We start from the raw sequence: 144179 nt of genomic DNA, 5'->3' as shown, positions 1-144179 counted from the left end.
TCAAGGCTTTGGAAGGTGCTCTCCAAGGAGCTTCGGTGAGTGGTTCCTACTGCTGGCACTGAGATCAGAGTGAACGATGGAAGTGATGGATTGGCTACCAGTTCCAAGGGCTGCTTTCTCCCAGGCTGCATCAAACATCTTGAGTATTGTTGAGGATGCACCCAACCAGAGAATGGCGATGGAGTTGCATTGCGTTAATGTGCTTTACAAATTAAGTTTTGCATTCCTGTTTCTGTTGGTGTGGGTAAGCTGGGAAGCACTTGAGGAAAAGCAACCAAAGCACACAGGGGAGAAAGGATCCGTACATCACAACGATAGAACTAAAGGGTCAGGAGTTTCATGTTCTGCAGAAACGCCAACATGAAGCAGATTGGTCAAATGGCCTATTACATTCCAAGGAATACTGAGTGCCATAAGGAATTTCAGTGCAGCAGCTGAAAGATTACAACAGTTCCATTACAATAAATCACTGGCCCGCCTTTAGTTCTACATCACCATTTATACAGCCTTGAAATCTCAGGCTTTAGGTGAGAGAAACCAAAGTTTGAAAGTAAGAAAAAGGATTCCTTGGAATTCAAGGGTAGTCACTGTCTGACACGTGCGGCTTTTTTTGGAAGTATTTGCAGAGTCCTTGTTTTCACTCACAGCCTCAGATAAAATTGCGTGTTGGTTTTGGCTGGGAGTTTGGGAGTTGACTGCTCCTGCTTCCCATTGCAGCTTCTGCCTCCCTCCCACAAAATCAAAACAACTGGCTTCCAATCTCAGAGTGGGCGAAAACTCTCCAACACAAATCATGACTTAGAAAAAGACAGAAAACAATAAAAAAAAGGCACAAGTTGATTGAGTTCACCGTCTGCAGAAAGTTTTTCTAATACACGCAAGGGGCTGTGGGGTTAATAACACTGACTTTCACAGAAGCAGGGCACTGAGGACCCATGTGGGGTCTGAAACACGGGTTCATAGCTAAACTGATTCCTATTAACAAAGAAAAACAACCATCTGCCTTTATGTAATCCACTGAGGAAGTTTGGTACTGTGAGGAAATCCCAAAATACAGCTTAAAACATGCTTGGAATTGTTAATTAGCATGCCGGCAGTGCCGAGAGAATGCTATATGCTCATCACCCGGCCAGGCTTCCCCTTCCACATTATCTCTTATCTACAGGAAACTGGCTCCAAAGCTGCAGCCCTATTTGTTCGCTGTCAAAAATGCGTTGTGACTCATCATCAGGCTCCAAACTCAGGAGGTCCCTGTAACATGGCCTTTCATTATTTTTTGAAACTGTTTTTAGCTAAAAAAAGAGGCAGTGAACAAATATTTGGGGGGAGTGGGTGCTAACCAGGACCCAAGGGCGTGTTCAAGAACAAATAATCTTCAGTCCCAGAGATGAAAGCTGAGATCATGAATAAAGAAAAATACAATCCTCTACCCTCCCTAAATTCTTGAGTTAGGGTGGAATCTGTAACAAAGGAGTTTAATCACAGGAATTTAAACTTGGCAACATCCCTGCAATTTTCTAGCCTTCAAAAGCCTCTGTCAAGTGCAAGGGGAGATTGTGTATGTCCACTTCAGTTTGTATATCACAGCCCTGTCAATATTCATGGTCACCTGATGTGGGGGTTACTGCGATGGACTTTGTTTTACAGCCCTGTTTCTTGAGCCCAGCAATCCTTTAACCTTTAGCTTGTGCAAGGCTGCATGATCACAGATGGTGACACCATGTTTCCTGTTTTCAACACTGCAGTGTCGAGCAAAGGACTGGTTCAGCATTTTCATTAACTGCAGGATATTTATAACAGGCAGAGGAAGAGTCTCATTGGGACAAAAGGGAAGGGATGAATCAATGTTGGTATCTCAGATAATGGGGGTGGGGGTAATGTTTACAAGATAAGGTGGTCCCTCGCCAGCAAAGGATTCCATTCTCCTTACAGATAATGAATAGCCCATTGAAAGCACAACTGGGAGCCTCCATTGTTCCAACAAACAAGAATTTACAGTCAAATTCCTTCAGCTATTTTGTTTTACTTGTTCACAGGGTGAAAGCATCGCTGGCTAAGCCAGCATTTATTGCCTGTCCCTAATTGCCCTGAAGGTGATTAAGAGTCAACCTTATTGCTGTGGGTTTGGCCAGACCAGGCAATTTCTTTCCCTAAAAGGGCATTAGTGAACCAGATGGGTTTTTCCAACAATCAATTCATGATCATCATTAGACCCTTAATTCCAGATTTTTATTGAATTCAAATTACAGCATCTGCCATGATGAGATTCAAACCCAAATCACAAGAGCATTAGCCAAGTCTTTCGAATAACAGTCTAGCAATTATACCTCTAGGGTATTGCCTTCCAAGTCATGGTGAGGAGGATGCCAGTGTTGGACTGGGGTGGACAAGTTCAGAAGTCACATGACAATATGTTATAATCCAACAGGTTTATTGCAATCACAAGCGTTGCTCTGAAACCTATTGGGCTATAACCTGGTGTTGTGTGACTTATTTCTAAATCAACCTCTTCAGCAATGTTATTACACTTGAACCTGAGCTTCCTGGCTCAGGGAGAAGGACACTCCCACTGTGTCACAGAAGTCTCAAACTACTTTGGCTAAATGCATTCCTATCACTTACCTAACACAATCATAAATTGAATTTGCACTGGAGCAGTTTATCTGACTGGAAGTTTCTTTTTCACTCAACAATTGGCTAAAAAAAATTATAAAGTGTTCTGAAGAAGTCATATCAGTTTAAAAAATGCAGATGCTGGGAGTCTGAGACAAAATTGTAGGAGACACAGGCAGCATTTGTCCGGATGAAGAGTCGCTGGGCTTGAAACATTAACTCAACTCGCATTCTTCCCGCAGAAGCGGCCATACCTGTTGAGTTTTTCCAGCATGTACAGTTTTTAATGCCTTGTGTGTGTTTTTGACAAATACCACAAATTGTTTACGTGACCTTCTTCAGTTTCAGCCAGTGAGGTTCCACCGCGAATGAACAGTTATGTTCAAAGAAAGGGGGATTGAGGGGGTGGATGTTATTTGTAGCAGTGATAGTTCAAGTTTCAGACCATTTTTCTTTCAAAATCAAGACAGCTCAAAATGCAAGGCAATCAGCAGGACAAACTCTTTCTTCATTCAGAGTTCCTCAGAGATGAAGAAGATGAAATGGCCAGGATACCCTGAAAACAAAGTTCTTTCAGAACCCAGAGGGCTCTGAGTCACAGGAAAGTGCAATTAATTTGTCAAGGAACTGCAAACAGATGACTTCAATCAACAAGGAAATGACTTCATCGGGAGCAGAAGACTGAATCTGGCTGAGTTCAGGCAGCGGATCTCAAACATGAAACTTCATTCAGTAACGAATTCGTGGTGGATTTTTCTCTCTTTCCCAATTCCTAACTACTTTACAAAATGTTCATCTCTCTCTCTCTCTCTCTCTCTCTCTCTATTGTCCGGCAAATTAAGGCAATAACTATGACTCACAGGTTTTCTTAGTTCAGCCAGAAGGCTGCTTTGTAAGTGATAAAGTTACACAATGAGTTCCGCCTCTTTCAGTCAACACTGCCTTTGCTGTTTTTCATGAATGGTCAGCCTTTCCCTCTACTGATTGGTCGCCTCTCAGAGGTCCTTAACCAATCAGAGACCCTGGCAACACCCCCACACACAAAAAAACCGAGAACTTCCAGAGCCATCAATGAGCTGGGTTTTTTTTCTCTCTGACATGTTTGTAGCATAGGAAATGATGTGTTTTTTTTGCTTTATTAAGAAAACCGTGTGAGAAGCTGCTATCGAGCAGTCAATGCGTTTGTAGAGGCTGCGGTTTGATGATGCAGCTGCAGTCTTCCCTTTCTCCTGTTTTGAGCTGACTGTCAGGGTCTTGTGACAGGAAAAGGTTGAATAACTAAATTCCTTTCTTTGCATGCGCCCCAGTCTTCAGTTTCATTCATTAAAACACTTAAGCTCTCAAGTATTGTGGAAGGAATAGGTCACACTGCTGGGTAGCTATAAAGCTGCCTCTGCTGTAGATCCACATGAAAAGCGAGCCTCACTAACTAAAGTGGTTCGAATTTCCACCTCAACAACTAAATAAAATGCAGTCAGATGATGAACATATCTTAACAATTCTTATTAAAATCTAAAGACGAGCTAAGGTAGAAGAGAACACATACATTGTTCAAAGCCCAATGGTTTACCAAATGATTACTTTCTCAAGGCATTAGTGCTAATTATGATTCAGCATTGAAAAATCTTTTGCATTTCCATATTTGACTCATTATCCAATTTTTCCATCCATTTTCGCCAGGGAACAGACACCGCAATGTTTTTTTCCCTTTGCATTTCTCTCTTTGAGCGTAAGGATTCTTTGTCACAATTAAAGACAGGATTGTTCATGTGGAGAGTTCTGCCCAATATTGTTGCCTGCTGTTTGTTTGTGTGGCTTTTGTCTGTCATTAAGCCCCAGCACTGCAGCCATCCACTAATCTTTCATTACATTCCAAGGAAGAAAAAGAAACAAATCTGTAGGGGACAAGATCGGGTTTTAAGTGTGCAATCTCCATTGGACTGTTTGATGCTTGCCAGAGAATAAAATCAGGAAGTGCTTAATGAAACTGAAAAGAGAAAATACGGCAATTGCATTTTCAATCAAGGGTCATTAACCTAAAGTAACAATATTATCTCTCTCTTTGCAGATGCTGCTGAATATTTGCAGCATTTTCCATTCGTATTTCAGATTTCCAGCTACCGCAGTATTATTGTGCTTTTGCACTTACAAATGACACACAGTCCCATTGAAAATCCAGGTTGTGCTTTCCTTCCCCACACGGTCTCTTCAGCCCTTTCTGCTCTGGGTCAACACGGAATGGCAGAGGCCAAAGCCTGTCAGAATTTGGCTAAGCATCATTTTTTTGCAAGGTTCATGAAGGGTGTCCATCCACCAACCCTCATCTAATTGTCCCAAAACCATCTCATTAACTAAGCACCACTCCGCCTCAAACTAATGTAAAGTTGCCACAGCCTTATCAGACCAGAGGCTACCCTCTCATTATCGAGGGACGGATGATTGGTGGTGGTTTAACCTGAGGGTCGCCTTGCCTCAGGGAAGGGTTGAGAAAGTGTCCTTCACAGTAATCACAGCCAAATGCAGGAATTGAACCTAGGCTGTTGTCATCACTCTGTATCACAAACCCACTGTCCAAGGTAATCAATCCCCTACAACCCCTTGCTTGTCATATTCTCCCACTCGTCACAAATGTAATTAGAGGTGCCTGCCTGAACCGCGGAATTCCTGATACTGGCATCATCTGGGGAGGCAACAGTCTGGTGGTATTATTGTTGGACTCTTAATCCAACTATGTGGGGACCCAGATTTGCATCCCAGTATGGCAGAGTGTAGGGTTTGATTTTTTTTTACTCTGTAATTAAGAATCTAACGATGACCATGAATCTATTGTTGACTATTGGAAAAACCCACCTGGTTCACTAATGTCCTTTAGGGAATGAAACTGCCATCCTTAACCTGGTCTGGCCGACATGTGACTCCATGTCCTTAACAATATGGTTGACTCTTAACTATCCTAGGGGCAATTAGGGACAGGTGGTAAACGCTGGCCCAGTCAGTGAAGTTCTCATCCCATTAATGAAGAAAAAAATCTTTAATGTTCCCAGTCAAATGCTGGCTATTTAGAGGAACACTCTTTATAGGTTCACCCTGTTTGCCCCAGGTAGGTCAAACAGAGGGTAATCGGCATAAACACGGAGAGACCTGAAGAAATTCAACAAGTTTGGCAACATTTGTGAAGAGAGAGACTGAGTTAACATTTCAAGTCCAGTATCAATCTCTCTCTGATCGGCACGCAGCAGTACCAACCGTAGCTGAAGGTCTTGCTGGACTGAATGGTTATGTACAGTCACTGCCCACACAGCCCTGAGATGATAGCGACTGGTGGAGGTCTACAGAAGCAAGTAACGAGCTGGAATCCCCAGCTTACAGCTCTGAGATTCCTGCCGGGAAATGTCACCATTCAGTTTCTGTCTGGCAGATGGGAGGTTGGGAAACTGTACATCGGTGAGGTGGCATGGTGGCTCAGTGGTTAGCACTGCTGCCTCACAGCACCAGGGACCTGGGTACGATTCCCACCTCAGGCGACTGAGTGGAGTTTGCACATTCTCCCTGTGTCTGTGTAGGTTTCCTCCGGGTGTTCCAGTTTTCTCCCACAGTCCAAAGGTGTGCAGGTTAAGTGGATAAGTGATGTTAAATTGCCCATAGTGTTCAGGGATGCATAGGTTAGGTGCATTAGTCAGAGGTAAATGTAGGCTAATGGGTCTGAGTGGGATACTCTTCAGAGGTTTGGTGTGGACCTGTTTAGCCAACTGGCCCGTTTCCACACTGTAGGGAATTCTATTCTGTGAAAATGAGGCAAGTTGATGAAAATTGCCATTCTCTAATGAGAATCTTATCTCACATTCAACACAACTTGAGAGCTAGCTGATTTCAAGGCAAGACTATTACGAATTGAGTCCATCTATGGGTCAATATTTGTGTATTGGCCAAACATAGGGAACATAAAGACAAAGAGCTAGAAGCAAGATTAGGCAAATCAGCTCTTTGAGCTTGCTCCATTTAGTATAGTCACTGGGGCCTCAATTCCACTTTCCTCACCACTCTCCATAACCCTTCAGGTATCTTCTCCTCCACCTTGTTTAAATCTGCTACCTCTCACCCTAAACTGATGAACTCTCATTCTAGATTGTCTAACAAGAGGAAATACCCTTTCAACATCAACTTTGCCAGTCCCCTTTAGCATCTTACAGACCTCAATTAGTTCTCCTCTCATTCTTCTAAACTTCAGACAATATCGGCCTAACCTTCTCAATCTCTCTTCACAACACAAAAACCTCATCTCTGGAATCGAACTCGTGAAAAACCTCTGAACTGCCTCCAGAGCAACTACATCCCTCTTCAAGTACGGGGACCAGAATTGTATGCAATCACCCAGACAGCAGAAAGGGACAGATCCTGTAGTGTCTCAAAATATTGATACATATTCACCGTACCAGACTTCAAGAAGGCCTTTGACAAGGTGCCGCACAGGAGGCTACTGAATAAGATGAGGACCCCATGGTGTTAGAACTAAGATGCTAGCATGGATAGAAGCATGGCTGTCTGGCAGAAAGCAGGGAGTGGAGGTAAAAGGTTCCTTCTGAGGATGGCACTCAGTGACAAGTGGTGTTCTACAAGGCTCAGAGTTGGGACCACAACCTTTCACTTTATACATTAACGCTCTAGATGGGGGAATTGAGGGAGTCTGATTAAGTTTGCAGATGAAACAAAGATCGGTAGAAAGACAGATAGCATTGAGGAGGCGGGGAGGCTGCAGAAAGATTTGGACAGGTTAGGGGAGTGGACAAAGAAATGGCAGATGGAGTATAATGTGGGAAAGTGTGAGGTCATCACTTTGGTAGGAAGAATACAGGCATGGACTAACTTCTAGATGGGGAGAAAATTAAGAAATATGAAGTGCAAATAGACTCGGCAGTTCTAGTCCAGGCTTCTCTCAAGATTAAATTGAAGGTTGACTCAGTAGGAAGGCAAATGCAAGGATAGCATTTATTTTGAGAAAATTTGAATATATTAGCATGGATGTACTTCTGAGGCTCTATAAGGCTCTGGTCAGACCACATTTGGAGGATTGTGAGTAGTTTTGGGCCCCATATCTCAGGAAGAATGAGAGGAGGTTCACAGGAATTGCCCCAGGAATGAAAAGCTTAACATATAAGGATTGTTTGAGGACTCTGGGTCAATACTCAATGGTGTTTAAAAGGATGAGGGAGGAATCTAACTCCTCATACAGTATACTGAATGGCCTGGATAGCGTGGATGTTGAGAAGATGTTTTCATTAGTTGGAGAGACTAGGACCCAAGGGCATAGCCTTGGAGTAAAGGGAAGACCTTTTAGAACAGAGGTAAGGAGAAACCTCTTCAGCCAGAGAGTGGTGATGTGTGTAGAATTCATTGCCATGGAAGGCTGTGGAAGCCAAGTCATTGAGTATATTTAAGACTGAGATAGATATGCTCTTTAGTATCAAGGGGATCAAGGGTTATGGGGAGAAAGCAGATAAACAGGGTTGAGAAACTTATCAGCCATGGTTGAATGGTGGAGCAGACTAGATGGGCTGAATGGCCTAATTTCTGCTCCTATATCTTATGGTCTTATGGTCTTATTAACAATCAGAGCTACATGTAGAGATCAATAGGATACAATGTTCCGGATAATGTAAAAACATGTCTTCAAATAAGGACTTTGAACAATGGAAGACTGGAGACAGGGGTAAGCTTTCCTTGGAAGGTTAACAATTGTTGGTGGAATCTTCTACTTGAAGTTTAATAAATTTGATGAAATAGTTTCTTTGAGGAGAAATGTTACTGCTACAGGATTCATCAAAATCAAAATGTTCTATTTAATACTTTAAAATTAATACCTCTTTTCAAATTACTTTATGTAAAATAGAAAATAGCCAGCCTCGGACCAGATCAGGAATAATGACATTTAGATAGGAATTGAAACTTGAGTCATTTCTGTCTCTATTCAATAAGGGTGTGTAGAACCTCACAAATTCAGAATATTGCAAATAATTACTCTCTATATTCAGACTATTACACGAGCAAATTAACAAGAAAGTGATTTGCATTTATTTAGTGCCTCAGGATGTCATAAAATATTTCACAACTGTTCAATTTCTTTTGTGCCAGTTGTGTAAGCATATAGGAAAGTGGCAGAAACTGTGTTTGGTTTTTGTGGTGTTGGTTAAGGGGTCAATATTAGCAAGGTAACAGAACCACTCTGCATTTCTTCAAAATGTGTGATGGGACTTTTGACATCTATCCGACCCAGACAAGTCTCACCTCAGCTTAGTGCCTGTCCAAAAGATTGTTGATCCGACAGTGTAGAGTTCCCAAAATGTTGTTTTGATACGTGGGTGAGAGATGTGAGAATGTCTGTCCAAATCTCTGAAGGAAGTCTTGAATTCACAATGTTCTGACACACAGCTAGCACTAAACCAGTACTTAAACTGTATCATCACCTTATCCACTTTACTTTCTTCAATGCACTTAACCACTTCCTCAGCAACCTCTTTGAAGATTCCCAGTAGTTTTGTAAGGTTTGGACGATTCTGAGATAAAATAGTTTTGTACGATGCAGTTGAGGTCTGAATGGTTAGCTGTTGATAGTGTGTCACTGTGTGTTTCAAAAATGTATAAAATGATTTTTCAGTTAGGGATTGTAAATACACCTGGACTTGTACAACACCTTTCACAACCACAGGATGTCCCACAGCACTTTATACCCAATGAAGTCCAATTGAAATGCACTCATTGTTGATACGTAACTAAGTCTTGTCGCCAGTTTGCCCACAGCAAGATTTTAAAGACCTTTGTGTGTTATTGTTTGAGACTGTAAAACCCATCTGCCCTTCCTCAGATTGTGCTTCCCTTTGCGGGAGTAAGAAATATCGAAAGGAGCTGTTCAACCAATCACAGGCTGCTTCTCCATGGCGTTTGCTGTTGATTGGTTTATTAGTGAGGCAATCTGCGGCAAGTATGGGAGAGGGTGTGGTGAAGGTGAGTGGAGGTAGTGAACAAGGCAAGTCAAGGGGTGACAATAGTCTACTGAGTGAGGAGGGAGGGGTTGGGGGCACTGCCTGCCTGCCTGTCTGTCAGGTAAGGTATGAAACAACTCGCTATGGAGGAGAGAGGGAGGGAAGATGCTAGATAAACAAAGCTTCCAGTTGCCTGGCACTTTAACACCCCAATCTGTTCCCTGGCTAGCACCTCTGTCACAGGCTTGCTGCAGTGCTCCAATGAAACTCACGCAAGCTGGAATAACACCACCTCATTTTCCGCTTGAGAACCCTGCAGGAGTCAATATTGAGTTTAATAATTTCATGGCTACACACTTCCTTCCATGTCCTTTATCCACCCCCAACACCTCACTCTGTCATGATATGGGCTGCTTTGAGTACAGCCAATCCACTTTCACCCACTAACAGCCTCCATTACCACCAAATTATCACCAATTCCTTTGTCTGCCTAACCTCTTCCCTCTTTCGTTCTCTGGGCTCTGTCCTTCCCCACTCCACCCTCCGTCCGTCATCAAATGAATGCCACCTTTACCAAGCAGATCCTGGTTCTGAAAAAGGGTCACGAGACTCAAAATGTTAACTCTGTCTCACTCCCTACAGATGCTGCCAGACCTGCTGAGTTTCTCCAGCACTGTCTGCTTTTATTTCAGAACTTCAGTTTTATTTGAATAAAACCAGGAAATCTTGAAGTCACCAAGGTGATGAATTTCTTGCAAATGTAATATGTTTTTGGAGAGTGTCCACTAGTTAGATTTGAAGAAAAAATGCTTGTTGTCAAATTGAAACAGTGTGATGTCTCAGAAACTTGTGCTGTCTTTGAGCATTGTGGGGGTGGGCGGAGTGGTTAGCTCAATTGGCTGGCCAGCGGGTGTGTGAGGCAGAGTTACACCAACCGTGAGGGTTTCATTCCCACTGCCTTGAAGGATTTTCCATTTCAATCTCTCCCCTCCCCTAACCCTCAGGTTAAACCCCCCCACCAGTTATCTCTCCCTCTAATGGGAGAGTGGAACCATGGTCTGCTAAGACGATAGAAACTTTACTTCATTGCTAACAGAGGGCTAACAATTATTGACGGTGTTGATGAATTCCTTGACTGTGAGAGTCTAAATACCAACACTTTCTTTCTGAAAGTGTTGACATCATTGGTAAGACCAGCATTTGATAGCCATTCCTAAATGCCCTTGAACTGGCCTTACTCGGGACCATTTCAGAGGACAGTTAAGAGTCAATCACATTGTGCTGGGTCTGGAGTTACATGTAGACTAGGTATGGCCAGAACAGGTATTCTTTCCCGAAAGGATATCAGTGACCAGATACATCTCTCCAAATATCTATGAAAGCTGTATAGCCATCGTCACTGATATGAGCTTTCTGTTCCAGATTTATAAACTGAAATGGAGCATGAAACTTGAAAGGGTTCAGAAAAGATTTGAAAAGATGTTGCCAGGGTTGGAGGGTTTGAGCTATAGGGAGAGGCTGAATAGGCTGGGGCTGTTTTCCCTGGAGCATCAGAGGCTGAGGGGTGACCTTATAGAGGTTTATAAAATCATGAGGGGCATGGATAGGATAAATAGACAAAGTCTTTTCCCTGGGGTCAGGGAGTCCAGAACTAGAGGGCATAGGTTTAGGGTGAGAGGGGAAAGATATAAAAGGGGTCTAAGGGGCAACATTTTCACACAGAGGGTGGTACGTGTATGGAATGAGCTGCCAGAGGAAGTGGTGGAGGCTGGTACAATTGCAACATTTAAAAAGCATCTGGATGGGTATATGAATAGGAAAGATTTCGAGGGATATGGGCCAAGTGCTGGCAAATGGGACAAGATTAGGTTAGGATATCTGTTCGGCATGGACGAGTTGGACCGAAGGGTCTGTGTCTGTGCTGTCCAGCTCTATGATGGATCTGCAGAATATTAGCCTGGAGACTACTTTTCCATGGAGAAGGGAATGTGTCTCAGCTCATGGCACAGTGAGCCAACAGGAAAAAGGAGCTCCTGAAAATGTTAAAGTTGCCCTCGAGAATTCTCAAGAAGAGACTTCAGAAAGAAAGAAAATATTTTGCCGGCTGGTGTGGTTTGATGTCTCAGCTGGAATAGCCCCACACATGTCGCTCTCCTTCAATACTGCACTGACCGTTCAGTCTACATTCTGTCCTCCAATCTCTCAAGTGGGGTTTAAACTCCAGTTTCTGACACATAGACAAGAGTGCTATCAGTAAGGAGAAACCTCAACATAACTGTGTCACACTAAAGCCACCTTCTTTACAAAAATCACTCTCTTTACAGGAGAGACGAGGCGATTAAAATGGACCACCTTTAGAAAGATAATACTTCCTTTGCCTGCAATTTCTCACACTGAATTGGCCACAATTATAGTCAAGCACATGATAAGCATGTTGTTTCTTATTTATAACTGCCTGATTGTATAATGTGATGGAATTCACCACCAGCTATAAATGTAGATTCCGACAGAAGCCGCCAGTGCCACCTACTTTTTTGATTTGGGCTCAAATAGTTTACAAAAATTTTCATACCAGAAATTTATATGGGCCACTCTACCACACAACGTTTACAGCTCTCTCCTCAAACAGATAAACCATTCAAACACCCCCTCTCTATAAACACTTTGCTCGCTGAAGCTTCCAAATCAAATGGCTCTCGAAGAGAAGGTTATGCTGAGGGCTTACGGCAACAGAATATAAATAAAATTAGTGGCCCCTGGTGTATCCAAATCGCTAGCATACTTATCACACCTTTGAAGTTTTGTATTTAGTAAACTGAGGGCGCATTGGAAATGAAACACCAGTTAAATCTGTCAATAGCAAAATAATAATGAGACATAATTAAAGTGTGTACGTCTCTTTATTTTGTTTAAAAGTCATATGTTTTACAGATGAAAATTTGCACAACAAATGCACCCTTTGATTATAAAGTGTACTGTGTTTATAGGGAGCATGTGAGAGCTTTGCTAATCAGGTGTGGGATTGATTTTAAAAAGGGGCTTGTATATGTGGTGAAACTGTTAATTAAGATGCTGTAAACAAGGAATATTATTGAAGAGCTCATGGTATTTCAGTGGGTGTTTGAGGTATTAGCTGTGTGCTGCTTGAGACTGCTATTAAAGACTTCCTGTTGGCTTTGACTGCATGTCAAATCTGTGATCTCTGCAATTAAACCCATGCTTCTGAGTTGTTCCAGCTATCATGATAGTTTGCAAATAAAAATTACAGTTGTTGAAAATATGTATGTAAAACTTGGATGGAAGAATTTACTGTGACATAAAAGGAATTGGAGTTGGAATTCTAAAGTTCTCCTGTTTTCAATTTATCTTTCCAGTGGAAATTTAACCACAACATACAGACTCATTCATCTTCTGGATCAGTGGTGTTGGAAGAGCACAGCAGTTCAGGCTGCATCCAAGGTGCAGCGAAATCGGCATTTCGGGCAAAAGCCCTTCATCAGGAATAAAGGCAGAGAGCCTGAAGCATGCAGAGATAAGATAGAGGACGGTGGGGGTGGGGAGAAAGTAGCATAGAGTACAATGGGTGAGTGGGGGAGGGGATGAAGGTGATAGTTCAGGGAGGAGGGTGGAGTGGATAGGTGGAAAAGGAGATAGGCAGGTAGGACAAGTCGGGACAAGTCATGGGGAGAGTGCTGAGCTGGAAGTTTGGAACTAGGGTGAGGTGGGGGAAGGGGAAATGAGGAAACACATTGATGCCCTGGGGTTGAAGTGTTCCGAGGTGGAAGATGAGACATTCTTCCTCCAGGCGTTTGGTGGTGAGGGAGCGGCGGTGAAGGAGGCCCAGGAACTTCCATGTCCTCGGCAGAGTGGGAGGGGGAGTTGAAATATTGGGCCACAGGGCGGTGTAGTTGATTGGTGCGGGTGTCTCGGAGATGTTCCCTAAAGCGCTCTGCTAGGAGGTGCCCAGTCTCCCCAATGTAGAGGAGACTGCATCGGGAGCATTGGATATAATAAATTATATTAGTGGATGTGCAGGTAAAACTTTGATGGATGTGGAAGGCTCCTTTAGGGCCTTGGATGGAGGTGAGGGAGGAGGTGTGGGCGCAGATTTTACAGTTCCTGCGGTGGCTGGGGAAAGTGTCAAGATGGGAGGGTGGTTGTAGGGGTGCATGGACCTGACCAGGTAGTCACTGAGGGAACGGTCTTTGCGGAAGGTGGAAAAGGGTGGGGAGGGAAATATATCCCTGGTGGTGGGATCTTTTTGGAGGTGGCGGAAATGTCGGCGGATGATTTGGTTTATGCGAAGGTTGGTAGGGTGGAAGGTGAGCACCAGGGGCGTTCTGTCCTTGTTACGGTTGGAGGGGTGGGGTCTGAAGGCAGAGGTGAGGGATGTGGACAAGATGCGTTGGAGGGCATCTTTAACCACGTGGGAAGGGAAATTGCGGTCTCTAAAGAAGGAGACCATCTGGTGTATTCTGTGGTGGAACTGGTCCTCCTGGGAGTAGATACGGTGGAGGCAGAGGAATTGGGAATACGGGATGGCATTTTTGCAAGAGATAGGGTGGGAAGAGGTGTAATCCAGGTAGCTGTGGGAGTCGGTGGGTTTGTAAAAAATGTCAGTGTCAAGTCGGTCATCATTAATGGAGATGGAGAGGTCCAGGAAGAGGAGGGTGGTGTCAGAGATGGTCCAGGTAAATTTAAGGTCAGGGTGGAATGTGTTGGTGAGGTTGATGAATTGCTCAACCTCCTCGCGGGAGCACGAGGTGGCATCAATGCAGTCATCAATGTAGTGGAGGAAGAGGTGGGGGTGGTGCCGGTGTAATTACAGAAGATCAACTGTTCTACGTAGCCAATAAAGAGACAGGCATAGCTGGGCCCATATATGTGCACATCATCAATCAGCGTGGGGGTGGCAGCTGCATCAGCCGCATGGCTAATGGCGTCTAAGTAGTTTCCGAGGCCAGGGGAATCTTCTGGAATGTTTGAGGAGCGCTGGTTATGGAGGTGGGTAGGTAAAAGTTTGTTGTACTTACAGTTTTTGATGTTTGAGATGGAGTTGAAATACTGTTTGTTGAGAGTAAGAATTCTCCTGAGGATGTAGTACAGACTGGGTCCTTTGCAATTCTGAGAGAGTGTAGCCCTCAGCTGAGGCAGGGCTGACTGTAGAGAGGTTAAGTGCCGGCGCATTGCTGTGAGCGTGGAGCGGAGGATCTTGAAGGAGAACCATTGCCGGTGTTTTTGAATGTGTTCATCTTATTTAGTGCCGCTGATGATGTGATGATAATCAGCTATGGTTCAGTGGGTAGCTCACCTATCTGTGAGTTGGAAGGTGTCTCACTTTCCAGACTGTTGTGAGTTTGACTCCAGAGTTTTTTATTAGACTGATGAGGCAACGTCTATGGTATCCATCATAACATAACAGACTGGTTTTGGATATTGTGGCATTGAAGAATGCAGCAGAGGTTTATTTGAGCTGGTCGTGAGTTACAAACATTTCATTCACAGGCCTTTAAGAGTCTAGGCTAGCATTCAGCTATTAATTACAATGGAACAGCAAGCTTCCAATGGAATGCTATGCTTCAAGTGACCCGAGAAAGGTTGGAGTATGAGATCTTTATATTCTCAGGTCACATGTTATTTGTCACATTGCATTTGCTTCTTTTGCAAAACATTATAAATCTTTTTCCTCTGGTTCTTGATCTGCTTACAAGTGAGAATAATTTTGTCTTGGATTTTGTAAACTTCTTTAAATTCCCTCTTGGTCTTCTCGCCGAGGAAAACAGTTCCAATTTCTCAACTCTTTCTGATAAATTAATTTCTCATTGTTGGAATCATTCTCATAAACCTCCTCTGTACTCTCCCCAAAGCACTCATGTCCTCCTAAATGTGCCACCCCAAAACTGTGCACAGTTCTCCAGCCAAGATCGAACCATAACCTCCCGGCTCTTGCACTCTACACGTCTGCACATGAAACCTTGATTACTGTATACATTATTAACTGCTCTCTCCAAATGTCTTGCCACCTTTAATGACTGGTACACTCATACATCTAGGTCTCTCTGCTCCTGCACACCGTTTAGAAGATTACTTAATGTAATTACTTAACACCATAATGCTCACAGTTTACTATGCTCCCAAATTTTGTATCATCTACAACCTTTGATTCCTCCTGCAGCCTGAAGATGTGCAGGTTAGGGTGAATTGGCCATGCTGAATTGCCCATAGTGTTCAGGGATGTGTAGGCCAGGTGCATTAGTCAGGGGAAACGTTGAGTAATGGGGTAGGAGAATGGGTCTGGGTGAGTCTCTCTTCGGAGGGTCGGTGTAGAATTATTGGGCTGAGTTTTCACACTGCAGGGATTCTGTGAAATAGATCAAGATCAAGGTACATATCAGAAAAAGCAAGTGCCCCAGATCTGACCCCTGGGGAACTCAACTACATACCCACCTATAGCTTGAACAGTATCCACGGTGGCTCAGTGGTTAGCACTGCTACTTCACAGCACCAGGGGCCCAGGCTCAATTCCAACCTCGGGCAACTGTCTGTGTGGAATTTGCACATTCTCCCCGTGTCTGTGTGGGTTTCCTCCCACAGCCCAAAGATGTGCAGACTGGATGGACTTGCCTTGGAAAATGTAGATCTGGGTAGGCTGCTCTTTGAAGGTTTGGGGTGGACATGATGGGACAAATGGCCTGCTTCCACACTATAGGGATTTTATGAACCATTACTCTCTGGTTTCTACCTCCTGGTCAGTTGTGTATCTGCCTTGCTACTGTCCTTTTTATTTCATAAGCCACAACTTTTCTCACAAGTCTATTGTGAGGCACGAGATCGAATGCCTTTTATTAGAATCATAGAATTCCTGCAGCATGGAAACAGACCCTTCAGCCCAACAAGTCCACACTGGCCTTCCGAAAGTAATCCACCCAGACCCATTTCCTTCCACCATTTACCCCTGACTAATGCACCTAACCTACACATCCCTGAACACTATGGACAATTTAGCATGGCCAATTCACCTAAATCTTTGGATTGTAGGAGGAAACCAGAACACCTGGAGAAACCCACACAGACACAGGGAGAATGTGCAAATTCCACACAGATAGTAATCCATGTACCCCATTAACAGCATTGTCTTCCATCAACCCTTCCTGTTATCTAGATTAGATTAGATTAGATTAGATTCCCTACTGTCTGAAAACAGGCCCTTTGGCCCAACCAGTCCACACCAACCCTCTGAAGAGTAACCCACCCAGACCCATTTCCCTCTGACTAATGCACCTAACACTACGGGTAGTTTAGCATGGCCAATTCACCTAATCTGCACACTTTTGGACTGTGGGAAGAAACCGGAGCACCCGGAGGAAACCCACGCAGACACAGGGACAATGGGCAAACTCCACACAGACAGTTGCCCGAGGTGGGAATTGAACCTGGGTCCCTGGCGCATTCTGGATTAGTGGTGCTGGAAGAGCACAGCAGTTCAGGCAGCATCCAAGGAGCAGTCAAATCAACATTTCGGGCAAAAGTCCTTCATCAGGAATAAAGGCAGAGAGCCTGAGGCGTGGAGAGATAAGCTAGAGGTGGGTGGGGGTGGGGAGAAAGTAGCATAGAGTACAATGGGTGAGTGGGGGTGGGGATGAAGGTGATAGGTCAGGGGTGGGGGAGGGTGGAGTGAATTGGTGGAAAAGAAGATAGGCAGGTAGGACAAGTCATGGGGACAGTGCTGAGCTGGAAGTTTGGAACTAGAGTGAGGTGGGGAAGGGGAAATGAGGAAACTGTTGAAGTCCACATTGATGCCCTGGGGTTGAAGTGTTCCGAGGTGGAAGTTGAGGCATTCTTCCTCCAGGCATCTGGTGGTGAGGGAGCGGCGGTGAAGGAGGCCCAGGACCTCCATGTCCTCGGCAGAGTGGGAGGGGGAGTTGAAATGTTGGGCCACGGGGCGGTGTGGTTGATTGGTGCGGGTGTCGCGGAGATGTTCCCTAAAGCGCTCTGCTAGGAAGCATCCAGTCTCTCCAATGTAGAGGAGACCGCATCGGGAGCAACGGATACAATAAATGATATTAGTGGATGTGCAGGTAAAACTTTGATGGATGTGGAAGGCTCCTTTAGGGCCTTGGATAGAGGTGAGGGAGGAGGTGTGGGCACAGGTTTTACAGTTCCTGCGGTGGCAGGGGAAAGTGCCAGGATGGGAGGGTGGGTTGTAGGGGGGGCGTGGACCTGACCAGGTAGTCACGAAGGGAACGGTCTTTGCGGAAGGCGGAAAGGGATGAGGAGGGAAATATATCCCTGGTGGTGGGGTCTTTTTGGAGATGGCGGAAATGTCGGCGGATGATTTGGTTTATGCGAAGGTTGGTAGGGTGGAAGGTGAGCACCAGGGGCGTTCTGTCCTTGTTACGGTTGAAGAGTTGAGGTCTGAGGGCGGAGGTGCGGGATGTGGACGAGATGCGTTGGAGGGCATCTTTAACCATGTGGGAAGGGAAATTGCGGTTTCTAAAGAAGGAGGCCATCTGGTGTGTTCTGTGGTGGAACTGGTCCTCCTGGGAGCAGATACGGCGGAGGCAGAGGAATTGGGAATATGGGATGGCATTTTTGCAAGAGGTAGGGTGGGAAGAGGTGTAATCCAGGTAGCTGTGGGAATCGGTGGGTTTGTAAAAACTGTCAGTGTCAAGTCGGTCATCATTAATGGAGATGGAGAGGTCCAGGAAGGGGAGGGAGGTGTCAGAGATGGTCCAGGTAAATTTAAGGTCAGGGTGGAATGTACACTCCACCCTCCCCCCGACCCCGATGTATCACCTTCATTCCCTCCCCCGCTCACCTATTGTACTCTATGCTACTTTCTCCCACCCCCACCCTCCTCTAGTTTATCTCTCCACACTTCAGGCTCTCTGCCTTTATTCCCGATGAAGGGCTTTTGTCCGAAACGTCGATTTTACTGCTCCTCGGACGCTGCCTGAACTGCTGTGCTCTTCCAGCACCACTGATCCAGAATCTGGTTTCCAGCATCTGCAGTCACTGTTTTTACCCCTGTGAGGCAGCAGTGCTAACCACTGAGCCACCGTGCATTAATCCGCTTCCTCGCTCTCATTTTAGAGTGTTTGAACTCCACCCAAACTGCGGTACGTTTACTCAGTGATGTGCAGCTCTGAGACATCATTGCAAGGTTACTCCAGGATCCAGGACTCCTTACACAACAATAAGTTGCAAGAAACATCTCAAAGAAGAGAGCAGGGAGAAATGTGAAGGAGCTGAGGGCCAATATACCTGAAGGCACAAGCACTCATCTGGGATGGAGGGAGTGAAGGATTTGCAAGAGGTCAGAATCTAAGGAATGCTGAGATCTGAGAGATCTCAAAATGTTGTAGCATTAGAGGAAGGCCATCTGCAAAAGAAGCAAAGGTGTAGTATTGTAAAACATTTTCACTTCATGAGCAGTTAGGGTTTGGAAGCCATAGTCTGAAAATGTGATGGTGGTCAGGATCAACAGAGGAATTCAGGAGGGCGTTGGGTGGTTATTTGTTTAAAAATAATCTGCATGGATATGGGAAGAAGCACTGGGTAATGATGCTCACTCAATGGGTTGATGTCAGCACGGTGGGCTAAATGGCCTCCCTCTGTGCTGTAACGATTCTGTGACTTTGTGAACATGAGTAAAGAAGTTGGGAAGTTCTGTTGTTGTTGTATCGAACATTGGTGAGGCAGCATGTGGAGTATAGTGTTCAGTTTTGGTCACCATGCTACAGGAAGGATGTTATTAAATTGGAAAGAGTGCAGAAAAAACTTACAAGGATGTTGCCTGGACTCAATGGCCTGAGCTATAGGGAGAGGCTGGACAAGCTAGGACGTTTTTCTTTAGAGCATAGGAGACTGAGGGGGGGATCTTACAGAAGTGTATAAGATCATGAGAGACATGAATAAGGTGAATGCACTCAGTCTTTTTCCTAGAGTTGGGGAATCAAGGACTAGAGGGCATCAATTTAAGGTCAGAGGGGAAAAAATAAAAAGGAACTTGAGGGGCAACTTTTGAACACAGTCAGTGGTATGGACATGGAATGAGCTGCCAGTGGAAGTGGTTGAGGTGGGTATATTAACAACATTTAAAAGGCTTTTGGACAAATACATATATAGGAAAGGATTGTAAGGATATGGATCAAGTGCAGGCAAATGGGGTTAGCGTGGATGGATATTTTAGTTAGCATGGACCAGTTTGACTGTATGACTCTATGGCATAAAGATTCTAAAACCAAGGCACTGTTAGCCTGGGAGTCAATGCTGGTTCACAATGGCAGGGATGATGGATGAATGAGACTTAGAACATTAGCTCAGATACACATACTGAATGACCTGTGACTTACAAGGAAAGAATGAGAGAAAAAAAATGAGCTTTCTTAAGAACCCTCTGAATTCAGTAAATTATTTATGGATGCACCAAATTCCAAAATTCTGATTGACAGGAGAGAAGCAAACTGTAGCTGGGAAAGAATATGTGTGCATTTTATAAAGCTGCTGACAACATCTTATTTAGATGTTGACATTTTCTGAGAGCAGAGTTACTGCCAGCAGCTTCCAGTTATGGTGAAGACAAAGGTTTCTTGTTTTTCCAGTTATTTCTCTATCTCACTCTCTCCTACCTGCTAAGGTAAAGCTCGCAATAAAAAGAACAGGTGGGTATTGAATTGAAGTGGGGAAGGGTGTGAGAAAGCTGCCCATTTAGTATACATTTCCATGCACCAATCCACTTAGGAACAGGTGAAGACTATTCTCGTCTATACTATACCATCATTTAGTTAGGTTAATCTGTATCTTAGCTCCATATCCCATCCCCATTTCTGTAATCTTCAATGTCCTTGTCTAACAAAGGCTGATCAATCTTAGTTTTTTTCATTTTTGATTGACCTATCATCAAAAGAATTTTAGAAGTAAAAGTTCTGGATTTCTGGTACCTCTTCTGTGAAGAAATGCTTCCAAATATCATCCCCTAATGATCTAGCTGCTGTCCTATCAGTCCACTCCCAATCGGCAGCACAGTTGTGGAAGCTGTTGTTGATGGCACTGGGAAGGTATACTGACTCACTGAACCATCTGGAGTTCCAACAAGTCTACTTGGCTCTTGATCTGTTACAGTCTTGGCCCAAAGATAGCCCTAGGAACTGAGTACCAGAGATTAAAGTAACTGTTCTTGATATTTGACCATCTGCAGCATCAGAGAGATTGTGTAAAATTGAAATTGACTGCAAACAAATGGAAACCTTTACCCTGATTGGAGACGGGTCTAGTACAAAGCAAAGATGGTCTTTGTTACTGTGGACCAATCAACTCCGCTGCAGGGTGCTTTTGGGAATTCCTCAGGTTGGTTTCCTCGACCCATCATTCTCAGATGTTTCATGGATGAAGGTAACTCCAACAAACTCAAAATACTTGACCTCATCCAGGACAGTGTAGAATGTCTGCTAGCTGTACTCCACCTACTCAACAGCACCTACCGAACCCACGGCCACTTCCATCTAGAAGAACAAGGCAGCAGATCGATAGGAACGCCACCTCTTGCAAGTCCCCCTTCAAGTCACACACATTCTGACTTGGAAATATATCGCTGTTCGTTCAGTGTCACTGGGTCGAAACCCTGAATCAGTCTCTCTAATAACATTGTGGGCACCCACAGGGATTTTAAGGAAGTGATTCACCTTCTCCAGGACAATTAAAGATGAACAATATTTAAGTGCTCGTCTTGTCAGTACTGTCCACACTTTGTGAAAGAGCAAATGAAAATTAGGAAGAATTGAAAGAATTTTGGAACATTCTGCATTGGTGGAAGGCGTTATATAACTGCAAGTCTTTCTTTGTGTCCCCTCTGAGTGATTCCTGGGTGTCTCCTGATATTCCTGGTCGGTGGGTTAATCTGACAGCCAGCCTGTTTTCCATTGTCTGACTGTAATTGACAGTGAAGATGGTATCAGCTAGCTCAATTTTGATCACCAAGTGTTCTGTTTATGTTTCTAGGGCTCTCACATCACGCACAGCTGGATTGCTGGCCCCTGTAGGACAGGACTCCAGATGTGCAGCTGATACAGTCAAAAATAAAGCCAATAAAGGACTGCAGACAGTTCTCACTCGAATATAGATTCCAGAAACTGGTGAATGGGCAGCCGAGACAGACACTGTACCTCAATTGACCTGGGCCACAACAAGCATTGTTTATTTCTTTTGTGAGCTGTCACAGCTTCTGTTGCAAATCCTTTGACATCTCCCACAAGGCACACAGGGGGAGAAGTCCACCACCAGGGACTGATGGACTGGTAGGTTTGTGTAAAGAGATGTAGAAATGGAAGAACAATCACATCCTACCCACTCTGTGGCTCTCGGGAGGCAATGGCCTTGTGGTATTATCGCTAGACTGCTCATCTACAGAGAATGTTCTGGAGACCTGGATTCAAATCCCGCCATGGCAGACAGTGGAATTTGAATTCAATAAAAAAGAACCTGGAGAAAGAGTCTAATGATGACCCTGACTCCATTGCCAAGTAGGAGAAAGTTCAGGGAGAAGGAGGGCTCATGCCTGAAATGTCGATTCTCCTGCTCCTTGGATGCTGCCTGACCGGTTGCGCTTTTCCAGCAACACATTTTCAGCTCCATTGCCAAGTGTCAGGAAAAACCCATCTGGGCTATTGGCTTTCATGAGCGGGGGGGTTGAGTTTAAGAGACGCCAGGTTATGATGCAGCTCGATTAAAGCCCTGGTTAAACCACACTTGGAATATTGTGTTCAGTTCTGGTCGCCTCATAATAGGAAAAATGTGGAAGCTTTAGAGAGGGTGTAGAGGAGATTTACCAGGATGCTGCCTGGACTGGAGGGCATGTCTTATGAAGAAAGGTTGATGGAGCTCAGGCTTTTCTCACTGGAGTGAAGAAGGATGAGAAGTGCCTTGGTAGTGGTGCACAAGATATTGAGAGGTATAGGTAGAGTGGATAGCCAGAGACTGTTTCCCAGGTGGAAATGGCTATAACAAAGGGGAATAATTTTAAGGTGACTGCAGGAAGGTTTAGAGAGATGTCAGAGGAAAAAGTGAGGACTGCAGATGCTGGAGATCAGAGTCAAGAGAGTGGGGCTGGAAGAGCACAGCAGGTCAGGCAGCATCTGAGGAGAAGGAGAGTCAGTGTTGTGGGCATAAGCCCTTCGTCAGGAATGAGGCTTGTGGGTCGGGTGGCTAAGAGATAAGCTGGAGGGGGGTTGGGCGTGGGGGGGGAAAGGGAGCTGGGAATGTGATAGGTGGATGAAGGTGAGAGTGAAAGTGAAGGTGAGAGTGGAGAGATTCTTTACGCAGCGAGTGGTGGGAGTCAGATACTTTTAGGGACATTTAAGCAACTCTTGGATAGGTCCATGAATTTTAGTACAATGAAGGGTATGTAGGTTAGTCCGATCTTAGAATAGGATAAAGGTTGGCACAACATCAAAGGCCAAAGGGCCTGTTCTGTGTTGTACTGTTCTATGTTCTATGTAATGTCTTCCAGGGAAGGAAACTGCCGTCCTTATCTGGTTTGGCCTACACATGACTCCAGACCCACAGCAATGTGGTTGACTGTTAACTGCCCTCTGGGTAATTAGGGATGGGCAATAAATGCTGGCCTGCCCAGTGACACCCTCATCCCGTGAATGAATTTTAAAAAACTCTCGAGCTCAACAGCAACATGACTTGGCTGTACATGGTCTAACTGCCGAAGGACACCAAGATTGTCAATCAGCCGTTGACACAGCTTTTAGCACCTAACAGAGAGTCCGTGCAGTACTGATAATGTCACTACAGAGAATTCACCAATACTTTCTGGGTAAATGCCACCCACAACAGCTGGCTTGATTTATAAAGCTGAACTCAGTAATCATTTTGAAATTGTCACATTTTATGCAGCTTAATAAAATAGGGAACGTAAAAACATCGGATTGTGACAAGTGCTCATCTGCGTACTGTTGCTGAACAATCAGGATATTATTTTCAAATCCTATTGACTGGACGTCTAAGAGAGAGGGAAAGGGTCACTGTAGGGGTGCCACTGAGTAGCAATGGCGGCACCAACACTGCTCCAACTGCCCTCTGAGTCAGGGGGCTGAGTCAGCCAACCACAATGAGGTCACATGTTTGGGGGTGGCGCTATAATTGGTAAGAAATGGGTGCCCTCTGAGGAGAGTGCCCACATCCATGCCCACTTTTACCTACCTCCATCTCCAACAGACCAAAGCTCAATCACATTGACCATCTGTTGTATAGAAACTTGGAGGCGACTGTAGGGAGTAATGATGATCTAGAGGTCACACCATTGGACTGGTCATCCCAAGATTCTGACTAATGTTTCGGAGGTCACAGGCAGTATTTAAATTCAATTAATGCAATAAAATCTCTACTTAAGAGTTGTTCTCAGTCATTGTGACCGTGGGCTGCATCTACCCACACTTTGGACAGGAGTCATCTTTGCCAAGTTTCATGGAAGGTATCTGTCTGTGGGACCCAATAGGTTTTCTCACCTGATCTTCCATGGCCATCCCTCCCCACATCTCATTAACCAGCTCCTATGGTCCCTATGGCACCCCTTCACCTGATCTGAGTGTGGCTCTCTCACACACTGCAGCCGCAAGTACTCACCACTTCTGGGTGGTCGGTATTTTTGGTACCGAACCCATCTTGGAATCCAAGCCATGCACCCAGTCAGGTTTGGGTGGTCTACAGTGGCCAGTCACAGCCAAGAGACACAGAATCCACAAACCAGCACCTCCCATGACACAGCAGAGCCATGTCAATGCATTTATAAATGCACACTCCCACACCTGTTGATGTTTAAACACTCAGCCACACAGCTCCTTAGTCACATTCCTCCTTACATCCATCTCCACATCACTGCTACTCATTCCCAGTATCTAATCATTTTTCAGTGTGGGACCATCACACACAGAGAAACCTTCAAACAATTCAAAATATTCTCTTTTATTCATCAGCACCAAAAGTGAACAGAAATCAAACAAATTGAAGCTACAATAAGACAAAGATCTAGAGATTATTTAAGAACAATTATTTAAGAAAGGTGGTAAGGACAAGCCAGAGAACTATAGACCAGAGAGCCTAACATCGGTGATTGGCAAGTTGTCCTGAGGGACAGAATTTACACGTATTTGAAAAGGCAAGGATTGATGAGGGATTGTCAACGTGGCTTTGTGCATGGGAAATCATGTCTCACAAACTTGATTGAAATTTTTGTAAAAGTTACAAAGAGGATTGATGAGGGCAGAGAGGTGGACATGATCTATGAGGACCTCAGGAAGGTGTTCGATAAGTTCCCCATTGCAGGTAGTACTAAGAAAGTGGGGAGGCTACAGAAGAATCTAGACAGTTTGGGAGAGTGGTCCAGGAAATGGCTGATGGAATTCAACGTGAGCAAATGCAAGGTCTTGCACTTTGGAAAAAAGAATAAAAGCATAGACTACTTTCTAAATGGTGAGAAATTTCGTAAAGCCAAAGTACAAAGGGATCTGGGAGTGCTAGTCGAGGATTCTCTAAAGGTAAACATGCAGGTTGAGTCTGTGATTAAGAAAGCAAATGCAATGTTGTCATTTATCTCAAGAGGGTTGGAATATAAAAGCAGCGATGTGCTACTGAGACTTTGTAAAGCTCTGGTTAGGCCCCATTTGGAGTACTGTGTCCAGTTTTGGTCCCCACACCTCAGGAAGGACATACTGGCACTGGAACGTGTCCAGCGGAGATTCACACAGATGATCACTGGAATGGTAGGTCTAACATATGAGGAACGGTTGAGGATCCTGGGATTGTATTCATTGGAGTTTAGAAGATTAAGGGGAGACTTAATAGAGAGATACAAGATAATACATGGTTTGGAAAGGGTGGACGCTAGGAAATTGTTTCCGTTAGGCGAGGAGACTAGGACCCATGGACACAGCCTTAGAATTAGAGGGGGTCAATTCAGAACAGAAATGCGGAGACATTTCTTCAGCCAGAGAGTGGTGGGCCTGTGGAATTCATTGCCACAGGGTGCAGTGGAGGCCGGGACGCTAAATGTCTTCAAGGCTGAGATTGATAGATTCTTGTTGTCTCGAGGAATTAAGGGCTACGGGGAGAACGCTGGTAAGTGGAGTTGAAATGCCCATCAGCCATGATTGAATGGCGGAGTGGACTCGATGAGCCGAATGGCCTTACTTCCACTCCTATGTCTTATGGTAAGACTGATAAGCAAGGTTGGTTAACATGGAATACAGGGAGAACTAGCCATTTGGATACAGAACTGGCTCAAAGGTAGACCATAGAGGATGGTGGTGGAGGGTTGTTTTTCAGACTGGAGGACGGTCATCAGTGGAGTGCGTGGGAAATCATGTCTCACAAACTTGATTGAGTTTTTTGAAGAAGTAACAAAGAAGATTGATGAAGAAGATTGGCAGAGCAGTAGATGTGATCTATGTGGACTTCAGTAAAGCATTCGACAAGGTTCCCCATGGGAGATTGGTTAGCAAGGTTAGATCTCGTGGAATACAGGGAGAACTAGCCATTTGGTTACAGAGTTGGCTCAAAGGTAGAAGACAGAGGGTGGTAGTGGAGGGTTGTTTTTCAGACTGGAGGCCTGTGAACAGTGGAGTGCCACAAGGATCGATGCTGGGTCCTCTACTTTTTGTCATTTACATAAATGATTTGGATGTGAGCATAAGAGGTACAGTTAGTAAGTTTGCAGATGACACCAAAATTGGAGGTGTAGTGAACAGCGAAGAGGGTTACCTCAGATTACAACAGGATCTGGACCAGATGGGCCAATGGGCTGAGAAGTGGCAGATGCAGTTTAATTCAGATAAATGTGAGGTGCTGCATTTATTTTTACAATTAGATTAGATTAGATTACTTACAGTGTGGAAACAGGCCCTTCGGCCCAACAAGTCCACACCGACCCGCCGAAGCGCAACCCACCCATACCCCTACATATACCCCTTACCTAACACTACGGGCAATTTAGCATGGCCAATTCACCTAACCTGCACATCTGTGGACTGTGGGAGGAAACCGGAGCTCCCGGAGGAAACCCACGCAGACACGGGGAGAACGTGCAAACTCCACACAGTCAGTCGCCTGAGGTGGGAATTGAACCCAGGTCCCTGGCGCTGTGAGGCAGCAGTGCTAACCACTGTGCCACCGTGCCGCCCCAATTTTGGGAAAGCAAACCTTAGCAGGACTTATACACTTAATGGTAAGGTCCTAGTGAGTGTTGCTGAACAAAAAGACCTCGGAGTGCAGGTTGATAGCTCCTTGAAAGTAGAGTCGCAGGTAGATAGGATAGTGAAGAAGGCGTTTGGTATGCTTTCCTTTATTGGTCAGAGTATTGAGTACAGGAGTTGGGAGGTCATGTTGCAGCTGTACAGGACATTGGTTAGGCCACTGTTGGAAAATTGTGTGTAGTTCTGGTTTCCTTCCTATCGGAAAGATGTTGTGAAACTTGAAAGGGTTCAGAAAAGATTTACAAGGATGTTGCCAGGGTCGGAGAATTTGAGCTAAAGGGAGAGGCTGAAAAGGCTGGGGCTGTTTTCTCTGGAGCGTCAGAGGCTGAGGGGTGACCTTATGGAGGTTTACAAAATTATGAGGGACATGGACAGGGTAAATAGGCAAAGTCTTTTCCCTGGGGTCGGGGAGTCCAGAACTAGAGGGCATAGGTTTAGGGTGAGAGAGGAAAGATATAAAAGAGACCTATGAGACAATTAGTTCATGCAGAAGGTAGTTCATGTATGGAATGAGCTGCCAGAGGAAGTGGTGGAGGCTGGGACAATTACAATGTTTAAAAGGCATTTGGATGGGTATATGAATAGGAAGGGTTTGGAGGGATATGTGCCAAGTGCTGGCAATTGGGACTAGTTGAGGTTTGGATACCTGGTCAGCATGGACGAGGTGTACCAAAGGGTCTGTTTCCATGCTGTACACCTCTCTGACTCTCTGGCTGGAAAAATTCAGCATGTCAAGCAGCATCTGTGGAGAGAGAAAGCAGAATTAATGATCGAACCCAATGACCCCTCTTCAGAACTGGGTAGTAGCTAGCAAGAGATGGGATCTATGCTGCTGACAGAGGGTCATGGGGAAGGTATAGGAATGAGCACATAAGAGGAGATAGAATCCAAGAGACAGAGAACGACGGTTAGACAGATGGAGAGATAGATGATGGTGTGTCAGGGAGAAAGAAAAGCTGATATTGGGAACAATGAATGGGTGAAGACAGTTTAGCTGTGTGGAAAACAGCCCATTTCATGACAGGTCTGTGGTGTGGGATGGGGAAAGGGCATGGAAGAAGGTGTTCACGTTCTACATTATTGAACTCGATATTGAAGGCTGCAGGGTCCCCAAGAGGAAAGTGCGATGCCAGCCATAGCTCTCAGAACAGGATTGAGCTCCCTGCCTGTGAAGCATCAACGATTGTTCAATCGATGAGTGATCACTGCCCCCTGCCTCCATGTTCTGAAGCCAGGTACCAGGTACGTTCTGTCTGGCTTCTCGAGCTTTATAGAACCTGGTCTGAATTCCATGTAACTCCAGACCTACAGTAATATGGTTGGCTACTAGCTGCCCTCTAGGGTAATTAGGGATGGACTATAAATGTTGACCCAAGCAGCAACGCTCACATCCTGTGTTTACATTAACATAATCAATGAAGACAACATGAAAAAACCGATACTCACTGAATATACTGAAGGATTGATTTCCCCTGGTCATCCTCCCCTGCCTCAAACCAGGACTGTTGAACTGGCTAGGGTTATCAGTTGTGTTTCGTCGGCACTGTCCCCAGCTCCCTATAGATCCCTGCCACTGCGAATCCACTCTACAGACTCAAACCCACAATCTCATTCACTCTCGGGGAAGCACTCTCATGCACTTCCAGTTTCAGAATGAGACATAGAGCTGATGAACCCCCCTACCTTTTTGAGTGGTTGTGGGGGGAAGGGGGTACGGAGGTGGGGGTGTATGGTTTGAAGTGTAGGGAACAGATGACAGTGAATGACTGCTAAGTATGGACAAAGCATCCCAATACATTCACTTCTCTGGCAAACAGTTCTGTTTGTGAACAGCACCTTGGAGATTCATGGGCATCATTCCCCCGGGGGGTTATAAATGTGATCAGTTTGCGTAGTGTTTGTGAGATTTGGATAAGTAAGGATATACTGGAAAAGCACAGAGGGTCAAGGAGCATCCGAGGAGCAGGAGAATCGACGTTTCAGGCACAAGCCTTTCAGAAGTCCTCACTTTCTCCTCATTAAGGATATGTCTGCCTTGACTTATATTAACAAGGATATGAGGAAATAGAAACAGTAGGCCATGGGAGATTGTGATCTCTCACAGATTCCTGGCTGTGGTCAATTGGTGGGCGGCTGGCGCTTTCGGAATTTCAACTTCCCAGCACAAACATCGTGAAAAAGAATTAGTGAGGAGTGAACACGGCCAATTCCACCAGCTGTGTCCAAGGCTATTCAGGAGCATGTTCCTTATGTCAGAGCTCCGTTAGAGAGGGAAGCTTTTACCCAGATCTAGCTTCATGGATGAGAGGATTTTAAAGTCCAGCTCCAGCAGCCAGCGAAGTGAATTCTCGGCAGGTTTTTGCTGGTTGTCATTGATCCCAGCGAACACTCACCCACGTATACTCATGGTCTCCTTCACTCTTGTCTCTGAGCGCCCAGAGGTTTGACAGTCTGATTGTACACACACAGCTATGTGAAGACATAAAACTCACCGCTGTCTCAAACATGACCCCAAATGTTTCACTGATGTGTCAAAATGTCATCTTTCAAAACTCCTTTCTCATTGTTGCCTGTAAAGCTCTTCTCCAGGGCAAAGGAAGCCAGCTAAAACAGGACCTTGGGATCTGAATTCCAAAACCACCTTAGCAGCAGGATAGGAACTCATCAGCAAGGGCTGCTCTGTAAATGCTGCTTTGTTTTGCCACAAACTCAATGGCAAACAGCAGTGCAAACAATTAGTGCTCTATGGCATCGTTTATGTGGGAAATGATTCACAGAGCAGGAATCCTCCAGTCCTCAGATCATCTTCCAATGTCATTTGGACAAGATGACAAATTACCACCTATCCCACAGATCATCACTGGTTCAGTAATAACACTCTCGTTACTCAGTGAGCCAGTTCTGGGGTATGAACCCCATTCAAAATCTCAAGTACATAATCCCGGCTCAAGCAAGGAGGATGCATTGTGCAATTGATCAGCTTTCAGATGAGACATGTCTATTGATATCTTGACTATCCCCCATCAAGCATGGGTCAACCATGGCATGGCACAGTGGCTCAGTGGTTAGCACTGCTGCCTCATAGTGCCAGGGACCTGGGTTTGATGGGCTGTCTGTGTGGAGTTTGCACATTCTCCCCATTTTTGTGTGTGTTTACTCTAGGTGCCCCAGTTTCCTTCTGCAGTTCAACAATGTGCAGGTTAGGTGGATTGGCCATGAAATAGTGTCCAAGGATGTGCAGGTTAGGTGGATTGATTGTGCTATAGTGTCCACGGATGTGCAGGTTAGGTGGATTGATTGTGCTATAGTGTCCACGGATGTGCAGGTTAGGTGGAATTTTTTGGAGGGTTGTAGAGGACAAATGGCCATGGGCAAAACTTCCCAAATCATTCATTCCTCAGGGAAGCAGTCCCTGTCTGGGAATGGTGCCTTCATGAGCATCAGGCCTTCCAAGAGTTGGGATTATAAATGTGATCAACTTGTGTGGTGTATGTTAGATTTGGATAAGTAAGGATATGTCTCTCAGAGCCAGAGAAGATGCAGGGTTACAGGAAAGGATCTGGGAGGTAAGGTCTTCAGAAGGACAGTGTGGACTAGATGGGTCAAATGGCCTGCTTCCACATGTCCTGGATTTTGTCACTACATCGTTGGTGCTGTGCATTCAGCTGCCTCCTCCCTAAACTGTGAGTTTCCTCACCTAGCCTCTCTAACTCTCTCACCTTTAAGATGCTTCTTAAAATCAAATCTTTCACCAAGCGTTTACCCCAATACCTTGTCGTGTAGCTCAAAGGCAAATTAATACCAGAAGGTGGAGGATCACAAGTTGGCCATTCAGTCCATCAAGGCTGCTCTGCCTTTCAATTAGATCATGACTGATCCTATAATCCTTAACTCCACATGGACACCAGGAGCAGGAGAAGGCCATTCAGCCCCCTGAGCCTGCTTTGTCATTTAATATGATCATGGATTCCCAATATTCTTTGGTCCCTTTAGCGCTGAGAATGAAGAGCTTTTCTCCAGAGCCCTCCATGCCCTTCACTGATTAGAGATCTCTCTGTCTCAGCCTTGAACATGCTGAATGACCCAGCCTTGATAGCCCTCTGCAGTTAAGAATTCCAGATTCACCCCCCTAAGAGAGAAGAAATTCCTCTTCATTTCTGTCTTAAATTTTGTTTGATTTCATGCAAAGCACCTAAAGTAGAAGGTGCCGTGTAAATGCAAAGCATACCATGTTTTTTTAAATTCACTCACAGTATGTGGACATTTCTAGCTGGGGCCTAGCATTTATTGCCTGTCTCTAGTTGCCTCATGAGAAGGTGGTGCTGAGCTACCTTCCTGAACCGCTGCAGTCCATGTTCTGTAGATTTACCCACGATGCCCTTAAGAAGAGCATTTTAAGATTTGGACCCAGTGACAATGAAAGAATGGTGATATATTTCCAAGTCAGGGTGGTGAGTGGATTGGAGGGGCACTTGCCGGTGGTGTGGTGTTCGCTACCATTTCACTTGTGTCATCAAGTCACAATCCCATTGGAAAGCCACCGGTAGATATTTACATTCACCTGATGTTGTGGTTCTGCTCGCCGAGCTGGAAGTTTTTGCTGCAAACGTTTCGTTCCCTGGCTAGGGAACATCATCAGTGCTGTTGGAGCCTCGTGTGAAGCGCTGCTTTGATGTTTCTTCCGGTATTTATATTGGTTTTCAATCAGATTTTAAACATTCACCTGACATTCCTCAACTTGTTGCTCTACACAGGGTGAAACTGATCATTTGAGTACACAATTAGTTCCAGAAGGGTGAAGGAACATCAGGCAAACCGTGTGCCTGCCTGATGAAGTCAGGTCATGTGTTCTTTTATCATCCTGAAAGAGGTAATGTCCCATCCAAACATTGACACCACCAACAGTGTCGCACTCCCTCAGTTCTCTCTGCCTTGATTCTGTCCTCAGTTTCCAGGACTGGGACTTCAACTTCCAATTTTCTGATTGAGAGTGCTACAAACTGAGCCAAAGTAAACCTTCTCCTTCCATTGATACTTCCTCTGGTTAAACCTCACCACAATTGTGAGCTTTCTCAGGTACACTATAGGGTTGAAATTCTTAAAGAATGCATGAAAGAACAGAAGGGCTGCTGTATTTCCCTTCACAATCAAGACTGAGACAGTTTCATGACATACCTTCATTAGGTCAAAGGTCCACTCATGGAAAAACAATGCAGGCTTTAACTTTCTGCTTCTTCACTCACCTAATGACCACATGATACCTTTGAAGAAGTAAATGGAGGACATTCTTGAGGTTACTGTCAGTAAGGATAATGCAGATGTTAGTTCCAATTGACAGTCAATTCAGATTGCTAATTCTGAAGCAAATATTAAAATTATAAACGGTTGAATCTTTTCCCATGGATATTTTTCTTCAAGAAAATCAAGATTTGGTGTTTTCCTAACGTTTCAGCTTCCTGTGTTCTTAAGGGATAGCATTACTGCTGTACTTAGGGAGGATATTCCTGGGAATATATCCAGGGAAGTTATTTTATGGAACTGAGAAATAAGAAAGGGATGATCACCTTATTAGGATTGTATTAAAGACCCCCAGTAGTCTGTGGGGGATTGAGAAAGAAATTTGTAAGGAGGTTTCAGTTATCTGTAAGAATAATAGGGTGGTAATGGCTGGGATTTTAACTTTCCAAACATCGACTGCGACTGCTATAGTGCTAAGAGTTTAGATGGAAAGGAATTTGTCAAGTGTGTACAAGAATTTTTCTGATTCAGTATGTGGATGTACCTATAGAGAAGGTGCAAAACTTGACCTACTCTTGGGAAATAAGGCACGGCAGGTGACTGAGGTATAAGTGGGGGAGCACTTTGGGGCCAGTGACTATAATTCTATTATTTATAAAATAGTGATGGTAAAGGATAGACAGTATCTAAAGGTTGAAGTTCTAAATTAGAGGAAGACTACTTTTGACAGTATTAGGCAAAAACTTTCAAAAGCTTATTAGAGTCATAGAGACAGAGAGATGTACAGCATGGAAACAGACCCTTCTGTCCATCCTGTCCATGCTGACCAGATATCCCAACCCAATCTAGTCCTGCCTGCCAGCACCCAGCCCATATCCCTCCAAACCCTTCCTATTCATATACCCACCCAAATGCTTCTTAAATGTTGCAATTGTACCAGCCTCCACCACTTCCTCTGGCAGCTCATTCCATACCCGTACCAGCCTCTGTGTGAAAAAGTTGCTCCTTAGGTCTCTTTTATATCTTTCCACTCTCACCCTAAACCTATGCCCTCTAGTTCTAGATTCCCCGACCCCAGGGAAAAGACTTTGCCTATTTACCCACTCCATGCCCCTCTAATTCTGTAAACCTCCAATGCTCCAAGGAAAACAGCCCCAGCCTGTTCAGCCTCTCCTTGTAGCTCAAATCCTCCAACCCTGGCAACATCCTTGTAAATCTTTTCTGAACCTTTTCAAGTTTCACAACATCTTTCCGATAGGAAGGAGACCAGAACTGCATGTAATATTTCAATAGTGGCCGAACCAATGTCCTGTACAGCCACAACATGACCTCCCAACTCCTGTACTCAATACTCTGACCAAATGCCTTCTTCACTATCCTTTCTACCTGCGACTCTACTTTCAAGGAACTATGAACCTGCACTCCAAGGTCTCTTTATTCAGCAACGCTCCCTAGGACCTTACCATTAAGTGTATAAGTCCTGCTCAGATTTGCTTTCCCAAAATGCAGCACCTCGCATTTATCTGAATTAAACTCCATCTGCCACTTCTCAGTCCATTGACCCATCTGGTCCACATCCTGTTGTAATCTGAGGGAACCCATTTCGCTGTCCACTACATCTCCAATTTTGATGTCATCTGCAAACTTTTTAACTGTACCTCTTATGCTCGCATCCAAATCATTTATGTAAATGACAAAAAGTAGACGACCCAGCACCGATCCTTGTGGCACTCCACTGGTCACAGGCCTCCAGTCTGAAAAACAACCCTCCACCATCACCCTCTGTCTTCTACCTTTGATCCAGTTCTGTATCCAAATGGCTCATTCTCCCTGATTCCATGAGATCTAACCTTGTTAATCAGTCTCCCATGGGGGACATTGTCGAACGCCTTACTGAAGTCCATATAGATCACATCTATTGCTCTGCCAATCTTCTTCATCAATCTTCTTTGTTACTTCTTCAAAAAACTCAATCAAGTTTGTGAGACATGATTTCCCACGCACAAACCCATGTTGACTATCCCTAATCGGTCCTTGCCTTTCTAAGTATATGTACATCCTGTCCCTCAGAATTCCCTCCAACAACTTGCCCACCACCGACATCAGGCTCACTGGTCTATAGTTCCCTGGCTTGTCCTTACCGCCTTTCTTAAACAGTGGGACCATGTTAGCCAACCTCTAGTCTTCCGGCACCTCACCTGTGACTATCGATGATACAACTATCTCAGCAAAGATTCTGGATCAGTGGTGCTGGAAGAGCACAGCAGTTCAGGCAGCATCCAAACTGCAGCGAAATTGACGTTTCGGGCAAAAGCCCTTCATCAAGATGAGGGGCTTTTGCCCGAAACGTCGATTTCGCTGCATTTTGGATGCTGCCTGAACTGCTGTGCTCTTCCAGCACCACTGATCCAGAATCTGGTTTCCAGCATCTGCAGTCATTGTTTTTATCTCAGCAAAGAGCCCAGCAATCACTTCCCTAGCTTCCCACAGACGTCTAGGGTACACCTGATCAGGTCCAGGGGATTTATCAACTTTTATCCAGTTCAAGACATCCAGCACTTCCTCCTCTATAATATGGACATTTTACAAGATGTCACCATCTATTTCCCTACAGTCTATATTTTCCATATCCTTTTCCACAGTAAATACTGATGCAAAATATTCATTTAGTATCTCCCCCATTTTCTGTGGCTCCACACAAAGGCCACCTTGCTGATCTTTGAGGGGCCCTATCCCTAGTTATCCTTTTGTCCTTAATGTATTTGTAAAAACTCTTTGGATTCTCCTTCATTCTATTTGCCAAAACTATCTCATGTCCCCTTTTTGCCCTCCTGATCTCCCTCTTAAGTATATTCCTACTTCCTTTATACTCCTCTAAGGATTCACTCGATCTATCCTGTCTATACCTTACAGGTGCTTCCTTCTTTTTCTTAACCAAACCCTCAATTTCTTTAGTCATCCAGCATTCCCTATAACTACCAACCTTTCCTTTCACCCTAACAGGAATATACTTTCTCTGGATTCTCGTTATCTCATTTCTAAAGGCTTCTCATTTTCCAGCCCACCTAATACCTGCAACATCTGCCCCCAATCAGCTTTCGAAAGTTCTTGCCTAATACCGTCAAAATTGGCCTTTCTCCAATTTAGAACTTCAACTTTTAGATCCACTAGAGGAAGTGATGGAGTTTAGATCAGAGTGGTGCAGGTCAGGCAGCATCCAAAGAGCGGGAAAATCGATGTTTCAGGCAAAAGCCTTTCATCAGGAAAGGCTCACTTTTGCCTAGAGGAAGTGGTGGGGGCTAGTCCAATTGCAGCATTTAAAAGGCATATGAATGGGTTTTTTGAATAGGAAGGAATTAGAGAGATTTGGGCCAAGAGCTTGCAAATGGGACTAGATTTATTTCGGATATCTGGTCGGAATGGACGAGTTGGAACGAAGGGCCTGTTTCTGTGCTATACATCTCTACGATTCTATGACTCTTAAGTTGTTTGTGATTTGCAGGTTAGTCATTGGGCTACACCTCAAGATTTTTTTGCTCATCTTTAAGATGAAGGCTAAAGCATAAATAATAGAAAATTATTTTGTAAACAGGAGGCTGATGGATTTATTCAGGATGCTGTGAAGTTGAAGAACACGGTATTGGAAACGTTGCACCAATAGCCTCCATTTTTCTCGATTTTGTAAATCTTTGAAAGTTTAATAAATAAAGGCCAATTTTCAATTCATATGACTGTCATTGTTAGTAATCTTTTCATCATTTACTTCTTTTCATTAAAGGCTTCTTCTGGTCCTTATTCTTATTTTCATTTAACAACACCTCAATTCTAAACTATGCATCCTTGTTTTCAAACTTTTCCACATCATTCCCAACTTTTTAATCTCCTCCAGCCATGCAGCCTTACGATTATTTTAATTCACTGGTGGGACGTGGGCATCACTAACTTTTAGGGAGAGTGTCCCAGTGACAGTGCAGGATTGCTCATTTTTCCAAGTCAGGATAGTGAGCGGCATGAAGGGGAACTTGCAGGGGGTGATGTTCCCATGTATCTGGTGCCCTTGTCCTTCTAGATCCAAGTGGTCACATGTTTGGAAAGTGCTGTCTAAAGATCTTCGTGAATTTCTGCAATGCATATTGTCGATAGTACGCACGCACTGTTGCTACCGAGCGTGGGTACTGGAGAGAGTGGATGCTTGTGGAAGTGATGCCAATTCAGCGGGCTTCTGAACTTCTCAAATTCTGTTCCCTTGAGAATCCCTGATTTTAATCACTGCCACATGTTACAGTCATACCCACATCTGTCAATTGCCTCCAGCTCTTAAATTCTCTACTTGAGCCTCTCTTTCTATCTTGCTTTTTTCTTTTAAGATATTCCTTAAAATCATCCCTTTGACCAAACTATCTCTTAATGTAGCTCAGTGTTATATTGTGTTTTTACAACACTCCTGTGAAGGACCTTAGGAACGTTTTAGTAATGTTAAAGATTTAACAATATTGTGGTAATTGTTCACTCATATACCAATGCAATCTCATCCCTCTCTGAGTGTGTCCCGTTGAAATATTCACTCCCTTTACCGGGGCTTGTCGAGTTCCTCTTCCTAAACACAAAGTAAGATGCAACTATGATCATTAAAGAATGTCAGGATCACATTTCATTACAATCTGTTTTCTCAATGAGACCTCAGCCTCAGACCCTTTCTTCCCTCTCAGGTGGACATGAAAAAAATCCCATATTGCTGTTTTCAAAGAAACACACAGGTCTTTTCCCAGACAATATTTAGGAGAAAGTGAGGTCTGCAGATGCTGGAGGTCAGAGCTGAAAATGTGTTGCTGGAAAAGTGCAGCAGGTCAGGCAGCATCCAAGGAGCAGGAGAATCGACGTTTCGGGCATGAGCCATTTCCTGAAGAAGGGCTCATGCCCGAAACGTCGATTCTCCTTCTCCTTGGATGCTGCCTGACCTGCTGCACTTTTCCAGCAACACATTTTCAGCCCAGACAATATTTACTCTTCCACCAATGTCTGTAAAACAGATAATCTGGTCATGATCAAATGGATGCTCTTGGGGGCTTGCTATGCACAAATGTTTGTTAAATTTCCTTATGTTGTGACAGTGCTACACTTCAGATGTATTTCATTCATTATAAGACCATAAGACTATATGAAATAGGAGGAAAATTAGGCCACTCGGCCCATTGTGTCTGTTCTGCCGATCATGGCTAATCTCTTTCTCAACCCCATTCTACTGCCTTTTCTCCATAACCCTCGGTCCCCTTAATAATCAAGAGACTATCTATCTCTGTCTTAAGGACACTCGATGACTTGGCCTCCACTGCCCTCTGCGGCAAAGCTTTGCACAGATTCACCATCCTCTGGGTGAAGAAATTCTTCCTCATCTCAGTTCTGAAGTTCCAAGAAGTGTTTTTAGATATCCTGAGGTTGTGAAAGATGCAAGCCTTTCATTTCACTTTTACAATTCCATCCGCTCCTTGATGCAGTGATGTCGACAAGCGAATTGCTGATGTTTCGAGATGACTAAAGACTTCAACACAACCAGACCCCGCTCACAGCCCTTTGTCTGTTATAAAGTGAAGAGACAGTCACACATGGGCCACACTGAAGTCATCTGTAGTTCAGAGAAGACTTTACATAAGATAGGAAGAAGGGTTTGGCACCTCTGACCTTCTGGTTTGATTTGGCGATTTACAATCAGGGGAATGGCCAGATATGGGATTAAACTGGATCTCCATACAGTTTCCATCATGTGCAAATGACTGAAATAGCCTCAACAAACAGGGACAAACTGTCTTTAACTAATCATCTGGAGGTCTGGCTTGTGACTTCCTGACATTCTGGCTGTGCAAGATATCGTTTTGAAATGTAGCCCATATTAATACCTCCTGGAGGGTCTTTAGGTCATAATTAGTAATGTTGAAGGACACAACAGCATGAACAACCTCGAGTTATATAGAACCTTCCAGGGAGGAAATGTCCCAACAACTTCACATGATTAGAAAAATAAAATTATTATAAAACAAAACATACCAAGCAACAGGCAATATTAGGTCAGATGGCCTAAAGCATCATAATCTTCTATGTTCTATGCCTGCAGCAGTAATAGACTTACCAATGTTAAGGGCATTTAAATGGTAATTGGATAAACATATGGAGGAAAATGGAATAATGTAAGACAGATGGGCTTCTGATTGGTTCCAGAGATCGGTGCAACATCGAGGGCTGAAGGGCCTGTACTGCGCTGTAATGCTCTATGTTCATACAAGAGCTGGACTTAGAAGGTGTCTTAAAGGAGGAAAGAGAGGTAGGGAGGTGGAGAGATGTAGGGAGGTGGAGAGATGTAGGGAGGTGGAGAGATGTGGGGAGGTGGAGAGGTATAGGGAGGTGAGAGATGTGGGGAGGTGGAGAGATGTGGGGAGGTAGAGAGATGTAGGGAGGTGGAGAGATGTGGGGAGGTGGAGAGACGTGGGGAGGTGGAGAGATATAGGGAGGTGGAGAGATATAGGGAGGTGGAGAGATGTAGGGAGGTGGAGAGACGTGGGGAGGTGGAGAGATGTAGGGAGGTGGAGAGATGTGGGGAGGTGGAGAGATGTAGGGAGGTGGAGAGATGTAGGGAGGTGGAGAGACGTGGGGAGGTGGAGAGATGTAGGGAGGTGGAGAGATGTGGGGAGGTGGAGAGACGTGGGGAGGTGGAGAGATATAGGGAGGTGGAGAGATGTGGGGAGGTAGAGAGATGTGGGGAGGTGGAGAGATGTGGGGAGGTGGAGAGATGTGGGGAGGTGGAGAGATGTGGGGAGGTGGAGAGATGTGGGGAGGTGGAGAGATGTGGGGAGGTAGAGAGATGTGGGGAGGTGGAGAGATGTGGGGAGGTAGAGAGATGTGGGGAGGTGGAGAGATGTGGGGAGATGGAGAGATGTGGGGAGGTGGAGAGATGTGGGGAGGTGGAGAGATGTGGGGAGGTGGAGAGATGTGGGGAGGTGGAGAGATGTGGGGAGGTGGAGAGATGTAGGGAGGTGGAGAGATGTAGGGAGGTGGAGAGATGTGGGGAGGTGGAGAGATGTGGGGAGGTGGAGAGATGTAGGGAGGTGGAGAGATGTGGGGAGGTGGAGAGATGTGGGGAGGTGGAGAGATGTATGGAGGTGGAGAGATGTGGGGAGGTGGAGAGATGTAGGGAGGTGGAGAGATGTGGGGAGGTGGAGAGATGTGGGGAGGTGGAGAGATGTAGGGAGGTGGAGAGATGTAGGGAGGTGGCGAGATGTGGGGAGGTGGAGAGATGTAGGGAGGACATCCCAGAGCTTGGAGCCCAAGCAGCTGAAGTTACAGAGACCAATGTTGTGTTAGTTACAGCTGGAAGGACAATAAATGCTAGCCTGGCCTGGCATCTCATCAATGCATTAAAACAGACCCAAGATGTCACACTCCGGGGAATGCAGGTTATTTAAGGAGTTTAAGATTAGGCGAAGTGACGGAGATAGGAGAGTGACAGGACTATGGAGGGATTTGAAAATTAAGATGAGACTTTTGCCATCATGACCTTAGGTTGACTGGGAACTGAGAGGCCAGTGAGTGCAGGAGTGAGGGTCAAATTGGACACACAGTGTGTTAAGACACAGGCAACAGAGTTCTGAATGACTACAGACTTGCAGCATGTTTGTAAGTGTTTCTCCATCAGTTCTGCACAATATTTGTTTCATATGACACTTTAGGTTCTCATCAGCATTTGAGCCAATTTTCTTTTGCCTTCAGCAACCATTCCAATCATTTAAATGTCAGCTATTTCTCAATATTGATGGAAGCAGACGTTCAACACCTATGCAACCAGTACAACAGGCTTTATGACAGCCCTTTGTTCCAGTGTAGACACTACGGAATGGCTATTATAATTGGCAGCCTGGGAAAATTGACAAATAAATCATCCCAAAACTTTGAACAAGGATTGCCATGTGGTACAGATGGAAAGGAAAGGAAACCTGACAATTATGTGCAATCTTTCTTCACAACTCCCACTGTGAACAATAACAACATGCAGGAGGTCCAATGAATCACTGTTCACCCAAGTTCTAACAGTCATAGCAAAGGCCTTCATTTCCAGGTTTTCAACAACAAATATCCACGTGGCATCTCTTCAGGAGAAAGAAATCATAAACTAAAATGTAATTGTATTTGGATAAATATACAGCTTACTGCCACCACAGACAAATGTTCCCACTTCTCCAAAGCAAGAAAATAGCAGAAAATGGAAAGCATCCAGTCTGTATAATCTGTTATTGTCCAGTCATATACACAGCCCTCTGGTTCACCATGGATACATGCACTCAAACCCCATCCAGTGTCGAGCCAATCCCTCAGAAGTTAACCTTATTCAGACATCAACATTCACAGCTTCTAAACTGTAAGCCCTTCTCAGATCTGAGTCACTTTAAACTATTTAATCAGGATATTCCAGATGTTGGAACAAATTACTGCAGATGCTGGAATCAGTACTGAAAATAACGAATGCTGGAGATCACAGTGGGTGATCGACACAGAGAGCAGTCTAGATGTTTTGAGTCTAGATGACTCTTCACTAGAGCCCCAGTGACTAGGGGGAGGTGATGGCCAAGTGATATTATCACTGCACTGTCAATCCAGACCCAGATAATGTTCCAGAGACCTGGGTTTGAATCCCACCATGGCAGACGGTGGAATTTGAATTCAATAAAAAAAGAATCTGGAATTAAGAATTAACAATGACCAGTTGTTGGAAAATTCCATCTGGTTTAGTAATGCCCTTTAGGGAAAGGAAACTGTCATCCTTATCTGGTCTGGCCTACATGTGACTCCAGACGTACAGCAATGTAGTTGACTCTTAACTGCCCTCTGGGTAATTAGGGATGGGTAATAAATACTGGCCTAATCAGTGACACCTATTTGCCATGAATGAATAAAAAAAAGTTATCTTGCACCTTTGATGTAATGCAACCTCCATCACAACTTCACCATAAAATTAAATCACTTAGCCACATCAGTAGAAGACAGATGCACAAAATCCCATGAAGAGGTAGGTTTTAAGGACTGTCTTAAAGAACAAAAGCAAGGCATGGAGACTGTAAGGTTTACGGAGGGTATCCCAGGCCCTAGTCAAATAGAGGTGTGGTTACAAGTGTCAGAATTCTCTAAAGCAGGAATGCTCAATTGGCTAAAATTCAAGGAGTACAGATCCATCAGAGGGTTGTGAGGCTGGAGTAGATTACAGAGATAGGGAGGGGGCAAGGCTGTGTGAAAATTTGAAAACAAGAATAAAAATTTTCAAATGCAGAGATTGGCTCCAGGTGTGACAAATGTCAGATAGTGAGCATTGGGATGATGTGTGAACAGGTCTTGGAGTAAGGTAGGGGCAGGGGTTTGGAATGCCCTCAAATTACATTAATGTGGCAGCAAGGATAGCATTGGAATAATCACGTTAGAGACAATGAAGACAGGAAAGCAGTGGATGAACTGAAATGGGGCTGAAGTTGGGAAATGTCCCAAAGGGGAAAATAGCTGGTGTCAATGAATCAAGGCGAGATCAAATTTTCAAACAGACTGGCTTAACCCCAAAACTGTCACCAAGATGAGCAATAAAATGGTAGCTAGAAAATGGCACTTGGAGCCGGGACACAGGAACAGGAGGAGGCTGTTCAGCCCCTCAAGCCTGTTCCATCCATCAGTAAAATCACAGCTGACCTATCTCCATCTACCTGTCTTTACCCATGTACCTTTGCTAGATAAAAATTCATCCTTCTCAGATTTAAAGTTAACAACTGATCCAACATCCACTGCCATTTGTAGGAGAGAGTTCCAAACCTCTCCCACCCTTTGTGTGTAGGAGTGCGTCCTAACCTCTGTCTGAAATGCTTTGGCCCTAATTCTCACACTATATCCCTAACTCTCGAAGCTCCAACCAGTGGAAATAGTTTATCTTTATCGACTCTGTTGTTTTCTATTAATATCTTGAAGACTTTTATCCGATAACCCCTTAACCTTTTAAAAGCAGGAGAAAACATGTCCAATTTGTATAATCTTTCCTCATAACTCAACCCCTTGAACTCCAGGTCTCATTGTTGTAAACCTATATCGAACTCCCTCCAAGGCCAACATAGCCTTCCTAAAGTGTGGTGCCTAGATCTGCTCCCTGTGCTCTAAGTGAGGTTTAACCAGGATTCTCTACAACTGCAGCGTAACCTCTGCACCCATAACCAAGAGTTTAATTCTTCTCAATGATTAATCAGAGGAAATTTCTGCGCAGTGGTCTTATATTGAAAGCAGTCTGATAACGCAGCAGTGGAAGAGAAGTGCAGAGAGGTGGTGGTGGTGGTGATGTGGAGCTGGAAGGATGTTGACTATGTCTTATGGTCTTATCATTGAGTATATTTAAGACTGAGATATAGGATCTTGAGTATCAAGGGGATCAAGGGTTACAGGGAAAAAGCTAGAGAATGGGGTTGAGAAGCTTATCAGTCATGATTGAGGACTTGATGGGCTCAATGGCCTAATTTCTGCTCCTATGTCTTATGGCCTTACTTAACAGTTCAGTGTTATTAATGCTACCTGAGACCTGGTGAGGACAGGTAGGTGCATAATTGGAATGTGCGTTTCAGAATTGGTCAGAGGTTACAGTAAGAGATTCACCAACCTTTCTTCTGTTCGTGCACCGACCATCTCAAGATGGTCAGAGTAAGTCACTGATTACTGGCAGTGAGTTCACTTCCAATAAGCAGACCTGGGTCTTCAACAGGAGACAAACTATCGAGCATTCTGTGCTGAGCGTTTCCGTTTAAGGTACAAGCTGCAATCTGGCATTGACTGCCTTGGTAAAAACTGCCTTTGTATTCAGAGGACTTTTTATTTGGCTGAAACCTTGTCTTGAAATCATTTGCATATCACAGATAAAATCTTCCATGAACCAACACAGACATATGAACATATGAATCTGGATCAGTGGTGCTGGAAGAGCACAGCAGTTCAGGCAGCATCCAACGAGCAGCGAAATCGACGTTTCGGGCAAAAGCCCTTCATCAGGAATAAAGGCTTTTGCCTGAAACGCCGATTTCGCTGCTCGTTGGATGCTGCCTGAACTGCTGTGCTCTTCCAGCACCACTGATCCAGAATCTGGTTTCCAGCATTTGCAGTCACTGGTTTTACCCATATGAACATATGAAGTCAGGGCAGGAGTAGACCACTCAGTCTATTGAGACTTTGTCACTATATGAGCTCATGGCTGATTTAATTATGGCCTCATCTCCACACGTGCACTTAGCACCAATACCTTTTATACACACTTCTCAGGCAAGGTTCTAATGGCCTCTCCCTTAAAAATATTCAGCAGCTGCTCCCTGCTGGAAACCCGAAGACTGTGCTCTCTGTGGGGACAATCCTCTTGTTCATCTCCACCTTAAAACCCCTTTGTTTTAAACTTATGTCCTTTAGTTCTAACCTCTCCCACAAAGGGAAACATCCCTTCAGCATCCACCCATCAAATCCCCTTCAGGACTCAGTCTGTCTCAGTAAGAGCGCTTTTCATTCTTCTTGTATTTTACAAGTAATTTTTTTTCAAAATTGCGTTAAAAAGTCCTTTGGTTTTGAAAGTGGTTACTTGATGGAACTTTATGGTCACAGCTCAAAAAGGGAAATGAAATTTAATTCAAGACTCTCTCCATGACGCATGACTGACTCAGGGTGGGGGACTCCAATTAGTGTAGAAACTAATTGAAGAGCGGAATATTTTTGGGTCTTGTGCAAGTTCTTACCCAAGGCAGCTCTGTATCATACCCATGTACCGAGAAGTGGGAGCGTCAAGTGTAGGTCAGCTCGATTGCAGGAGGTAGCTACTGACAAGGATACCCCAGAATATGGACACCCTTAGATGATGGCTGAACACATTTAACAAAGAGGATTGAGATGCTAAGGCTATCAGTGTCAAAGGGGAAACAGAAAACACTGAAAATAAATAACTTTACAATGTTTTAAGCACTAATATTGTCAGCAGATTGAAGTTTAAAGGAAGCAATAATTATTTGTTAACTTTGCAATATGGCTACTAGTGCCAATGCTTTGAGGGTAAACTGAAATACCCCTTGGTGTTCCAGAACCCCTGTTTCCACCAATAAGGAAACACTAGCAGGACAGACCTAGAGTCATAAAGTCATACAGCACAGAAACAGATCCTTTGGTCTAACTCGTCCATGCTGACCCCACATCCCAATCTGGCTGGGTCCCATTTGCCAGCATTTGGCCTGTATCTCTCTAAGCCCTTGCTGTTCACCCAGACGCCTTTCAAATATTGCAGTTGTACCAGCTTCCATCACCTCCTTTTCCCTTGCAACATGTTACCAAGTTATTTGATGTTCAGAACAAGGAAATGTGACAATGTCATGAGGAAATGAATTTTCAGAAAGACTTTCAGCCAACTTACTGTAAATCTAATTGGATGGGAGATTGGGCTCAGTCAGAACAATTGATTCCCTCCCAGCCTGTACAGCTGGTCAGTTCCACTCACACTGGGTCTTATTGGGATTGTCATGAATAAAATTGAGAACCGAGGTCAGAGTAAGTGGGCTCAATGGGCAAACAGCACAGCAGGTAGCAAGCTGGACAGAGGACAGAAACCCGAGCAGGGTTACAGCTAAGCTTTCCTGTGGAATTTTGTTCCAGAAAGGTGCATGTTCAGAGAGGGATTATTTTTAAATACAAAATATAAAACTGTACAGTAATGTTGTTGGTACAAATGAACTGATCCTTTGTACACCAAGTGTGGGATCGGATGTTATTATTTGCATAATGGAAGTTTTGACTTTACTATGCAAATGTTTGTAAATATGGAAGATTTCTCAGAATGACTTCACCATGAGCATTCCACATTTGCTATTATTGGAAACTCTGTTTAGTTTTTATTTCATTGGCCAGATTGTCAGCTAGAAGTCTTCGAGGAGAAAGTGAGGTCTGCAGATGCTGGAGATCAGAGCTGAAAATGTGTTGCTGGAAAAGTGCAGCAGGTCAGGCAACATCCAAGGAACAGAAAATTTGACGTTTCGGGCATAAGCCCTTCCTGAAGAAGGGCTTATGCCCAAAACGTCGAATTTCCTGTTCCTTGGATGCTGCCTGACCTGCTGCGCTTTTCCAGCAACACATTTTCAGCTGTCAGCTATAAGTCACTGGGTGATGCACTTGCTTTTGACTTTCAGAGTTCCAGGTTTAAATCCCACTCCAGGATTTGAGGACAGAAATCTGATATCCACATTCTGCACTGAGGGGGTGCTGGCTGTCAGAGCTGCTGTCCTTTGGTGGAGGTGTTAAACTGAAGCCCATCTGCCAACACAAGGGAATGGAGCAAATTCCCTGGCACCATGTGGAAGAAAAGCAACTGATTTTTTTTTCCCTGTTGTCCTGGTCAATACTTATTGTTCATTCATCACTAAAACAGATTACCTATCCACTATCGCATTGCTGTCTGTGGGAGCCTGCTGTACATACATTGACTACATACAACAGTGATTACATTTTAAAAGTTTGTTGGTTGCAGTCATTTTAGTGAAGGTTACAGGAATGTTACTGTTTTACTCTGAGCATGGTTAAACTTTGGGCTGCGCGGTGGCACAGTGGTTAGCACTGCTACCTCACAACACCAGAGACCCGGGTTCAATTCCTGCCTCAGGCAACTGACTGTGTGGAGTTTGCATGTTCTCCCTGTGTCTGCGTGGGTTTCCTCCGGGTGCTCCGGTTTCCTTCCACAGTCCAAAGATGTGTGGGTCAGGTGAACTGGCTATGCTAAATTGCCTATAGTGTTAGTTAAGGGGTAAATGTAGGGGTATGGATGGGTTGTGGGTTGGTGTGGACTTGTTGGGCCGAAGGGCCTGTTTCCACACTGTAAGTGATCTAAACGTAAAAGTAAGACATTGTGGTTCAGTTCCACAGGGTATCAGTGAATCCACCTTGTGAATACTTTGTGCAGTTTTGGGGTCTCCTTATTTAGGGATGGATGTAAATGTGTTGGAAGCAGTTTTCAGGATGTTTACTAGATTGGCACTTGGAGTGAATGATCTGTCTGATGAAGAGAAGCCAGGCAGACTGAGAGTTTTTTTCACTGCTATTTCAAAGAATGAGAGTTGACTTGATTTATAAGATCGAAAGTGATCTGGACAAGCTAGATTTGGAAGGGATGAGGAGAGTTCAGAAATAGGGGGCACTGTCTTAAAATTAGGGGCGACCCTTTCAGAACACAGGTATGGAGAATTCTTTTTCTCACAATGGTTTGTGGTTGGTTCTTCAGAAACCTCTGCCACAGAAGGCAGTGGAGATGAGGTCAATGAATATTTATAAAGTGAAGGTAGGCAGATACTTGTTAACAAGAGAATCAAGGGTTATCGGAGATAGATAGGAATGGGGATATAGAAACACAAACAAATCACCTCTGATCTTATTGAATGGAGCAGGTTCGAGAGGCAAATAGGCTATTTCTATATTTGGGAGAAATCTGGTGGTCATGAAAATTGAGACATAAGTGCATTTTCATTTCTTTTCTCTGTTACCCAATGCTGGGAAATTTTGACTCCCATTTTGTGAAGGTGTTAGGCGCGATGGTAGGAAGCTGAAAAATGTTGGTCAGCAGGTGTAAGGACACCTCTACAAGCACACATGTAAGGATTTAGAAATAGAGTTTGTAAGCTTGCCACTGACATATACACATTTATTCTGGAAAGTGAGCCGAACGTTTCAGAGACATTAGAGGATGTGCCTGAAGAGAGACACCTGAAGTCCCCTCATATCACCTGAATGAAAATACACACCATCCATTTGTACAGCTGCTGTATACCACTGGGCAATTGGAAGTGAGAGCTCATGGATTTACACCATAGAGTCAAAGAGTCACTCTTCAGCCCAACTCGTCCATGCTGACCAGATGTCCCAACTTAATCTAGTCCCATTTGCCAGCATTTGGCCCATATCCCTCCAAACCCTTCCTATTCATGCACCCATCCAGATGCCTTTTAAATTATGTCATTGTACCAGCCTTCACCACTTCCTCTGGCAGCTCATTCCATACACACACTTCCCTCTGTGTGAAAAGATTGCCTCTTTGGTCTCTTTTGTATCTTTCCCCTCTTACCCTAAACCTATGCCCTCTGGTTCTGGACTCACCCACCCTGGGAAAAGACTTTGTCTATTTATCCTATCCATGCCCCTCATGATTTTATAAACCTCTATAAGTTCACCCTTCAGCCTCCAACACTCTAGGGAAAACAGCCCCAGCCTGTTCAGCCTCTCCCTACAGTGCAAATCCTCCAACACTGGCAACATCCTTTTAAATCTTTTCTGAACCCTTTCAAGTTTCACAACATCTTTCCGATAGGAAGGAGACCAGAACTACACACAATTTTCCAACAGTGGCCTAACCAATGTCCTGTACAGCTGCAACATGACCTCCCAACTCCTGTACTCAATACTCTGACTAATAAAGGAAAGCATACCAACGCCTTCTTCACTATCCTATCTACCTGCGACTCCACTTTCAAGGAGGTATGAACCTGCACTCCAAGGTCTCTTTGTTCAGCAACACTCCCCAGGACCTTACCATTAAGTGTATAAGTCCTGCTAAGATTTGCTTTCCCAAAATGCAGCACCTCGCACTTATCTGAATTAAATTCTATCTGCCACTTCTCAGCCCATTGGCCCATCTGGTCAAGATCCTGTTGTAATCTGAGGTAACCTTCTTCGCTGTCCACTACACCTCCAATTTTGGTGTAATCTGCAAACTTACTAACTGTACCTCTGGTAATGAATTCCACAGTTTCCTCACTCTCTGGGTGATGTCTCCTCATCTCATCCTAAATGGTCCATCCTGAATCCTAAGACTGTGACCCCTGGTTCTGGACACACCCATTATCGGGAACATCCTCCCTGCATCTACCCTGTCTAGTCCTGTTAGAATTTTAAAGTCTCCATGAGATCCTCCAACATTCATCTGAACGCCAATGAAAACACTCCTAACCTAGACAATCTCTCCTCATACGTCATTCTTCAGCAGGATTGACATCGTTCAACAACAACTTTGATTTATATTGCACCTTTTATTTGTAATACCTCCCAAGGTGCCTTGTAGATGTGCTGTCAGACAGAGATTGATGCTGAGGAGACATCAGGAGACACTAGTACAGGGGATTAAAAAAGCATCAAAGAAGAGAGTTTAAAGGGCCATCTTAAAAAAGATGAGGAAGCAAACCAGAGAGGGTTTGAGGGACAGCGGAATTCCAGAGCTTAGGGCCAGGAGGTTCAGAGAGTCATAGAGCCATAGAGATGTACAGCACGGAAACAGACTCATTGGTCTAACTCGTCCATGCTGATGTCCTAAATAAATTTAGTCCCATTTGCCAGCACTTGGCCCATATTGCTCTAAACCCTTCCTATTCATATACCCATCCAGATGCCTATTAAATGTTATCATAATTTGACAGGCTTGATGAACAGTAAGAGTCTGAAAGGGTTGTTAGAGCCACGAGGTCACGGAGATAAAGATGGGTGAGACCACAGAAGGATTTGAAAGCAAGGTTAATATTTTCCTTCTGACAGATTGCTGGGTCAGGAGCCAAGATAGCTCAGACAGTCCAGGGCTGATGTGTAACAAAATCATCGCAAGGGAGTGTAATCAGGCACAGTTTGAGCTACATTATGAGATAATGCAAAAGATTTGAAAAGTACTAGTTTTAATCAGAGTCTTATGCGTGGAGAGAGGGTTAGGGACACAGAGAGGTTAATAATAAGATGCACCAGGAAGAGAGATTTTTCCCCTCCCTCATGAAAGGGTTGTTGATTGTGACATTACTTTTGTTGATTTACATTAGATTCCCTACAGTGTGGAAACAGGCCCTTCAGCCCAACCAGTCCACAAAGACCCTCCGAAGAGCAACCCACCCAGACCCATTTCCCTCTGACTAATGCTCTTAACACTATGGGTAATTTAACATGACCCATTCACCTGACCTACACATCTTTGGACTATGGGTGAAAACCAGAACAAACCCACGCAGACACAGGGAGAATGTGTAAACTCCACACAGACAGTTGCCTGAGGCTGGAATCAAACCTGGGACCCTGGTGCTGTGAGGCAGCAGTGCTAACTACTGAGCCACTCATTCTTTCAGCTAAGGTCCATAAACACAGCAGCTGGGATCTTCCAGATCTCCATTGACTCCACTCCCACTGGACTATCAACACAGCTGCTAGTGATGAACTAGGCCACTCCTGTCTGAGGCAGCCTTGCCTGTGAATCAGAAAGTTCAGCATTCAGTTCCTACTCCAGTTTCTGCTGACACTCCAGATACAAAGTGACATCTTTCAGATGAGACCGTAGGCTCTTGACTGTTTTTGCAAGTAAGTGTAAAAGATCACAGCATTTGAGAAGAGGAGAAGAATTACCCAGGGGCCAAAATTTCAATCAAGATTATGAGAATGGGACTAAAGTCAACAAATGCTGGCAATCACAGTCAGGCAGACAGCACCCATGGACAGAGAGCAAGCTAACATTTCCAGTCCAAGACTCAAAACATTAGCTTTCTCCCCCTCCATGGATGCTGCCTGACCCACTGTGATCTGGAGCATTTCTTGTTTTCAGTACAGCTTCCAGAATCTGCAGTAATTTGTTCCTACATTATGAGGCTGGGAGATCTGCTCATTTCCACTGACAATGTTTGAAGAGTTGCTGTGTGCAAATTCACAGCTTAACGTTCTACATTACAACAGCAACTGTACTTAAATGAAAGTAATTCATTGACTATGCTGAGCTTTTGAGTGACCTGAGGTCATGAAAGGTAGCAATAGAAATGCAAGACTTTTTCCATTGCTTTGTCACATTTATACATCACTGCATTCAGATTAAAGTAATTTGCAGTCATAGCTTCAAGTTATGACAATTCAATGGCTTTTTTTGTCCCATATCCTGTCCGGTGTTTATAATTTGGCAGTTTATTATACCCTATGAAAACATTAAGTACAAATGGTGAGAGCTCGTAAATAGAGGAAAGTGAATAAATTAAAACATTGTGATACAAATATGGTGAAGTCTCATTTAAATATCAAATAACAGCACATCCCTTATAATTACAGTGCAGAGCAACAAACGATTTCCTATTCTCGGTAATTAAAAACATCCTGTTTCATTGTTGGAAAAATGTTTCATTATATACACGTGCTGGAGGGGAAAAAAATCCCTAAACAGGGAATTGCTTTAAACAATGTAGTTAACTGAATGTAGTATTTACTAACAGTTGGTACTGACTAATGTACAGCACTTACCCTCACGTGTGTAAGGAGTACATAAGGAAAACAATGCAAAACATAGCCAAGAGAAAGAAAGAGGCATTGTTGAAATGTAGGTAAGGAACAAACAATGGAATACTGTCCTTTCATTTATTGAATATGTAACAGAGGCAACGTGAGCTTGAGATGACCAAATCTTCAAGGTGCCCATACAGCATCTACAAATGAAAGCAAATCTAAAGCTTCCAGAGAGCCCCTGAGGGTAGATTTGGGGGAGTGGGACTGAATGAGCAAGACCAAGATGTCCAGCAGTAAAAAATGAGGTCTGCAGATGCTGGAGATCACAGCTGCAAATGTGTTGCTGGTCAAAGCACAGCAGGCCAGGCAGCATCTCAGGAATAGAGAATTCGACGTTTCGAGCATAAGCCCTTCATCAGGAATAAGAGAGAGAGAGAGCCAAGCAGGCTAAGATAAAGGGTAGTGAAGAGGGACTAGGGGGAGGGGCGATGGAGGTGGGATAGGTGGAAGGAGGTCAAGGTGAGGGTGATAGGCCGGAGTGGGGTGGGGGCGGAGAGGTCAGGAAGAGGATTGCAGGTTAGGAGGGCGGTGCTGAGTTGAGGGAATCGACTGAGACAAGGTGGGGGGAGGGGAAATGAGGAAACTGGAGAAATCTGAATTCATACCTTGTGGTTGGAGGGTTCCCAGGCGGAAGATGAGGCACTCCTCCTCCAACCGTCGTGTTGTTGTGTTCTGGCGATGGAGGAGTCCAAGGACCTGCATGTCCTCGGTGGAGTGGGAGGGAGAGTTAAAGTGTTGAGCCACGGGGTGATTGGGTTGGTTGGTTCGGGCGGCCCGGAGGTGTTCTCTGAAGCGTTCCGCAAGTAAGCGGCCTGTTTCACCAATATAGAGGAGGCCACATCGGGTGCAGCGGATGCAATAGATGATGTGTGTGGAGGTACAGGTGAACTTGTGGCGGATATGGAAGGATCCCTTGGGGCCTTGGAGGGAAGTGAGTGTGGAGGTGTGGGCGCAAGTTTTACATTTCCTGCGGTTGCAGGGGAAGGTGCCGGGGGTGGAGGTTGGGTTGGTGGGGGGTGTGGATCTGACGAGGGAGTCACGAAGGGAGTGGTCCTTGCGGAACGCTGATAGGGGAGGGGAGGGAAATATATCCTTGGTGGTGGGGTCCGTTTGGAGGTCCGTTTGTTGATCTTGAATCAACAAGTGCTGAAGCTGAACAATGTGAGCTCATTGAGAAAACATTCAGTTGCAAAAATATACAAATAATACTGTGAACCTGAGAAATTGTCACAGCCAAGGCAGGCTGAGCTTAAAGGGGCCAGTGACAAAAACCCAGCCCCTTCCTCAATTTGCTTCAGAAACCCAAATGGTAATAACAGTATTATCACTGCAGCAGCACAGACATGAATATTTCATCACCAGTCTCCAATTTAACATTCCTGAACTGCCTCTCTCAAATTAAGCTGTAAATGAACAATTTTCAGCTGTTAATTCACTCATTAAACTTAAGAAAAACGAGTGTAGAAAATATCTTTAATTAATATTTTGATGTGCCACTTTAAAAAGTATATTTCAGAGGTTTTGTCAATTCCTCCATTTCACTCCTGGGCAAAATGCTGCCACCCATTAAGGCAGTAACCACAAGTTGTGCTTTGGCTGAAGCCTGAGATTCCACCAGTTCAGGTGAGGGAGCAAATGTGTCAGTTTTCCTTGTATTCAACCCATCGATTTTCATTTCTTTGCAAGCAGCAATGTGAAAAGCCAATGTTTAATGTTAGGAGGAGGGATCCAGCGTGAAAAAACGTGGCGCTGGAAAAGCACAACCAGTCAGGCAGCATCTGAGAAGCAGGAGAGTCGATGCTTCGAGCATAAGCTCTTCACCTCCAGTTAGGAATGTGATGGGTTGGTCCTCTTATCACAAGGTTTATTTAGCTTATCTTTTAATATAGGGCAAAATATTCATAAACCAGCAGGTAAAATGTAACTTTGATTAAAAAAGACTTATTTCTTACCGCTGATGTCTTTTCTGATATTCTGTTTTCTCAGGATTCCTTTGAACACACATACGCATATTCACACACACACAGACACACACACACACACAGACACAAACAGAGACGCAAACAGAGACACACACACACACACACATATATACACAGATAATACACAGATACACACAGTCACACATACACAGATACAAACAGACATACACACACAGACACACATCACAGACATATAGACACACACACAGACACACATACACAGATACACAGAGACACACACACAGACACACATACACAGATACACACAGACACGTGCATCAAATTCTTTAACTTCAATAACAATGAAAGAAAAACAGACTTTTCTCCAACGTGAACGAAAGTATTAAATGTGCGACTGATCAGAGTGTGGGTTTGTTGTCTTGCCCAAGAAGTAGCAGCTAATCATCACCTTTTGATGTGGCTCAGAAAGCTAACAAGTGTTAGCAAGTGACTAGTGTGAATGCCAAAAGGTTCAATAATCCAGCTGTGGATGGCAAAACTCCTGCAGAACATGTCCAATTTGCCAAGCATAAAGCTGGTAAATTAGCAACGGGGCCCCATGAGGGATGACAAACCCCCAGGTCCTGGAATTAGCTGTATCTTTGCACCCAGGGTACAGGCAATAAGGCTACAGAACAGCTCTCCAGCCCGGAAGATCAGACCACTTTGAAATTGGGATTTGCCAATTATTAAATTTTCTCGACCTTTTCTGATTGAGAACCAGCCCCTTTCTGCTGAACTCCCCTGGTCCCAACCCCAGGTCACAAAACCTTGTATTAAAAAAGTTTACTGTGTTTGCACATGCTCAGAGACTCGTCTCAAATTATGACCAGATTTTCAGGCTCAGCCGGAAACAGCCTCATTTTTCTGGTGCTTTATTGCAATTTGTCAAGCATTTTTCTAAACAGATTTATCTTCACCGAGATCTGCTTGGTACGTTTTGTTTCTCTGAGCTGATTTTTGCAGCAGTGGATGTAAGTCCCATCGCACTCATTGCCTTAAAGTCATTGCTTCTCAGAGGCCAGAGATGGTCAGAATGAGTTGAATCTTTATTTTTCATGCAGGAAGGAAAAATAGACATTGTAGATTCCACACATTTCTGGGCCTTTGTTTGGCCCATCCAAGCTGTCCTGGAGAAGGTGGGGTGAGCTGCCTTCTTGACCAGCTGCAAGAGAGTTCCAGGGTTTTCACCCAGTGACAGTCAGGGGAACCTGCAGGTGGTGGTGTTCCCAAGAATCTGCTGCCCTTGTTTATGTAGCATGGCAGGTTTAGACAGCATTGGCAGTTTTAACAATACAGCCTCCTCTCTTCTGGAGAGATTTTAAACAGGGACCGCCTGTCTACTTTGCACAGCACGACTCTCAATCCACAAGCATGACATTGAGCTGACCTGTAAGTTTAATTTACCTCCTTACTTTCAAACAGACATCTCTGTCCTCAGCCTGCACAGTGTTCCTATAAGGTTCGCAGCATCTTTGGGGAGCATCTTTCATTTTAAAAGGTTTGTAGGCTTTGGGCTGAAATAATTGAAATGAATGATTTCAGTCTGCAATCTCAGTTCAGCTTGCACCTGGATTGCTTCCTCTTCCTTCTCTGAACAATATTGGTTTTAGTCTTGTTTTCCTCACTTTTGCTTTCAAAGAGTTGCTATGTATTATTCTGCTATTAACATCTCTGCTGGAGTCACTGTTTCTCTCTCTCTCTGTTTCCTTACTCATCCCATTGTCATTCAGCTTCACCATCCACCATTACTTCAGCTGTTTATTATTTTTTGTTTTCTATCTCATTACAGACCTTGCTTTTTTTTCTTTTAACAAAAGTCAGTTCTGAGGAGAGGTCATGAACTGAAGTCGCAACTCTGTTTTCTCTCTCCACGGGCGCTGTCAGACCTGCTGAGTTTCTCCAGCACTTTCTGTTTGGAGATCAGGTTTCCAGCGTCCACAATATTTTCCTTTTGGTTTGATGCCATTCCCTCAATGTTGAGTCTGGGCTGTGGCAATGGAGCTGAACTTTCCGATGCACTCACAAGCATTTTCCAGCGGGAATGTCTGGCTGCCAGGAAGCTAGCTTTGGCTCAGCAGCTAATCCTCTCACCTCTGAATCAAAACGATGTGGGTTCAAATCCCATTCCAGCATCCTGTTGAGGGGCTGCTGATTTATGGTGAGCTGTTAAACTGTGGGCTCTCTAAGACAGATAGAACTGGTCTCTAATTTTAAGAAGCAAGTCATCTCCAGTATCCTAGCCAATATTTATCCCTCAATTGGCATGACTTAACCAGATTAACTGGTTATGGTCACATTGCTGTTTGTAGGCACTTGCCTTACAACTGAAAATGTGTTGCTGGAAAAACGCAGCAGGTCAGGCAGCATCCAAGGAGCAGGAGAATCGACATTTCAGGCATAAGCCCTTTGAAGACCATAGCAACACGACGGCTGGAGGAAGAGCGCCTCATCTTCCACCTAGGAACCCTCCAACCACAAGGGATGAACTCAGATTTCTCCAGTTTCCTCATTTCCCCTCCCCCACCTTGTCTCAGTCCCAACTCTCGAACTCAGCACCGCCTTCCTAACCTGCAATCTCCTTCCTGACCTCTCCGCGCCCACCCCCACTCCGGCCTATCACCCTCACCTTAACCTCCTTCTATCTATTGCATTTCCAACGCCCCTCCCCCAAGTCCCTCCTCCCTACCTTTTATCTTCGCCTGTTTGGCACACTTTCCGCATTTCTGAGGAAAGGATCATCCCCGAAACGTCGATTCTCCTGCTCCTTGGATGCTGCCTGACCTGCTGCGCTTTTCCAGCAACACACTTTCAGCTCTGATCTCCAGCATCTGCAGTCCTCACTTTCTCCTACTTGCCTTACAACAACAAATACACTTAAAAAATGATTTAAACAGAAAGTGCTGGAGAAACTCAGCAGGCCTAGCAACCTCTTTGGAGAGAGAAAGCAGAGTTAACACTTTGAATCCAGTGACTCAGTTCTGATTAGAGTCACTGGACCCAAAACATTAAATCTGTTTTCTCTTTCCTCTGATGCTGCCAGATCTGTTGAGTTTTGCCAGCAATCTGTTTATTTATGATCTGAATTCAAAACTGAATATATTTGCAGACTGATTTTGCTGCTTCCTTAAACTTGAGATGCTAAGGATGTTTAGAGAGACTGTCCCAGCTGCAGTAAGGTGACTTGGACTCAGACTGGGGACTGAATCTGGAACCTATGTGCTTTGGGACATTACCGCACTGGCAACACACTGAACTATGGGTCCATTCAGAGGGCTTACTGCCTGAATACCTTGAGATATAAAGGGTTATGCAAAGTTTGTTCTTAAACATCCATTTGGCCGGGAACTATTTGCAGCTTCACTATCTTCCAAAGTCAAAACAAAGCTTTAATCTTTTCAGACTTCCAAAATGCAAAGCCTGTCGAATAATTTCAGTGCGACCAAGGAAAAGACAGCCATATCTTCTCAAACGAGCTGTCTGTGGCCCTTCAGCAGCAGTTCATTAACATTGTGCTTGTCTTTTGAGAATATAGATGAAAGGGGAAGAACTTTGAAGAGAGACACAAGGAGACTGGAGCAGAGTGGGTGGTTTATCAAATTCCACGGATACCAACATCAGGAGAACCCGTTTTTTCAGGAAAAGAATTCTTATTTGTTTACATGCTGTTTGTCTGTTTGTTGTTACAAGCAGGAGGAGGACAAGTAGGTTTCTACGTGTCAGCTGCAATCTGCTCCAAAGTGTGAATGGAAAGTCATTCAGCAGGTTAAATAATAACTTCAAATTATTAGCAAATTTGTAGGAAATGTTTACCTTTCTTTCAGCCTTGTTCTACTGAGTAAATGAAATAACACTGAGCATTGGATAATGAAGCAACTAATTACTGACAATTACAGCATTCTAAATAAAATGGAGACAATTAACTTCAAGGGACACTGATGGGGGCAGGTAAAGGGCAACTCATTGACTTTGATGTGAAAATTAAATTCCTTCTGTCGTTCAGCTGCTCGGAACCAGTTGTTTTTTAAAGAAAGATTTAGTTTGTTGCATATCCTTAAGAAATAGTCGCTGGTTTCTCCATGTACTTAATCACACAGAATGATGCAGATTTATGTAAAATAGATAGGAACAAAACACATTCACGGCAGAAAAGGAGGTCATTCGGCCCATTATGTTCCTGCCAACCAATAAAGAGCAAGCGAACCTAATCCTACTTTCCGATTCTTGGTTCTCATGGGTTCAAATATATTTCCCAATTTTTATATAAATGTGATGATGGACTCTGCCTCTACCACACATCCAAACAACATGTTCCAGGCCCCTACCATCCCCGGGCAAAATCATTTCTCCTCAAACTCCTTCTAATCCTGCTATCAATCTTTCTAAATCTAATCTAAATGATTATTGACTTGTTTTAAGTCATAGAGCCATTTAGCAAAAAAAAAGACCCTTCAGTCCACTCATCCACACCAACCAGACATCCCAATCTAACCTGGTGCCTATTTGGAGATGCCTATTGGTGTTGGACTGGGGTGTACAAAGTTAAACATCATACAACACCAGGTTATAGTCCAACAGGTTTATCTAGTTTTCAGAGTGCTGCTCCTTCACCAGGTGTTGTCATTGTCCCATGTACCAACACTTAGCCCATATCCCTCTAAGCCCTTCCTATTCATATACCCATCCAGATGCCTTTAAATGTAAGTTTGCTCACTGAGCTGGAAGGTTCGTCTTCAGACGTTTCTTCACCCACTTCACCTTTAATGACAAGACCTATAGACAAATTAACGGAACACCCATGGGATACCAATGTTAGACTTCTTAGCAGAAGCAGTACAGCCCTCCCCACGATCCAACCCAAACTTTGGGTCCACAACACCTTTGTCATCTCAAAATGGAACAAATTAGAGGAAACTACAACATCATCAACAATATCTGCACTGGCATAAAATTCACAAAAGAGGAGCTGAAACTCATAGTATAAATAAGAGAGTGGTCCTAAGAGAAGAGTACTACACTGGGCCAAAGCCAATTATATCAAAATTAGGCAGGAGCTGGGAAGTGTGGATTGGACACAGCTATTTGAAGGGAAGTCCACATTTGAGATGTGGGAGGCTTTCAAAGATAGGTTAACAGCAGTGCAGGATAGGCATGTCCTATTGAAGGCAAAGACTAGAAAAGGCGAGATTCGTAAACTGTGGATGACAGGAGAAATGATACAACTAGCCAAGAGGAAAAGGGAAGCATATATAAGGACTAGGCAGCTAAGAACAGAACAGGCCTTGGAGGAATATTGGAAGACTAGGTCAAGTCTCAAACAAGGAATCAAGCGGGCTAGAGGGGGTCATGAAATAGCTTTAATGAGCAGAATTAAGGAAAATCCCAAAACATTTTATTCTTATATAAGAAGCAAGCGGGTAACTAGAGAAAGGATTGATCCACAAAAGGATAATATCAGAAGGCTGTGTGTCGAACCTGAGAGAATGGGTGAGATTCTGAATGAGTACTTTGCATCAGTGATCATGGAGGAGAGGAGCATGATGAATGTTGACATTAGAAATAGAAGTTTGATTCGTCTGGATCACATTGAAATAAGTAGGGAAGATGTGGTGAGTAGGCTAGAGGATATTTAGGTGGACAAACCCCCAGGACTGGATGGGATCAATACCAGGTTGCTGAGGGAGGGGAGAGAGGAAATAGCTGGGGCACTGACAGATAGCCACTCTCCCCTACATCAAAGCCATCTCTGAAATGACTACCAGACTACTCCTGCTTGGCATCATGGTAGCCCACAAACCCACCATCACACTTAACCAGTGGCTAATGAACCTAAAGGATCCTGTTCAGACAACAAGCAAAACAAATGTCATTTACAAAATACCTTGCAAGGACTGTAACAAACACTACATTGGACTGACAGGCAGAAAACTAGCCACCAGGATACATGAACATCAACTAGCCACAAAAAGACATGACCCTCTCTCACTAGTATCCTGACATACAGACGAAGAAGGACATCACTTTGACAGGGACAACACATCCATCCTAGGACAGGCTAAACAGGGACAGGCACGAGAATTCCTAGAAGCATGGCATTCTAGCCAGAATTCCATCAAGAAACACATTCATTTGGACCACATCTACCATTCTCTGAGAAAAAGAACCAGAAAAGGTATCACCAACCCAAGGAATCCAAGACACCTGGCACATAAAACCAGCTCTTCACCCATGTTCACTGATGATGTGACCTAGTATGGTGACAAAACGTCTGAGCAAACCTATTTCCAGAACCTCAAACTGAGCTAGAAATATTTTCAAAAATCACTACGATGCCTTTTAAATGTTGTAATTGCACCAACCTCCACCACTTCTTCTGGCAGCTCACTACCCTCTCCATGAAAAAGTTACCCTCAGGACCTTTGCAAATCTTTCTCCTCTCACCCCAAACTGATGCTCCCACCCCAGGGAAAAATACTTTGTCTATTTCCCCTATCCATGACCCTCATGATTTTATAAACCGCTCTAAGTTCTCCTCCAACAGGCCCCTCCTATCATATCTCCTCCTCTGGACTCCTAGAATGTCACATATCTCAATTAAATTTTCCCACAACCCCCTCTGTTCCAAAGAAAGGATGCAGCTTTGGGTGGCAGTTTAAGACTGAGATGAGGAGGAATTTCTTCTCTTGGAGGGTTAAGAGTCTTTGGAACTCCTTGTCACAGTGAGCTGTGGGGACAGAGTCCTTGTGTACATAAGGTATATAAGGTCAGAAGTCAGGTGACACCATGTGACATCTGACCTTGTCCACCCCAGTCCACCACTGACACCTCCACATCTTGCATATTTAAGGCTAAGATAGATAGATAGATTCTTGATCAGTTGGGGAAGCAAGGGTTACAGGGAAAGGACAGGCAAGTGGATGTGACGGATGTCAGATTATTTGTGATCCTATAGAATTAGATTCGAGGGGTCAAATGGCCTGCTCCTGTTCCCCTTTCTTATTTTCTTTTGCTCCTAACATGCTCTGATATAAATGTGATCCCTTTTTAGTTCCATCTGCATTGAAAACATATGAGCATCTTAATGCCTGTCATGAATAAAAACTTTTGGTGAGTTGGAAAACTTTTGCAAGTATCTTCTAAATTGATTTTCTTTTCACTTGGATTAGCATCAGTCAGTCATATCCCAACATCCATCCCGTTACAACTATTAGGGACGATCGGCCATTGCAGGGATTTCTTCCCCAGTAATGGAAAGGTTTGAGGAATGCCTGATCTATGCCTTTAAAGTTGTCGAGTTTTGATGGGATAGAATGAGAGAAGCTGTTTCCACTTGGGGATTTAAATATAAGAGAATCACTAATGAATCCAATAAGGCATTCAGGAGAAAGCTGTCTGCCCAGTGAGTAGTGACAATGTGGAACTTATTACAAAGCTGAGGAATTGTATTTCTTAAAAGTTCATTCATGAATACAAGCATAGTCTGCAACAGTCGCTTCCCAGGAATGAATAAAAATATACAGACGTGGGATATGGAGACGAGTGGTTTGGCAAGGTGAGGCAGGTAGGGGCTCGGGGGGGACATGAAGGGATAGGGGAAGAGGGAATATATCAGGGGCAATCCAGTGATCACTTACAGATGATAGTGAATTTTTTTTAAACCATTCACTGGATGTAGGCCTCACTGGCTTGGCAGTTCAGAATCAGTAACATTGCTGTGGGTCTGGAGTCACATGTAGGCCAGACCAAAATAAGGATGTACAAAAAAGAATTTAGTGAGTCAAATGGGTTTTTCCAACATTCAACAATGGTTTTGTGATCATCACCAGTCTCTTCATTCCAGACTTTTGTTGAATTCAAATTCTGTTATTTTTTAAAAGAAGGACTTAGTTTGTTGCATATCCTTTGAAAATAGTCCTTGGTCTCTCCAAGTATACTTTGTGATACTTAATGCACTGCTGCAGATTTAGAAAATAGGTAGAAACACGAACATTTATGGCTGAAAATGGTTGTTCAGTCCATTATATTCATATCAACCAGTAAAGACCGATAGAGCTCAGACCAAATTTATGATTCTTGGTTTTTGGAGGTTGTAGCAATTCAAATATATTTCCAGTTTTTATTTAAATCTGAGGAGGGTCTCATCAATAGTCTATTAATTCCTGACTTTTATTGAATTCAGATTCCACCATCTGCCGTCCGCCAAGGTGAGAGGGGAAAGATTTGAAAAGGTCCTGAAGGATAATGTTTTCATGCAGAGGGTGGTGCGAGTGTGGAATGAGCTGTCAGAGGAAGTGATGGAGGCTGGTACAGTCACAACATTTAAGAGGCATTTGGGTGGGTATATGAATAAGAGGGGTTTAGAGGGATATGGACCGGGTGCTGGCAAATGGGACTAAATTAGTTAAGGATATCTGGTCGGTATGGACAAGTTGGACCGAAGGTTCTGTTTCTATGCCGTACATCACTGTGACTCTATGATTCTATATCGAATGTATTTATACAGTTGCTCACGTCAGCCCCCAGAGGTGTTTGCTCGATGTCACGCAGCCTACGCTACATTGAGGCTCAGTCTTTACATGTGTGCATGATTATAGCAAGGTAAATTTAGGCTCTGAACCCAGTTGGAATCGTCCAACTTTAATTTTGGAACCTGGCAGCTTTTTGAGTAAGGCATGGATTTCACAAACAATGTGTGGAGCACAGGTAAGCAAATCTGCATGTGGGGAGTGACTTTTTTTTTGTCAGGGATCAGTTTTCACAAAGTCCTGGTTTTATTATGTTTAAAGCGATTAAAATAATGTTGCAATTTGATGTCAATAAAGGCAGACCATCTGAATTTGTATTGCTTACTTACAGATAAGAACAGGCCATCATTCTGAAAAATGAACAGAAAAGATTTCACTTTCAAAAGCCTGGCATTGTGTTAAGTGCCAAACGATAAATACATCACAGTCATCTCAATACAGATTTGTATACCTGATCCAAGTAGAAAATTCTTACACAAAACCACTTCCCATTCTCTCCCATTGAATAGGATTCCTGTTCCAAACATAATACTACAGTACCAAATTCAGATCCAAATATAACATGTTGCCCAAATTATCCACTTTTGAATGCTGTGCATATTTCTACTCACATTTGTATTAGCAATGTTGAAGGGCCAGCGCTGTTGTGAAATGAGCTGTTGTACAACGCTCAGTAAAACTGTTTAATAGCTGCAACACCAACTTCTGTTTATATTGCCTTGATCAGTATGAAACCATCTCAATGCACCTCACAGTAAGAAATGAAAAAAAGATTTTACATCATAAAAGACCAAGTAAGACTATAGTAACGCAGGCAACTTGGAGGTTGAACCATATCAGTTTTGAGCAAAATATTAAGCAGTTGAGGACCCTGGGCCTGTGCTCAATGGAGATGGAAAGGATGACATGGTGGGGGAGGACAGATTGAAACTTACACGATACTGAGAGGCCTGGATCGAGTGGATGTACAGAAGATGTTTTTGCCAGGTGGAGAGACTAGAACACGAGGACAGAGCCTCAGAGTGAAGGGAAGATGCTTTCGAACTGAGATGAGGATGAATTTCTTCAGCCAGAGCGTGGTGACTCTCTGGAACTCATTGCTACAGAGGACTGTGAAGGCGAAGTCACTGCGCATATGTAAGACAGAGATAGATAGGCTCCTGATTAGGAAGGAGATTAAAGGTTACCGGGAGAAGGCAGGAGACTGGGGTTGAGAAACAGATCAGCCATGATCAAATGGAAGACCAGTCTCGATGGGCTGAATGGCCTACTTCTGCTCCTATTTCTGATGGAATTCCAGAGCTCGGGCCTAGGCAATATGAAAGCACGGTGACCAATGTTGGAGCAACAAAAATTTGGGAGTGCACAAGAGATGAGGAGTGGATGTGCCGGTATTTGAGAGGCTTGTAGGCTCTGGAAACAAGAGAGTTGGGAAGGGTGGGTCATGGAGTGACAGCAGATCTGTGTGAGCGTGCTTAAAGAATTAGTGCACAGTGTAACTCACTGATTTTTGATAATTGGAAGCAAAGCTCAGTGCGTTTGCTCAGGTTTCTGAACGAACCTTGCTCTGGCCTGCCCTTTTTTGAGGCGGGCAGGAGGAAACACTTAAGATTCCTCCAACTGTGTGGTTTCCAGAGACAGAAATAAGCTCCATCTGTGGTACTGTCTGACTCAGTGAGAGACAGGCAGTATGCCCTGAATAGTTCTGTCATGCTTGTTAAGGCTAAAGTGCTGATTGAATGATTAAAAAAGGCTTTTAAGCACAGAATTGAGATAGTGTTTTTTATTACCAACAGTTTACAGAACTTGAGACCGGTTAACACAAAGTCATAGTTTCTTGGGAAATGAATTATGTATTTTTGCTTCATTCTGGGTGCTTGTACGATTTGGAAACCTTATAGGTTGAGGATTCAGTGACCCGATTTTCAGAAATGAGGACGGCTTTTCTCTGGTGCTAGAATTTCGCTGAGACTGGCTACAAGGAGGATGCCTTTAAGGCAAGGGTGAAATTTCAAACAAGTGATCCTTCAAGGCCGTATGTTCACTGACCCTCACGGCCTAGTCAAAGCACAGGAAAGCACGGGTGGAAAAACATGTCCCAGATTGTGTGCCTCAAGGTTCTGCTGTTTTTCACTTAATTTGAGGAATGAGATTCACGTGTAGGGAAGCAATGTTGTTGTACAGTCTCTATTCATACCTGTGTGGTCGATACTGTGAGTCTGTCAGAATTCATTGTACCAGAGAAAACTGCTCAGCAACACCAGATCGTTTAAACTGCACCTTGTCAAACACCTCCTGAGGTCTGACACCTGGGCATTTTCAACTAAATCTGGCTCCAAGCCTCACAAATTGAAAGGAGATCTAACTGAGATTTTCCAGATCATGAGGTTGAGGGCTGGACTGAGTTGGACTGTTCCTGCTTGTAAAGGAGACAAGAATGAGTGGGGTGTGGGTTTAAAGATCAAAGGTGACATGAGAAAAGTCCTTTTCGCTCAGCGAGTCAATGAAGTCTGAAATGCGCTGCCTGGAAAAGGGGTGATGTGGAGATACCAGACTGGGGTGGACATGGTCAAAAATCAGATAACACCAGGTTATAGTCCAGCAGAGATGGGGTCAAAAATCAGACAACACCAGGTTATAGTCCAGCAGACATGGCACCACACCCAAGGAAGGAGCAGAGCTCCGAAAGCTTGCAATTGTTAGACTCTAACCTGGTGTCGTTTGATTTTTGACCTAGAAATATGGTAGAGACAGGTTCAATTGAAGGATTGAAGAGAGGCATTGGAGGATTATTTGGATAGTGATGGGGTGCAGCAATATGGGGAAAAGGCAGGAGATTGACACTGGGTAATAGAGACAGTACAGGCACAGTGGGCTGAAATGATTTAAGGGCCTATGCACGAAATGCCACTTCTCCTGTTCCTCCTGTTCCTGACCGGCTATGCATTACCAATGCCACACTTTTCAACTCTGATCTCCAGCATCTGCAGTCCTCACTTTCTCCCAATGGGCTGAACTGCCTCCTTCACCACTATAACAGTTCTGTGATTCTGAGATATTAGGGCAGATGGCCAGAGCTGAAAATGTGTTGCTGGAAAAGCGCAGCAGGTCAGGCAGCATCCAAGGAACAGGAAATTCAACGTTTCAGGCATAAGCCCTTCATCAGATGACCAGAGGCTTGGTTGAAGAGGCCTTAATAAAGAAAGGGAATGAAAAGAGAAGGTTAGGAAGGGAACTCCAGCAGGGAAGGGGTTAATTGTTGGAAGGCATTGTCACAGAGGTTGGAGCAATGAAATTCAGTGATTACACAGAACTGGGTCCGAAGTTAGTCGGGTCCTCACTGAAGGTAAATGTTACTCTTTCTCTGAAGTGACAATTTGCAGCTGAGCTGGTTAATAATGTGTGTGCCTCAAAGTACTCCAACATCAAACAAGGCTACTTCCACCAGGACTTAAAGTCAATGTGATGTGACACCAAATATGCACGAGGTAGTAGGTGTTATATGTAAGTAACTATCACTGGAAATTGGAGGATCTATTTTATAACTGAGTCCTTTGGTCTGGTAAAGTTTTGGATTTTTTTGTAAATTCAAAGTTGATGTAAATTTGTTGAATTTCGATAATGAATCATCGAATTGTTGCAATGCATACAGAGACCGTTCAGCCTCTTCAAACAAGCGCCATTATCGAGTGACAATCTCCAGCTTTATCCCCATTCCCTTCCACATTATTTCTATTCCTATCCCATACTAACCACTCACTGTATGGAAATGTTTTTTCTCACATCACTTTACATCTATGCCCCTCTCGGATTTGTTCATTTTACAAGTTTCCTCTATCCTGTCCACACATTAATTTGAAAACCTCCATCGAATCTCCTCACAGCCTTCTTCCCTCCACGGAGAACAGTTCCCCCTTCTTCGATCTATCCTCATCACTGAAGTTTCCCATCCCTGGAAACATTCTTGTAAATCACTTCTGCAATCTCTCCAATGTGTTCCCCATCTCCCCTGTAATGCAGTGTCCTTATCTCTACCCAACAGAATCCCTACAGTGTGGAAGGAGGCCATTTAGCCCACACCAATCATCCAAAGAGCCTGCCACCCAGAACCACCTGCATCCCTGCATTTTCTATGGCTCATCCACCTAGCCAGCACATCCTTAGACACCATGGACAATCTCCCACGGCCAAGCAATCTAACCAGCAGATCTTTGGACTGTGGGGGAAAACCAGAGCACCCACAGGGGGCCCACACAGGCACGGGGAGAATGTGCTAACTCCAGACAGACAGTCTCCTGGGGGTGTAATTGAACCCAAGTCCCTGATGCTATGAAGCAGCAGTGCTAACCACTGAGCCACCAAATAGTACAGCCGAGGTCTCGCCAGTGTCTTGTGCATTGCTCATTGTTTGAGGTAACAGAATGAATCAAAATAAATTGTCAAAACTGAATTGAGCAGGATTGATTTTTGTAACTGCAATTATTCAGAGCCTTATGCTGTTATGAAGGTGTTCCCATTATTGATAAAGAATACTGTGGAAACATGGCTCAAGTTCTCGATATCTCAATTCAATCAGTTCGGAGATGTGGTAACCCACTGCTGGAGGAGGTGGGGCTTGAACCCAGGCCTCCTGGGTCAGAGGTAGGGACAATACCACTGCATTACAAGTGCACTTATATATTTCGAGTTCATCTCCTTAGCTACTCAGCTACAATGAAAGGCCCTCAAGCCTGTTATGTTGTTAAATTATGCGTAAGAGGCTGAGGGAGAGGGGATGTGAGGGGAGGGGGGGTTGCGGTATTTGTTGGCTCAGTTCACATGACAACAAGGAGGCCCTGTCTCCTATACAGTGCTTCCCTCTGACCTACCCATAACCACCACATTTGATGAAGCTCCAGCTAAAAGTGTGAATATTTTGAACTTATGAGAAGCAGAAAGACATAACAAGCCCTATTTGTGAAGCTGTCTCTTCAATATGTTTTTTATTTCAAAGTCTCTTATCTTTGCAGAGTCTCTGAGAGAAATTCCAGGATTCGTGATGACATTGAGTCACCTGGTGAAACTGAGGCTGGTTATGTTCATTTCTCTGTGGTTTCTGAATTATCTGGGAGCTGTAATACTGGAACTGGGAGACCTGGAGATCAGAAGAAGGCACTTTGCCCACTTGGTGGCATTTATCCTGATGGTGGACACATCGTTCGTCATCACTGGCTGTACGCGGTGAAAACTTTTCTATGGAAGGACAGAAGACCACTCTATACACACGGCCCCATACATAAAGACTTCATGGGTGCTGCGTATTATCATATCCTGTGAATGGTCATCATTCAAACATGAGCTGAAAATGTGTTGCTGGTTAAAGCACAGCAGGTTAGGCAGCATCCAAGGAACAGGAAATTCGATGTTTCGGGCCAGAGCCCTTCATCAGCTTCCAATGATGCAGGAAGAGCTGCAGACTCATTCAATGGTTTCCAAAACACTTTTCAGCCAATGGAGACCTTTGAAGAGAAATCTCTCTTGTTATATGGAAAATATAGCAACAATTTGCAGGCAGCCAGCTCCTGTGCACGTTGATGTGAAGGGGACCAGACGATTTGATTTGTAGTGTTGATTGAAGGATAAATGTTAGCCAGCACACCACAACACTATCTGTCCCTCAACTCCTGCCTCTGGCAGGCTATTACACACTACTGACTGCTGTGGGTTCCACACTTGCTCAGAGTTGAGTGCTCTCCATGGAGTTCAACTATTACCAGTGATACTTCTTCAAGCTGCATAAGAGCCAACTTGCAATAAACACTGAAGGATTGTGAGTCTCTTGCTGGGATGAATAGAAAAGTCACCACAGTCCCAGAGGACTGCTCAGTAGAGTTAAAAATCACACATCACCGGCTTATAGTCCAACACTAACTTTCAGAGCACTGCTCCTTTATTAGGCAGCTAGTGGGACAACTACCTGGTCTGGCCTACACATAACTCCAAACACACGATCCTGCCCCATTAGCTACCTGATGAAGGAGCAGCCCTCCAAATGTTAGTACTTCCAAATAACTCTGTTGGACTATAACCTGGTGTTGTGTGATTTTTAACTCTGTCCACCCCAGTCCAACACCGGCACCTCTGCAAATTGATAGAGAGAGAGAGAGATGACTGGCATTGGTTTACCCTGAGGGTCACTGTGCCTCAGCTGAGGGGAGAGGTTGAGACCTTCATGGTAACCTCAGCCAGTGCAGGAACTGAACCCGTGCTTTTGGCATAACTCTGCGTCACAAACCAGCCATCCAACCAACTGAACTGGCCACATTGGCTAGTGAGAAATGGCAGGTTATGGACAGGGGGTTCAAGAGATTTACTCACCTGGGACCAGGGATGAAAGTTTTCAATTACATGTGGGAGACTGGAGAGAAATAGATCATTTTACAGCAGGGAACATTATGTGAGGAGACTTGATAAAGGTGTTAGAGATCCTGGAGGGACAAAGCATTTCCAGGAGTAGAAAGCATGGTAAACAGAGGACACAGATTGTCAAGAGAACCAAAAACACAAAAAGGAATTAGAGTCAGAGGAATCAGGTGGTTCGTATTGACGGTGAGATTCTTGATTGGAGTTTTTAATCTGTGCCAATCAGGGAGTCCTGGCTGATAGATATAAAGAGGGGATTCACAATCTTCTCAGTTCAGGGACTGACTGTGCTGGCTGGTCAGTAAACTGTGCAGATGTAAATAAAAGGTGATTTGGTAAAGGGGATATCAGCTCTGTGCGGTTATTTCAGGGATAAACTTACAATATGACCTTTATTGTTATGGCCTGCCGACATATTTTTGCACTTCTAGAAAGGGAAGATAAAGTAGATCAATGATCGTGGGGCAATTCGATAAATACTTGAAGAGGAAACATTTGCAGAGCTACGGGTAACAGCAGGTGTTTGGGGACGAGAATGCGATGTAGTGATATTGACACTAATAATGTGAACAGCCAGGGTAATGCTGTGGAAACATTGGGTCAAATCTCATCACAACTATTGGCAGCAGTTGAATTCAATTTGTAAATTTGGAATGAAAATCTATTCAAGGGCTCTTGTAGTGCTGTGGTAATGTCCCTATCCCTGGGCCAGAAGGCCTGGATTCAAGTTCCATCTGCTCTAGAGCTTGGTAAGAATATGCTTCAGTGGGTAGGTTAGAAAATATCAAAATCTCATCTAATGATGCCCCATGAAATCACTGTCACTTCTTGTTAAAAACCCATCTAATTCCCTCATACTCTTTAGGGAAGGAAATCTGTCATCCTTACCTGGTCTAGCCTACACATGCATCCAGACCCACAGCAATGCGGTTAACTCCGACCTGCTGTGTGAAATGGCCCAGCAAGCTCAAGGGCTATTCATCACGGGGAACAAATGCTAGCCTTGCCAGTGATGCCCAAACCCCAACAAAGGCTAAGGGATAAAAAGAAGCGGGCCGAATTTCCAGGGGCCATCAGAGACACCGTTGCCTGACTGGCGTCACTCTGTGCAGTGTCAGTCTGTGATCTTTCCTAAGATTTTGGTGCCACACTTTGACGTGAATGCAAGAAGAGAAAAGAGTCCAAGTGTAAATGAGAGGAGGGCAGGGTGTCTGTGGGTGGGATGGAAAGATGGCCAGGGGTCTTTTCCCACACTGCTCAAGTGTGTATCTGGGTAAATCAACCATGCAGCAGTATTTCGAACATCCTGCAGGATCTGTGTGGGCAGGACTGCCCCACCCTGCTAATCAGCAATGATACCGTGGACAAACAAGATTATGTTTGAGGTAGAAAATTATAGGACAAAATGGGAGACAAAATATAACTAATTAAACATTTTACCCATGTGCCTAAAGGTCTGGGAACAATTTTTGCTTTGAACTCTCTGTCTGAATAAATGAGTAGTGCAAAGCAGCTTATACAATGAAACCATTTTACACCTGTCACAAGCCACATTAGTCCTCCTTTCTGATTGTGATGAGAATCGAGAGTGCTTTAAACCCTGGAGAAATAATGCGCCACAGACATCAAACTGAGGATTAATTTGCAGTCAAACTAACCTCTGCAGAATACACTTGAGGCTGAGTCTGGGATACAGATAAACACACAAGAAAAGGGAGAGTCTCCATATTACCTGAGCACAGGTATTACAGAGACATCAGTGAGCATTCACCTGTCATGATCTACTGCAGTTGCAATGGCATAATGTCCAGACCACAACAGAAAAGGGAGAACAAACACTTTCTTCCCAGTGGGGCCGACAATCTAAAAGTTACAGGCTTATTCCTGATGAAGGGCTTATGCTCGAAACGTCGAATTCTCTATTCCTGAGATGCTGCCTAACCTGCTGTGCTTTGACCAGCAACACATTTGCAGCTGTGATCTCCAGCATCTGCAGACCTCATTTTTTACTAAAAGTTACAGGCCACCAAGTCGCTGTCTGTCTTGTGTGAACATTGCCTGTGGACCCTGATACCATGGCCTCAGCTCATCTTCTTGTGCACACAGCACAGAGATAACAGCAACACATCCATCTCAAATTGTCAGGCCACCACAAACCCTGTTAGCACCAAGATTCCTCCTTTCGAGATTACCTATCTCCCAATTAAACAGCACATGGCTGCCATGGCTCCTTTGTTTGTCAGGTTCAGTCAAGATGATGTGAAAGGAGTAATTTGTTACCTAACAGTGCTGTAGTGGTATGCAGTGGGATAGAGGAGACTTTGGGACAGTACATTTGCTGTATTTTCAGCTTTTAACCAGTGTGGACCAATGATCACCTGCTCTGAGTCAATCTGGATTTCACTTTAACATATGGGAACAGAGTTTGTGTGTATGTGAGACAGACAGGGATATCTGACAGGCTGAGGCTATGCTCTCAAAAGCACCTCATGACCCAGATTCTCCCAAGAGTAGACGTTTTATAACGTTTATGTATGAATGGAAGCAGTTCTCTTTCGTAGGGATTGCACGATTCTTTTCAATATTTTTCAAACATGGATTGAGAACTGATACAGCTCAGTCCATCCACCATCAGTGATGCCTCCTGTTCTTTGTGCCAGTTTCCTGACTTTCAGTCTGTTTTTAATACAGAGGAAAACAATCTGAGCAAAGGAATCCATCTGAAATATAATCTTTTCACAGATAAAGTACTTCTGTTCATCTTTATATGGACAAAAAATACAGAGATAGATATTGCAGGGACAAAATAGTCTTTAATGATAGCATAAAACTCAGAACACAGAAACAAAATATTTAAGGATTTGAATACATGATGGGGCACAATTCATTTTCCAACCATTTATCTTCAGCCATTTATTTCGAACTAACAATGTAAAGACTGGAAAAGAATATTGATTGCTGTTGACCAAGATACAAAACACTTAGTTTCTTTAAAATAGAACTATTTTTTGCAAATATGATACATGAAAGAAATGAATACACTGTAAAATCAGAGAATCCCTACAGTGTGGAAGTAGGCCAATTGGCCCATCTAGTCCACACCAATCCTCCGAGGAGTATCCCACCCAGACCTGTTTTATTCCTGGTCACTATGGACAACTTAGCGTGGCCAATCTACTAACCTGTACACCTTTGGACTGTGGGAGAAGACCAGACTACCTGGAGGAATCCTGTGTGAGCACAAGGAGAATGCCCAAACTCCACACAGACAGTTGCCCAAGGGTGGAATCAAACCCGGGTCCCTGCATTTATAAGACAACAGTGCTAACCACTGAGCCGCCCTGCTGCTCACACCAAATAAAATTGTAGCGTACATTATTGCATCTATACGTGTCATACTGAAGAATGTTTTACCTGAAATAACACGCCAGATTGGATCTACTTGATTAAATTGGATTGGTCTGCTTCAGGATGGCGGTCAGTGACTAGGGAAGTTCTGTAGAAATCCGTATTGGGACCACAACTATTTACATTATACACTAACCACCTGGACAAAGGAACTGAGGACATTGCTGCTACATTTGCAGACGTCACAAAGATAGGTGGAGGGAACACGTAGTATTGAGGAAGCAGGGAGGCTTACAGAGAGATTTAGGGAGGCTAGAGAGAAGGCAAGGAAGTGGCAGACGGAATACAATGTGGGAAAGTGTGAGCTCACGCACTTTGCTCGGAAGATTTGAGGCGTAGACTATTTTCAAAAAAGGGAAAGGCTTTGGAAGTCTGGAGCACTAAGCCATTGGGAGTCCTAATTCAGGATTCTCTGAAGGTTAACATACAGTTCAGTTGGTAATTAGGAAAGCAAATGCAATGTTAGAATTTATTTCAAGATGACGAGGATACAAGAACAAGAACGCACTGCTAAGGCCGTATAAAGTTTTGGTCACATCCCATTTGGAATATTGTGAGCAATTTTGGACCGCAATCTAAGGAGGAATGTGCTGGCATTACATGGGATTTCAGAGGTTTACAGGAATGATCCGGGGGATGAAAACTCTGCCATATGAGGAATGGTTGAGGACAATGGAGTTTGAAAGGATGAGGGGGGAATCTGCTTGAAACTTACGGAATACTGAGAGGCCTGGATAGAGTGGACATGGAGAAGATGTTTCCACTAGCAGGAGAGACTAGGACCCGAGGGCACAGCCTCAGAGTGAACCTTTAGAAATGAGATGAGGAGGAATTTCTTCAGCCAGAAGGTGGTGACTCTGTGGAGCTCATTGCTAAAGAGGGCTGTGGAGGCCAAGTCATTGAGTGTATAGAAGACAGAGATAGAAAGAATCTTGATTAGTAACTGGATTAAGGCTTATGGGGAGAAGGCAGGAGAATAGTGTTAAGAAACACATCAGTTTATGATCAAATGACCGAGCAGACTCCAGGGGCTGAATGCTACTCCTATATCTTCAGGTCTTATGATCTAAACAAATTTCCCAGAAAAATGAATAAATCAGAGTTATGAAATAAACCTATCAGAAACAGCATCTGGGACTGAGCACCGCAGGTTATATATGAACAGAAAGAAGACAGAGACAACAAGAAACAGGAATTTAATGTAATGACTGAAATTGCTCTAATTATTTTTCCTCAGTTGCCACATCAGCTTGGCAGTTTTCTTTGAAGATTGTCAGAAAATAAGATTCCTGCACAAGTGAAGCATAAATATTGAATAATTTTCTATCCTGAGACTTAAATGTGCTTGGAAATTGAGTGTTTTTGAAAATTGGGTGTCTTTGTATTTGGATATTTGTCACTTTGATAGAAACAATATTTTTATTCTAAAGCATTACATGCATCCCTGCTTTGCACTATCTGCAAAAGAGCATGACAGAATTGTACAGCCGACATTCTAACATGCACCATATGTATTGGGCTGTGAGTGAGGTGGACCATGGTGAGAATCCAGGCAAGGGCAGGGACAGGGGTCTGCATGTTGAGATCAGCTCTGTCCATCTTTTATCCTGTTCACAAGCGACATGGTGTTATTCCCATTAAACAGTGGGAAAATGCCAATTGACAGTTACTATTGGATGTTAAGCACCTTGTCAATGTCACACCTCACCTCATTAATAATCAGCTTCCCATCTTCCCAAACTTGCCAAAACAAGGAGAAGACGTGACCGAGTAGCACTGTGCTGAGTGGGAGGGTAGTATCTCATAGTGAACTTGTTAAAGAGCCAATGGGTTTGGAATCTTTTGAAGCTTTGCACCATCCAGGTCAAGGAAGCTATTGTGATCGGTACTCCGTCCACCATCTTCAACATCCACTCCCTCCACCATCGACAGTCAGTAGCAGCAGTGTGTACCATCTACAAGATGTACTGCAGAAATTTACCAAAGATTTTTCAACAGAAAATTCTAAACCCATGATTGTGCCAACGAGAAGGACAAGGGCAGCAGATGTTTAGGAACAAAAGACCACAGGGCATTAGGCATTCAATGGGTATCACATAAGGTTGCTATGGTTTCTTGACCCACCTCCTACTTACAAGATATTTCTGCATTTTAATGCCAGACCTCAGTGTGCACTGACAATTATTAAAACCTATCATTATCAAACCACCACCACGTTCCTCTTCAACTACTCACCATCCTGAATTGGAAAAATATCACCATTCCTTCACTGTTGCTGGGTCAAAATCCTGGATTCCCTCCCTAAGGTCATTGTGGGTCTACCCCTACAGCATACGGACTGCAATGGTTCAAGAAGGCAGCTCACCCCCACCTTCTCAAGGGGGCAACTAGGGATGGGCTATAAATACTGGACCAGCCAGCAATACCTGTGAATAAATAAACAATTGGTTACCTGGACCTCGTTTGCAACGTGAGATGGTGATGGCATGAGTGAGCACATCCCTCACTTTCAGTGCCACCTCACTTGCTCTCCTGCAAAGTGTAAAATCCATATCTGGTTTGTAGGTATCCCGGAGCTGGGTTGCTTGGTGATTGCAGAAGCTTGCAGTACACAAACTGGCTTCTGCCTTCCTTACAGCTGCACTTCAAGAGTTCATCATCAGCTGTCAAAGTATTTTGGAACATCCTGAGGTCATGAAAGGTGCTATTTAAATGCAGATCTCTTTCTATCCTTGAAGAACTAACAGGACCAGCACTGGTCAGTGAAAGGTAATTGTATTGACAATTATTAAACAATAAAATAAGGATGTACTTACCACAGGAAACACCCATCTTGAACCATTTTTAAAAAGAGTCATTCACAATGGCCATATAATTAGAAACCAAATTGGGGTCGGGTGGGGGTCTGAGGATGAACAGGGACAATAGACTGAGGAATTCATGGCTATAAAAACTGGGAAGGCAGTGGCATTCTCACAGTGAGCATGGATAAGGTTAATCAGTCATGTACCTGCGCTCTACCCTCCTCTGTGTCTCAGAACTTCCTTTTTGACATCCATGAGGGAGAAGGGAAGTAAGAGGTGAAGTCACCATAACAGAAATGATCAATGACGCACACTAAAATGCTTCCAATGTGCATTGCTCAGTGTGCTCTTGGCAAACAAACATCCTCTTTGGCCGCTTGCAGCAGCTCTAATGATTTTCTCCCAGAACGTGATAAAATATTAAGGCTTCCTGCTCCTCAAAGTCAGGAAGAAAAATGAAGCAAAAGGGAAATGTGTTCCAAACGTGTGAGTCAGGATGACGGGGGGTGGGTAAAGCAATCGCAAACTGTGTACTTCATGTTTTGACACAGAAATGAAAACCTGTTGTTCTTCTACTGTGTTATTTAGCCCAACACATAACCGGTAACCATATATCTTATTAAAGCATTCACAGGCAACAGTGCAGTGCTGGCGATGGGGAGGATGCGGTTAGTGGTGCGGGAGGAGGAGGGGAGCGGTTATTTCAAAGTGAATCAAGACACACACACACACACACACACACACACACACACACACACACACACACACACACACACACACACACACACATCCAAAGGCCTTCCTAGGCTCCAGCATTACAACAGGCAGCTCTGTAGCAGATTAAATATCATCCCAGGTCACATTCTCATGGCCTAGGCACAAGCAGCAACATTCTTCCAATTATTCAAGGCTAAAGAGAGTGCGACCCTCCTGACAGAGTTGTGACATGCCATGATTAGATTTAGCTCAGTAGGCAGCCGAGAAGTGATCCGTGGTATTTAACGCTGGGTGGGATGGGGGGAGGTGGGGACTGCGCTTTGAGGGTGGGGGTGCACTGGTGGGTCGGAAAGAATTGAGGCAGAGCTCGATTAGAAGTGAACATTTAAGGCTCCATGTGTTTGTGAGAGTCTTTGCAAACTATTATCGGAAACTTGAAACAGAAAGTCATGAGGCCCAGTAGTACAGAGGGGTGTGTGTGAGAGTGTATGTGTGTCTGCACTTGAGTGTGTGTGATTAAGTGAGTGTGTCTTTGTATCTGTATGAGTGTATGTGAGAGTGTATGAGTGTGTGTATGTAGGTGTGTGTGTATGAGTATGAGTGTGTGTGTATATGAGTGTGTATATGTGTGTGTCTGTGTGTGAGTGTGTGTGTGTGTATGTGTGAGAGTGTGTATATGTGTTGTGAGTGTGTGAGTATGAGTGTATGGGTTTATGTGAGTGTGTATGGGTGTGTATGAGTATGTGTGAGTAAGTGTGTGTATGAGTGTGTGTATGTGTGTGTGAGTGAGTATGAATGTTTCTGTGTATGAGTGTGTGTCTGTGTATGTGTGAATGAGTGTGTGTGTGTGTGTGTGTGTATTGGAATAGGGAGGGTTGTGTCTGCTTTATGGAGCATTTCATTTTGATCAGAACTTGACCCAACACACTGCAACATTCCCCAGGGTCTGTGAGCATGCCATTTTAAAACATGTTCCCTCCACACAGCCCTTAGGCAAAGTTTTGATCACCAACTTCTCATACTCCACACCATCCCGCCACTCCCTCACCATTATCAATTCAAATTTAATCTTTCCAGCAACACAGAGATTTCTGGCTTTTCCTGTGAAGAATTTATGGAAAAGTTGGTTTGCGAGTGAATATGGCCAGTAAAAGGACTGGGAATCCTCAAGGTAACTGGACTGGCAATGATGGAGACTCACACAACAGAAGGCCCATCCTACAGTTTGGTCAAGTTCTTAAAATCTCACATCGAAGACTTTCCACAACATTTACACTCCATGTTCAGGCGAGTAGGAGACACGCAGAAATCCTTTGTTTCAAAGCCGCCTCTTTGCAGTGGGGGAATAAGGGCCTGCTCGAATCCAAAGACTGCGAGGAAAACAAGGCTGTAAAATGAAAGTCGTTCCCATAAAAAAACTCTGACAACCTCAGAGAGAGAGGGGTAAAAAAAAGTGCCAAGATCGTACACATTCAGACACAAAGGCCAGAGGAAATGCTAATTCTGAATGTAACACACCCTTCCTGGCCTCTGATCAGCAAACTGCTTCAACAGGAACAGGAGCATTTTTAGGAACAGGAAAAAGTCATTAGGCCCAACAAGTCCATTCCCTTTTGATTGAAGAATTCCTCTTTACATGCTTAGACAGACTTTGCCAGTTAAATAATAAACTAAATTTGAGATAATTAGGGGAGACGTGCTCTTTTCCCAATGTAACACAACTTGTCTACCACAGCTAAGCAGCCACCCCTGAGAAAGATTGGAGAACAGCCCTTTCCCTTCAGAAACATATTATCAACATATTTTTGTCAGAGCTTATGACTGCCTTGATCTGCCTTGCCTTTCCAGCGCTGTTACCTCAATGTCTGCCCACAGTTCCAGATCCTAAATATTCCTGAGCTTAAAGATATGTCAATATATATTTATAATCCTAACAGTACCATCTGCCCTGACCTTTAACCTAAAGAATGACCTGTGCTTTCATGTTAATTCCCCATACAAATGACCTCTCATGTAAGACTCCTACGGTGCCTCACAGCCTCACAGCTTCACAGCCTCCAGTCGTTTTCCCATGACATATTAGTGGTATGTGCAAAAGTGAAAGTTCTTTGTATAGCAGGAGAAATGGTCAACATTACAGAAGTTGGCAGGTGCTTTGGTGAGTCAGGTTTCAGCTTTTCTCATCTGTTTGCATTGACTTGCAAAGTTCAGCTGTGACATTGAAACAGCTATAGGTCACCATCCTTCAAAGTTACTGATCCAATTCCTCCTGGAATGTTCAAGATGGCGGCTCGCTGCAGTAAATTTGCTCATTTGAAACTGTTTCCCCATTAAATCAACCAATCTCCCATTTCTTCTCAAGGCAAGGGTCCTCATGGTTCATTGCCACCTGGGCTTGGGGTGGGTCTGATAGTGGAAAGGTCATGTTCCTACTTCTGATCTGGGAGCTGTCTTTTCTGAATAAGGGTTGGCTGGACCTCAAATGTTAACTCTGTTTCTCTCGCCAGAGACCTGCTGAGTTTCTCCAGCTATTTCTGTTTTTGGTAGCTCTCCTCACGGAATGATTACCACTGAAGAACTTTTTTTTAGAACTGAAACTGAGAACAGAATGAGACTGACAAATCTCAACCTACTTGGTCAAAGAGGTGGGGCTCGTTGCTGGGGAACAACAAAGTAAAAAATGGAAATCATTCACGGAGGAGAGTCAAGGAAGGTTTTGGGGAAGTGGTCAAGAATGCACAGCTAGAAATTTGGCTAATTTCAAATTCATCTTTACAGTGCTCATGGCTTTTCTGATAGTTGCATCAATGCAGATGTCAGTGATGTGACCCGAACTCAGGTTTGAGTCCTAGTTCTGATGGATTATGTCCTGTCTGCAATCACTGACACAAAAATATAGGCACCAGGAGCAGGAGTAGGCCATACGGCCTGTTGAGCCTGTTCCGCCATTCAGTGTAACCATGGCTGATCCTCAAACCCAACACTGTGTTCCTACCCTCGCCTTACAGCCCTTGATGTCTTTCAGGCCTAGAATTTTATCAATCTGTTCCTTAAATATATTCAGGCTGGAGGGGAACTGCTGATGAGTTGTGTGTGAAGGTTAATACAGATTCTAATTCCTCATTCCTGATCAATCTGTGATTCCAGTGACCACAGGTTGTGCCTGATTGATGAAGGATGATTGAACTTGAACCATTAACTCTGTTTTTTCTCCACAGATGCTGCCAGACCTGCTGAGTTTCTCCAGAAATTTCTATCTCTGTTTCTAGATTTACAGCACCCACAGTTGATTTTTTTTTGTTTAGTGTTTCACTCACTGCTACATCTCTTCCAGGTACACCCACCATGAAGGGGTTCTGCTCCTCTCTCCGACAGGATTTCCATTCTAATGTCTCTTCTTGCTCACCATCATTACTTTCACTGTCACTCCTGGTGTTTGACAAGGTATTTGTCAAAACTTGCTTCCACAGACACATCACATTCCTCAGCAACTGCCTCTGGCTCAGACTCACCTCATGTAGATTCTGAGTGAAGTTTCATCCATTGGGTTGTGAGTCCACCCAGGATCACAGGGATCTCTGCGATGTACAACATTCCCCAAACAGCTGCTCTTGCCACACCCTGAGATTCAGACTCAGTGCCATCTGTTGCAAAAGCACACTCTCGACATCCATCTCTCCATCAACATCGCCTCACACTGGCTCAGAGCTGCACTGCTCCCCAGTTTCATTCCATCCTCATTCAACATTCTAACAAGAAATGTTTTCCTTTCAGACATTAAGGAAAGCAAGCTTCAACAATTCAGAGGTACTGAACCCCCTCTGGAATGTTCCTCCCGTCCACTTTCCCTCTGACTCCTGCCCTTCTCATGTCCCCATTTCTTGCCTGACATTTACTATCCCCTCTGACCTTCCTCTGTTCAATGTTGAACATTATCTGATGAAGGGTCACTGAATTCAAAACATAAACTCAATTTCTCTCTCCACAGATGCTGTCAGACCTGCTGAGTTTCTCCAGCACATTCTGAACATTTGCTGTCTGGAGCAAACTTAGCTATGAAAACTCTGGAAGCTGGATGGAATATTCCAAACCTGCCTGGAATGTTTAGAAGGGTGGGTGTGGGAGGAAAGAAATTCAATTTTCCAATGGTGAGCAAACGTTTTTGCCATTAAATTGTCAGAAGCAATCAGGAGGCTTGAACTTTCCAACTTTGATGATACGTTTATTAACATGTTCAGAATGTTCATTAAACCCCCCCACTCAGTGAAATTACGTTGGGAACCTAAAATGTGTGCACCAGCATGACCCTGTAACAGAGGCATGTAGCGGACAGGGTAATAGTCTTCTTCCAGCCTCTTCAATCATTCCACAGCCAGGCACTTCCCTCACCAGGCCAATCAACTCCTGCAAAGTCTCGGTCGTACATGCTCTTAAACGCTTGCAGTGTTCTGAATGAAATCTCCCCTGGGGTCAACAGGTCTGCCTTTGCAAACCTGACTAGGCGACACAAACTGGACTTCATTCCAAATCCTAACCTCAAAAGGGTCAGGCAAATCAGAAACAAAAACAGAAGTTGCTGGAAAAGCTCAGCAGATCTGGCAGCATCTGCGGAGAGACATCAGAGTTAACGTTTCAGGTCTGGTGGCCCCTCAGCCCCTGTTCCAAAGAAGGGTCACTTGACTCAAAACGTTAACTCTGATTTCTCTCTGCAGATGTTGCCAGATCTGCTGAGCTTTTCCAGCAACTTCTGTTTTTGTTTCTGATTTACAGCATCCGCAGTTCTTTTGTTTTTCAGATAAAACAGGGTCAGGTAGAGAGGAACCAAACAGAATGGGAACTTAAAGGGATTGGTTGTTGGACAGACTCAGAGACTCCTGGGGAATGGAGAGAGCAAACTGGGAAGAAGAGGGAAGAATCAGAGCAAGAGAGGTGAAGGGGACAAGGATAGTTGCATATTTTAGTGGGGAACATGATGAGGTGCACTGTGGGGTAGATGGAGTAAGTACTTGAATAAGGGTTGGGCTAAGGCTAAGGCTTATTTGAGTCTTTTGATCTCACCTCAACTTTGTTTAAGAGTGGGTGTGTGGAAAGTGTATGACCAGTCAGGAAGGACAGATCGCATCCAGAGTGAAACACAGCCCGACTGAGTACAGTATATCATTCAGGGTTGAATTAGAATTAGAATTCCTACTGTGTGGAAACAGGCCCTTCGGCCCAACAAGTGCACACTGACCCTCCAAAGTAATCACCCAGACACATTTCCCTATTACTCTGCAAAACTCCCAACTAATTCATCTAACCTGCACATCCCTGAATACTATGGACAATTTAGCATGGTCAACCCTCACATCTTTAGGTTGTGGGAGGAAACTCACGCAGACACAGGGAGAATGTGCAAACTCCACACAGACAGTCGCCTGAGCCTGGAATCGAACTTGGGTCCCTGGTGCTATGAGGCAGCGGTGCTAACCACTGAGCCACTGTGCTGCCCTCTGGCTACTTGGAGGCAGTGTGGGAATTCGGTGCAGACAGAAAAAAGTATTTCTTGCTGACATTTTTGGTTCATAACGTGTAAGATTTATTTGAACAGTATGAATTAAAGATCAGGGTCAGGGTCTCAGCACAACAGAGCAATATCACAGATAAACTGTAAGCTCATTAGTTGGTAATAGCTACTAATTTGACTATATTATAGATTACTTTGAAAGCAAATTGGGAAATATTTACAGAGCACAAACTAAAAGACCAATAGGAAACTTTTAAAAAAGAAATTAAGAACTAAGTATTTAAAAATGAAGATCCCTGGCCAGGTGATATGTTGCAATTGCATGATGTAAGATCCCATTATATTTTATGATTTAGTGATGCTAGATCTCATCTGCAGCATTGTATACTGTCCTGGGTGCCATGCTATGGGAAAGATTTGATTGTACTGGAGAGAGAGAGCAGAAGAGGTTTACAAGAATAGGTCCGGGGTGAGAAGCTTCAGGCGTGGGGATGGATTGGGATTGAGCTTCTCTGAGAGAAGATCTGATAGAAATGTTTTAAATCACGAGTAGTCTGGATAGAGTTAACAGGGAGAAAGAGTTGCCATTCATAATTGGATCAAAAACAAGAGGGTGAGTTACAAAAGAAGCAAATGCCAAGGGAAAAAGATTTTTCACTTCATCTGGAATGCATTACCTGAAGGTGAGGCATTTGCTGATTATTTAGAAGGAAATAGTACACAAGGTTATGTGGTGAAAGCAGGAGATTGGCACTGGGTAATGATGCTCATTTGGAGAGTCAGTACAGACACACTGACCTGAATAGCATCAGTCTACACAGGAACAAATCTGTGAACTCCAGGAGAATCATAGAATCCCTACAGTGTATAAGTAGACCTTTTGGCTCATTGAGTCCACACCAACCTTCCAAAGGGCAACCCACCCACTTTATCTCTGTATCCCTACATTTCCCCTGGCTAACCCACCTAATCTACACATCCCTGGATGTTATGGGCAATTTCCCCATGGCCAATCCACCATGACCTGCACATCTTTGGACTGCGGGAGGAAACCAGAGTACCTGAAGGAAACCCAAACAAACGCAGGAAGACCATGCAAACTCCGCACAGTCACCCAAGGATGGAACTGAATCCAGCTCCCTAACACTGTGAGGCAGTGGTGCTAACCACTAAGCCACCATACCACCCACTAGTTAAAGGGACAATGTAACAGATGCATGGGGGGGATTCTCACTTCCAGGTTCCATCCAAACTACACCCCGTTCTGTTTTAGTAAGTTTGAGCTGTCACTGTACCAGTGTCCTTCACAATCCCAACCAGTCCCACTCTGGAAGTGTAATTCATACTAACAGTCTAAAACCCACCATAGAGACCATGACCACCTTGAAAGGAAAACCAGGGATAGGCAACAAATTCAGGATATGCCAGTGACTCCCAGAATCTGACTTGATTGAACTGACTTAATGAGAAACAAAGTCTATTTTAATGATTTACTCTGAACGTCCCACGCCTATAGGTGTTGAGACTTGCTTCTGCCTCAGTCACACTCTGTTTGCAGTTTCCTTGGACCTCCCACTAGTCAGTACTTGTCCAGCAGCCAGTGTGAACTCTCCCCTGTCAGTCAGTCAACCTAACGCTGTGATACAGCTTCAAGTTGTTGGAATTTGTATATTGCTGTGCATTTTGATCTTTGTGGGACACTGAGCAGTTTGTCCCATGCTGCTTTCTTTCTTGAGTATCTTCCATGTCATTGTGAACAAACCAGCTGCTTCATTTTGAGGATGTGACAACGCCTCTCTGCCAGCAATCAAAATCAATGTCCTCACTCCATTACAGTTGGCTGTGCTCTCCCATAATGTTCAACCATGGGCAAAGTCTGTAACTCAAGTGTGAGCCACACTCCAAATGAGTTCCATCCTTCCCTAAAATAAAACAGAGGACAGCAGCTGCTGGGAATCGGGAACAAGTACAGAAAATGCTGGAGAAACTCAGCAGGTCTGGGGAGAGAGAAAGAAGCAGAATCCTGAAGAAGGGTCAATAGATATGAGGCTGGAAAATCACAGTAGGTTGCACAATATCCAAGAAGAAGGAACATCAGTGTTTCAGACTAAAACCTGGTAAAGTCCTGATGAAGGGCTTCGGTCCAAAACGTTGACTTTCCTGCTCCTCGAATACTATCTAACTGCTGTGTTTTTCCAGCTTCACATCTCATGACTCCTTCCTCCAGCATCTGCCATCTTTACAGTCTGTAAATCCTGAAAATATGTCAATGGACTTGTATAAGAGCATAAGAACGAGAAACAGAAGTAGGCCATTCAGCCCTTCGAGCCTGCTCTGTCATTCAATAAGATCATGACTGATCTCTCTGTGGCCTCAGCTTCACTTACCCGCCCTCTCACCATAACCCTTAATCCCTTTACTGACCAAAAAACATCTTAGCTTTAAATATATCTACTGAGGAAGCCTCAACTGCTTCACTGGGCAGGGAATTCCATCGATTCACAAACCTCTGGGTGAAGAAGTTCCTTCTCAATTCAGTCCTCAATCTGCTCCCTCTAATTTTGAGGCTATGCCCTCTTGTCCTAGTTTCACTCACCAGTGAAAACATCCTCTCTTCTTCTATCTTATCTATTCTCTTCATAATCGTATATGTTTCTATAAGATCCACTTTCATTCTTTTAAATTCCAATGAATATAATCCCAGTTTACTCAGCTTCTCCTCATAAACCAAACTTCCTCAACTCCGGAATCAACCCAGTGAACCTCCTCTGCATCCCTGTCCAGTGTCAATACGTCCCTTCTCGAGTAAGGAGACCAAAACTATACCCAGTATTCCAGATGTGGCCTCACCAACACCTTGTACAGCTGCAGCAGAACCTCCCTGCTTTTAAACTCAATCCCTTTCGCAAGGAAGGACAAAGTTCCATTTGCCTTTTTAACTACCTGTTGTACCTGCAGACCAACCCTCTGTGATTCATGTCTAAGGACACCCAGGTCCCTCTGCACAGCAGCATGCTGCAACGTTTTACCATTCAGTAAGAATCCTTTTTAGTGTTGCTCCTACCAAAATAGATAATTTCTCATTTATTGGAACACAGAACATTACAGTACAGTCCAGGCCCTTCGGCCCTCAATATTACACTGACCTGTGGAACCAATCTGAAGCCCATCTAACCTACACTATTCCATTCTCATCCATATGTTTATCAAATGACTATCAAAATGCCCTTAAAACTGACGAGTCTACAACTTTGCAGGCTGTGCGTTCCACACCCCTACTACTCTCTGAGTAAAGAAACTATCTCTGACATCTGCCCTATGTCTATCACCCCTTGATTTAAAGCATTGTCCCCCCATGCTAGCCATCACCATCTGAAGAGAAAGACTCTCACTGCCCACCCTATGTAATCCTCTGATTATCTTTGATGTCTCAATTATGTCACCTCTCAAACTTCTTCTCTCTAAGGAAAACAGCCTCAAGTCCCTCAGCCTTTCCTCATAACACCTTCTTTCCATTCCAGGCAACATCCTACTAAATCTCCTCTGAAACTTTTCCACAGCTTCCACATCCTTCCTATAATGCGGTGACCAGAACTGTACGCAATACTCCAAGTGCGGCCGCACCAGAGTTTTGTACAGCTGAAGCATGACCTCATGGATCCAAAAGTCAGTCCCTCTACCAATAAAAGCTAACACACCGTACACCTTCTTAACAACCCTGTCAACCTGGGTGAAAACTTTCAGGGATCTATGTACATGGACACTAAGACCTCTCTGCTCATCTACACTACCAAGAATCTTACCATTAGCCCAGTACTCTGTATTCCTGTTTCTCCTTCCAAAGTGAATCACCTCACACTTTTCCGCATTAAACTCCATTTGCCACCTCTCAGCCCAGACAATATTTATTAACATTGTCCTCCATCTGTCAGACCTTTGCCCATTTGCTTAAAGTATCTGTGTTCCTTTGCAAAGTTTCTCAGTCCTCTGCACACTTTGCTGTGCCACTCATCTTAGTGACAGCCACAAATTTTGACACATTACACATGGCCCCCAACTCCAAATCATCGATATAAATTGTAAATAATTGTGGTCCCAACACTGATCCCTGAGGCACACCACTCGTCACTGATCATAGAGTCATAGAGATGTACAGCACGGAAACAGACCCTTCGGTCCAACGCCTTACTGATGTCCATATAGCTCACATCTATCACTCTGCCCTCATAGATCCTCTTTGTTACTTCCTCAAAAAACTCAATTAAGTTTGGGAAACATAATTTCGCACGCACAAAGCCATGATCATCAACCAGAAATGCTGACTCTGTTTCTCTCTCCACAGATGCTGCCAAATCCAATGAGTTTCTCCAGTACTCGGTTTGTTTCAGATTTTTAGCATCCACAGTTCTTTGGTTCATTTACACAAATGTCTAAGCCTGCCAACAGAGGAACATCCAGCTACCAGGACCCAGGACAACCTGAAGTCACTGAGGAAATGAATTTCTTGCAGATGAATGTGTTTTTTTTTCCACGGTGTGTTTTTGTTACAGTCTTTACTAAACTGTGTTCAACTGAACATGCTGATCCACCTCTACCAGCCACCGAACACCCTGTAGACTTGTCACCAAAAGAAGACTCTTAGTCATTTTGCTGAACTGATATATCTACAAGTGAAAGAGCTTATGTTTGCAATTAACCAGGTTATGTTAAATTTGGCCGGAAAATACCAGCTTAACCGTGGTGGGAGTTGGTGATATTGGGTTTGTAACAGTGAGCTTGAAGTTCCTGACTGAAATCCTGATATTAGCAGTCAATGTACAAAACCTCGATGAACAAACATTGGTTCCCCTTAAGTGTAGACTATAGAGCAGTGCAGCAAACTGCAGGCCCTTCAGCCCTCAATGTTGAGCCAACCTTTTATTCTACTCCAAGATCAGACTAATGTACATATCCTTCAGTTTACCATCATCCATGTGCCTACCCAAGAGTCGCTTAAATGTCCTAATATATATGACTTTACTACCACTGCTGGCAGTGCATTCCAGCACCCCACACTCTGTGTAAAGAGTCTATCTCTGATATCGCCCCTCAACCTTCCTCTAATCACCTTAAAATTATGCCCCCTTGTGATAGCTATTTCCAACCTGGGAAATTGTCTGTGGCTATCTACTCTGCCTTTACCTCTCATCACCAAGTCATCTCTCATCCTTCTCTGCTTCAAAGAGAAAAGGCCTAACTGCCTCAGGACAAGGCATGATTTTTGCTACCAAAGATAAAGGGATGTGTCTCCCCCTTTGTTTTGGAGTGAATCTGATAGTGGGAGATGGCAATGTCACTGGGCTAGTGATCCCAACATCCAGGCTATAGTCCTGGAGCACCTATTGCATTTCCACCTATCGCATTTCCAACGCCCCTCTCCCAAGTCCCTCCTCCCTACCTTTTATCTTAGCCTGCTTGGCACACTTTCCGCATTCCTGAAGAAGGGCTCATGCCCAGAACGTCGATTCTCCTGCCCCTTGGATGCTGCCTGACCTGCTGCGCTTTTCCAGCAACACATTTTCAGCTCTGACCTCCAGCATCTGCAGTCCTCACTTTTTCCTGTAGTCCTGGAGGCATGACTTCAAGTCCGGATAGCTAGTGGAATGTGAGAACAGCTGGAATATAAATTTAGTGCAGTAATGGTGATGCTTCACTGTTCTCAAAGTCCATCTGGTTCATTATTATCCTTCCAGGCGCAAAGGAGCACACTGAGGCCATTCAGCCCCTCAAGTCAGCTCCACCATTCAATAAAATAATGGATGCTGTGATTGTACACTCAAATCCACCTTCCTGCCCACCCCCTCCTTAACAAGAATCTCTCTATCTACAATAAAACAAAGAACTGAAGATGTCAAAGATCTGAAACAAAAACAAAGCAGCGAAGAAACTCAGCAAGTCTGGCAGCATCTGTGGAGAGAAACAGAGAGAATGCTTCAAGTCCAGTGACCCCTCTTAAGAACCGAGCTACGTTTGCTTGAAAAATATTCAAGGAGGTTGGCTCCACCACCTTCTCAGGGAGAGCGTTCGAAAGAATTAAAACCTTGTGAAAGGAAGAGAAATGGTGTTGTTGTCTATTTTAAAGACCCCTGATATTTAAACCATGAGCCCTTTGTCTAGAAAGCTGACATCTTCATTTGGTCTTGTTTGCATCCCAGACCCATTCCAGCTGATAGTTAACTGCCCTTTGACATTGTTCAGAAATTCATTGAGTTTAAGGGCTGGCTGGCCAAGAACATCCATATCCATGTCAGCATAAAGGAAAGAAATCTGGTTCAATACTCTACAAACTGTCATTGGCTGCAAGGAATTGAGTTACTCATTACCTCCGGTCCTTAGATGTGAGTCTGCTCAGGAAAGATGGTTTTCAGCTGCAGAGAGAGGCTGTATAGGCTGGGGTTGTTTTCCCTGGAGTGTCGGAGGCTGAGGGGTGACCTGAGAGAGGGTTATAAAATCATGAGGGGCATGGATAGGGTAAATGTTTTCCCTGGGCTGGGTGAGTCCAGAACTAGAGGGCATAGGTTTAAGGTGAGAAGGGAAAGATTTAAAAGGGACCTTAGGGTCAACTTTTTTCACACAGAGGGTGGTGCGTGTATGGAATGAACTGCCAATGGAAGTGTTAGTGGCTGGTACAATTACAGCATTTAAAAGGCTTCTGTGGGTGGGTATATGTATAGGAAGGGTTTAGAGGGATATGAGCCAAACACTGGCACATGGATCTCAATCAGATTGGGATATCTGGTTGGTGGAGATGAGTTGGACCAAAGGGTTTGTTTCCATGCTGTATGACTCTATGAAAGCTTTTCTGTTCCAGCTATAATGTTTGGATTCCTGGGAAAGAACAGCATGAATTAGAAGTGGAACCTAAATAAGTTAGGGTTTGGATGAGATGCAACATATGCAAATAAATATAATTGCTGCTCAATGCTGAGATTCTGAAGTTATCATTTCAGGCTTGAGGGATAAGTCACAGGCATTTTCTTGGTGAAAGTGAGGACTGCAGGTGCTAGAGATCAGAGTCAAGACTGTTGTGCTGGAAAAGCACAGCAGGTTAGGCAGCATCTGAGGAGCAGGAGAATTGACGTTTTGGGCATAAGCCCTTCATCAGGAAGGAGTTCTCCTGTTCCTCAGATGCTGCCTGACTTGCCGAGCTTCTCCAGCACCTTACTTTTGACACACATTTTCGTCCCAACATTAAAATTCGGACTTGTTAATTCTCTCCATATTGTCCCAATGTTCTCTTCATTGCTTACGTCACACCAGGAAGGAAAAATGTCTGAATCCCGCTGATGGTGTCAGGATTAATGAAATATGCATTGGACAAAAAATACCTGCATTAACAAGAACTGATTAATTTTAAGGCTCAAATTCTGGCAACTGATGGCTCCATTCCTAACCTCCAAAAAGGTGGGGAACTAATTTAATTGTTTACTGAAATTGTTTGAATAATTCCTTTAATCTTTTGGCTGCTAATTCTCAACGGTAACATGTTCAAGAATGTTTGAGCATGTGGGCACGCATTCCACAAAGGTTAGCCTGACTGAAGGAATAAAAAGGTAGGTGGTTGGTGTCATTCGCCAAGTGGAAGTTAAGGATTTCAACCACATCTGACAAAAGAAACGTTAATTATTGCTAACTGTGCCTTGGAAATTACAAAGGCAAGAACATAACAAATGGTCCAGGGGCGTGCAGGGAATCCTGAGCAAAGCAGCAGCAGTTCCATCATTAGCTACAGTGTCCCACTCAGATTGCCATGTTGTCCATATTGTGAGATTATGATGTTATTTTTATTATGCTCTGGGATCAAGGTAAATGTGAAACTATGCAACTGACACAGAAACTGGATTAGCGACATGGTTACATTGATGTTAAACGTTCTGGACTGGATTATTTGAGGATGTCCAGTGAGCAGAAATTTGGTTTTGAAAAAAAGAGGCTGTCATTCAGCTGCTCAGCCTATTCGATTACTCATTGAGGCGTCGAATCATAGAGGGTCTACAGCGCAGTAAAAGGCCCTTCGACCCATTGAGTCCATACTGGTCAATAACAACCTCCGAACTATTCTAATCCCATTTTCCAGCACTTGGTCCATATCCCTAAAGAAGGGCTTATGTCCGAAACGTTGATTCTCCTGCTCCTCGGATGCTGCCTGACCTGCTGCGCTTTTCCAGCACCACACTTTTCAACTCTGGTCTCCAGCATCTGCAGTCGTCACTTTCTCCATATCCCTGAAAGTCTTGGCATCACATCTAAACACTTCTTCGATGTGATGAGGGGTTTTTGAAGAAGGGTTACACCCGAAACGTCAACTTCTCCACCTGTTAATGCTCCCCTGGCTTGCTGTGTACTTCCCGCCTCCTGCCTGTCTACTTTCCCACTCTTACAGACAGTGTGTTCCAGATTCCCACCATCCTCTGGGAGAGAACATTTTTCCTCACAGAGCCTCGAAACTTCCTGCCCTTACTTTAAATTTATGTCCCTTTGTCATTGATGTCTCCATCAAGGCGAAAGGATTCTTTCTATCTACCCTATCTATGCCCCACATAATTTTAAACATCTCAATCATGTCCCCTCTCAACCTCCTCTGCTCTGGGGAAGACAAGTCCAGTCTGTTCAATCTCTCTTCATAACTGGAACTCTCCAGCCCAGGTAACACCTTGGTGAATCTCCCTCTGCACCCTCTCCAGTGCTAACACATGACTTCTATAATTTGGATTCCAGAACTGCACACTATACTCTCGACAATACTCAACACAATGTGGCCTAACCACCATTTTATACAGCTCCTGCATCACCTCCCTGCTCTTAAACTCTATGCCTCAAATAATAAAGGTGAGAGTGTCATTGATTTTATTTTAAAATTCATGTTTGGGATGTGGGCATCACCAGCCTCGTCCCACATTGCCCATCCTTAAGGTCAAGAAGATATTCAAGAGTCAGCCACTTGCTCTGGATCTGTTGGTCCAATGGAGTCCCAGATTTCCTTCCCTAAAGGCCATTAATGAACCAGTTTAGCTTTTATGACAATCATCAGTGATTAATTTGTTAATAAAACCAGGGTTTCCAGATACTGGAAATCTGAATCAAAAACAGAAATTGCTGGAGAAACTCAGCAGGTCTGACAGCATCTGTAGAGAGAAAGCTGAATCAACATTTCAGGTCCACTGACCCTTCTTCATGGTTAATTAGTATCTGGGTCACCATTGGACTAGCTTTTAATTCCAGACTTGTACTGGAATTAAAGGTCATTGCCTGCCATGGTGAGATTCAAACTCACCCTCCCAGAACGTTAGCTCAGAAATCAGCTTTCCTAGCTTAGTGACATTAACACACACCAACAGCATCATTCATTCAGCCAGAATCAATGGTTTGGAAGTTGTAAATTAATTACCAATGAAATTTCTCATGGTGTTACTAGTCTCCAAGTATCTATTGATTTCTATCTTGAACCTGCTCAATGACTGAGCTTCTGCACCCTTGGAGGGAGAGAATCCCATGGATTCACTACCATCTGAGGGAGGAAATTCATCATCATCTCTGTGTTAAATAGTCATTCCTTACCCTGAGGTTATGTCCTGTGGGTATAGACTTAGGATTTTGGGAATCATCCTCTCCACGTTATCCTACCAAAACTCTATAAGACCATAAAAAATAGGAACACTAGGAGGTCATTCAGCCCATTGACGTTCAATAGGATCACAGCTGATCTGACACTCCTCACATCCATTTTCCTGCCCCTTCCCTGTAACCCTTGACTCCGCGACTGATCAAGAATCTCTCTGTCTCAGCCTTAAATATACACCATGACCTTACCCCCAATGCCTTCTGTGGCAAAGAATTACAAAGACTTTCAACCTTCACACTCTATCATGCATTCTAAGAATTTCCTAAGTTTTGATGAGATCACCTCTCATTCTTAAAACCTCCAGACAATACAACCTGGATTCCTCACTCTCTCCTCATAAAGCAAACTGTAAAACTTTGTCGCACTAACTCTGGCAAAATGTCCTTCCTTAGATGAGGCTGCCAAAGCGGTACACTGTATTGCAGCTATGGTCTCACCAAAGGTCTGGGTAACTGCAGCAGGTCATCTTTACTCTTGGACTTAAATGCCCTTAGATAAAGACCAACATGCCATTTTCCTTCTGTCTTCTTTGTTGCTAATATTTAGTGATTCGTGACCAAGGTCACACTTTGGGCACCAATATTTCTGATGCCTTTCTCTCACCTTTTAAGAAATATTCTATCCTTGTTTGTGTTTTGTTACCGAAGCAGATAACTTCACAATTATTCACATTATGACATGACTGGAGGGCAGGCCCTGAACCAGTGGTACTGGGGCTACAGGGAAGGTAAGAGCTGAAAAATGTGTTGCTGGAAAAGCGCAGCAGGTCAGGCAGCATCCAAGGAACAGGAGAGTCGATGTTTCGGGCGTAAGCCCTTCTTCAGGAGAAGGGCTTCCTGAAGAAGGGCTTATGCTCGAAACATTGATGCTGCCTGACCTGCTGCGCTTTTCCAGCCACACATTTTTCAGCTCTGATCTCCAGCATCTGCAGTTCTCACTTTCTCCTACAGGGAAGGTAACCATGGCAACTGAATATGAACCCTCTCAGAACAAAAGCATTCTCCAACCTCTCCCCCATACCCCTCCACTCACTGTCCCCCCCAACCTTCATTCCCAGCCACACCCCTGACAACCTCCTGAATGAAGCTGAGGGACTGCAGCTGCAGTGAGGGGATGGGGGAGGGGCATTCTGACACTGATGGTGCATCTCAGTGAGATTGTAAAGTGGTGGCTTTTAGACCAATTAATTTTCAAAGAATCATAGAATTATACAGGGTGGAAGAGGCCCTATGGCCCATCAACCCTTTGACCGGAAATATATGACTACCTCCATTATACCCACTTTCCTGCACTTGGCTCAAAGCCTTGCATGTTATGATACTTCAAGTGTTCGTTCAAGTACTTTTTAAAGGTTGTGAGGGTTCCTGCAATTCAATAGGGTTCCAGACCCCCAACTCCTTTTGGGTGAAAATGTTTTTCCCCCAATCACCTCTAAACTTCCTGCCTTTCCTTGATGGTTTCTTTACCTCCAATCATCAGTTGGGCAAAGTACTGCTCTTCCAGTGGCTTCTGAAGACTTCTGCTGTTATTTTGTTTATTTTGTTTATTTTGGGTGGCACGGTGGCACTGTGGTTAGCACTTTATAAAGCTCTGGTTAGGGCCCATTTGGAGTACTGTGTCCAGTTTTGGTCCCCACACCTCAGGAAGGACATACTGGCACTGGAACTGTCCAGCGGAGATTCACACGGATGATCCCTGGAATGGTTGGTCTAACATATGAGGAACGGCTGAGGATTCTGGGATTGTATTCATTGGAGTTTAGAAGATTGAGGGGAGACTTAATAGAAACTTACAAGATAATACATGGTTTGGAAATTTTTTCCGTTAAGCGAGGAGACTAGGACCCGTGGACACAGCCTTAAAATTAGAGGGGGTCAATTCAGAACAGAAATGCGGAGGCATTTCTTCAGCCAGAGGGTGGTGGGCCTGTGGAATTCATTGCCGCAGAGTGCAGTGGAGGCCGGGACGCTAAATGTCTTCAAGGCCGAGATTGATAGATTCTTGATGTCTCGGGGAATTAAGGGCTATGGGGAGAACCTGGTAAGTGGAGTGGAAATACCCATCAGCCATGATTGAATGGCGGAGTGGACTCAATGGGCCAAATGGCCTTACTTCCACTCCTATGTGTTATGGTCTTATGGTCTTACAGCGCCAGAGACCCGGGTTCAATTCCCGCCTCAGGCGACTCTCTGTGTGGAGTTTGCACATTCTCCCTGTGTCTGCGTGGGTTTCCTCCAGGTGCTCCGGTTTCCTCCCACAGTCCAAAAATGTGCAGGCTAGGTGAATTGGCCATGCTAAATTGCCCATAGTGTTAGGTAAGGGGTAAATGTAGGGGTATGGGTGGGCTGTGCTTCGGCGGGTCGGTGTGGACTTGTTGGGCCAAAGGGTCTGTTTCCATACTGTAAGTAATCTAATCTAATTTAATTTACCACTTTCTCCCAGCCTGCAATGGCTGCTTATACCTACTTGCGTGGCTTAGAGGTGGTCATAAGAGTCATAGAGAGGTACAGCATGGAAACAAACCCTTCGGTCCAACCCGTCCATGCCGACCAGATATCCCAACCCAATCTAGTCCCACCTGCCAGCACCAGGCCCATATCCCTCCAAACCCTTCCTATTCATATACCCATCCAAATGCCTCTTAAATGTTGCAATTGTACCAGCCTCCATCACTTCCTCTGGCAGCTCATTCCATACACATACCACCCTCTGTGTGAAAAAGTTGCCCCTTAGGTCTCTTTTATATCTTTCCCCTCTCACCCTAAACCTATGCCCTCTAGTTCTGGACTCCCCAACCCCTGGGAAAAGACTTTGCCTATTTATCCTATCCATGCCCTTCATAATTTTGTAAATCTCTATAAGGTCACCCCTCAGCCTCCGACACTCCAGGGAAAACAGCCCCAACCTGTTCAGCCGTTCCCTGTAGCTCAAATCCTCCAACCTGGCAACATCCTTGTAAATCTTTTCTGAACCCTTTCAAGTTTCATAACATCTTTCCGATAGGAAGGAGACCAGAATTGCATGCAATATTCCAACAGTGGCCTAACCAATGTCCTGTACAGCTGCAACATGACCTCCCAACTCCTGTACTCAATACTCTGACCAATGAAGGAAAGCATACCAAATGCCTTCTTCACTATCCTATCTAGCTGCGACTCCACTTTCTTGTGGAAACATCTCATCAGTTTGGATAAATGAAGTACTCTTCACGCAGTTCTTCCTGTGTTATCCTTCACACTTTGAACCACACCCAAGTTTCAATGCACCAAGTGAAACAAGGCAGAGCCATTGGATGAGAGTCTGGCTTGACAGCTCACCAATGAGTTGTCAGTGAGGGAAACGTAGACTAAGCACCTGCCCCATTCAGATAAACTTTATTGAAAGAACCCAACCTCTCCAGAATCCAGGTCAATGAAGCACTGATAAATGCCAGCTGAGCATATCAGGAGCCACAGGATATTCTCAAAGAGCAGCCGCTTGCCCAGCCGATAACTGAAGGTGAGAATATAGCAGGGAGACAGTGAGGACTGCAGCTGCTGGAGATTAGAGTCGAGAGTGTGGTGCTGGAAAAGCACAGCAGGTCAGGCAGCATCTGAGGAGCAGGAGAGTCAACATTTCAGGCAAAAGCCCAATTCTTGATGAAGTTATTTTGCCAGAAACGTTGACTCTCCTGCTCCTCGGATGCTGCCTGACCTGCTGTGTTTTTCCAGCAGCACACTCTTGTGAGAATATAGCACTCCAGTCATTCTCACATAACCATGTAGCTCTGAGTGCCATCTCATTTCCATCCTAAGTGGTGGATATCTGCAAATGACTGTGCTTACTGTCCAAATGGCAGTGCCATGACCTTCCAGATTGGAAATCCACCAAAGCTCCTTAAACAATACCCTCTAAACCCACCTTCCAACTCTCCCTCAGTGTCAGCAAAACAAAGGAGCTGTTCATCAACTTCAGGAAGAGGAGTGGGGGGCACGACCCTGTCTGTATCAATGGGGCTGAGGTGGAGGTGATTGAGAGCATCAAGTTCCTGGGAGTGATGATCAGCAACAAGCTGTCCTGGTCTATCTATGTCAATGCTACAGTCAGGAAAACACACCAACGCCTCTACTTCCTCAAGAGGCTAAGCAAATTCACTTGTCCTCAATGACTCTTACCAACTTTTATAGATGTTCATCATCACATGGACTGTAGTGATTCAAGAAGGCAGCTCATCCCCATTTCTCAATAGGGATGGGCAATAAATACTAGCCCAGTTAACAATGCCCATCTCCATAAGACCATAATACCTATGTGTGACTCCAGCACTATAATACTTAACTGCCCTCTGAAATAATCGAGAGAGCCACTCAGTTTAAAAGCAGTTTGAGATGGGCAACAAGTTGCTGACCTTGCCAGTGACACCCATGAAAGAATAAAAGACAGTTACAATTTTATGTTCCTCAAATACTGTTCCATAAATTTTTATGATGCACATGTGCTAAAATATATTTGATCTGTACAGAATGTATAAAAAGTGGTCAGTTTACCTGTAGTAGCATTCACAATTGTGTTAGGATTTTGAACAGATTGCCCTACCTCTGTACTTCAGCAAAGAATTAGCTCTGCATTTTGACAGTGAATGTTTTACACAGATTCCAGAGGATGGTAAGAGTTATTAATAGAAAACTTTGAAAATTTAGAAAATATGATTTGAATAGGTCTTTAATTTGGTCAAAGAAATAGGTAAGCATCAAAACATCAATTCTCTTTTGTCAAAGAGAGAAAATTGAAGTAATCTTGCTTTGTGTTGTAGAGAGATAGGAAGCAGCAGGTGTGACTTTGGTGTTTGGAATGTGCCTTTGATGTGCTGGCAGTATATAAAACTGCAGTTGGTTTCACATCCTGTTCACTTTAATAAGGAGCAAAACTCTTGAAAAGTGCAAATTTGCAATGTCAGTTCCTTCCCTGGCAGATTAGGCATGATCCGCTCACAATGATGAACTGATGAGATGTGAAGGTTCTATAAACTGTGGTGTGATGGTGATAATGTGACTCCAGACCACAGCGTTAGCCTTACTGACAGCAGGAGGTTAGGTCTCTTGCTGTCCAAACAAGATCAATGTGCTGTGTTAAAGCATTCTATACCTTGGAGGCAATTCCAGATCAGAATCAGGTATCTTGCTTTCAAACTGACCATGACCAAGTATTGAAAATGTCAGATGGCAGGATTTTCCTCATGTCTTGATAAAAGGAGTCTGACCTGCACAACGCTGGGCAAACAAAATATGTGTATCTGAGTCGTCCTTTGTAACCTTTCACGTGTTTTACAGTTGGCTGCTTTCTCAGTGGTAACTTTAAGTAAAATGAAACGTCGTAAACACCTCAGAAATGCCTGACAATGCAAAGCTTTTCAGAGCGAAGTCCGAGACTGTTAAAGCTACAAAGGAGGTGACGTAGCATAAAACAGTCCCAAAGTGTTACTTTAACTACTAGGGTGAAGCAGGAATGAGCTTTGAAGTCATTTGTTGATCCAAATGGAGTCAATTTGCTTCTAGTCAGGTTTTTATTTTTGCCCTTCTGATTTTGACTGGTTCAATTCTTTGAGGTAAAAACAATGACTGCAGATGCTGGAAACCAGATTCTGGATCAGTGGTGCTGGAAGAGCACAGCAGTTCAGGCAGCATCCAAAGAGCAGTGAAATCGACGTTTCGGGGAAAAGCCCTCGCTTTCGCTGCTCCTTGGATGCTGCCTGAACTGCTGGTTCAATTCTTTAGCCAGCACTTTGACCACTTTATATGTAAATGCAGTGGACAGGTGTTGTAGTGGGCAGAATTAGCTGGGAATTACTTTGTAACCTAACTGTAGCCTTTACAGATTCAGATTCACGAAATGAATATTCTGACCCCAGCCCTACATTTCGGGTTCTGTGCCCTGATGAACGGTGAGTTTGGGAAGTTCCAGAAAATAATTCCACTCTGTCCACATTGGATTCATTAATGTTTATTTAATTCTGTTTAACTTTAAATTCATGGTAACAGTATAGTGTTTGCTTGTATTACTCATTTACCCTGTTTCCATTCCAGATTGCAGAGATAGTTTTGTCATGTATCACATCCTGTATGACTCTGCCTGGACATTTAATGATTTGATTTGCCTTCAGCTATGAATAACACACACAAAGTGGCAATAGTTACGTAGCAGGGGTGTGTTTGAGTTTTCAGTGAAACAACGTCCTGACTGCCGATCGTACAATGACACTTTCTCTTCAGAATGTTTCAATGACCCCTTCCTCCTTTCAGTTTGCACAAAGCCATCTGACAATATTTATTAGTTGTAATGTCAGCAGTTAGCAGGAGATAACCCAACTATATGAATGAGAGAGGAAACAGCAACTCTTCAGTAGCCAAAACAACAGCAATTTACACTGATTTATCAGCCCTATCGTAGCAAAATGTCCCTAGCAGTAAAACAATGCTTAGGAAAAGCTAACCAGTTATGCACCCTAATTAAAATTAATTAAGAACATTTTCAGTGCAGTGCAAGACATCTTCCAATTTCCTTTAGTCCCATATTGGTGGCACCGTGGCACAGTGGTTAGCACTGCTGCCTCACAGTGCCAGAGATCTGGGTTCAGTTCCTACCTCAGGTGACTAACTGTGTGGAGTTTGCACATTGTCTGCGTGGGTTTCCTCCGGGTGCTCTGGTTTCCTCCCACAGTCTAAAGATGTACAGGTCAGGTAAATTGGCCGTGCTAAATTGCCCGTAGTGTTAGGTAGGGGTATGGGTGGGTTGCACTTCGGCGGGTCGGTATGGGCTTGTTGGGCCAAAGGGCCTGTTTCCACACTGTAAGTAATCTAATATTGAGTTCCTCTCCAAACCTCACTGCTAAGCTTTTCCAGCAACTTCTGTTGTTGTTCTGGCCTCCGATTCCCGTCTCTGAGCTGAGTTAACAAGTCCCTGGCAAGGCAGTGGTAGGTATAATATTGCCTCCAGGTGCCCAGAATATGTCAAAGTCCTTACTTACTGTCGGGAAGGATGTGATTGTATTGGGAGGGGGTGCAGAGGAGATTCCCCAGGATGTTGCCTGGGATGGAGCTTTTCAGTGAGGAGAAGAGGCTGGACAAGCTCAGGTTGTTTTTCTCTGGAGAAGAGAAGGTTGAAGGGGTTACCTGAGAGAGGTGGATAAATTTACAAGGGCCGTGGACAGGGTGGACAGGGAAGCAGCTGTTCCCCTTTGTCAAAGGGCCAATAACAAAGGGAATACTTTTAAAGTGAAAGGCACAAGGTTTAGAGGGGATTTGAGGAAAATAAATTTCAACCAAAAGATGATGGGCATCTGGAATCCACTACATGGAGGGTAGATAGATGGAGAGTCATACAGTGCAGAAACAGACCCTTCAGTCCAACTAGTCCATGTTGAACATAATCCCAAAATAAACCAGTCCTACTTGCCTGCTCCAAACTTTTCCTATCCATGTACTTGTATAAGTCTTTTAAATGTTCTAACTTTATCTACATCCACCAATTTGTCAGTTCATTTCACACGCAAAACACTTCCTATTTAAAAAAATTTGCCCCTCGTGTCTTTTTTAAATCTGTCTCCTCTTACCTTAAAAATATGCCCCATGGTCTTGAAATCCCCCACCCAAGTAAAGACCATTAATCCTATCTATACCTCTCATGATTTTATAACCTCTATAAGGTCACCTCTCAGCCTCCTCTGCTCCAGGGGAAGAAAAATGTCCCAGTTTATCTAGCCTTTCTTTGAGGTGAGTAACCTCATAACTTATGAACTGTACTTGGATGGATACTTGAATTGTCAAAACACTCAAGACAATGGGCCTGTTGTAGGAAAGTGGGCCTAGTGTATGGAGCAGTACTTATTTTGGCAGTTTAGACTCAATGGGCTGAAGGGCCTTTTCTGGACAGCATGATTTTGTGTTTCTACTGAGAGTGTGTGTATATAGATGCTGGGTGATGATCAGACCAGATCCAACAGCAGTACCCTCCCTGGGCGAAAGTAACCATGTTGAGAAGGTACAAAGGAGGCTTTGGTGTTTTTGAAAAGGTAGACAGAGTCCCGATGCAGGTTGTTACCTGTTTCAGAGGAAGCAGGTAATGTTGGAGTTGGACAGTGTTGGTCAGGCCTCAGCTGTTGTACTGTGTGAAGTTCTCCTCACCATACTAAGAGGAAGGATGTGAGAACACCAGATAGGCTACAGAGGAGACTCGCCCCCAGATGTTGCCTGGGATGGAGAAATTGAGTTATAGGAGAGATTAGATAGGCTTGGATGGTTTTCTCTAGGACAGAGCAGACTGAGGCGGAACACGATAGGCACATGGAAGATAGTACAATGAAGGGTATGAAGGTTAGTTTGATCTTCAATTAGGATAAAAGATTGCCACAACATCGAGAGCCGAAGGGCCTGTACTGTGCTGTACTGTTCTATGTTCTATGATTAAAGTGTAAAAGGTTATTAGGGGTATGGACAGGGTGACTAGAGAGCAACTGTTCCCCTTGGGTGAGGGATCAGTCACAAGAGGGACTAGTTTTAAAGTAAGGGACAGGAGATTCAAAGGGGGTTTGAGACAAAACATTTCCACTCTGAGCATGGCGGGAATCTGGAAAGCACTGCCTGGGAAGGTAGTGGAGGCTGGAAACTTTGTTACTTGTAAAAAATATATTGGATAAGCACTTGAAATATCATAACATTCACGGAAATGGGGCAAATGCAGGAAATTGGGAATTAGTGCACCTTGAGAGATAGTTATTATCAGTGCACACTTGATGGGCCGAAGGGCCTTTGCTGCACTGCATGGACCTATAACCCACCCCATACCTCAGCGTTCTTGGGCACATATGGAGAACAGTACTCCCAGCTCCTGGGCAAGCAACAAGCTGCAAGGCAGATTAGTAACAAAGAAAGGAAGTGGTTTCAGGGTGAGTGTGGTTCGGTCACCAAATATCCTGAAATCAGCCCACTCCCTCTGTCACACACATGGCCCCTTCCCTCTGTCACACACGGCCCTACCCCTGTAACACTCGGACCTCCCTCTGTTACACACAGGGCCCCTTTCCTAAGTCACACACAGCCCTACCTCTGTCACACACGGCACTCTCCCTCTGTCACACTCGGACCTCCCCCTGTCAAACAAGGGCCCTATCTCTGTCACACTCGGACCTCACTCTGTCACACACAGGGCCCCTTCCCTCTGTCACCCACGGCCCTCCCTCTGTCACACTCGGCCCTACCTCAGTCACACTCACTCCTCCCTCTGTCACACACAGCCCTCCCTCTGTCAGACTCGACTCTCTCCCTCTGTCACACACAGCCCTCCCTCTGTCACACACAGGGCCCTTCCCTCTGTCACACACAGCCCTCCCTCTGTCACACACACGGCTCTCTCCCTCTGTCACACACGGCCCTCTCCCTCTGTCACACATGGCCCTACCTCTGTCACACTTGGACCTCCCTCTGTCACACACAGGGCCCCTTTCCTAAGTCACACACAGCCCTACCTCTGTCACACACGGCCCTCTCCTTCTGTCACACTCGGACCTCCCCCTGTCACACACAGCCCTCCCTCTGTCACACACAGGGCCCTTCCCTCTGTCACACACAGCCCTCCCTCTGTCACACTCGGCCCTCCCTCTGTCACACACAACCCTCCGTCTGTCACACACAGCCCTCCCTCTGTCACACTTAGACCTCCCTTTGTCACACACAGCCCTCCCTCTGTCACACACAGCCTTCCCTCTGTCACACACGGATCACCTGCTGTCACACACAGCCCTCCCTCTTTCACACTTAGATCTCCCTCTGTCACACTCGGCCCTACCTCTGTCACACACAGCCCTCCCTCTGCCACACTCGGCCCTCACTCTGTCACACACAGCCCTCCTCTGTCACACTTAGCCCCACCTCTGTCACACACAGCCCTCCCTCTGTCAAACACCAGGCCCTCTCCCTCTGTTAAACTCAGACCTCTCCCTCTGTCACACATGGTCCTCCCTCTGTCACACTCGACCCACTCCCTCTGTCACACACAGCCCTCCCTCTGTCACACTCGGCCCTCCCTCTGTCACACTCGGCGCTCCCTCCTTCACACTCTCTCTCTCTGTGACCTCTCTCTCTGTCACACACAAGACCCTCTCCCTCTGTCACACTCAGCCCTTCCTCTGTCACACTCGGCCCTCCCTCTGTCACACTTGGCCCTCTCCCTCTGTCACACTTGGCCCTCCCTCTATCACACACAAGGCCCTCCCTCTGTCACACTCGGCCCTCTCCATCTGTCACACTCTGTCCTCCCTCTGTCACACACAGCCCTCACCCTCTGTCACACATGGCCCTCCCTCTGTCACACACGGCCCTCACCTTCTGTCACACACGGCCCTCCCTCTGTCACACACAGCTCTCTCTCTGTCACACACAGCCCTCCCTCTGTCACACACAGCCCTCCCTCCGTCACACTCAGCCCACCTTCTGTCACACACAGCCCTCCCTCTTTACCACAAGGCTCTCTCTCTGTCACAAACAAGGCCCTCCCTCTGTCACACTCTGTCACACAAGACCCTCTCCCTCTGTCACACTCGGCCCTCCCTCTGTCACACTCGGCCCTCCCTCTGTCACACTCGGCGCTCCCTCCTTCACACTCTCTCTCTCTGTGACCTCTCCCTCTGTCACACACAAGGCCCTCCCTCTGTCACACTTGGCCCTCCCTCTGTCACACTCAGATCTCCCTCTATCACACTCGGCCCTCCCTCTGTCACACTTGGCCCTCCCTCAGTCACACTCGGCTCTCCCTCTGTCACACACAGCTCTTCCTCTGTCACACTTGGCCCTCCCTCTGCCACACATCACTCTCCTTATGTCACACTCAGCTCTCCCTCTGTCACACTTGGCCCTCTCTATGTCACACTCGGCCCTCTCCCTCTGTCACGCTTGGCTCTCCCTCTGTCACACTCAGCCCTCCCTCTGTCACACTCGGCCCTCCCTCTGTCACACTCGGCGCTCCCTCCTTCACACTCTCTCTCTCTGTGACCTCTCCCTCTGTCACACACAAGGCCCTCCCTCTGTCACACTCAGATCTCCCTCTATCACACTCGGCCCTCCCTCTGTCACGCTTGGCTCTCCCTCTGTCACGCTTGGCTCTCCCTCTGTCACACTCAGCCCTCCCTCTGTCACACATGGCCCTCTCTCTGTCACACACAGCTCTTCCTCTGTCACACTTGGCCCTCCCTCTGCCACACATCACTCTCCTTATGTCACACTCAGCTCTCCCTCTGTCACACTTGGCCCTCTCTATGTCACACTCGGCCCTCTCCCTCTGTCACGCTTGGCTCTCCCTCTGTCACACTCAGCTCTCCCTCTGTCACACTCGGCCCTCCCTCTGTCACACTCGGCGCTCCCTCCTTCACACTCTCTCTCTCTGTGACCTCTCCCTCTGTCACACACAAGGCCCTCCCTCTGTCACACTCAGATCTCCCTCTATCACACTCGGCCCTCCCTCTGTCACGCTTGGCTCTCCCTCTGTCACGCTTGGCTCTCCCTCTGTCACACTCAGCCCTCCCTCTGTCACACATGGCCCTCTCTCTGTCACACTCGGCCCTCCCTCTGTCACACTCGGCCCTCCCTCTGTCACACTCGGCTCTCCCTCTGTCACACACGGCTCTCCCTCTGTCACATTCGGCTCTCCCTCTGTCACACTTGGCACTCCTTCTGTCACACTCGGCTCTCTCCCTCTGTCCCGCTTGGCTCTCCCTCTGTCACACATGGCTCTCCCTCTGTCACACACGGCCCTCTCCATCTGTCACACTCGGCCCTCCCTCTCACACACATGGCCCTTCCTCTGTCACACATGGCCCTCCCTCTGTCACACTCGGCTCTCCCTCTGTCACACGTGGCCCTCCCTCTGTCACACTCTGTCCTCCCTCTGTCACACACGGCCCTCCCTCTGTCAAACTCGGCTCTCCCTCTGACACACATGGCTCTCCCTCTGTCACACTTGGCCCTCCCTCTGTCACACTCAGCCCTCCCTCTGTCACACTTGGCCCTCCCTCTGTCACACATCGCTCTCCTTCTGTCACACTCGGCCCTCCCTCTGTCACACTTGGCCCTCTCTCTGTCACACTCGGCCCTCTCCCTCTGTCACGCTTGGCTCTCCCTCTGTCACACTCAGCCCTCCCTCTGTCACACATGGTCCTCCCTCTGTCACACCCGGCCCTCCCTCTGTCACACACAGCCTTCCCTCTGTCACACTCGGCTCTCCCTCTGTCACACTCGGCTCTCCCTCTGTCACACATGGCTCTATATTAAGAAAAAAGAGTCTGTTTGGAAGTAGTGCACTAGACTTAGATATTTAGAGCATTTTAGCTGGGACTTAAGGGGCAACCTTTTCACACAGAGGGTGGTGTGTGTATGGAATGAGCTGCAGAGAAAGTGGTGGAGGGTGGTACCATTACAGCATTTAAAAGGCATCTGGATGGGTTTATGAACAGGAAGGGTTTGGAGGGATATGGCCATGTGCTGGCAAATGGGACTAGATCAGTTTAGGATCTCTGGTGTTCGGCCGAAGGTCCTGTTGTGCTGCTGTATGACTGTCTGACTGTGCTGCTACAATTTCCACAATACTAAAGACAGAATCGGACCATGCAGCCGATGAAGAATGTCATCTCAACATATACATGTAAAATCCTGCTGGGACTGGACAGGCGAGGTTGAGGAAGTATATTCCCAATGTTGGGGAAGTCCAGTATCAGGGGTCACAGTCTAAGCGTAAGGGTGAAGCCATTCGGGACTGATATGAGGAAACATTTCTTCATTCAGAGAGTTGTGAACCTGTGGAATTCTCTCCCACAGGAAGTTGTTGGGGCCAATTTGTTAGAATATTCAAGAGGGATCTGTGGCTAAAGGGATCAAAGGATAGAGAGAGAGGGCAGGAGTGGGATAGTCAGATTGCATGATCAGTTATGATCATATAGAATGATGGTGCAGGCTTGAAGGGCTGAATGGCCTACTCTTGCACAAATTTTCTATGTTTCCATGTCAGAAGTATAGTTCTGTGAATCCAAGCTGTGGTTCAAAAACGGTCAGAGCATATCCCATGCTTATTATGGCTGCATTGTTCCAAACTAAAGGAGTTGCTATGGGCACCCGCATGGGCCCCAGCTATGCCTGCCTCTTCGTCGGATATGTGGAACAGTCCATCTTCTGCAGCTACACTGGCACCACCCCCCACCTTTTCCTCCGCTACGTCGATGACTGCATCGGCGCTGCCTCGTGCTCCCACGAGGTGGTTGAACAGTTCATCCACTTTACCAACACCTTCCATCCCGACCTCAAATTCACCTGGACTGTCTCAGACTCCTCCCACCCCTTCCTAGACCTTTCCATCTCTATCTCGGACGACCGACTCAACACGAACGTTTACTATAGACCAACTGACTCCCACAGCTACCTAGATTACACCTCCTCCCACCCTGCCCCCTGTAAAAACGTCATCCCATATTCCCAATTCCTTCATCTCCGCTGCATCTGCTCCCAGGAGGACCAGTTCCAACACCGAACAACCCAGATGGCCTCTTTCTTCTAAGACCGCAATTTCCCCCCAGACGTGATCGACGATGGCTTCCACCGCATCTCCTCCACTTCCCACTCCTCCGCCCTTGAGGCCCACCCCTCCAATCGCCACCAGGACACAACCCTACCGGTCCTCACCTACCACCCCACCAACCTCCACTTACATCATATCATCCTTCGTCATTTCCTCCACCTCCAAACAGACCCCACCACCAGGGGTATATTTCCCTCCCCTCCCCTATCAGCGTTCCGGAGAGCACTCCCTTCGTGACTCCCTCGTCAGGGAGTCACACCCCCCACCAACCCAACCTCCGCTCCCGGCACCTTCCCCTGCAACCGCAGGAAATGCAAAACTTGCGCCCACACCTCCTCCTTTACTTCTCTCCAAGGCCCCAAGGGATCCTTCCATATCCGCCACAAATTCACCTGCACCTCCACACGCATCATTTACTGCATCCGCTGCACCCGATGTGGCCTCCTCTATATTGGGGAGACAGGCCGCCTACTTGCGGAACGTTTCAGAGAACACCTCTGGGACACCCGGACCAACCAACCCAACCACCCCGTGGCTCAACACTTTAACTCCCCCTCCCACTCCACCAAGGACATGCAGGTCCTTGGACTCCTCCATCGCCAGACCATAGCAACACGACGGCTGGAGGAAGAGCGCCTCATCTTCCGCCTAGGAACCCTCCAGCCACAAGGGATGAACTCAGATTTCTCCAGTTTCCTCATTTCCCCTCCCCCCACCTTTTCTCAGTCCCAACCCTTGAACTCAGCTCCACCTTCCTAACCTGCAATCTTCATCCTGACCTCTCCGCCCCCACCCCACTCCAGCCTATCACCCTCACCTTAACCTCCTTCCACCTATCGCATTTCCAACACCCTCCCCCAAGTCCCTCCTCCCTACCTTTTATCTTAGCCTGCTGGACACACTTTCCTCATTCCTGAAGAAGGGCTCATGCCTGAAACTTCGACTTTCCTGCTCCTTGGATGCTGCCTGACCTGCTGCGCTTTTCCAGCAACACATTTTCAGCTCTGTGTTAATTGTTCATTCCCGAATGATTGACGAGAGAGGAGGTAAGATTTGGATGGAATTGAGATGGTTTGAATACTGAGCAGTGAGAAATAAGGAATTGCATCGGTCACACGCTGACTGAATTTAAACCTTGTCCCCAGAAAGTGCATACCAAATCAGAAAAAGGTAAACATCAACTCGATTCTGTTTGAGGAATGTCTTTGCTCAGACCAGAAAATGCGCTGCAGTCCTCACTGAATCCCATTTATCATTTAAATACCTCACTTAGATCATCCTTCAAACTTCAAAAATAAGGAGATGCCAAGTGAAGTCTACATTAGCGATAGAATTCAATCCTCTCAGACCTGGTGTTATCCTAATGACTGTATGTTACAGTCACGTAAACATCTCCTGCTGGCAGCCCATAAGGAGGAGCAGCTTGGGAGCAGTCCAGGTGGTTTTTGGAGAATTTGTCAGAATGTAGCTGACAGAAAGAAGCTTTACAACCAACCTCAACCTCTTCGCTGCTTCCATGCCATGAGACCCAACATCCAACATCCAATTTTTTAAATTCCTTCAGCAAAGCATTGCACTGACTTTTGTTCCTGGCTCACATTTTACGCCCTCACACTGCTTTCCAAGCCCCTCACTGATCACCGTCTCAGGTTGAACCTAACGGGTCATGTCTTTGCCACATTGTTTGAGTTGTAGCTCATCGTTGTCTGTAGACCACCATCAGTCATAACATCAGCTTTCTCTGTCTGTTCCTCATTTTTCAAAACTTCAAACATGGGATATAGGTATTGCTGGGTTAGCACCCTTGTAAAGATGATGGTGAGCTGCCGTGTTACTAAAGGCTTCATTTACAACTTTTTTTATCTTTATAATTGAACATTTATCTCCTGGATAATGTACATTGGTCACCCACCATAAACTCAGCTCATCCAAATTTCTGCTGCTCAGTCTCAAAGTCAGTCTCCCTCACAAACTGCAATTCCTCCATTAGCTTAATTCTAACAACCTCCATTTCCAGTTGTCTATTGCTATAACCTCCCATAACCTTATGTGCCCCAGTCAAGCTCTCCACTCTGCTGGGTTCAACATCTTGTGAAATGCCTTTCCCCACAGTCCCAACCCCTCAGTGCTGGACCCACGTTCAGGGCCATAGTTTGAGATTTAGGATCAGAACCATTTGGGGGAGATGTTTGGAATCATTTCTATACACCACGGTAACTCTCTTCCACAAATAGCAGTGAATGCTGCACCAGTTGTAAATGTTTGATCTGGGATAGATACAGTTTTTGTTAAGCAAAGGTATTAAGGGATATGGGCCAAAAGTGGGTATGGAACTGGGCCACATGTCAGCCATGATGTTATTGAATGATGGAACAGGCTCAGCGGGCTGAATGGCCTCCTCCTGTTCCTATGTTTCAGTGCTCATTCAGACTTTACTGAATTCCCTTCCTAACTCCTTCCCCTCATGTCCTTGTTACTTCCTCAGACCTTTCTCAAAACTTGATTTCTTTGACCATACCTTTGCTTCTCCCCTTCTAAAATCACCTTCTTTGACCTATTCTTTGACCCTGCTGAGTGCCTGGAAAGGAAAGATGTTGTCTGGACTGAGGTTAATGTTTTGCGAACTCTTTTCCTGAGTCTTCCAGGATCGATTCTCCTGTTGCTATCGATCCTGATCTCTGTTTCCTGCTCACTCCATCGTAAACTAGATAGAAGGAGAAAAACACATCCCTAAGCGTTCGCTACATTGATTTGTAAGGCAAATGACAAAGTGTGTGGTTGCAGAGTTCCTGTCCGTGATTGCTCGATACTGCAGTCAGACTGTACACTGTCATGGACACAGTGAGGTCTGCAGTTACGGGAGAGTCAGAGTGGATAAAGAGTAGAGCTGGGAAACAGCACAGCAGGTTAATCAGCATCAGAGGAGAAGGGGAGATGACATTTCAGGTTGGAAGCTTTCATCAAGACTGGGGGAGGGGAAGGGGGCTGTGAAATAAATAGAGAGGGGGAATGGGGCTGGAGGAAAGGGAAGAGGAAAAATGAAAGTGAGTGCAGGTAGGGAGCGGCTGTGATTGGTCAGTGGGAAGGGTGGAGCAAATAGGTGGGAAGGTTAGGTCAGGTCAAGGGGGCAGGGTGGAGAGGGAGGATTGGACCTGGGATGAGGGGGTGGGGAGATTTGAAAATTGATGAATTCTACATCGAGGCTGTACAATGTCACACTCATGATGGACAAATGACTGTGTGTTTCAGAATTTGGAGATGCCGGTGTTGGACTGGGATGTACAAAGTTAAAAATCACACAACACCAGGTTATAGTCCAACAGGTTTAACTGAAAGCACTAGCTTTCGGAGCACTGCTCCTTCACAACCACCTGATGAAGGAGCGTCGCTCCAAAAGCTAGTGCTTCCAATTAAACCTGTTGGACTATAACCTGGTGTTGTGTGATTTTTAACTGGGTGTTTCAGCATTGAGTGAGCTTGAAGGAGCAGATTGATAACAGTTGCTTTCGTTGAGTTTCTGTTGAGCTGGAATGCTATTAAAGCTTTCCTCACGCAAGCTTTACCAACCCCACCCCATCCTCCTCCAATTTGAAGAGCTTGTCTGATCTTGATGACACCTGTAGTACAGGTTGGCAGTGCAAGCATCAGTCTGTGTTTGAGACAAAGCCAAGTCAGGGAGATAAACACAGAGAACGAAAGAGACTGAGACAAAGACTCAGAGAAACACAAAAATATGGACAAAGGTTGAGAAACAGACAAAGACAAAGAGAGAGAGAAAGGGTAATAAGAGAAACAGCAGAGATGGAGAGAAAAATAATTGTCAGAAAGAGAGAGTCAGAAAGAATGGAAAAGGAAGGTTGTGTGAAAAAGAGACACGCACCTGGGAAGTATGTGAAAGGCATTCAGTTCCAGCATTGTAATTAGATTAGATTCGATTCCCTACAGTGTGAAAACAGGCCCTTCGGCCCAACAAGTCCACACTGACCCTCCGAAGAGTAACCCACCCAGACCCATTCCTCTTATCTAACACTACGTGCATTTTAGCGTAGCCAATTCACTTAACCTGTACATTTTTTTTGGACTGTGGGAGGAAACCAGAGCACCTGGAGGAAACCCACGCAGACACGGGGAGAGTGTGCAAACTCCACACAGAGAGTTGTCTGAGGTGGGAATTGAACCCGGGTCTCTAGCGCTGCGAGGCAGCAGTGCTAACCACTGTGCCACCCATAAATGCAAATAGGTGTACATAATGGAAGAAGGAGGTAAAAATGAGCTTTTTTCATATCAAGATAAATATGTGAAGGAGATTCACAAGATAAATCATAACTAAATAAAGGTTAGTCAGCGTGACTGTGAAAGAGAGAATTGGAAACAAACCCTGAGACACAAATCACATCTTAACATCCCTGCAGTGGGGAAGCAGGCCATTCACCCCATCAAAGCCACACTGACCCTTCAAAGAACATCCCACCCAGACCCAACTCATCCCAGTAGTCCTGCATTTCCCATGGCTAATCCACTGAGCCTGTATATCCCTGAACACTGTGGGGTAATTTAGCATGGCTGCTCCACCTAACCCGCATACCTTTGGACTGTTGGAGGAAACCCACACTGACACAGGGAGAATGTGCAAACTGTACACAGGCAGTCAGCCGAGGCTGGGATTGAACAGGCAGCTCCCTGGCGCTGTGAGGCAGCAGTGCTAACCACCGAGCCACTGCGTCAACCCTGAGTGCAATGAATGAGTGAGCAAGAAAAGTAAATGGAGAGCGATAGCTAAAAAGAGAAAAAATTGCAAGAAGTCATTTTGAAAAAAGTGGGTCTACATGCATTTTCCTGCACAGTATGTGCTGAATAATACACTTTGTGATGTGAGTAACTTGTTGAATTTGTACTTACAAGGGAATGGAGGGCGTAACAGGAATCCTGCAAATAGGAGGATTGGTCTCGTTGTTTTTGGAGCATGAGGAGGAAGGGAGGGCACTGTTGGATTTTAATTTCCATGGGGGAGGTCTGTGCCTGGGCAGGAGGTGCGTGGGTGAATGAAGCCTCCAGGAAGGAGCCTCAGCCTGCCCTCATATATCTGCGATTCACATATCGTCCTCACCCACTGGCGTATGCCCCAAAGATGGTGGGTCTTTGATTTATTTCACCGCAATGTTACAAAAGCATCAGTCTGCGATAGGCTGCACCGGCAAAGACCAGAGGCTCCTGCAGAAGCCACAGCTTTGCCTGAGGGCACCCTGTGGTCAGGAAATCTCTATCCAAACCACCCTGTTTCTGTAGCTTCTCTGAAGACCCTCCTTAAAGCCTCAGGTAGAACTTTAAGCTGAAGGGCAGGGGGTTGGGGGGATTTCAGGAAATGGGGGTGCACTGCCTGAGAGCCTGAGGCAGGAAACCTCACAACCTTTAAAAAGGTAACTCTTGAAATGTCACAATATTTGAGGTTGTGGACCAAGTGCTGGAGAGAGGAATTGCGGTTGGCAGGTGATTTTTGTTTTGACCAGTGCAGACTGGATGGGCCAAACAGCCTCTTCTGTTCCAAAGGCCTCTATGACCCATCTTTTTTGACCAAACCTTCAGTCACCTGTAACAATACCCTCTCATTAATTCGTTATTGTTCCCTCTCATGAAACAACTTGGAAACATTGAGTTATGTTCAAAGTAACTCATAAATGCAATTTGTTGTTTTGTTGAGGTGAGGTGGTTCCAAGACGTGTGTACCTTCCATTTGTAGCACACATCATCTCTAGTCTTTGTCACACCATGTTTGTGGACAACAGCACATTTACCAGCGTTGGGATCAAGGGTTATGGGGAGAAAGTGGGAGAATGAGGTTGAGAAACTTACCAGCTATAGAGTCATAGAGATGTACAGCATGGAACAGACCCTTTGGCTCAACCCGTCCATGCCAACCAGATATCCCAACCTGACCCATATTCCTCCAAGCCCTTCCTATTCATATACACATCCAAATGCCTTTTCAATGTTGCAATTGTACCAGCCTCCACCACTTCTTCTGGCAGTTCATTCCATACACGTACCACCCTCTGGGTGAAAATGTTGCCCCTTAGGTCTCTTTCCTAGCTTTCCCTTCTCACCCTAAACCTATGCCCTCTAGTTCTGGACTCCCTGATCCCAGGGAAAAGACTTTGCCTATTTATCCTATCCATGCCCCTCATGATTTTGTAAACCATGATTGAATGGAAGAGCAGACGTGATGGGCTGAATGGCCTAATTTCTGCTCCGATGTCTTATGGTCTAATGGAAGGGATCCAAAGGCAGGGAGAAGAAACACTAATGGTGTAGACCAACCTGGAGGGGATGCTTCTCAGGAAGGGGCAGCTCTGACCTTTACAACTATGGCAAGGTTTGCTGAGGTGGACAGAGAACTCTCGTTCGCTTTGGGGAGGAAAGCAAACTAGAGCCCATGACAACAAGAAAGAAATCAGAATGCAGGTAAAGTGTTATTAGCCAGGGAGCAACAAGAAGATGGATCTCCACACCAGAGGGTCAGCTGATGCAATTAACAGAGTGTCAATAGGGACAAGTGCAAAGGTATGAAAGACTACGGTGACATGGCTCAGTTAAAAGGGAGTGGCTCAGCTGAGGCATTAAAAACTGGAACAGATGAATTGGAACAAATCACATTTTAGACTGCTTAATACAATAAGAGTCCATGGTATTGGAGGTGGTACACTAACATGGCTAGAGGATCTCTCACTGAAACCAGAGAGTTGGGATAAAGGGGGCATTTTCAGGATGGCCATCTATAACGATTGCAGTGTCATAGGGATCAGCACCGGGACCACAATTACTCACATGTTTTTTGTCATTCACTTGTGGACCATGGGCATGGCTGACTGGGCCCAGCATTTATTACCCATCCCTCGTTGTCCTTGAGAAGCTGAGAATGAGCTGCTTACTTGAACTGCTGGAATCCACCTGCTGTAGGTAGACCCACAATGCAAGAGGGGTGAATATATGTTAATGATTTGGAAGAGGGAAGTGAATACACTATAGCTAAGTTTGTGGATGACACAAAAATAGGTCACACAAAGAATATGCAGTTAAGTGAGTGGGCCAAAACTTTGCAGGTAGAATATAATGAGGGCAAGTATGAGATTATACACTCGAGCATGAAGAATTGAGGAGCTAAATATTATTTAAATGGTGAAAGACTGCAGAAAGCTGTGGAACAGAGGGATTTCAGGGGTCCTTGTGTATGAATCACAAAAAGCCAACATCCAAGTTCAGCTGGTAATGAAAGGCAAAGGAAATGTAATTTTGCACTCCTCAAGGATAGACTTGCCTTGGACATTTTTCAGAGAAGGTTCACTCGGTTCATTCGGGAGATGAAGCGCTTATACTTTAACAAAAGATTGAGTAGGTTTGACCTGTACACAGGAGAGCTGAGAGGTAACCTTATTGAAACACAAAGTTCTGAGGGAGCTGGATTAGATAACACTGAATCCAGCTGGAGAATATAGTTGGAGCTGAGGAGCAGTTTTTGACCTGAGAGTAATCTTTTGAAACATCTGTCCTCGGGTTGGAGTCGGTGTTACTGGCTGGACTGCCATTTATTGCATGCGCCTAGTTGCCCCTTGAGAAGGTGGTGGTAAGCTGCCTTCTTGAACTGCTGCCATAACAAATTCCTTGCTGATAAAACACTCTGCATTTTGTGAACATAGAACATTTCAGCTCAGTGCAGGCCCCTCAGTCCTCGACGTTGCGCTGACCTGTGTAATTAATCTGATGTCCATCTAACCAACACTGTTCCATTATTACCCATATGTATGTCCAATGCCCATTTAAATGTCCTTAACGGTGACGAGTCTACTACTGTTGCAGTTAGGCCATTCCACACCCCTACTACTCTCTAAGTAAAGTAACTATCTCTGATATCTATCACCCCTCAATTTAAAGCTCTGCCCCCTCTTGCTAGCCTTCACCATTCAACCTTCTTCTCTCAAACAAAAACAGCCTCAATTCCCTCAGCCTTTCCTCATAAGACCTTCCCTCCATACCAGGCTACATCCTGGTAAATCTCCTCTGCACCCTTTCCAAAGCTTTCACATTCTTCCTATAATGTAGTGACTAGAACTGTACGCAATACTCCGAGTGCGGTCTTACCTGTGTCTTGTACAGCTGAAGCATGATCTCATGACTCCAAAATGCAATCCCCCAACCAAGAAATGCCAATACACCATATTCCATCTGAACAACCCTATCAACCTTGGTGGCAACTTTCAGGGAACTATGCACCTGGACACCGAGACCTCTCTGTTCATCTACACTGCCAAGAATTTTACCATTATCCCCAGTACTCTGCATTCCAGTTATTTCTTCCCAAGTGAACTACCTCAGACTTTTCTGCATTAAACTCTATTTGCCACGTCTCAGCCCAGCTCTGCATCTTATTTATGTCCCTCTGTAACCTGCAACATCCTTCTACACTATCCACAACTCTACCTACCTTAGTGTCGTCCACAGATTTACTAACCCATTCTTCTATGCCCACCCCCAGATTACTTATAGAAATGACAAACAACAATGGCTCCAAAAAGGATTCTTGCAGCACACCACTGGTAACCGAGCTTCGGGACGAACAATTCCCATCAACCACTACCCTCTCTCTTATTTCTGCTAGCCAATTTCTGATTCAAACAAAATGTATGGAATTGCAATCACTACTCCCGAAGTAATCCCTGACTGAAACTTACCCACCTGGCCAGGCTCATTACCAACACCAGGTCCAGTATGGCCCCATCCCAAATTGGACTACTTAGGCACTGCTCTAGATAACCCTCCTGGATGATTAGGTGATTAGATTAGATTCCTTACAGTATGGAAACAAGCCTTTCTGTCCAACAAGACCACACCGACCTTCTGAAGAGTAACCCACTAGACCTATTCCCCAACCCTATATTTACCCCTGACTTGGCAATTTAGCATTGCCAATTCACCTGACCTGCACATCTTTGGATCTTGAGATGAAATCAGAGCACCCAACTCTATTCACAGATAAACAAATCCTTCCATTTAAAATGAACAATGCCATTGGCTATCTACAGCCAATGTATAGTTTTCAGAAATGCATCCATTGTAATTAGCGTTCCATTATTCATCACAGGATGTGGGTAATACTGGTAAGGCCAGCATTGTTGGTTCATCTCGAAATGCCAATGGACTGAGTAGCTTGCTCAGCAGTGAAGAGTCAGCCACATTGCTGTGGGTCTGGAGTCACATGTAGGCTAGACCAGGTAAGGATGGCAGATTTCCTTCACTGAAGGACATGAGAGAACCAAGTGAGTTTATATAACAGTCATTACATTCTCACTCCCTTTTAATTCCAAGTTTTATTGTGGGCGGCACGGTGGCACAGTGGTTAGCACTGCTGCCTCACAGCGCCTGAGACCCGGGTTCAATTCTGACTCAGGCGACTGACTGTGTGGAGTTTGCATGTTCTCCCTGTGTCTGTGTGGGTTTCGTCCGGGTGCTCCAGTTTCCTCCCACAGTCACAAAGATGTGCGGGTCAGGTGAATTGGCCATGCTAAATTGCCCGTAGTGTTAGGTAAGGGGTAAATGTAGGGGTATGGGTGAGTTGCGCTTCGGCGGGTCGGTGTGGACTTGTTGGGCCAAAGGGCCTGTTTCCACACTGTAAGTAATCTAATCTAATCAATGTGGTTGCCCTTCCAGTGATTAGGAATGAAGGGAACTAGTTTAGTTTGGGATTAAGTTCAGCATGGGCTGGTTGGATGAAGGGGTCTGTTTCTGTGCTGTGCTAAGACTGTGACAATAAATGCTGGCACTCCTGCAATGCCCACATCCCATAAACAAATGTAGAGTCACATGGATAAGCACCAGAATCAATAATATTTAAATTAGGCTTTTCATGTCATCACAAAGTATTTCACAGATTTACGATAAAGCTAAATTTGACTTTAAACTGCAGAAGTGTATACACAGGAGGAATAACCAAAACCTTGGACAAAACATTAAGTTTAAAGAATTTGCCTTGGCTTAAATACAGGTGGTGAGGTTTAGGATAGCCGTTTGACAGCTGAGTGTCTGGATTTTCAGTGTCTTCAGAGTCACAGAGTTGTACAGCTCAGAAACAGACCCTTCGGTCCAACTCATCCACACTGACCAAATATCCAAAATTAATCTAGTCCCACTTGTCAGCACTTGGCCCATATCCCTCTAAACCCTTCCTATTCATATACCCATCCAGCTGCCTTTTAAATGTTGTAATTATACCAGCCTCCAGCACTTCCTCTGCCAACTCATTCCATACACGTACCACCCTCTGTGTGAAAATGTTGCCCGATGTCCCTTTTAAATCTTTTCCCTCTCACCTTAAACCTATGCCCTCTAGTATTAGGGGTAATGCTCTGAGAGAATGGAATACAGTTGTAATAGAAATATAGGAGTAGTGGTGAGTGGGTTGTACATTAAGGACTGGCTTTGGCGGGCCATATAGTTCTGTATTTATGAGGATGACGATGAAAATCGTATCAGCCTGCACTGAAATGTTTTTGCTGCACTGTTGTGTGGGATTACGCGTGGTTTGCTATGTCTCCTGTGTTCCCATCAAATAGTCATCAGGCTCAGGGTGGCAATGTTGCCTGGTCTTCATACCAGCACAGATAAAAATCTCTCCTATTTCAACATTAACAAAGAAAAGGCATTTATCAATAAAATAACATTTAAAAAAAATCCTCACCCACTTCGTTATTATTACAAGCGAGCTTTGTGCTTTGCTCTGTCTGCTATTGTTAGCAACTCTTTATTGCAGTCCCACCCACCTTGTTTCGAAAGTGCTATTTTCAGACACTTCTACATTAAGGTCTTGCATTGTCAGGCGCTGTACAGGAGAGGAGGAACAGCCTGGCTGTTACAAAAGGAGCAAGCATCTCTGGCTGTGTCTTCAGTGATGTTGAAACCAATTCTAAAGAAGGAAATGAGCAGTTAGGATGTGGGAACCATTAGCTCAGAACAGAATATTTTAAAACCGTTTTGCTTGAGAATGAACATTTTTCCTCTTTTTCTCAAAATAAATGTTCTCACTCAGTGCACCTTCCTTCAGCCAGACTGAGTGAACTGACCACAGAGAACTATACAGTTAATACCATTTCCGTTATTTATCACCAAGGGTCACCCACTAGATATAAAAACTGTGATCTCAATACATTTTCAATCTCTCGGCTGATTTATTGTCACATTAGTTTCCAAGGCTAAAAGTCACATGACACCGGGTTATAGTCCCACAGGTTTATTTGAAATCACAAGCTTGGTGCTCCGAAAGTTTCTGATTTCAGACAATCCTGTCGGACTATAACCTTGTGTTGTGTGACTTCTGACCTTGTCCACCCCAATCCAACACCGGCACCTCCACAAAATTAGTATCTCGACACCGCTAGAGACTTTGCACAACAGTGTGAAATATCTGCTCAGTGAAAACGTTCAGGTAATAACAAGCGAAGGAAAAGTTGGGACATTGCATCAATATTGTTAATGCACAGCAAGGAAACGGTGCTGGTCGTCAATAAAGGCTGATCCTTTCTTTACAGGCAATGACATGAGTTTTGTAAATTAATAAACATGCCAGCATCTGGAGACTGCATGAAGCCTCAATCACTCCTTATTGTGTATTCTTTTCCAGGCCCAGTTTACAGTGCTAACCACCATCTAAACAACAATGCCGGAGAAATCTCCGTCGCACACTGTGACAAACTTGAAAGGCTGTGCTTGGGTTTTCTTTTGACAAGGACAATTGGCAAGGGGCCTGTGGCTATTCACGCAGAACAGGCAATGAAAAATGCTTGAAGTCAGTTTCAGGGGGTGGCAATGCTCAGGAAAGAAAGACCACATAACATGAATGACTGCTGCTAGGAGACTAATTCCAAAAGCATGCTGGTTCTAGGTCTCCATGTGCCAACATCAATGGGCTCATCTTCCACCCATTGAAAGGGCCTGAAATGATAGAGATATACATGAGAAAGAACTATAAGGGATTGGAAAATAAAGCCTGAGGAGACAACACTATAATGATTGTCACACTGAAGGCACATCGGTTGTACAGTATGTTCGCCAAATGTGTTTCCTGAGCTCCTCAAGGAAATTAAGCTTCCTAAAACATCAATGGCAGTTTTAACACTGATAGTAGAATCATACCATAGATCAGGTCACCAGAGCTACACTTCTGCATATGATTTCACAATTAGAGCTTTCAAGGCATTGGTGCAATGTGCCTGGTATGAGGGTGACAGGAGTCAGCTTGCTTCAATTTCCAGCCCAAATCGCTGGTTAGCAGCAAGGAAAAACCCGGAGCTAAATGCGTAAAGCTCCCTCTGCCACTGTACTGCAGCAAATTCTCAGCCAGTCAATCCCTCCCTCACAGGAGATACTGAGGACTGCAGATGCTGGAGAGTCACAGTGCATAAAGTGTGGCACTGGGAAAGCACAGCAGGTCAGGCAGCATCTGAAGAGCAGGAGAGTCAATGTTTCAGGCAGAAGCCCGTCATCAGGTCCCCTCCCCCCTCCTCATAGCTGCACACTGAAACTAGACCGTTCACAGCCCCAGGCTAAAGCTCCAGAGGAACTGAGCTGGGGGGTTGTGCCTGGGAGGCAGTGTCTGGGTTCAGTGTACGTGGATGGACTCTGAGCCATCCACTCAGCTCTGGGCAAGAAGCTCCATCACCTCATGGATACCTCGGGAGAGTTGAAGGTTGAGGGAACCCATCCTGGCAAAAAGAACCCAGGGTGGATCCCAAAGGAGGATTGGTTTTGGACGTGTCAACTTCCTGGTAACTCCGACAACCAAACTGGGGCCAAGTGTAGGACTTTACTGTCCTTTGGACTTAACTGGAGAGAATGAGAGGAGCCCCTGAGAGGCAGCCCAGAACTACCCTCTAGAGAGAACACTGCAGCTTCATTGGGGACTGTGAGACACACATTCAGGGGAGGGGAGTTCTCAGTAATAATACCAACCTCACTGGTGCAGCAGGCTGCCTCCTCTATTCACACAAGGGGCAAGAGGAACAGTCAATGTCACTGAGAGGGAGGCAGACAGGGACAGAGAGAGGGAGAGCTACAGGGAGAGGGAGAGGTACAGAGTACCCTGTGATGGACAGTCAGTATCATTGAGAGGGAGGCAGACAGGGACAGAGAGAGGGAGAGCTACAGGGAGAGGGAGAGGTACAGAGGACCCTGTGATGAACAGTCAATGTCATTGAGAGGGAGGCAGACAGGGACAGAGAGAGGGAGAGCTACAGGGAGAGGGAGAGGTACAGAGGACCCTGTGATGGATAGTCAGGGTCACTGAGAGGGAGACAAACAGGGACAGGGAGAGGTACAGAGGACCCTGTGATGGACAGTCAGTGTCACTAGGCTTTGACCTACAGGTGTTATTCTCCAACTTTTCATCAAAAGACCCAGGAATGTTCCGGAGACCTGCGTTTGAATCTGTCCATGGCAGATGGTGGAATTTGAATTTAACAAAAATAAAATGGAATTAAGAGTCTAATAATGACCATGAAATGATTGTTGGGAAAACCCATCTGGTTCACTAATGTCCTTTAGGGAAAAAAAAACTGCCTTTCATACCTGGTCTGGCCTACATGTGACTCCAGACCCCCCCCAGCAATGTGGTTGACTCTTAACTGCCCTCTGGGCAATTAGGGATGGGCAATAATTACTTGCCCAGCCAGCGACGTCCTCATCCCATGAATGAATAAAAAAGGTCCTGCTTGTTACCTCCTCAAAGAATCCTAATAAATTTGTCGGCACGATGTCCCCTTCCTGAAGCTACACTGACTGTTCTGCATTTCTAAATGTTCTGCTATCTATAATGGACTTTATAATAGACTCTAGTGTTTCCCCAGTAGTAGACATTAAGCTAACTGGTCCATTGTTAGTTTGTGTTGCTTCCATTTTAAAAGAAACACGTTAGCAGTTTTCCAATTCTCTGGAACTCTGGCGGAATTTAAGGATTCCATGAAGATCACTGCCTGTGTATCCACTTTCTCTGTAGCTGGTTCTTTTAATATCCTCGACTGCATCATACCTACATTATTGTTTGAGTATTAGTGATAGTTGTTGTATTTATTTCCTGTCCTCCTTTTGCCCGTTGAGGATTTAATAATCTTGGGATGTTATTTGTGTCTTCTACTTTGAAGTCTGATACAGAGTATTTATTCATCTCTATCTGCCGTTTCCTTGATCCCCATTATTATTTGCCCAGCCTCATTCTCTAAGAAGTCTAAGTTCACTTTAACTTCTCTCTTCCTTTTAATATATTTAAACCTCTTGCTGTCCATCTTGATATTACTTGCAAATAAACCCACAATTATTCTTCTCCCTCTTTATTATTTTTGGTCACTGTTTGTTGGTTTTAATATCTTTCCTAATACTCTGGCTTACTACTCACCTTTGTCACATTTTATGCTTTTTCTTCCATTTTGATGCCAATTTCCCTTCACTGGTTAACCATGGTTGACTTATCCCCTTCCTAGAATTCTTCTTCCTTTATGTTTTTACTGTGATCCGATAACTATTTACCAGTCGCTCTCGTTTCCATGTTGAGATTTCTTAGCATTTAATGTTTTTGGAAGATGAATATTAATGAGGTGAATTCACCTTGCTGCTCAGCAAATGCATAGAAGATGGAGTGAGATGCTCTCAAATTGAGATCAGCTAGGCAAAAGTGAGGACTGCAGATGTCGGAAACCAGAGTTTAGATTAGAGTGGTGCTGGAAAAGCACAGCAGGACAGACAGCATCCAAGGAGCAGGAAAATCGATGTTTTGGGCATAGGCATGATGTCTGATCAGGCTTTTGCCTGAAACATTGATTTTCCTACTCCTCGGATGTTGCTTGACCTGCTGCGCTTTTCCAGCACCACACTGATCTCAACTCAAACTGAGATCAGCCTCGTCACACTTCTTACTATTGGCCGTGTCACTCAGACCCCAGTTAGGCTCTGCTCAAAGTATTGTTTAGTTTTTCTGTTGTTTCCTTATTCCTCTTCCAAGTTTTGCAGTCCGTCTCCAGGAAAATCACAGATATCTTTGCCCCTGTTTTAACACACTTATAGAAGCTTTTACAGTCCATTTTTATGTTTCTCACAACTTCCAAATTCCATTTTCCCTTTCTTAATCAGTAGCTTGGCCCGATTATGCTGAATTCTAAAATGCTCAAATTCCTCAGGTCTACTCATTTTTTTGGCAATTTTATAAGCCTGTTCCTCTGAGCAATCTTTAACTTCTCTTGTCAGCATGTTCGACCAACATTCTTGCTGAGTTTTGATCTTCGAAGGGATTTAAGTATGTTGTAAACCATGTTTTATTTCTTTAAATACTTACTAATGCTTATCTGCTGTCATATCATTTAATGTAGCTTTCTGATCTCCCACAGCCAGTTTTGCCCTCATTCCTTTGTAGTTTCCTTTTTTTGAAATTGAAAACCCTACTTTTTCCACTTACTGTAAAATTCTTTCTTATTATGGTCATTCTTTCTCTAACAAAGGAATTATTAATTAACATTGCATCATTGCACAATAGGTAAAGTCACCATAATCCCTCAGAGCTGCTGTCTCACTGGAGAGCAGCCTGGAGGTGAGGGGTGAGGTTGAGAAGGGCAGTGCTTTATGATGACCTCAGCCAGCATGGGAATTGAACCCACTCTGTCAGAATCCTGCAAACCAGCCATCCAGCCAACTGACCCCCATCATTCTGCAATGCTAAATAAATAATAGCTCATCCTCTGATTGATTCCTCAACATTCGAGAACAACATTTCATCTCCATCCCAGGAAGTCATCCTACACAGCAATAGTCCTAGTTAGGTTTAGAGAGTTTATACACAGGTTTATCTTCCCAATGGTTGCTGACTTACCCTTCTTACACGCACCTCTAATTTCCCAAATTTCCCCCATGCTTGACATTATCATTGCTGTTGGGTGACCTCTCTCACTCCTGCCAATCTTTGCTGTTCCTTGCTGTTTCTTCACTCAGTCCAAGCTGATCCTATACTTTGATCTTCCAATTCAGAGCCTGTCATACACTGATCTCACGTCATAGTTTTTTTTAATATCAATTCCGCGATAAACATTTTCACAATCACAGCTTCATTTCGTTACAAGTTGCATTATAATGTTGCAATGTTTAATCCCTTGGGAAATATTACCAAATATATTCAAATAACAGACCAATTACTCATAGCCCCCAAATATTAATGTCTGTAACTATGGTTAGCTCTTAATTCTCATCAATTAAAAATTCAGCATGTTCCAACTCCATTCTTGCTCCTCAAATTTCATCAATTAAAAGATGTTTTGTAAATTTTCTAAAATCCAGCCATTAATTGGTTGGTGTTTACAATCTGAAAGGAACCAATTTCCAGGAATCTTGTTCCTGATCACAATCCAGGAACCTTTGTTGCAATTATTTCTTTATAGTGGATGTTGACTGAACCAGTAATGGAGTTTATGATGGGATTCGAAACTGCTCCCACTTGGTTAACAGCAATGCGTTGCCTTTCTCAATATCCCAAAGTCTTGCTCACTTTTAATGTGCATCAAACCCCGACAAACAGTTGGTTTTATACAATAATCTCTTGGTCGTGCAGGATGTGAGTACTGAGGGAATTGAGATACAGTTTATTAAAGCTTTTCATCTTTCATGCACCCGGACAATTCGCAAGAAAAACCAGAATAACCAGAAATTAACATTTTTCCTGTTTGAGTCGGGAAAATTGATTGGTTGGCGAACTCTGATTCCAGATGTTTTGCCATAAAAACACAGAAAAATAAGAGCAGGAGTAGGCTATTCAGCCCTTAAACACTGCTAACCCATTCAACATGATCATGGCTGATCATCCAGCTCAGCCCTCTGTTCCTGCTTTCACTTTCATTCCCTTTAATCCCTTTAGCCTAGGAAATGTATGGAGCACTTTCTTGAAGTCAGAAGTCACATGACACCAGGTAATAGTCCAACAGGTTTATCTTTTGGAGGGTAGCTCCTCCACCAGGTGAAGACCAGGTGACCGATGAAGGTGCAGCGCTGCAAAAGCTTTTGATTTCAAATAAACCTGGTGTCATGCGACTTCTGACTTTGCCCACCCCAGTCCAACACTGGCACCTCCATATCATGGAATGTGACGATGCACTTGATCTGAGTGCAACAGGAAGGGGAATGGTTGCTGTTGGTCTGTGACGGATGCTGCGGGCGCTCGGTTTGGACGTAGTGTGTCGGTCACTTGGCTAAGGTGGTACTTTCACCAAACTGCTGCATGGGCTATAACCAGGGTCAGCACGGAGCAGATGATGGGAATCCTGATACTCTGGCTCTGGGGTGGGGCTATCTCCAGACTGTCCAGGCAGGGGGAGTCTCACATCGCTCTGGGGTGGGGTCCCTCCAGACTGCTCCAGGCAGGGAGAGTCTCACACCGCTCTGGGGTGGGGTCCCTCCAGACTGCTCCAGGCAGGGAGAGTCTCACATCGCTCTGGGGTGGGGTCCCTCCAGACTGCTCCAGGCAGGGGGAGTCTCACATCGCTCTGGGGTGGGGCTATCTCCAGACTGTTCCAGGCAGGGAGAGTCTCACATTGCTCTGGGGTGGGGTCCCTCCAGACTGCTCCAGGCAGGGGGAGTCTCACATCGCTCTGGGGTGGGGTCCCTCCAGACTGTTCCAGGCAGGGAGAGTCTCACATCGCTCTGGGGTGGGGTCCCTCCAGACTGCTCCAGGCAGGGAGAGTCTCACACCGCTCTGGGGTGGGGTCCCTCCAGACTGCTCCAGGCAGGGAGAGTCTCACATCGCTCTGGGCTGGGGTCCCTCCAGACTGCTCCAGGCAGGGGGAGTCTCACATCGCTCTGGGGTGGGGGTATCTCCAGACTGTTCCAGGCAGGGAGAGTCTCACATTGCTCTGGGGTGGGGTCCCTCCAGACTGCTCCAGGCAGGGGGAGTCTCACATCGCTCTGGGGTGGGGTCCCTCCAGACTGTTCCAGGCAGGGAGAGTCTCACATCGCTCTCGGGTGGGGGTATCTCCAGACTGTTCCAGGCAGGGAGAGTCTCACATTGCTCTGGGGTGGGGTCCCTCCAGACTGCTCCAGGCAGGGGGAGTCTCACATCGCTCTGGGGTGGGGTCCCTCCAGACTGCTCCAGGCAGGGAGAGTCTCATACCGACCTGGGTGGGGGTATCTCCAAGCTGCTCCAGGCAGGGAGAGTCTCACATCGCTCTGGGGTGGGGTCCCTCCAGACTGCTCCAGGCAGGGAGAGTCTCACATCGCTCTGGGGTACTGTGCTGTGCACGAGTGGAGCTGACAATGAGGCGACATGTGAGATGTGAGGCCCCGGGTAAATGGAAGCTCTGCAGCGAGTTAGTGGCGGGTGAAGATCATTAAGGCGGAGGTGGAGTGAGCTCTCCTTGTCCGTGTCAGTACTCAGCTGTGCCACATGTTAGAGACCGACAGGAGCTGACGGACACCCCCCTCACCACTTACTCCCCACTCCCTGATTCCTGTCGAGGGGAGCTGTGTGCAGCAAACCATTCAGGATTACCAAGGTGACCATGGAAGGGGTGGGTGGGAGGTGTATGGACAAACCACAGCCTGGAACCACTTGCTCCATGTTCAGTCTCCCTGTCTGTCAATCGAAGCTCATGTGTGGATTTGTCACATTGTTTACCTGTATGTGATGTGTCCCAACTGAATAATGACAAGATGTGGCTGAACAGTGGGCACTGGGGACCGAGTAGCAGAGATTTCGAGAGGATGGGATGGCTGTAAACATGGAACACAGAGGATAGGAGAAGGAGTAGGCCACTTGACCTCCCCTCCCCAATCCTGCTCCCCTATTCAATGTGATCACAGCTATTCATTGAACTCAATATTGTCTTCCAGCCTTCCCCCACCCCCGTATCCCTTGCTCCCCTGATCTATAAGAGCTGTATCTACCTCCTTCTTGAAAACATATAATGTTCAGATCTCACCCAAGTGAATTCTACAGGCTCCCCATTCTCTGGGTGAAGATATTTCTTCTCGTCTCAGTCCTAAAAGGTTGACCCCTTCATCCCTAACCGTAACCCCCAACCTACACCATTTCATTCTCATCCATATGTTTATCAAATGACCATTTAAATGTCCTTAAAGTTGGCAGGTCTACTGCTGTTGCAGGCAGGGCATTCCACACCTCTACTACTCTCTGAGTAAAGAACCTACCTCTAACACCCCTCAATTTAAAGCTATGTCCCCTCATGCTAGTCATCACCATCCGAGGAAAAAGGCTCTCACTGTCCACCCTATCTAACCCCTTGATTATCATATATCTCTCTATTAAGTCACCTCTCAACCTTCTTCTCTTCAACAAAAATAGCCTTAGTTCCCTCAGCTTTTCCTAATAAGACCTTCCCTCCATACCAGGCAAAATCCTGGTAAATCTCCTCTGAAGCCTTTCCGAAGCTTCCACATCCTTCCTATAATGCGGTGATCAGAACTGTATGCAATACTCCAAGTGCGGCCGCACTAGAGTTTTGTACAGCTGCAGCATGACCTTATGGCTCCGAAACTCAGTCCCTCCACCAATAAAACTTAACTCACCGTACGCCTTCTTAACAACCCCATCAATCTGGGTGGCAGCTTGCAGGGATCTATGTACATGGACACCGAGATCTCTCTGCTCATCTACACATTACCAAGAATCTTACCATTAGCCCAGTATTCTTTATTCCTGTTGCTCCTTCCAAAGTGAATCACCTCACATTTTTCCGCATTAAACTCCATTTGCCACCTGTCAGCCCAGCTTTGCAGCTTATCTATGTCCCTCTGTAACCTAAAACATCCTTCAGCACTATCCACAACTCCACCGACCTTAGTGTCATTGCAAATTTACTAACCCTTCCTTCTACGCCCTCATCCAGATCGTTTATAAAAATGACAAACAGCAGTGGCCCCAAAACAGATCCGTGTGGTATCCCACTAGTAACTGAGCTCCAGGATGAACATTCCCATCAATCACCACCCTCTGTCTTCTTTCAGCTAGTCAATTTCTGATCCAAACCACTAAATCATCCTCAATCCCATGCCTTCATATTTTGCGCAATAGCTGACTGTGGGGAACCTTATCAAACACTTTACTGAAATCCATATATACCAAATCAACTGCTTTACTCTCATCCACCTGTGTGGTCACCTTCTCAAAGAACTCAAGGTTTGTGAGGCATGACCTACCCTTCACAAAACTGTGTTGACCATCCCTCACCAACTTATTCCTAACATGATGATTATAAATCTTATCTCTTATAACCTTCTCCAATACTTTACCCACAACCAGAGTAAGGCTCACTGGTCTATAATCACCAGGGTTGTCTCTACTCCCCTTCTTGAACAAGGGGACAACATTTGCTGTCCTCCAGTATTCTGGCACTATTCCTGTAGACAATGACAGCATAAAGATCAAAGCCAAAGGCTCTGAAATCTCTTCCCTGGCTTCCCAGAGAATCCTAGGATAAATGCCATCGGGCCCAGGGGACTTATTTATTTTCACATTTTCCAGAATTGCTAAAAAATATTCTGTGCGCCTAATTGGTAAAATTACTAGTTTTTATTTTGTTTTAGATTTCAGTCATGTCATTGGGGATTTAGAATCGAGGGAATGGAGGTTAGGTCAGTTGAATGTTCCTCCTGCAGAATGTGGAATATAAGGGTCGCCACTTCATCTGTGGGAAGTGCACCCAACTCCAGCTCCTCAAAAACTGCGTTAGGGAACTGGAGCTGGATGAACCTTGGTTCATTCGTGAGGCAGAGGGGGTTATTGAGAGGAGTTACAGGGAGGCAGTCGCACTTCAAGTGAAACAAAAAAGCAGATGGGTTAGAGTCAGGGGACAGGAAGGGAACCAGCAGGCAATGCAGGGATCCCCTGTGGCCATTCCCTCAATAACAACTATACCATTTTGGATAATATTGGGGGTGGAGGGGGGAGGGGTGGTGGACAACCTACCAGGGGTAAGACATGGGGTCCAGGTCTCTGTCACAGAGTCTGACCCTGTTGCTCAGAAGGGAAAGGGGGAGAGGAGCAGAGATTAGTCATTGGGGACTCCATAGTTAGGGGACAGATAGGAGGTTCTGTGGGGACAAGAGAGACTCATGGTTGGTGTGTTCCCTCCCAGGTGCCAGGGCTTGTGTTGTCTCTGATCGTGTTTTCATGATCCTTGAGGGGGAGGGGGAGGGGGAGCAGCTCCGACTCCTAATCCACGTAGACACCAACGACATAGGTAGGGAAAGGAATGGGGATTTAAAGCAGAAATTCAGGGAGCAAGGGTGTAAGCTTAGAGTTAGAACAAATAGAGTTGTTGTCTCTGGTTTGTTACCTGTGCCACGTGCTAGCGAGGCGAGGAATAGAGAGAGGGGAGTTGAACACGTAGCTACAGGGATGACGCAGGAGGGAGGGTTTTGGATTCCTGGATAGTTGGGGCTCTTTCTAGGGAAGGTGGGACCTCTACAAACAGGATGGTCTATACCTGAATCAGAGGGGTACCAACATCCTGGGGGGGGGGGGGAAGATTTGCTAATGGATGGGTTTAAATTAATTCAGCAGGGGGGTGGGAACCCAAATTGTAGTTCGGGTGTACAGGAGGTTGAGAGTAGTGAGGTCTGAAATAAGGTTTCAAGGTCGCAAGAATTCACTGGCAAGCAGAAAGGTGATTGAAATATGTCTACTTCAAGGCCAGGAGCAGCTGGAATAAGGTGGGTGAACTTGCAGCATGGGTTGGTACTTGGGATTTTGATGTTGTGGCCAGTTCAGAGACATGGATAGAGCAGGGACAGGAATGGTTATTGCAGGTTCCGGGATTTAGACATTTCAGCAAGAACAGAGAAGATGGTAAAACGGTTGGGGTGAGGGTGGGGGCATTGTTAGTCAAGGACAGTATTATGGTGGCAGAAAGGACATTTGAGCACTTGTCTACTGAGGTAGTTTGGGCTGAGGTTAGAAACAGAAAAGGAGAGGTCACCCTATTGGGAATTTTCCATAGGTCTCCAAATAGTTCCAGGAATGTAGAGGTAAGGATAGCAAAGATGACCCTTGATAGGAATGAGAGTAACAATGTAGTTGTTATGGTGGACTTTAACTTCCCCAATATTGACTGGGAATACTATAGTTTAAGTACTTTAGATGGGTCAGTGTTTGTCCAATGTGTGCAGGAGGGTTTCCTGACAGAGTATGTAAACAGACCAACAAGGGGCGAGGCCACTTTGGATTTGGTACTGGGTAATGAACCCAGCCAGGTATTAAATTTGGAGGTAAGTGAGCACTTTGGTGATAGTGACCAAGATTCGATTATGTTTACTTTAGTGATGGAAAGTGACAAGTATACACCAGGGGGCAAGAGTTATAGCTGGGGGAAGGGCAATTGTATATGATTAGGCAAGATTTAGGATGTATAGGTTGGGGAAGGAAACTGCAGGGCACAATTGAAATGTGAAGCTTATTCAAGGAACGGCTACTGCATGTCCTCGATAAGTATGAACCTGTCAGACAGGGAGGAAGTAGTCAAGCAAGGGAGCCGTGGTTTACCAAAGAAGTTGAATCTCTTGTCAAGAGAAAGAGGGAGGCTTATGTTAGGGTGAGGTGTGAACGCTCAGTTAGGGTGCTTGAGAGTTACAAGTTAGCCAGGAAAGACCTAAGGAGGGATCTAAGAAGAGCCAGGAGGGGGCATGAAAAGTCTTTGTCGGCTAGCATCAAGGAAAACCCTAAGGCTTTCCATAGATTTATCAGGAATACAAGAATGACTAGAGTAAGATTAGGGCCAATCAAAGACAGTAGTGGGAAATTGTGTGTGGAGTCAGAGGAGATGGGGGATGTGCTGAATGAATATTTGTCATCAGTATTCACCACTGACAAAGACAACGTTGTTGAGGAGAATACTAAGACACAGGCTACTGGACTAGATGGGATTGAGGTTCCTAAAGAGGAGATGTTAGCAATTATGGAAGATCGTCAGATTACAGCGGGAATACTTTAAAAAGCTTTGGGCTCTTACCTAAGGAGAGATATGCTGCTACTGGAGAGATTGGAAGGTCACTGGGTTGATCCCAGATATGGAGGGTCTGTGTTATGGAGAGAGGGTGAGGAAATTGGCCTTTTAGGACCACGGAGAAAACTGTCAGAGTGTGTCAGCATACATTTAAGACAGAGATGAAGAGGAATCTCTTCTCTCAGAGCACAGTGAATCTGTAGAATTCTTTACTGCAGAGGGCTGTCAAGGCTGAGTTGTCAAGGTCAGCGAGGGAATCATGGATCATGGAGAAAAGACAGTAGAGTTGATAAATATCAATCACACATGATCTCATTGAATGATTTGATTTGATTTATTGTTGTCATATATACCAAGATACAGTGAAAGGTGTGGTTTAGTATGCTATTCAGGTAGATTATCCCATGCCAAGTACATCAGAGTTATAGAACAGAGTGCAGAATACAGTGTTAGAGCTACAGAGAAGGTGCAGAGAGAGAGAGAGAGATCAGAATTAGCATTTGAGAGGTCTGTTCAAAAGTCTGATAACAGCAGGGAAGAAGCTGTTCTTGAATCTGTTTGTACATGTTTATAAACTTTTATATCTTCTGCCCAGTGGAAGTGGATGGAAGAGAGTATAACTGAGGTGGGAGGGGGTCTTTGATGATGTTGGCTATTTTCCTGAAGGGAGTGGCAAGTGTAGACAGAGTCAATGGGTGGAAGGTTGGTTTGTGGGAAGGGCTGGAGTGTGTTCATGACTCTCTCTAATTTTTTTGTGGGGTGGAGCAGACTTGATGGGCTCAATGGTCTCCTTTTGATCCAGCATTTTACTGTCTTAATGCCTTTTACAGTTACTATCTCAGTATTGTAGCAAATAGTTGGCCAGATTTTGTCCATGCGTTCCTTGTAAAGTGCTGTCAATCCCTTGTTGTGTCACACACGCTGTATCAACACTGGATTATTCAACCAAGCCCTGCAAGTCAAGCTGAGGCTACGGTAAGAAATGGCAGGAACTGAAGATATTAAGGAGAAAAGTAAAGCAACTAAGCGAGGAAACACAGTGGTCTCATTTTATTCAAATTGGTCATCTCTGTCTTTTGCTGTTTGTGTTTAAAAGGAAAACTTGCCCCCAGTATCCAAAACCATTTCCCATCAAAACTGTGTCAACAACTCTTCTTTCTCTGTGTAGCTCAAATTTAGGTTTAACATGAGAAATATGGTTCCCCAACCACTAGGTCTGTCCACTAGCCCTGTCCACTAACTCTGTCCACTAGCCCTGTCCATTAGCCCTGTCCACTAGCACTGTCCAGTAGTCCTGTCCACTCACCCTATCCATTAGCCCTGTCCACTAGCACTGTCCAGTAGCTGTGTCCACTCACTCTGTCCATTAGCCCAGTCCACTAGCACTGTCCACTCACTCTGTCCACTAGCCCTGTCCATTAGCCCTATCCATTAGCCTCATCTATTAGCCATGCCCACTCACCCTGTCCACTCACTCTGTCCATAAGCCCTGTCCACTAGCCCTGTCCATTAGCCCTATCCATTAGCCCCATCCATTAGCCCCATCCATTAGCCCTGTCCACTCACCCTGTCCACTCACTCTGTCCATTAGCCCTGTCCACTATCCCTGTCCATTAGCCCTGCCCACTCGCCCTGTCCACTCACTCTGTCCACTAGCCCTGTCCATTAGCCCTGTCCACTCACCCCATCCATTAGCCCTGTCCACTAGCACTGTCCACTCACTCTGTCCACTAGCCCTGTCCATTAGCCCTGTCCACTCACCCCATCCATTAGCCCTGCCCACTTGCCCTGTCCACTCACTCTGTCCATTAGCCCTGTCCACTTGCCCTGTCCACTAGCCCTGTCCATTAGCCCTGTCCACTCACCCTGTCCACTAGCCCTGTCCACCAGCCCTGTCCTCTAGCCCTGTCCACTAGCCCTGTCCACAAAATAGGTTGGTGGATCTTGAAGTAACAGGACTGGCAATCCTACATCTCATTGCTGTCTTTAAACAAGGTCCTGAAGAAGGGTTACACCCGAAACATCAACTTGTCCACCTCCTGATGCAGCCTGGCTTGCTGTGTTATAGAGTCATAGAGTCATAGAGATATACAGCATGGAAACAGACCCTTTGGTCCAACCCGTCCATGCTGACCAGATATCCCAACCCAATCTAGTCCCACCTGCCAGCACCCGGCCCATTTCCCTCCAAATCCTTCCTATTCATATACCCATCCAAATGCCTCTTAAATGTTGCAATTGTACCAGCCTCCACCACATCCTCTGGCAGCTCATTCCATACACGTACCACCCTCTGTGTGAAAAAGTTGCCCCTTAGGTCTCTTTTATATCTTTCCCCTCTCACTCTAAACCTATGCCCTCTAGTTCTGGACTCCCCGACCCCAGGGAAAAGACTTTGTCTACTTATCCTATCCATGCCCCTTATAATTTTGTAAACCTCTATAAGGTCACCCCTCAGCCTCTGATACTCCAGGGAAAACAGCCCCAGCCTGTTCAGCCTCTCCCTGTAGTTCAGATCCTCCAACCCTAGCAACATCCTTTTAAATCTTTTCTGAACCCTTTCAAGTTTCATAACATCTTTCCAATAGGAAGGAGACCAGAATTGCACGCAATATTCCGACAGTGGCCTAACCAATGTCCTGTACAGCCACAACATGACCTCCCAACTCCTGTATTCAATAGTCTGACCAATAAAGGAAAGCATACCAACGCCTTCTTCACTATTCTCTCTATCTGCGACTCCACTTTCAAGGAGCTATGAACCTGCACTCCAAGGTCTCTTTGTTCAGCAACACTCCCTAGGACCTTACCATTAAGTGTATAAGTCCTGCTAAGATTTGCTTTCCCAAAATGCAGCACCTCGCACTTATCTGAATTAAACTCTATCTGCCACTTCTCAGCCCATTGGCCCATCTGGTCTAGATCCTGTTGTAATCTGAGGTAACCCTCTTTGCTGTCCACTACACCTCCAATTTTGGTGTCATCTGCAAACTTACTAACTGTATCTCTCATGCTCACATCCAAATCATTTATGTAAATGACAAAAAGTAGAGGGCCCAGCACTGATCCTTGTGGCACTCCACTGGTCACAGCCCTCCAGTCTGAAAAACAACCCTCCACCACCACCCTCTGTCTTCTACCTTTGAGCCAGTTCTATATCCAAATGGCTAGTTCTCCCTATATTCCGTGAGATCTAACCTTGCTAACCAGTCTCCAATGTCTTCCAGCCTCCAGCTTGTCTACCTTGCAACCCAGCATCAGCAGTTTTTTTTTGTCTCTAACTGTTTTAAACAAGTAGCATTTATGTAATTAGTGCTGAGCATCCCATCTTTAAGTCTAAAAACAATTATTTATTATTGAGGACACAGTTTCTGAAATTCACCTTTCAACTTCAGAGGTGCCAATGTGTTTTACTTTGATGTTGCACTATTACATTCAAGATAAGATCATTGTTTTGAGGAATATTTCTGCATTCAGAAGCACTGGAACTATTTTAACCTTTGCTCTTATTTTATGGCATTTCTTTGTACTGGATTTTATTTTTGTGATATTTCATCCATCCCATTTACTATATTATATTGTTACAACATCACACAGCACTTTTGCTGCAATGTATTTGGGTGTGTCATGGGAACCTGGTATTAAGCATTTTTCTTGATGTCAGCTTAAAGCCTGAACACCACGGCTATAGGGATATTGTTGGCACAGTCTTGACAACATTACACCTACTGACTACTCCATGTGGATGAGACCTCAGACTAACCTGTTGTCAACAAATATTTCAATTCTGGATGCAAGAATCAAAATTGCTGGAAAAGCTCAGCAGGTCTGGCTGCATCTGTGGAGAGAGAAACAGAGTTAACATTTGGGGTCAAGTGACCCTTCCTCAGAACTAAGAAGCATTCACTCTGATTTCTCTCTCACAGATGCTGCCAGACCTGCTGAGCTTTTCCAGCAACTTCTGTTTTTGTTTCTGATTATTGCACCCGCAGTTCTTTTGTTTTTTGTAAAATTTCTGATAACTAACTTTCTGAAACAATTCAACATTTGATATTCTTAATGTTTTCTCATGATACAGTCAGGAATTACAGTGTCACTGGACTGGCAGACGGATCACATAAGGCTTAGAAACACAAGGTGATGACCCAGTATATCCTTAACTCTGTACTGACTCCACTGGATGTTTCCTCTCGACCAGATCATTTTGTTTCATTCTATTTTTAAATCTCTGCATTTTGTTCACACATTTCGTTTGCATTTACTGCCATGGGTTGGTCATTTTCAGTTTCGTTTGATTCCTTTTAAACTGGTTATCTTCTTCAGTCATCAGTTATTTTCCACTATTCACCCAAAACACCTTCATTCATCTCCCTCCTCGTTGTGGAATTGGTGGGTGGCCAATTAATGGGAGGCATCCTTCAGACATTGTGCTGCGACACAAGAGCTGTCTGTTCCTCCCATGCAGCAACAGGCTTACCCGGCCAACTGACTAAATGTGGACCAGCGCACATTGTACATAAGCTCGCTGAGACAACGGAGCCATTAAACAGCACTGGGACCGAGTCACAGAGAGTGAGTGACTTGACTTCACAGCTATCCTTGCTGTCGTGCCTCTTCTCCTCTTGCCCACCCTGTAAAGCATAATGGCACACAACGGAGCAGACCAGAAAGCTAAAACCACTTTTGAATTTGATGGGGTTTACTCTGAGAAAATCAAACACAATCCAATGTGACACCCAGGGACTTTGTACTGGATGGGGCTGAGGATGTGTGAGATGACAGCTGAGATGGCATGTGTGCAGTACACATGACCGCAGTAGTTAGGAGATAATGTTGAATGATTTATTTCCAGTTAGCCTCCCAAGTCCTTCCCAATATTGGAGACATGGGAAGTCTGCCCAGCATCAGTTTGTAATCTTTCATTCTTCTCAATTCATTTTTGACTCTTTAGTTTTTACTTTACCTCCACTATTCATTCCTTCTCATATCGATGTTCATTAAGTGTATCATATCTTTCTTTTTCATGTTTTCTGCCGAACATTTCCTTTCCCATGCCTTTAGTTTTTGTCTCTGCCCGCTCTCAATTTCCCTTTCACACACCAGCACATAACCTCACATACTCCTATGCACAAAGTTATGCAGTTTGTTGTCACAATCTCCTCAATGACTAATCCCCTAACACTGGGAAACCTTTGTGCTGAGCTACTAATGCAAGGAAGAACTGAGGAATGTGGGGCCTGGAGAGAGCCTATAGAATGAGAAAGGAAGAGAAAAGGAACTAGAAGAGAGAAAAAAGTCAAACCACAAATGGGATGGAAGAAAAAAGATTAAGGCGACAATATCCGACTGCATTAAGGGGTCAGGAGAATTAAGCTTAAGAGCAGCTTGCTCATTGTGGTTGGTGGAGGGGGCGGGTGGTGGGGGGGAGTGATAAATAAACCCCACATTGAAAGGAAGTGATTCAAGTGCAGACGTTGCTGAGGCTGTGAGGATACTGCGAGGGAAAGCTCAGGAGTAAAGGAATGAGCTTCATTGCAATGTGGCTTTCCAGGCACCATCATCGGTACTTCTGCTGACCACTGTCATCAGAGCAGAGCCTGGCTTCCTTGTAGAGAACTGACTTTCAGTTCAGATATGCACATCTGATTAAAACACAAACATTACAGCAATTACTGGATGAATCACCAGCCTCAGCTGCTTTGAAATCTGAAACAATCATTTAAATTTTAATTTACAAAATAGCATTTGGCTCTATTGTTTTTCTCTCAATGCTAAAATTGCACATTTTAATGTAATTTTTGTTTTGGATCTGTAGTTACTTTCATAGACAGTAGCAATGAAAATAAAAGCTCCAGTTCATACTTTCAATCTCCTGAAAGTGACTTCCACTATTGAATACCATCAATGTTTAACTTCGAACTTTGTTCTTTCTTTCTACATTGTTCCTAAAATTCTGTGCCAAGGTACTTGTACCTAAGAAGGCGACATTATACACTTTTCACCATACTCCTGTATTTTTGTACTTGACTACCCATGACAATAAGATCAAATCATATCGAATGTTGAATTTCAGTTCAAACCCTCTCAGTGTGTCCCATTCAGTTTGAAGTAGTGTTCTGCACCTGCTAGTCACAGACATTCTCTGCATTTCCTTGACATGACGGTATGCTTATCTGAAAAGGGATGAGGGAAAATGACATGGAGCATAAACAGTACACAAACTAAGTGGGCTGAATGGCCTGTGTCAATGCTTGCTACTTTCTGGAATTCTACAAAACTTATTGTTGAATTCTGCAGATACACCACAGAAATCATACTGTCCAGTATACTGCAGATACACCATAGAAACCGTACTGAAAATGTGTTGCTGGAAAAGCGCAGCAGGTCAGGCAGCATCCAAGAAACGTCGAATCTCCTGTTCCTTGGATGCTGCCTGACCTGCTGCGCTTTTCCAGCAACACATTTTCAGCTCTGATCTCCAGCATCTGCAGTCCTTACTTTCTCCCCATAGAAACCGTACTGTCCAGTATATTGCAGATACACCACAGAAACCGTACTGTCCAGTATACTGCAGGAACATCATAGAAACCATACTGTCCAGTATACTGCAGATACACCACAGAAACCATACTGTTTGGGTGCTTAATGGTTTGGTACAGCAACATCTCTGTCCAGGACTGTAAGAAACTACAGAGAGTTGTGAACACAGCCCAGACCATCACACAGCCAACCTCCCATCGATGGATTCCATCTACAATTTGTGTTCCTGCAGAAAGATAGCCAATGTCATCAAAGACCCCAGTTATACCGTCATCCATCCTCTCCCATTGGGCATAAGATGCAGAAGCTTAAACACACGCAGACCGGCAGGTTCAAGAACAGCTTCTTCCCTGCTGTTATTAGATTGTTAAATGGACCTCATTAACTTCAACTCTAATGTTGACCTGAGTCCTTCACACTTCCTGTGCAACTGTCACCCTGTGTACCTCACTCTGTCTGAGTGCCCTATGATCTGTAAATCCTTGTTTGCTATGATCTGCAGGTACTGCATGCAAAACAAAACTTTTCATTGTACTTAGGTACACGTGACAACAATAAATCAAATCAAATTGAATAGGAGGATTTCAAGTCACTCTTCCATTCCCTTAATGTCAATCTTTCAAAATCCAAGGCAATACGCAAGGGCTGTAACTTAGAAATCTGTCTATATGAAATAACTTGCTCTGATGCTCTTTGAATGTTCTGATGATAAATAAAATCAATATTCAGGACGCAGAAATCACTGCAGGTTTCACAGTCAGGACAGTCTGTGTCTTACACAGTGTGAGGACAAAGGCCTGTTGGTGTTTTCACAGGAGAAAGGTATGTTTCTGTTCCCTGTGTCCTGGTTGCATTTTGCCTTGTAACTAAGGTTAGGTATTCGCAATGATGTTTCCACAGGCAATATTCTTTCATCAACAGGGACTGCAGTTTGTATGAAACGAAAATGAGATGAACCAAGTCACAATGTTTCTAAGGCATAGCTGTATGTACAGGACACATTTCCCACCACCAACAAAAGTAGTTTGACCTTTGCTTGGAAAAAGAAACTTGAAAATAAATTGGTTAACACTTCATTGAGGGTTGATCTTCAGATATACCTGTTAAAACTTTGTAAAGTCATATAGTGCCCACCTCTTTACCGGTACACTGCTTATCCCTGGCACCAACCATCATCATTGGGATGATATACAAAGTGACACCTTAACTCTATTAACTAGGCTGGTTATTATGGGATCAATCATGTCTCACAGCTCCCTGTCATTGTATCCAATCCCTTGCCTCTCTCAGTCCTCCAGAAATCCTGCCCCTGGTGCAACCGCTTTCCACATTAGGTTTGCCTTCAGACTTTGATAAAATTTTATGTGAGCTGATTAGATTTTCATTCTGTCATGATAATATTGTTAGAATTGAGTTGCCATAAACTTAAAGTGCATTTGCTAACATAGCATTCCATGTAATGGCACAACTTGCAAAATTTATTGGGAAAGTTCACTTCAACGTTGGCTTAATGTTGTGTGTCAGTAATGAAGTATTGCAGAGTGATGTTTCAGCAAGCAAGCTATCAGGCCTCGATCTTGTCTGGAAATCCTTGTCAAGATATAACAATGTGGTTCAGCAAACTGGACTGTCAATAACAAAGCAAAGAGATGGTGTCAGACTAAATCAATCGCATTTGCCTGATTAATTTAAATCTAATTTAATCTAGTCAGCATGGAGTCATCGTACAGCCATGAAGTAGGATAATAGTGTCACCCAAATTTAATTATGTTATTACAATAAAGAACCAGCATCCTGGAAGATATAAAACAAAGACATCTCATGAAAACAGCATGTACCCTTCAAGGAAGAGAGATTGAGTGAGGTGTGACAGTATATCAGAGGGTAATGGGCAGTTTTCAAAATGAACATGACGACTTACCACTGTCATTTGTTAAGTAACATGTTTATGTACCTGTGATAGCCTTAATAAAGTCTAAATCTTGCGTAAACACATTGTTTTATAGCTGGCCTGAACTAAAAGTCTCTTTTGATCAGCCCTCCCAAGTCTAAATCTGATGTACTTGACCTAATTCTCACAATGGAGAAAGTGAGGACTGCAGATGCTGGAGATCAGAGCTGAAAATGTGTTGCTGGAAAAGCGCAGCAGGTCAGGCAGCATCCAAGGAGCAGGAGAATCGACGTTTCGGGCTTATGATTTATTTTCTCAAATGAAAATAAATCAAGGTTAGGAGTCATCCCACTTACAGTTGGTACAATCATCTATTCACTGAATTAAAGACAATTTTTGAATTTTAAAGATAAATAGCTCAGGTGGTAGTATTTTTCCCAACCCATTCAGAAAATGTGGTTTAAATGAACCATTCCAAAGCATGAAACACAAATCTAAGTTTGTAAGAAATGTGAGCAGCAGTAGTCCCTTCGGCCCATTCAATCTGTTCTGCCTTTCAATAAATGAACTCCACATTCCCACTTGTTACCAATAACCTTTGACCTCCTTGTCAATCAGAAATCAGCTTTGAATATATACACTAAGTCAGCTTGGTGTAGAAGTGAACTGCAAAGACTAACAACATTTTTGAGACAAGAAATTCCTCCTCCCCGCCACCTTGAATCTTAAATCAAAATCCGTCTTAGATGGGAGACCCCTTATGTTAAAACTAAGCTCACTAACCCTCCCCTCCCCAGTTCTACATTTCCCTTGACATTTACCATTTCAAGTACCCTCAGTCTTATACCTTTCAATGTTATTTAGATTAATTACAGTGTGGAAACAGGCCCTTCAGCCCAAGTCCACACCAACCCACCACCCACCCATACATTTACCTCTTCACCTAACACTATGGGCCATTTAGCATGGCCAATTCACCTGACCTGCACATCTTTGGACTGTGGGAGGAAACCTCAGCACATGGAGGAAACCCACGCAGACACGGGGAGAATGTACAAATTCCAAATTCACCTGCACCTCCACACACATCATCTATTGCATCCACTGCACCTGATGTGGCCTCCTCTATATTGGGGAGACAGGCCACCTACTTGCAGAACGCTTCAGGGAACACCTCTGGGACGCCCGAACCAACCAACCCAACCACCCCGTGGCTCAACACTTTAACTCTCCCTCCCACTCCACCGAGGACATGCAGGTCCTTGGACTCCTCCATCGCCAGAACATAACAACACAACGGTTGGAGGAAGAGCGCCTCATCTTCCGCCTGGGAACCCTCCAGCCACAAGGGATGAACTCGGATTTCTCCAGTTTCCTCATTTTCCCTCCCCGCACCTTGTCTCAGTTGATTCCCTTGAACTCAGCACCGCCCTCCTAACCTGCAATCCTCTTCCTGACCTCTCCGCCCCCACCCCACTCCGGCCTATCACCCTCACCTTGACCTCCTTCCACCTATCACATCTCCATCGCCCCTCCCCCAAGTCCCTCCCCCCTACCTTTTATCTGAGCCTGCCCGGCACCCTCTCCTCATTCCTGATGAAGGGCTCTGGCCCGAAACGTCGAATTTCCTGTTCCTTGGATGCTGCCTGGCCTGCTGTGCTTTAACCTGCAACACATTTTCAGCTCTGATCTCCAGCATCTGCAGACCTCACTTTTTACTCAAACTCCACACAGTCAGTCGCCTGAGGTGGGAATTGAACCCGGGTGTCTGGTGCTGTGAGGCAGCAGTGCTAACTACTGTGCCACCGTGCTGCCCACCTGTCAGTCTTCTGAGCTCAAAAAAGTATTGGGCCAACCTGCCCAAATTTTCTTCATCACACAAACACTTCAGCCCAGGAATCAATCTAGCAGAACAAAAACAGAAATTGCTGGAGAAACTCAGCATGTCTGGCAGCATCCATAGAGAGAAAGCAGAGTCAACGTTTTTGGTCTGGTGACCCTTCCTCAGAATACTGCTTTCTCTCTTTCTCTGTCCATGAATGCTGCCAGACCTGCTGAGTTTCTCCAGCAATTTCTGTGTGTGTTTCACATTTCTAGCACCCACAGGTTTGGGCTTGTTTTTGATCACTCTAGTGAACCTTCACTGAACTGTTTCCAATGAAGCTTTGTCCCTCCTTAAGGAAGGAGACCAAAACCCCCAGGTGCAGTCTCAGCATTTGCTCTGCAGTTCCTGCCACTCTGACACCACGCTCCGTACAAAAAATGATCAACATTTCATTTGCCTTCTTAATGACTTGTTGTTCTTGCACGCTTTTGTGATTCATATACAAGAATACCCAGACCTCGGCTACTGCAGCACTCTGCAGTCTTGCTTGTTTAGTTAAGGTGCTGCCTGATTGGATAGTGCTCCAGTCCTCCTGGCTAGTGTACTCCTGAAGCTGTATTGTCAGAAGAGCTGTCTTTCAGAGCAGACACAAAGCTGAGACTCCATCAGCTTGGTATGGTCGAGGCCATGGCATTGCATCACAGCTCTTCCCAGTCACTTGATCAATACTTAACCTGCAAACAATATCAATTGTTTAAAGACCCTGGACTATTAGATTCTCTGCTGTGTGGAAACAGGCCCTTTGGCCCAACAAGTCCACACCGACCCTCCAAAGAGTAACCCACCCAGTCTCATTTCCCTCTGACTAATGCACCTGACACTGGGCAATTTAGGCATGGCACATCTTTGGACTGTGGGAGGAAACCCACGCAGACACAGGGAGAATGTGCAGACTCCACACAGACAGTCACCCGAGGCTGGAATTAGAACCTGGAACCCTGGTGCTGTGAGGCAGCAGTGCTAACCACTGAGCCACCGTGCCACCCCTATTTTGGATTACTGTAAAAAATCTTTCCAAAACCAAGGATGTGAAATGAACCGAAACACATTTTGTTTTGCCCATTTTATCTTATTTGAAAATAAATTAGTTAATTTGCTTGCTGGGATCCAAACCATTTGTCTGCTGAAAGAGGTATTTAAATTCTTTGAGAGCACTGTTCCCCACCAGGAGAACAGCACAGATCATTCCAGCTGTGACAACTTCCTCTTGTCTCTGAGTCAGAAGATTGGGAATTCAAGATCCATTCTCAAAATTTCTAATACACTTCTAGTACACAGGGACTGCTGTTTCAGAAGAGCAGCAGATGAGGCTGCCTCTAGCAAGTGTAAAGGGTTCCCACAGCCTTATCTGTAGAAGAACAAGGAAGCTCTTGAGGTGTCCCGGACAATATTTATCTCTGCACCAGCTTCTAAAAAAGATGATGTTGTCATTGATTGTGAGACATTGCTGTATGAATATTTGCTCATGTAACTCCTACATTACAACAGATATAGGACTCTTCACCTGCCTGGATCAGTGCAGCGAGGAGAAAGTGAAGTCTGCAGATGCTGGCAATCAGAGCTGAAAATGTGTTGCTGGAAAAGCGCAGCAGGTCAGGCAGCATCCAAGGAACAGGAAATTCGACATTTCGGGCATAAGCCCTGATGAAGGGCTTATGCCTGAAACGTCAAATTTCCTGTTCCTTGGATGCTGCCTGACCTGCTGCGCTTTTGGATCAGTGCAGCCCCAACAACACTCAGGAAGCTCGACACCATCCAGGACAAAACAGCCGCATGATTGGCACCACATCCACAAACATCTACTCCCTCCATCAACAATCTTCCCGAACTTGTTTCCAGGTTCAACTGGCCAGTGTCCACTTCAGTTTAGAGGGAAGAGATGGGGATCTGAGTGAAAGGGATTGGACAAACTAAATGCAGAGAAGAGGTTTCCCCTAGGTTGGGAAGTCTAGAACCAAGGAACACAGTCGCATGATAAAGGGTAATCGATTCAGGACTGAGAGGAGGAAACATTTCTTCACTCAGCGTAGGGAACTTTGGAATTCTGTATCACAGAAGGCTGTGGAGACCAGGTCACTGAGTATATTCAAGAACTAGATGCATCTCTAGATGTTGCATCAAAGGGTCTAGGAGATAGCAGGAATATGGCATTGAGACAGAGGATTAGCCGTGATCATAGAGTCATAGAGAGATACAGCATGGAAACAGATCCTTCGGTCTAACCCGTCCATGCCGACCAGATATCCCAACCCAATCTAGTCCCAACTACCAGCACCTGGCCCATACCCTTTCAAACCCTTCCTATTCATATACCCATCCAGATGCCTCTTAAATGTTGCAATTGTACCAGCCTCCACCACTTCCTCTGGCAGCTCATTCCATACACGTACCACCCTCTGCATGAAAAGGTTGCCCCGTAGGTCTCTTTTACATCTTTCCCCTCTCACCCTAAACCTATGCCCTCTAGTTCTGGACTCCCCGACCCCAGGGAAAAGACTTTGTCTATTTATCCTATCCATGCCCCTCATAATTTTGTAAACCTCTATAAGGTCACCCCTCAGCCTCCGACGCTCCAGGGAAAACAGCCCCAGCCTGTTCAGCCTCTCCCTGTAGCTCAGATCCTCCAACCCTGGCAACATCCTTGTAAATCTTTTCTGAACCCTTTCAAGCTTCACAACATCTTTCCGATAGGAAGGAGACCAGAATTGCATGCAATATTCCAACAGTGGCCATACCAATGTCCTGTACTGAATGATCGTATTGAATGGCGGAGCAGGTTTGAAGGGCCAAATGGCCTGCTTCTGCTTGTAGCTTTACCTTTCAATGCTGTACAATAGCAGCAGTGTGTACCAGCTGTGGTCAGTGACTAAGGCTCCTGTGACAGCACCTTGCTTGCTCATGCCCAATGCCTCGTCTTCAGAACCCACACTCCAGCAAACTCTGCTTTTCTCTCTCTCTCTCTCTCTCTCTCCGTAGATGTTGCGGAGACCTATTGAGTTTCACTGATACTTTCTGTTTTATTTCTTGAATGTGAAACAATTTAATTATCTCATGTGGCTTTGTAATTATTTCAAAAACAATTAGGTGATGCATCACAATTCTTGACAACATTCAAGTAATTAGAAATGTTAACATTTTTGCCGTTAGGGTCTTTCTGAAGAATTGATGTTAATGACAGGCTTGTCTAATGCTGTCACGATTAGAGTGGTGCTGGAAAAGCACAGCAGCATCCGAGGAGCAGGAAAATCGATGTTTCGGGCAAAAGCCCTTCATTAGGAATGAGGGCTGATTCCTGATGAAGGGCTTTTTCCCGAAACATCGAATTTCCTGCTCCTCGGATGCTGCCTGACCTGCTGTGCTTTTCCAGCATCACTCTAATCTCCAGCACCTGCAGTACCCACTTCTGCCTTGACTAATGCTGCACAGGCCTCATTGTATAGAGTCTGCTGGGGGCTCTCACTGTGTAATTCCCTGATTGTAAATACTCAAAAGTGCCTGTGCACATCACAGAGGAAAGCAAAGATAGACTTTAGTTCATAGTGTGGATGTAGGCCATTCAGCCCATTGAGTCCACACCAACGCTCTGAACAGCATCCCACCCAGACCTTGTATTTCCCATGGCCAATCCACACACATCCTTGAACACTACGGGCAATTTAGCATGGCCAATTCAACTGGCCTGACTTGGACTGTGGGAGGAAGATGGTGTAAAAAATGAGGTCTGCAGATGGTCTTCATCAGGGCTTATGCTCGAAACGTCGAATTCTCTATTCCTGAGATGCTGCCTGGCCTGCTGTGCTTTGACCAGCAACACATTTGCAGTAAGGAAGATGGTGAGCATTTTAAAGGTTCCCTTTTAAATGGAACAGATGCAATGAATTCAGAGGAACTGGGAGAATGGAATAGGGTGTCCCAGAGGGAACAATTCTTGCAGAAAGTGAACAAGGGAAGGGAGGGGAATATGTGTCTGATGGTGGCATCTCACTGGTGGTAGCAGAAATGGTGGCTAATGATCCTCTCGCTGTCGGTGCTGGTGGGATGCTTGTCACTGCTGTGGGAGGAAAGAGAGGGGGTGAGGGCCAAACTGTGGGAGATGGGTCAGACCCGACTGAGGACCTTATCATTGATGGTGCTGGGGAATCTTCAGTTGAGGAAGAAGATAGACATTTCAGTAGCACCCCACCCCCTCACCTTGTCCTTGGAACTGATGCAATGGAGATGGAGGAACCAGGAGAATGGAATAGAGTCTTTACAGCAAGCAGGATGTGAGGATGTAGAGTCAAGGTGACTGTGGGAGTTGATAGGCATGTAGAGATATTAGTGGCCAGTCTATCCCCTGTGGAGAGAAATCAAAGTTTCAACCCAGGGTGATAGGATTGTTAAGAAGGCATACGGTGTGTTGGCTTTTATTGGTAGAGGGGTGAATTTCGGAACCATGAGGTCATGCTACAGCTGTACAAAACTCTGGTACAGCCGCACTTGGAGTGTTGCATACATGTTCTGGTAACCACATTATAGGAAGGATGTGGAAGCTTTGGAAAGAGTGCAGAGGAGATTTACCAAGAGATTGCCTGGTATAGAGGGAAGGTCTTATGAGGAAAGGCTGAGGGACTTGACGCTGTTTTCGTTAGAGAGAAGATGATTAAGAAGTGACTTAATAGAGACATGCAAGATGATTAGAGCATTAGATAGGGTGGACAGTGAGAACCTTTTTCCTCAGATGGTGATGGCTAGCACGAGGGGACATAGTTTTAAAATGAGGCGTGATAGATATAGGACCAATATCAGAGGGAGTTTCTTTACTCAGAGAGTAGAAATGGCGTAGAATGCACTGCCTGCAACAGTAGCAGACTCACCAACTTTAAGGGCATTTAAATGGTGATTGGATAGACATATGGATGAGAATGGAACAGTGTAGGGTAGATGGGCTTCAGATTGGTTTCACAGGTCAGCGCAACATCAAGGGCTGAAGGACCTGTACTGTGCTGGAATGTTCTATGTTAATGTTTTGTGTTGAATGACCCTTCCTCAGAATTCTGAAGAATTTACTGGACCCAAAAAAGTTAGGAGTGATTTCTTTCCACAAATGCTGCCAGGCCTGCTGAGCTTTTCCAGAAATTTCCGGTTTTGTTGAACAAACTAGAGGATTTTCTTTCCTCTATCCTGGGTCACGGAGGCAAATTATCACACCCCAAATTTCCCTGGCTGAGCTGAGATTGAACAACATAGATTGGTGCTTAAGTTCCCAATAAATTGGCACCAAATTTAGGCCAAATACTTGATATTGCTTTTGTTTGTTCTTGCTGGACCTACTTGGATATCAGCAGCAAAAAGTGCGGTACAATTCCAGTGATCTCTCTTTCTCTGTTAGTCATCTCTTTCAGTTTAAGAAGCACAAATGTGATCAGAGACTGCGTGTTGAAATAACGTCTGGGGACTGCTTGGCATAAAAGGAATGCATTAAGAATTAAGAATGCATTAAGGGAATGTGTTTCCTTCCTCTCTGGCAAACCATAAAGTTTGGAAAGTACATCTGAGATGCAACAGGGATTATTCAAAATGTGCAGGGAAAATGAATTTATCATAGTTGGGACTTCACTGAGACTGCAGCAATGTATTTGTTTCTGAATTTGCACACTAATCCACCATATGTCCTTGATAGTGGTTGCACCAATCTGTTGCTCAGTGTTATCAAATGAAATATTTGCTAAAATGAATTGGCAGGAACGTAACCCCCAAGTACCGCAATGTAAAATTCAGAGCAACTTCAGGAAAATAAGATTGCTGTTATATAGTGAGAAATAGGATCAGCCTGTATCTATTGAGACAAAGAAATCCACTGATCTCTTATGCAAGATAGTTTTCTGAACAGTCATTGCTGAGATTTAACAGGGATGAGTGAAAATCTAGGTCAAAGGTCAAAGTGAATTCCAACTTCATTGATTTGGATTCAGACCCTACCTTGTCAATCCCGGCTCTGGAACCATGTTAAATACGTTCCAGTCCCTTGTAACAAGGAGAAATAAATCTGAAGTTGCTGACCCTGTACCAGGTGGCTATGGTTTGAGCAGTCGGTTTTGCAATTGAGCTTCAAGGTCATTGTGGTACAGTGCTAGTGTCCCTACCTTTAGACCAGGAGGCCAGGATTCAAGTCCCAACTATAGCAGAATGTGTTCTCTGAACAGGTAGATTCCACCATGTCCTGATGTTTAGTGTTCCTGGCCATGCTGGCATTTCCAGCCTGTCTCTAATGGCCTTGGAATGTGAGGATTTTTCTGCCATTTACAGTAGGGGGAGCTGGGCAGTTAGCTCACTGAGAAAGAGTTTTCCTCCTCTGCAGCCTGACAAAGGAGTACATTTGAATTGTGTGTTGGCCTGCTCGATATTTCTGACTCTGCGGGAGTTTCAGTGTGGGACTGAGGGAGAAAAAATGAAAACTGGAGGGAAACAGAACACAATTTTGAGACTGACCTGACCCAGTGTTTCCTGATTGATAAGAACCAAGTGTAGACCTGTGTCCAAGCAGTATGGGTCATTCCTGTTCAAACTGAACCAGAACTGTAACTAGTTCAGTCACAAATACTGTGCATATAGTTCTTTTAAAAAAAACTCTGCAAAAATATTGGGCCATTGACCCTTGTGGCTACACAAATCTCAAAGACAGCTGGTTATGTCAATGAGATCATTTCTAAAGCCATTTTGCATTCTAAAGGGCATCTCTCAACAACTGTGATTCACACTGTAACTTAACCCTTTCAACACCATGCCTTTGAACGGGATGTTTTCATTGTGTAGTGTCAGAGTGCTGAAACAGTAGCTATATCCCTGTCAAGCCTCCGTTTCCACATCAACACTTGGCCACTCCGAGTCAATGTCTCTTGGCATTGCTCGGAGATTACAATTTAAATAAATACAAGGCATGATTTAAAGGGAATATTCTGAATCACTCAGGAGCAGGGAGGGGAGGAGCCAGGAATAAGTCCAGCTCATTCTCAACATGGATACAGACAGCTATTCTTTTCAAAACGTTCCTTCCCCTTTCTTTCCCTTAAACTTGTTTCCTTTTGAATTACTTTTACATCTACTATCTACGCACAATCTGAAGAGGTAGTTGATGACCAGGACGGAACATTTCGCCAAACACCACCCTCCACTCGGGCATATCGAAACATTACCTCGGATTTGGAACTCAGTTTGTATAAACACACAGCCCAACCACACAAAGTGCCTGCCTCCACTATATGAGATGATCCTTCACTCGCCAAGTCTGCTGTCCAGTCTGAATGATATGTAGGCGCTTGCCTTTGGTGGGACTAGCAGGGTAATTGTTGCAGGCCAAGCTCAGTGAGCGTGGATCTGGAAACATCCATCCCACCCGTACCACCACCAAACTAACCCCCTCTCCCACCCACCTCCACCTCCCGGACTGTCCAGGAATTCAAACAGAAAGTGAGTGAACCATCTACCTCAGTCCCCAGCCGAAACCTCTCTGCTTTGAGAATTGTTTTGGCATACCTTCCAAAACAGGAGCTTGTTATTCTTGTTTTATTTCGGAGGAACGGTCTGATGAAAATCCCAACATGGAAACTTTGCCTCAACCCTGGATGGATTCATCCTGATGTAAATGCTTGCAACTGTTTTGTTGCTCTGCTTAACTCTTTCAGTTACAAGGTGAACATGAGAACCCTGTGCTGTGTACGTTCCACTGGCTCTACTCAGCCACATCACCCCCTTCAGGAAGGGCTGAAGAAGGGCTCATCCCTGAAACATCGATTCTCCTGCTCCTTGGATGCTG

This window comes from Hemiscyllium ocellatum, chromosome 18, assembly GCF_020745735.1.
Source record: "Hemiscyllium ocellatum isolate sHemOce1 chromosome 18, sHemOce1.pat.X.cur, whole genome shotgun sequence".
Taxonomy (NCBI): Eukaryota; Metazoa; Chordata; class Chondrichthyes; order Orectolobiformes; family Hemiscylliidae; genus Hemiscyllium; species Hemiscyllium ocellatum.
Note: the sequence above shows the minus strand (reverse complement) of the source record.